Source organism: Schistocerca nitens, chromosome 4 (assembly GCF_023898315.1).
Source record: "Schistocerca nitens isolate TAMUIC-IGC-003100 chromosome 4, iqSchNite1.1, whole genome shotgun sequence".
NCBI lineage: Eukaryota > Metazoa > Arthropoda > Insecta > Orthoptera > Acrididae > Schistocerca > Schistocerca nitens.
In genome coordinates, this window is record NC_064617.1 from 957,433,015 (window position 1) to 957,577,193 (window position 144,179).

At 44.4% G+C, this 144,179-nt stretch overlaps 1 protein-coding gene across 1 annotated transcript; it reads right to left on the reverse strand.

The window, feature by feature from the left end:
• Positions 1–27,562: 27,562 nt before the first annotated feature.
• On the reverse strand, positions 27,563–110,853 carry LOC126253635 (facilitated trehalose transporter Tret1-like). The gene is made up of 6 exons (XM_049955121.1): positions 110,652–110,853; positions 85,231–85,586; positions 77,411–77,680; positions 53,146–53,454; positions 41,377–41,482; positions 27,563–28,170 (listed from the first exon to the last, which is right to left on the reverse strand). The coding sequence occupies exons 1-6, from the start codon at positions 110,695–110,697 to the stop codon at positions 27,899–27,901; spliced, it is 1,359 nt and encodes a 452-aa protein (XP_049811078.1). The 5' UTR covers positions 110,698–110,853; the 3' UTR covers positions 27,563–27,898.
• Between the last annotated feature and the right edge of the window lie 33,326 nt (positions 110,854–144,179).

Consider the following 144,179-nt stretch of genomic DNA (forward strand, 5'->3'; position numbering starts at 1 on the left):
TGTACTAGTGCCGACATTGTGCATGCTCTGTTGCCTGTGTCTATGTGCCTGTGGTTCTGTCAGTGTGATCATGTGATGTATCTGACCCCAGGAATGTGTCAATAAAGTTTCCCCTTCCTGGGACAATGAATTCACGGTGTTCTTATTTCAATTTCCAGGAGTGTATTTATACACGGCTGTGCCCCTCTGTTTTGCTAAAGCGCGGCTTTGAGTCACATACTCGTAACACCTAGGTTGTGCCATTGGGCCCCTTCTGCCTGTAACTTGCGCCATGCAAACCGCTGCATTTACTCTTTTCAGCAGTTTGACAGCCCTGTGGCCCCCATTCTACTTCGCAACCACTGGTCAGCTTAACTTACTGTCAGCAGGCCCGCACCTGGCTGTACTTGTGTGCTCAGAAATATTGCACCGTATCTACCTTTCCTATCTTAGATGGTGGTGCCGCTACATAGTCACTGTCGCTCATCTGAACACTCTAAGGCCTTCCTATAGAACTCTCGGGCTTCTTTTGATGATATATAAAAATGTCTTATGTTTCTTAAATCGTCAGCTTCTTTGACACTCATGTTGTTTCTGAGTTTTATTACAAATGGTCGATCAATGTCCTTGAAACTATCTATGTTTTTTAAGTCGACATAAAAGTTTTCTGGTTATGGTACCGCGTCATATTCTATAAAAATACTGCTGGAGAAAACTAATGTTTCGGCAACGGTTGCAGCGGCCTTCTTCTGGCTCTGATGGTGCGTTCTAGCTATGCAGTGTCTCTTATATTTTATTATTACTGTTCACTGCGCATGCCATTACGTCATAATTTTAAAAAGATAGTTCATTTCATTGGTCACTTAAGGGAGAATGAGAGGGAACTTTATTTTAATGGGTTACTGCGGTGGAGGGAGTCTGTTAGCTCTTGTATTATGTGCCATGATTGGTGGTCACCGGCGAATGAGAAGTTGGCTCCTGTTTACCAAGTACTGGACGTCGGCCGCGCGGCCGCAGTTGCTCGCCGGTAGTGTTCGCGCCTCGTGTTGACAGTGCGGTCTGTTGTGCTCTGATTGTTACTCTGATTGTTGGCAGCCAAGATGAGGTAAGCCTGACTGCAACCTCCATGTTCAAAGGGTGTCTGAGTATTTCGATGGCCTCTCTAATTTTGCCTTTCGTCGTAACCGGCTGCTTGGCCAACCCAAAGGTTTCGCTGAACTTGACTTCTTTTCCGCAATCTCGCTGATGTTCTGCCACTGCAGATTTGTTGTGTTGCCCTAGACGAATATAACGCTCGTGTTGCCGAATGCACGTTGCTATTGGCCTGCCAGTCTCGCCTATGTATGCCTCTCCACATTCTTATTCCACCTTGTACACGCCTGCAGTGTGTAATGCATCCAGCTTGTCCTAAGTGGAGCCCAGCACGTCCTGGATCCTGCGACCACTATAGAAGACAGTCTGCACCCCAACCCGGCGAAGGTGTTTGCCTATTCGCTCAGTAACATTTTTCACATAAGGTAAGCGCACTGGATAACTAGAACGCACCAGCAGATCCAGAAGAAGGCAGCTGCAACCGTGGCCGAAACGTTGATTTTCTCCAGCAGTAGTTTTATAAAATATGATGCGGTTCCATACCCAGAAAGCTTGTATGTCGACCGACTCTGGCCGCGGAAGCCTGCATAATTATATCTATGTTATATTCACCTCTTCAACAGGGACCAGAGAGGAAAAGTATGTAGTTTCGACTATGTAGGTGGCCTTTTTTTTTTTTTTTTTTTTTTTTTTTTTGCAAGTAAGAACCCTGGCTTCAGGAACTTGAATGGTAGCTTCTTTTTCAGTAATCTATTGGCAATGAGCTCGAAATCGGACACGTGGCAATTCTTGCCCAGAACAATACAGGAACCATTGTGGCTCAGAACCTCATGACGGTGTGATAGTAAGGCTACAGTTTAACCCTTTCTGCGTCTGCGATTCCAAATGGCTTCATTACGTATTCCTGACTTTTTTGAGCTTCCAGATGCTTCAGTGATACCGTTTGGCATCGCTTCACGTAGTTCAAAATTTGGTCAACAGAGCACAGTGGCGTTTGCTTTCATGACTCGCCGTTTGTTTGAAGTGCAGAACAGAGAAGTGTCGTGAGTTGTGCTACTGCATTTGTGAGTGAACAATAACTGTTGTGTTTAGTTTTATTCTGTGGATACTGAAATCCTTGGTTATGGAACCAACTTTACGTAGTTCCTCAATGGCAAGGGAAAGAAATACGGCAAGTTTACAATACAGTTACGTATGCATTTTTGGGTAATTATGTAATTTCTAATGATACCATTTGGAATCATTATTTTATTTATTAACCAATAGCTTCAAAAGAACTTTTGCAATGGATATGGCATATGTGCAACATATACAGTAAATATTCATCACAAAAAAATTTTCCCCAATTTTTTTCTAAATGTGACGCACAAACGGTTAAAGTGCTATCAATTTCTTTTCAATCTTACCATATACCCTACTAGGAGGCGTGCCTAACTGTGACCCCTGATTGGAAATTAATCAGCTACTTTGCCGAAAAATTACAATAAATGTCTACCACAAATACTGGATGTTCACATTTGACAAAACTTGTTTTTGTAGGCGTCGAGTTTAGAAAAATTTCACAGCTCTGTGTGCAAGATTAAACAGGCAAATGGGAAGATTTGATATAATCCGTGTACTGCAATGGATTCGTCTCATTTAGAAGAACATGAATAGATGTATAACTCAATTTTCCAAATTTTGTAGTTGTTGAGTTTTGTGAAAACGGTCCTCAATTGTCCTAGTGGGCGATATATACAGATCAACATGCCTGATTTTTGGTAGTTGTACGGGTCCTACAATGAGTGGTTTCAGCTGAATGTGCCATACCAGAAGAAACTTGCGGAGTCTGTTTCTCTCCGAATTGTCAGGTATCAAGGCGAGAGGCGTTCTTGCACGTTTTTAACGTGCTGTCTTCTGAGGGGGAGGGGGGGGGGGGAGACGTGTGGGGGGAGGGGGACTACGTTTTTGTCTTGTTTTCTTATCAAGGCGGCGGGCTGCAACGATTCTGTGATCACATCCTGTGTCAACTTACCTTCCGTGTCGTGCCTAAGATGACTTCAAACAGGTGAGTAATGTGCGTTTAGGGCCGAAAGAACACTCTTTCGTACTGCATTATAGGTGAGTAATGTGCGTTTAAGCACGAAAGAACAGTCTATCTTACTGCATTGTTTATGCAGCGCGTGAAGGAAGGACACTAGATGCTTATTTCCGTCGCATATGGCGTTTTTTCGTTCAAAATGGTTCAAATGGCTCTGAGCTCTGACCACATCTGTGGTCATCAGTCCCCTAGAACTTAGAACTACTTAAACCTATCTAACCTAAGGACATGGCGCACATCCATGCCCGAGGCAGGATTCGAACCTGCGACCGTAGCGGTCACGTGGTTCCAGACTGAAGCGCCTAGAACCGCACCACATCGGCCGGCGCGTTTTTTCGTGCTCGTATCACATGGCAGTGTGTAGTGTTCTGCGCACTATGTAACCGCCGCGGCCAATACTGTTATTACGAATTAAGCGTGAAGGCTGGCTGTGAAAATCCAGGTCTGTCTGGTTTAATCTGGCTGTAACAGCACGGGGACATCAGGATGGACACGGACGACGGACGAGGTCATCGCAGCGCGATACGCTGGTCGTTGGGCAATAACAGAACTGCAGTTTCTTTGCACTTTGATCATGCATTGCTGTTATGACTTTGCGCTGTTTGCTGTACGTGATTCCATGATTCCTTTAGCTGGTGAACGAAGATGTGACGCGCTGTATTGCATGTACAATGCTCGGAAAAAAAAAAGTGTGGAACACCTAGAAGATGTGGCAGAATGTCAGTCTAACTTGATGAACGTGCGTAAATGATTAAAGTTTGCAATAATCTGTGACAGGTAGAGCGCCTACCAGAGAGCGTTGATGTTGTTCGTGTTTACTGTTATTACCAAGCCTGGCACGGTGCATACGAGGTGTGGCTAGAAAAAAACCGGACTAGTACTGGTGAAACAATGAAACGAATGCAATAAGGCTGAAAGTCGCGTGGCCTGTCACGTGACTCTCGCTCCGCCTACTGCTCGAGTTTCATCTGCCTCCTGCACTCAGTCTGCCCGTGGCGTCTGTTTTAAGTAGTTGACGTTTTGTCTGTGCGTCGGAAAATGTTGAGTGTACAGAAAGAACAGCGTGTTAACATCAAATTTTGTTTCAAACTAGGAAAATCTGCAAGTGAAACGTTTGTAATGTTACAACAAGTGTACGGCGATTATCGTTTATCGCGAACACAAGTGTTTGAGTGGTTTAAACGATTTAAAGATGGCCGCGAAGACACCAGTGATGACACTCGCACTGGCAGACCATTGTCAGCAAAAACACTTTGTTCATGTTGAAACTTTCATGAAGAACCTGCCTAACACTTTCCTTGTCAACTCCTGTTAACTCAGACACTGCTCTGATAGTTAAACGGCGATCTTGTAGAACAAGTTTACCGATTTTTTCAATGTTTGCATCAGTTTTTGCTGACAATGGTCTGCCAGTGCGAGTGTCATCACTGGTGTCTTCGCGGCCATCTTTAAATCGTTTAAACCACTCAAACAATTGTGTTCGCGATAAACAATCATCGCCGTACACTTGTTGTAACATTACAAACGTTTCACTTGCAGATTTTCCTAGTTTGAAACAAAATTTGATGTTAACACGCTGTCCTTTCTGTACACTCAACATTTTCCGACGCACAGACAAAACGTCAACTACTTAAAACAGACGCCACGGGCAGACTGAGTGCAGGAGGCAGATGAAACTCGAGCAGTAGGCGGAGCGAGAGTCACGTGACAGGCCACGCGACTTTCAGCCTTATTGCATTCGTTTTATTGTTTCACCAGTACTAGTCCGGTTTTTTTCTAGCCACACCTCGTAAAGTGCGTGAAGAGCGTAATATGTTGACTGATCGCTGTCAACGTCACGGTGATGCGGATGAGTAGGAAGAACAAACTTGTAATGCTCGCACACAGTGTTACTGATGCCCTGCCTGACGCCGTCGAGTCGCTTAAATATCTGGGCTTAGCAGAGCGATATGAAATGGGACGATCGTGTGAGGACAGTGGAAGAAAAGGCGAATGTTCGACTTCGGTTTATTGGGAGAATTTTAGGAAAGAGTGATTCACCTGTAAAGGACGCCGCATGTAGGACGCTGGTGCCACCTATTCTTGAGTACTGCTCGAGTGTTTGGGATCCGTAGCAGGTCGGACTGAAAAAAGACATGGAAGCACTTCAGAGGCGGCCTGCTAGATTTGTTGCCGCTGGCTTCGAACAACACGTAAGTGTTATGGAGATGCTTCGGGGATTCGGACGGGGAATTCCTGGAGGGAAGGCCAGGTTCTTTTCGAGAAACGCTATTGAGAAAATTTAGAGGGGCGGCATATGAAGCCGACTGCCACACGATTGTACTGCCGCCAACATACACTATGTGATCAAAAGTATCCGGACACCCACAAAAAAACCTATGTTTTTCATTTAGGTGCATTGTGCTGCCACCTGCTGCCACGTACTCCATATCACCAGCCTCAGCAGTCATTAGACATCGTGAGAGAGTAGAATGGGGCGCTCCGCGGAACTCACGGACTTCGAACGTGGTCAGATGATTGGATGTCGCTTGTGTCATACCTCTGTAGCGAGATTTCCATACTCCTAAACATCCCTAGGTCTCATATTTCCGATGTGATAGTGAAGTGGACACTTGAAGGGACACATACATCACAAAAGCGTACAGGCCGACCTCGTCTGTTGACTGACAAAGACTGCCCACAGTTGATGAGGGTCGTGATGTGTAATAGACAGACATCTATCCAGACCACCACACAGGAATTCCAAACTGCATCAGGATCCACTGCAAATGCTATGACAGGCGCGAGGTGAGAAAACTTGGATTTCATGGTCGAGCGGCTGCTCATAAGCCACAAATCACACCGGTAAATGCCAAACGACGTCTCGCTTGGTGTAAGGAGCGTAAACATAGGACGATTGAACAGTGGAAAAACGTAGTGTGGGGTGATGAATCACGGTACACAATGTGGCAGGATGTGGGTGTGGCGAATGTCTGGTGAACATCATCTGCCACGAGTATAGTGCGAACAGTAAAATTCGGAGGCGGTGGTGTTGTGGTGTGGTCGTGTTTTTCATGGAGGGGACTTGAAGCCATTGTTGTTTTGCGTGGCACTATCACAGCACAGGCCTACATTGATGTTTTAAGCACCTTCTTGCTTCCCACTGTTGAAGAGCAATTCGGGGACGGTGATTGCATCTTTCAACACTATCGGAGGGCCTGTTCATAATGCACGGCCTGTGGCGGAGTGGTTACACGACAGTAACATCCCTGTAATGGACTGACCTGCACAGAGCCCTGACCTGAATCATATAGAACCCCTTTGGGATGTTTTGGAACGGCGACTTCGTGCCAGGCCTCATCGACCGACATCGATACCTCTCCTCAGTGAAGAATGCGCTGCCATCACCCAAGAAATCTTCCAGCACCTGATTGAACGTATGCCTGCGAGAGCGGAAGCTGTCATCAAGGCTAAGGGTGGGCCAACACCATACTGAATTCCAGCGTTACCGACGGAGGGCGTCACAAACTTGTAAATCATTTGGAGCCAAGTGTCCGGATACTTTTGATCACATATTGTATATTGCACGTAAGGACCACAAAGATGAGATGCGAGAAACTAGCACTCGTACGGAGACGAATAGATAATCGTTTTTCCATCGCTGTGGCTGTGTGTGGACAGGACAGTAGGACTGCTGATATTTTCAAAAATATCCGATACATCGATATTTAGAAAATATCATTACCAGCTCTTGATGTATCGAAAAAATTATCGGTATATTGACGGAAGAAAATATCGACGTACCATCCTATAAAAATATCGGCTACACATTGTAAATATACTGCCCGTTTCAGAGCTGTATACACTCCTGGAAATTGAAATAAGAACACCGTGAATTCATTGTCCCAGGAAGGGGAAACTTTATTGACGCATTCCTGGGGTCAGATACATCACATGATCACACTGACAGAACCACAGGCACACAGACACAGGCAACAGAGCATGCACAATGTCGGCACTAGTACAGTGTATATCCACCTTTCGCAGCAATGCAGGCTGCTATTCTCCAATGGAGACGATCGTAGAGATGCTGGATGTAGTCCTGTGGAACGGCTTGCCATGCCATTTCCACCTGGCGCCTCAGTTGGACCAGCGTTCGTGCTGGACGTGCAGACCGCGTGCGACGACGCTTCATCCAGTCCCAAACATGCTCAATGGGGGACAGATCCGGAGATCTTGCTGGCCAGGGTAGTTGACTTACACCTTCTAGAGCACGTTGGGTGGCACGGGATACATGCGGACGTGCATTGTCCTGTTGGAACAGTACGTTCCCTTGCCGGTCTAGGAATGGTAGAACGATGGGTTCGATGACGGTTTGGATGTACCGTGCACTATTCAGTGTCCCCTCGACGATCACCAGTGGTGTACGGCCAGTGTAGGAGATCGCTCCCCACACCATGATGCCGGGTGTTGGCCCTGTGTGCCTCGGTCGTATGCAGTCCTGATTGTGGCGCTCACCTGCACGGCGCCAAACACGCATACGACCATCATTGGCACCAAGGCAGAAGCGACTCTCATCGCTGAAGACGACACGTCTCCATTCGTCCCTCCATTCACGCCTGTCGCGACACCACTGGAGGCGGGCTGCACGATGTTGGGGCGTGAGCGGAAGACGGCCTAACGGTGTGCGGGACCGTAGCCCAGCTTCATGGAGACGGTTGCGAATGGTCCTCGCCGATACCCCAGGAGCAACAGTGTCCCTAATTTGCTGGGAAGTGGCGGTGCGGTCCCCTACGGCACTGCGTAGGATCCTACGGTCTTGGCGTGCATCCGTGCGTCGCTGCGGTCCGGTCCCAGGTCGACGGGCACGTGCACCTTCCGCCGACCACTGGCGACAACATCGATGTACTGTGGAGACCTCACGCCCCACGTGTTGAGCAATTCGGCGGTACGTCCACTCGGCCTCCCGCATGCCCACTATACGCCCTCGCTCAAAGTCCGTCAACTGCACATACGGTTCACGTCCACGCTGTCGCGGCATGCTACCAGTGTTAAAGACTGCGATGGAGCTCCGTATGCCACGGCAAAGTGGCTGACACTGACGGCGGCGGTGCACAAATGCTGCGCAGCTAGCGCCATTCGACGGCCAACACCGCGGTTCATGGTGTGTCCGCTGTGCCGTGCGTGTGATCATTGCTTGTACAGCCCTCTCGCAGTGTCCGGAGCAAGTATGGTGGGTCTGACACACCGGTGTCAATGTGTTCTTTTTTCCATTTCCAGGAGTGTATTTAAGTACCAGTATATTATAAGAATTCTGTACATCAACCAGTCAGCAGTCTGCTTATGCCCCTTGGAGCAAGAATTGAAAGGAAAACGATGCTTGTTCACAGTTGGCGATAACCACTTTGCCAACAACGGTAACTGCTTGTCAGTGGCAGAATGAAAGGTATACGATAGGTCCGTAGTTCGGTTTCTTCACATATCCCATCTGTCCGGAACACTTCACGTCCACTTCCCTGTTTTCTCCATTTCTGCCAACGCCAGCAACCTACCAGCAATACTGTCAAAATCGCGTGGTGAAGCTAAACGTTGCAGTTTCTGTTGGTATCGCCGAGCGCCGATTACATCAGCATTCCCCTTCAAACATCTCCGCCCATCGTAAAGGCCTGTCTTGTCATTCAGATTTTTGTTCTTCATTTACAGAAACTGTTGAGAAACTGTGAAGAAATAGCACACTAGCTGCGTTAAAAATTGGCTATGTAACGCATCTGGTGTGCTAGTTCTTCACATAGGAAATCTTGTTATTCCATTCATACCGGCACCCACCAGTACAATCGGACTTCTTCTTCCGAGCCACCTACACTTGGTTCTCACATTCGAAGAGAAAGATTGGACGAGATGAAAGATCAACAAATAGTAAGACTTCTTCACCCAGTAAAACTAAAAGTATGTCTTACTACAATTTCAATACAACTACTTCAAATATTTACCGAAAACTGTGAAAAAATATAATATCATATAAAAAAATCCTTACTCGAGATTGCATTGCCATTTGCTCTCGATACACCACCACTCATTAATTTCAATACACCATGGTATTTCAGATTTACAATACAAATCAAACGTTATTTCTCACAAAACATAATTACATTAACTTCCACCTATATAATACACTACTGGCCATTAACATTGCCACACCACGAAGAAATGCAGATGATAAACGGGTATTCATTGGACAAATATATTATACTAGAACTAACATGTGATTACATTTTCACGCAATTTGGGTGCATAGATCCTGAGAAATCAGTACCCAGATCAACCAACTCTGGCCGTAATTACGGCCTTGATATTCCTGGGCATTGAGTCAAACAGAGCTTGGACGGCGTGTACAGGTACAGCTGCCCATGCAGCTTCAACACGATACCACAGTTGATCAAGAGTAGTGACTGGCGTATTGCGACGAGCCAGTTGCTCGGCCACCATTGACCAGACGCTTTCAGTTGGGGAGAGGTCTGTAGAAGGTGCTGGCCAGGGCAGCAGTCGAACATTTTCTGTATCCAGAAAGGCCCGTACAGGACCTGCAACATGCGGTCGCGCATTACCCTGGTAAAATGTAGTGTTTCGCAGGGATCGAATGAAGGGTAGAGCCACGGGTCGTAACACATCTGAAATGTAACGTCCACTGTTGAAAGTGCTCTCAGTGCGAAGAAGAGGTGACCGAGACGTGTAACCAATGGCACCCCATATCATCACTCTGGGTGATTCGCCAGTATGGCCAGTACGCTTCCAATGTGCGTTCACCACGGTGTCGCCAAACACGGATGCGACCATGATGATGCTGTAAACAGAACCTGGATTCATCGGAAAAATTGACGTTTTGCCATTCGTGCACCCAGGTTCGTCGTTGAGTACACCATCGCAGGCGCTCCTGTCTGTGATGCAGCGTAAAGGGTAACCGCAGCCATGGTCTCCGAGCTGATAGTCCATGCTGCTGCAAACGTCGTCGAACTGTTCGTGCAGAAGGTTGTTGTCTTGCAGACGTCCCCATCTGTTGGCTCAGGGATCGAGACGTGGCTGCACGATCCGTTACAGCCATGCGCATAAGATGCCTGTCATCTCGACTGCTAGTGATACGAGGTCGTTGGGATCCAGCACGGCGTTCCGTATTACCCCCTTGAACCCACCGACTCCATATTCTGCTAACAGTCATTGTATGTCGACCAACGCGAGCAGCAATGTCACGATACGATAAACAGCCATAGCGATAGGCTACAATCCGACCTCTATCAAAGTCGGAAACGTGATGGTACGGATTTCTCCTCCTTACACGAGGCATCACAACAACGTTCCACCAGGCAACGCCGGTCAACTGCTGTTTGTGTATGAGAAATCGGTTGGAAACTTTCCTCATGTCAGCACGTTGTAGGTGTTGCCACCGGCACCAAACTTGTGTGAATGATTTGAAAAGCTAATAATTTGCGTATCACAGCATCTTCTTCCTGTCGGTTAAAGTTCATGTCTGTAGCACGTCGTCTTCGTGGTGTAGCAATTTTAATGGCCGGTAGTGTACAAACACAATCATTAAATTTTACTCTCATCAGAATATCCTCCTTTGGATTTAATGACTGTCTCAAAAACTCAAGGCCAATCAGTTTTTGTAGGTATCGTGAATCTGTATGATTCCACACATCTTTAACAATATTCCAGAGATGCTCCTTGCTGGATATATTAACCTCCCTGATACGTCTGTCCATTTCATCCCAGGCCAAAGGAACTACAATTGGGGCTTCGGGACGGCCATACCATATCATACAGTGCTTTCTGTTTTTCCTCTGACGCAATGTATTTCGTACAGTGTGTCGACCGATGTTTTGGGTCATAATCCTGTGGAAGACGAACCCTTTCCCTATTAAGTGCAATCCACTTCGTATTGCATAATACTGTAGTACGCGGTGGTACTGCTTCTGATCTCTACATCCTTCTATTTCCACATGTCGTCAACTCTATCTCCGGCAAAACACCCCCAAACCATAATAGAACCTCCGCCATGTTTAACTGTAGCTAGAACACACTGCTGGGCTATCCGTTCCCCTACAAATCGGCGAACAAATACATTACATTACACTAATCCTTGTTCCATAGACCATGAATGCGATATTTCGTAATGATGTGGAACGTGTCACTTTAACATAATTTTCTTTACACAAAATAATTAATTTTTTTTACAGTTACTACTTCATGTCTAAGAATTCATCTATTGAGTTGAAGGGGTTATCATTCAGAAATTCTTTTAACTTGCTTTTAAATATTAGTTGGCTTTCTGTCAGACTTTTAATACTACACTCCTGGAAATGGAAAAAAGAACACATTGACACCGGTGTGTCAGACCCACCATACTTGCTCCGGACACTGCGAGAGGGCTGTACAAGCAATGATCACACGCACGGCACAGCGGACACACCAGGAACCGCGGTGTTGGCCGTCGAATGGCGTTAGCTGCGCAGCATTTGTGCACCGCCGCCGTCAGTGTCAGCCAGTTTGCCGTGGCATACGGAGCTCCATCGCAGTCTTTAACACTGGTAGCATGCCACGACAGCGTGGACGTGAACCGTATGTGCAGTTGACGGACTTTGAGCGAGGGCGTATAGTGGACATGCGGGAGGCCGGGTGGACGTACCGCCGAATTGCTCAACACGTGGGGCGTGAGGTCTCCACAGTACATCGATGTTGTCGCCAGTGGTCGGCGGAAGGTTCACGTGCCCGTCGACCTGGGACCGGACCGCAGCGACGCACGGATGCACGCCAAGACCGTAGGATCCTACGCAGTGCCGTAGGGGACCGCACCGCCACTTCCCAGCAAATTAGGCACACTGTTGCTCCTGGGGTATCGGCGAGGACCATTCGCAACCGTCTCCATGAAGCTGGGCTACGGTCCCGCACACCGTTAGGCCGTCTTCCGCTCACGCCCCAACATCGTGCAGCCCGCCTCCAGTGGTGTCGCGACAGGCGTGAATGGAGGGACGAATGGAGACGTGTCGTCTTCAGCGATGAGAGTCGCTTCTGTCTTGGTGCCAATGATGGTCGTATGCGTGTTTGGCGCCGTGCAGGTGAGCGCCACAATCAGGACTGCATACGACCGAGGCACACAGGGCCAACACCCGGCATCATGGTGTGGGGAGCGATCTCCTACACTGGCCGTACACCACTGGTGATCGTCGAGGGGACACTGAATAGTGCACGGTACATCCAAACCGTCATCGAACCCATCGTTCTACCATTCCTAGACCGGCAAGGGAACTTGCTGTTCCAACAGGACAATGCACGTCCGCATGTATCCCGTGCCACCCAACGTGCTCTAGAAGGTGTAAGTCAACTACCCTGGCCAGCAAGATCTCCGGATCTGTCTCCCATTGAGCATGTTTGGAACTGGATGAAGCGTCGTCTCACGCGGTCTGCACGTCCAGCACGAACGCTGGTCAAACTGAGGCGCCAGGTGGAAATGGCATGGCAAGCCGTTCCACAGGACTACATCCAGCATCTCTACGATCGTCTCCATGGGAGAATAGCAGCCTGTATTGCTGCGAAAGGTGGATATACACTGTACTAGTGCCGACATTGTGCATGCTCTGTTGCCTGTGTCTATGTGCCTGTGGTTCTGTCAGTGTGATCATGTGATGTATCTGACCCCAGGAATGTGTCAATAAAGTTTCCCCTTCCTGGGACAATGAATTCACGGTGTTCTTATTTCAATTTCCAGGAGTGTATTAAGAACAAAAAGGGACCCAAGACTGAACCCTGTGGGACACCATTCTTGATACCTCCCCAGTTAGAGGACTCTGCTGGTTTTTGCAGACTATCTGTACTGTTAATTTCAACCTTCTGCAGTCTTCCAGTTAAGTATAATTAAACCATTTGTGCACTGTCCCACTCATACCACAATACGTAAGCTTATCTAGAAGAATTTTATGATTCACACAGTCAAAAACCTTTGAGAGATCACGGAATATCCCAATGGGTGATGTTCGGTTATGCAATGCATTTAATATTTGATCATTTTCTGTTGAAAAGCCTTTCTGATAACCAATCTGACATTTTGTTAGTACTTCAATTTTACAAATATGTGATGCTACTCTTGAGTACATTACTTTTTCAAGAATTTTGGATAATGTTGTCAGAAGTGAGATTGGGCGGTAGTTGTTAGCATCAGATCTATCCACATTTTTAAGCAATGGTTTAACAATAGCGTATTTCAGTCTATCTGGAAAAATGCCCTGTTTCAGTGATCTACTACACATGTGGCTGAGAATCCTACTTATTTGTTGGGAACAAGCTTTTAGTACTCTGTTGGAAATGCCATCAATTCCATACGAGCTTTCACTTTCGAGTGAATTTATTATTTTCCTAATTTCAGTAGGAGAGGTGGGTTGAATTTCAGTTTTATAAAATTGCATATATACTGCCTCTTCCATATACTGCCTTGCATTTTCTACTGAATAGTTGGATCCTACTTTCTCTACAAATTATTAAAAATGTTTTCTACTTCTGACTTCTTGTTTACAAACTTTTCATAGTGTTTAATAGAAATACAGTCTTCCTGGGCTCCAGTTGCCCTGTTTCCCTTTTCGCAATATTCCAAATTAGCTTTTCTTAATACAGTGCAGTAGTTTTTATAATGGTTCACTGTTTTGGGATCATTACTCCTCCTAGCTATAAGATACAATTTCCTTTTCTGCTTACAAGACGTTTTTATCCCTTTAGTAAGCAAAGGCCTTTTACATGGTTTCTCACAATTATATTTCACAGTTTTCTTATGGGAACTGTTTTCAAATATACTCACAAAGGTATCATGAAATCGGATAAATTTTAAATTAGTTTCATTTCCCCTGTACACCTCATCCCATTCTAACTGTTGCAAGCATTTCCTAAAATTTTGAATTGTTAAATCGTTAATGGAATGCACTATTTTGGAGGACTGTTTTGCGTTACTGTATGGAGCTTTATCATACACTGTAACTAGCTGTGTTTCACGATCACACATACAATTCGAAACACGAAAAGTTTTTATTTGATTAAATTTATCTTGGTTTGTGAAAATGTTATCTATCAGTGTGCTGCTTTCCTGTACCACTCGAGTAGGAAAATCAATGACTGATGTCAAATTGAAAGAACCAATTAATAATTCAAGGGAAAGCCTTATATCGGACTCTTTCAGAAAATCTATGTTGAAATCCCCACAAAGAATAATTTGCTTTCCTTTGTCTGACAAGTAGCACAACAAAGAATCCAAGTTTTTCAAAAATACCTGAAAATTTTCCAATGGGGACCTAAACATGGCTACAATTATAAAAGTGCCATTATTTAGTTTAAGCTCACATGCACATGCGATAGAAAGACACCGTTTGTTGCAATATGCTTGGGACAACAGTACATTTTCAGGCAGACAAACTTTCGAAATTACAGTAGTTACAATTTTCAACAACAGATGGCGCTGCGGTCTGGGAAACTCTATAGTACGATATTTTCCACATATCCACCATGCGTAGCAATAATATGGCGTAGTCTCTGAATGAAATTACCCGAAACCTTTGACAACGTGTCTGGCGGAATGGCTTCACATGCAGATGAGATGTACTGCTTCAGCTGTTCAATTGTTTCTGGATTCTGGCGGTACACCTCGTCTTTCAAGTGTCCCCACAGATAGAAGTCACAGGGGTTCATGTCTGGCGAATAGGGAGGCCAATCCACGCCGCCTCCTGTATGTTTCGGATAGCCCAAAGCAATCACACGATCATCGAAATATTCATTCAGGAAATTAAAGACGTCGGCCGTGCGATGTGGCCGGGCACCATCTTGCATAAACCACGAGGTGTTCGCCGTGTCGTCTAAGGCAGTTTGTACCGCCACAAATTCACGAAGAATGTCCAGATAGCGTGATGCAGTAATCGTTTCGGATCTGAAAAATGGGCCAATGATTCATTTGGAAGAAATGGCGGCCCAGACCAGTACTTTTTGAGGATGCAGGGACGATGGGACTGCAACATGGGGCTTTTCGGTTTCCCATATGCGCCAGTTCTGTTTATTGACGAAGCCGTCCAGGTAAAAATAAGCTTCGTCAGTAAACCAAATGCTGCCCACATGCATATCGCCGCCATCAATCCTGTGCACTATATCGTTAGCGAATGTCTCTCGTGCAGCAATGGTAGCGGCGTTGAGGGGTTGCCGCGTTTGAATTTTGTATGGATAGAGTTGTAAACTCTGGCGCATGAGACGATACGTGGACGTTGGCGTCATTTGGACCGCAGCTGCAACACGGCGAACGGAAACCCGAGGCCACTGTTGGATCACCTGCTGCACTAGCTGCGCGTTGCCCTCTGTGGTTGCCGTACGCGGTCGCCCTACCTTTCCAGCACGTTCATCCGTCACGTTCCCAGTCCGTTGAAATTTGTCAAACAGATTCTTTATTGTATCGCTTTTCGGTCCTTTGGTTACATTAAACCTCCGTTGAAAACTTCGTCTTGTTGCAACAACACTGTGTTCTAGGCGGTGGAATTCCAACACCAGAAAAATCCTCTGTTCTAAGGAATAAACCATGTTGTCTACAGCACACTTGCACGTTGTGAACAGCACACGCTTACAGCAGAAAGACGACGTACAGAATGGCGCACCTACAGACTGCGTTGTCTTCTATATCTTTCACATCACTTGCAGCGCCATCTGTTGTTGAAAATTGTAACTACTGTAATTTCGAAAGTTTGTCCGCCTGAAAATGTACTGTTGTCCCAAGCATATTGCAACAAACGGTGTATTTCTATCGCTGCTCGTTTAGTTTTTATTGCCGTTTCAAATATACCGGTCATTTTTGAAACACCCTGTAAAATACTATAGTTTCCAAATTTTTCACACTATGACTGATTTTAACATGTATGACAACTCCTCCTCTCTCCATAGTATCTCTACTTACATGAGCTGAAAGCTTATATCCATCTACATTAACAACTCCATATCTGTGCTCATATGATGTTCAGACATTCATAGTACATCTATTCCACCCTCAATTTCTAAATCTTCTAACAAACAAATAGCTCATCTACTTTGATTTTTAATCCCCTGGTATTATGATGCAATATATTAGCATTATTTTTCACTGTGCTTTTATATGATTCTTATGGCATACGAACATTATTTTTCACTGTACTGTTATGAGAATCTTGCGATATTTTCACATCTCTGGTACCTGTCTCTCAGAACTCATTAAGCTTGATTTCAATCAGTGTAGGATGATTGGACACTGATCTTAGCCTAAAAAAGTACTCCCACGAGTTTCAGTGCCCCCCCCCCCCCCTTAAAGACTTTGCTATCATACCAGCCAGTTTACCCTTCCCTTTCCTATTGAGATGCAGGCCATGTCTTGTGAAGTAACACCTACCAATACCATCAACAGGAACCAAACCTATGCCTGACAAAGTAGCAGCTCGAAGCAGCTGATCTAGCCTCATATTAACCCTCCTGACAGAGCTGTTCAATTAGGATCGGTCATAACGCATGAAAGCAGGAACCAACATTCTCCTTCTGGTTCCAAAACTCTCGAACTTCGATTCATTGGTGAATAACACCTTCACCCACTCTTCTGATGCCCAATTACTATGTTTTCTAGCCCATTCTGTTTATTTATGGGCCTTAGAAGGGGTTCTCTTGCTGTGAATCATCCTTTCAAGCCGGCTTCAATCAGTCTCCTTTTTACTGTTGCAACAAATATTGATGTCTTGTTCATTTCTACCAATTCTGCACGAATTTGGGGTTGTTATTGTTGTTGTTGTGGTCTTCAGTCCTGAGACTGGTTTGATGTGGCTCTCCACGCTACTCTATACTGTGCAAGCTTCTTCATCTCCCAGTACCTACTGCAGCCTACATCCTTCTGAATCTGCTTAGTGTATTCATCTCTTGGTCTCCCTCTACAATTTTTATCCTCCACGCTGCCCTCCAATACTAAATTGGTGATCCCTCGATGTCTCAGAACAAGTCCTACCAACCGATCCCTTCTTATAGTCAAGTTGTGCCACAAGCTCCTCTTCTCCCCAATTCTATTCAATACCTCCTCATTAGTTATGTGATCAACCCATCTAATCTTTAGCATTCTTCTGTAGCACCACATTTCGAAAGCTTCTATTCTCTTCTTCTATAAACTATTTATCGCCTACGTTTCACTTCCATACACGGCACGCTCCATACAAATACTTTCACAAACGACTTCCTGACATTTAAATCTATATTCGATGTTAACAAATTTTTCTTCTTCAGAAACGCTTTCCTTGCCATTGCCAGTCTACATTTTATATCCTCTCTACTTCGACCATCGTCAGTTATTTTGCTCCCCAAATAGCAAAACTCGTTCAACTGCTGTTCCAAGTCTTTTGCTGTCTCTGACAGAATTACAATGTCATCGGCGAAGCTCAAAGCTTTTATTTCTTCTCCATGGATTTTAATACCTACTCCGAACTTTTCTTTTGTTTCCTTTGTTGCTTGCTCAATATACAGATTGAATAACATCGGGGATAGGATACAACCCTGTCTCACTCCCTTCCCAACCACTGCTTCCCTTTCATACCCCTCGACTCTTATAACTGCCATCTGCTTTCTGTAAAAATTGTAAATAGCCTTTCGCTCTCTGTATTTTACCCCTTCCACCTTCAGAATTTGAAAGAGAGTATTCCAATCAACATTGTCAAAAGCTTTCTCTAAGTCTACAAATGCTAGAAACGTAGGTTTGCCTTTCCTTAATCTAGCTCCTAAGATAAGTCGTGGGGTCAGTATTGCCTCACGTGTTCCAACATTTCTACGGAATCCAAACTGATCTTCCCCGAGGTCGGCTTCTATCAGTTTTTCCATTCGTCTGTAAAGCATTCGCGTTAGTATTTTGCAGCTGTGACTTATTAAACTGATAGTTCGGTAATTTCCACATCTGTCAAGACCTGCTTTCTTTGCGATTGGAATTATTATATTCTTCTTGAAGTCTGAGGGTATTTCGCCTGTCTCATACATCTTGCTCACCAGATGGTAGGGTTTTGTCAGGACTGGCTCTCCCAAGGCTGTCAGTAGTTCTAATGGAATGTTGTCTACTCCAGGGACCTTGTTTCGACTCAGGTCTTTCAGTGCTGTGTCAAACTCTTTACGCAGTATCATATCTCCCATTTCATCTTCATCTACATCCTCTTCCATTTCCATAATATTGTCCTCAACTACGTCGCCCTTGTATAGACCCTCTATATATTCCTTCCACCTTTCTGCTTTCCCTTCTTAGAACTGGGTTCCCGTCTAAGCTCTTGATATTAATGCAAGTGGTTCTCTTTTCTCCAAAGGTCTCTTTAATTTTCCTGTAAGCGGTATCTATTTTACCCCTAGTGTTATAAGCCTCTACATCATTACATTTGTCCTCTAGCCATCCCTGCTTAGCCATTTTGCACTTCCTGTCGATCTCATTTTTGAGACGTTTGTATTCCTTTTTGCCTGCTTCATTTACAGTGTTTTTATATTTTCTCCTTTCATCAGTTAAATTCAATATTTCTTCTGTTACCCAATGGTTTCTACTAGCCCTCGTCTTTTTACCTATTTGATCCTCTGCTGCCTTCGCTACTTCATCCCTCAAAGCTACCCATTCTTCTTCTACTGTATTTCTTTCCCCCATTCTTGTCAATTGTTCCCTTATGCTCTCCCTGAAACTCTGTACAACCTCTGCTTCTTTCAGTTTATCCAGGTCCCATCTCCTTAAATTCCCACCTTTTTGCAGTTTCTTCAATCTACAGTTCATAACCAATAGATTGTGGTCAGAGTCCACATCTGCCCCTGGAAATGTATTACAATTTAAAACCTGGTTCCTAAATCTCTGTCTTACCATTATATAATCTATCTGATACCTTGTAGTATCTCCAGGGTTCTTCCATGTATACAACCTTCTTTCATGATTCTTGAACCAAGTGTTAGCTATGATTAAGTTATGCTCTGCGCAAAATTCTACCAGACGGCTTCCTCTTTCATTTCTTAGCCGCAATCCATATTCACCTACTTTGTTTCCTTCTCTCCCTTTTCCTACTGACGAATTCCAGTCCCCCATGACTATTAAATTTTCGTCTCCCTTCACTACCTGAATAATTTCTTTTATCTCATCATACATTTCATCAATTTCTTCGTCATCTGCAGAGCTAGTTGGCATATAAACTTGTACTACTGTAGTAGGCGTGGGCTTTGTGTCTATCTTGGCCACAATAATGCGTTCACTATGCTGTTTGTAGTAGCTTACCCGCACTCCTATTTTTTTATTCATTATTAAACCTACTCCTGCATTACCCCTATTTGCTTTTGTATTTATAACCCTGTATTCACCTGACCAAAAGTCTTGTTCCTCCTGCCACCGAACTTCACTAATTCCCACTATATCTAACTTTAACCTATCCATTTCCCTTTTTAAATTTTCTAACCTACCTGCCCGATTAAGGGATCTGACATTCCACGCTCCGATCCGTAGAACGCCAGTTTTCTTTCTCCTGATAACGACGTCCTCTTGTGTAGTCCCCCGCCCGGAGATCCGAATGGGGGACTATTTTACCTCCGGAATATTTTATCCAAGAGGACGCCATCATCATTTAAACATACAGTAAAGCTGCATGCCCTCGGGAAAAATTACGGCTGTAGTTTCCCCTTGCTTTCAGCCATTCGCAGTACCACAACAGCAAGGCCATTTTGGTTAGTGTTACAAGGCCAGATCAGTCAATCATCCAGACTGTTGCCCCTGCAACTACTGGAAAGGCTGCTGCCCCTCTTCAGGAACCACACGTTTGTCTGGCCTCTCAACAGATACCCCTCCGTTGTGGTTGCACCTACAGTACGGCTATCTGTATCGTTGAGGCACACAAGCCTCCCCACCAACGGCAAGGTCCATGGTTCATGGGTGGGAATTTGGGGTACTGGTTTGAATCTATTTCTCTTACTGGTAATTCTGATATATTTGTCATCACTTTTAGTTGTTTTACGAGGTCGTCCTAGTCGTGGTATGTCCTTATTGCTACCTGTTGTCTTCTGGCAGTGAAGGGTGTATTGCACTCCCCATATAGATACATAACACTTTTCGCATTTTGGCGAGTAGATAAACCTTTCTGGCTGAGTGTTACAATTACAGCACGTTTTTCTATGGATGTCTCCACTCGTGGAACCATACTAGCGATGTACACACTGCAATGTCACGAAGGAACTGACGTGCAGGAACAGCATGTTGTGTATCGTGGCAGTGCTTGCCGTTCGTTGCGGATATCACATCACTACAGGGAACAACACAGGTGCACCAAATGCGGCGTCTGTCGGCAAATAGGTAAACAAGTATATCAGATAGATACATAAGGTTTATGTACAAAACATGGTTTTTTGGACACTATTGTATCTCGATGACCACAAACAAAAATCATGACATGTGTACAACTGTTGTACTATTCCTTTGCTTCCCCAACCTTACCCACGATATTAGAATTTATGTACTGAGAACTAGATGTCATTTATTGGGTGTATTGAAATTAATGAGCGGTAGTGTACACGGTGGTCCATTGATAGTGACCGGGCCAAATATATCACGAAATAAACGTCAAACGAAAAAACTATAAAGAACGAAACTTGTCTAGCTTGAACGGGGAAACCAGATGGTGCTATGGTTGGCCCGCTAGATGGTGCTGCCATACGTCAAACGGATATCAACGGCGTTTTTTTTAAAAAGTGAAACGTCCCCTTAGAAAAATTGTACAAGACTGTGCCTAAACTGACACACAATATTTTTTTAGCGCAACGCAATCTGACTTTCAATAATCCCTACAAAAGAATGGCCCTTACTATATTAACCTAGACGTTTCACAAATCACTTTCCTCACAAAAATCTTCGTTACTCGAACTACTGCAATACAGCGAGCGCCACTACTGCCAGCTAAATAAAAGATTCAAACTACGGAAGGCACTAACTACTGACAGGCATAGTTAGCAAATGAAAGATTTTAATAGTGAACAAACAATGTATTTACCTTAGTAGTGTTCAAAAGTGATAATATATATAGCAGTTCATGACATCCAGTCTTACAAATTTCAAAACTCTGCCATTTCTCTCCCCATATCCACCACTGCTGGCGGCTCACCTCCAACTGCGCAACTCTACGCGCTGTTAACAGCCAACTGCCCAACGCTACAATGGCAGACAACAATGCAAACTAGCCACAGACTGCACACAGCACAGCCAGTGATTTTCATACAGAGCGCTACGTGGTGTTACCATTAAAAAAACCTAAACAACCTACTTACAAAAGGAACCCCCATTTTTATTACATATTCGTGTAGTACGTAAAGAAATATGAATGTTTTAGTTGGATCACTTTTTTCGGTTTGTGATAGATGGCGCTGTAATAGTCACAAACGTATAAGTACGTGGTATCAAGTAACATTCCGCCAGTGCGGTCGTTATGTACTTCGTGATACATTACCCGTGTTAAAAGGGACTGTTTACCAATTGCGGAAAAGGTCGATATCGTGTTGATGTACGGCTATTGTGATCAAAATGCCCAACGGGCATGTGCTATGTATGCTGCTCGGTATCCTGGACGACATCAACCAAGTATCCGAACCGTTCGCCGGATAGTTACGTTATTTAAGGAAACAGGAAGTGTTGAGCCGCATGTGAAACGTCAACCACGACCTGCAACAAATGATGATGCCCAAACGTCGTGTACAGTTCTGACACTGGGCACAAGAGAAATTACGGGACGATGACAGATTTTTTGCATGCGTCCTAGTTAGCGACGAAGCGTCATTCACCAACAGAGGTAACGTAAACCGCCATAATATTCAGTATTGGGCAACGGAAAATCCACGATGGCAGTGACAAGAAATGTGAATTAATCGCTGTTGAGAGGAATGTCGTTACACATATTGCCATATGCATTGAGGTTGACGGACGTCATTTGGAGCATTTATTGCATTAATGTGGTGTTTAAAGTTAATCACGCTGTGACAGCGTGCGTTCTCAGAAATGATAAGTTCAGAAAGGTACATGTATGACATTGGAACAACCAAAATAAAATGTTCAAACATGCCTACGTTCTGTATTTTAATTTAAAAAAACCTACCTGTTACCAACTGTTCGTCTAAAATTGTAAGCCATATGTTTGTAACTATTACAGCACCATCTGTCACAAAGCGAAAGAACTGGTCCAACTAAAAAATTCATATTTCTTTACGTACTACACGAATATGTAATAAAAATGAGGGTTCCCTTTTAAAAAAACGCAGTTGATATCCGTTTGACGTATGGGAGCGCCATCTAGCGGGCCAACCATAGCGCCATCTGGTTTGCCCCTTCAAGCTAGACAAGTTTCGTTCTTTATAGTTTTTTCGTTTGAGGTTTATTTCGTGATATATTTGGCCCGGTCACGATCAATGGACCACCCTGTGTATCAGGAGAAAAAGTATAGCATATACACTCCTGGAAATGGAAAAAAGAACACATTGACACCGGTGTGTCAGACCCACCATACTTGCTCCGGACACTGCGAGAGGGCTGTACAAGCAATGATCACACGCACGGCACAGCGGACACACCAGGAACCGCGGTGTTGGCTGTCGAATGGCGCTAGCTGCGCAGCATTTGTGCACCGCCGCCGTCAGTGTCAGCCAGTTTGCCGTGGCATACGGAGCTCCATCGCAGTCTTTAACACTGGTAGCATGCCGCGACAGCGTGGACGTGAACCGTATGTGCAGTTGACGGACTTTGAGCGAGGGCGTATAGTGGGCATGCGGGAGACCGGGGGGACGTACCGCCGAATTGCTCAACACGTGGGGCGTGAGGTCTCCACAGTACATCGATGTTGTCGCCAGTGGTCGGCGGAAGGTGCACGTGCCCGTCGACCTGGGACCGGACCGCAGCGACGCACGGATGCACGCCAAGACCGTAGGATCCTACGCAGTGCCGTAGGGGACCGCACCGCCACTTCCCAGCAAATTAGGGACACTGTTGCTCCTGGGGTATCGGCGAGGACCATTCGCAACCGTCTCCATGAAGCTGGGCTACGGTCCCGCACACCGTTAGGCCGTCTTCCGCTCACGCCCCAACATCGTGCAGCCCGCCTCCAGTGGTGTCGCGACAGGCGTGAATGGAGGGACGAATTGAGACGTGTCGTCTTCAGCGATGAGAGTCGCTTCTGCCTTGGTGCCAATGATGGTCGTATGCGTGTTTGGCGCCGTGCAGGTGAGCGCCACAATCAGGACTGCATACGACCGAGGCACACAGGGCCAACACCCGACATCACGGTGTGGGGAGCGATCTCCTACACTGGCCGTACACCACTGGTGATCGTCGAGGGGACACTGAATAGTGCACGGTACATCCAAACCGTCATCGAACCCATCGTTCTACCATTCCCAGACCGGCAAGGGAACTTGCTGTTCCAACAGGACAATGCACGTCCGCATGTATCCCGTGCCACCCAACGTGCTCTAGAAGGTGTAAGTCAACTACCCTGGCCAGCAAGATCTCCGGATCTGTCCCCCATTGAGCATGTTTGGGACTGGATGAAGCGTCGTCTCACGCGGTCTGCACGTCCAGCACGAACGCTGGTCAAACTGAGGCGCCAGGTGGAAATGGCATGGCAAGCCGTTCCACAGGACTACATCCAGCATCTCTACGATCGTCTCCATGGGAGAATAGCAGCCTGTATTGCTGCGAAAGGTGGATATACACTGTACTAGTGCCGACATTGTGCATGCTCTGTTGCCTGTGTCTATGTGCCTGTGGTTCTGTCAGTGTGATCATGTGATGTATCTGACCCCAGGAATGTGTCAATAAAGTTTCCCCTTCCTGGGACAATGAATTCACGGTGTTCTTATTTCAATTTCCAGGAGTGTATATACGGATAGTCTTTCGAAAAAAATGTCGATATATCGATATTATATCAACAGCCCTACAGGGTACATTCCGCCACGGTCCGTACGGTAGCTTGCGTTGTATCTATGTAGATGTATATGCAGACATCGTTATGGGCAAGTGACAGAGTTTGGAAAGGGCCAGCTGATGGTACTGTGCTGTATCCAGATTTCTCGGGCATTCGGATGTGACAGTGACGCGAGGTTGGACTGCACGGCAGTGTGAGGGCACACGTTCTCGTCGTCAAGGTTCTGGTGAACCACGCCTGACGACCACAAGGGAAGATCCCCGTACTGTGCAACAAGCGTATCGTAACCTGCCAGCCGAGGACACGTAATGTACTCCCTGCAGTATTCTGTGTCGTCTCGCAGCAGTGGTCGAAGATCACCAGCAGCCAGACTAGGAAATTACCGTCCCATGCGTCCGCAGCTCGCGGTCTAGTGGTTAACGTTGCTGCCCTTGGGTCACGGGGTCCCGGGTTCGATTCCCGGCCTTGTTGGCGATTCGTCTGGGTGTTTGTGTTGTCCTCATCACTTCACCATCATCATCAACATTCATGACAGTGGCTACATTGGATTGTGAAAAAATTGGACTGTGCAAAAATTGGGACTTTGTACGGGCGCTGATGAGTGCGCAGTTGAGTTCCCATCAAACCAAACACAATCATCCTCACCACCCCATGGGTAGGGCGCCGTTGACGTCACAACGCAAACGGCTGACGAATGGTGGCGTCACACTGTGTTCAGCGATGAATCGCGATTCTGCACTATCCAGGATGACATCTCTCCAGGCGACCTGGAGATATGTCCCAACCTTCCAATATTTCGGAAAGACACAGGTTTTTTTTGTGGTGTAGAGAGGCATCGTGTATGACTTCTGCTCAGGGCTGGTAGTGATGGAGGGAGCTCTGACGGCAGAAGGGCATCTCACGTAGGTCCTCCGTCGTCACGCGTTACTGTATCGTGCAACAGCATTGTGGTGGCATCTTTCAACCGGACAGTGCTTATCCACACATGGCACGGACCTCTATGAACTCTCTGCACGGTTTTGAGGTAGCCCAGAGGTCAGCACCCCAGATCTTCCCTCAGCAGAGCATGTGTTGGACAAGCTAAGCTTGGCGGACGTCATCTCTGTCTGAGTATTTAGGGTATCTAGGACCAGTTACAACAGTTGTGGACCAGACTGCCTCAGAAGAGAATGCAGTGGCTGTATGTCAGCCTGTCCAACCGAATGAGTTCATGCATCCAGGTCAGAGGGAATGCAGCATCGTACTGATTAGAGGGCTGATACTGCCAGGTTCCATGTAGGTTTGACTCGATTTTGTAATAACTGAAATAACGTCACATATTCTGTCACCGAGCGAGGTGGCGCAGTGGTTAGCACACTGGACTCGCATTCGGAAGGACGACGGTTCAATCCCGCGTCCGACCATCCTGATTTAGGTTTTCCGTGATTTCCCTAAATCGCTCCAGGCAAATGCCGGGATGGTTCCTTTGAAAGGGCACGGCCGACTTCCTTCCCCATCCTTCCCTAACCCTATGAGACCGATAACCTCGCTGTTAGGTCTCTTCCCCCAAACAACCAACCAACCAACATATTCTGTCAAACTGTAAAGTTTCATTTCCTCCTCCTTTTCTACGCGCTTCACTTTTCTTGGCAGACAGCGTATTTGGTACAGATGTTTGGACAACATGGTTGTGGAGTAACAGCGATTGATATGAAATTGACTTAGTATTAAGAAAACAGTCTTAATCTTGTTTTTTAAATTTATTTGATGCGACTGGTTTAAGCCCATCGCAGGAGCCATCTTCAGGGTGAACATACTGTGAAATTACAATATCTATCATAGACAAAAGTAATGATAACCATTACGTAAATATAATGTTTTACCCACTGGTCAACTGCCGATGGCTTCACATCTACCAAGGTGTGGCAGGAGACTGTAAAGAATTTATCTTATGCCTGGGATTATATAGCCTGGGTTTATATTGCAAACTTAACAAAAATTGTATTTATACTTCAATTTTTAAGCCTAGACGTCTACCATTGGTCACCGCTGGAGGTGTTGCTTACGCTGACGTGCTCATAGGTTGCTATGTAAACCCAGGGATAAGGTAAATTCTTTACAGTCTGGAAGTGTTGTTAATAAAAATTCTCTTTTTAAACTAGACTGAACTGCATGTGACTGCTTTAGTCTTTAATAAAACTTGCATCTGACTGCGTATTTAACTGAACTGAACTTTATCTGACTGCATGAAAATATTGTTGGAAAAGTAATACTCAAAATACACATCTGACTGAATGGAAGTTTAGTGGTAGAAATAAATGAAAGTCACCAACCTGCATCTCACTCCGTCTGTGGACTTAGCTCGTGCACTCCTTCCCGTTTAGCCGATAATAAAACATATATTCAACTCAGCCGCAGTGCAATGGCATAAAATTGTCATTCTAGATAACTTTACTCATTTTGGCCCTGTTTGTTACTTAATAAAAATTCTGTCCTGATCTGAATAATTTGCCAACTGTGCAGTGGCATATAGATTATTTTACTCTGATAAATGAAATTATTAGCTTTACTCATGGGAACTTTACTTTAATGTACCTTTTGGATCAATGCAAGTACAGGATGCGGAGAACGACATAAGGTATGAGATGAAACTCTAATTTTATCTAAAAAATATTTATTGTTCAAACTTTTAAGGCACATGTGAAAAACTGAAAAAAAACTTCTATAGCATGGATTTACGAGAAAGTTTCACAAAACGCTTATTGCAACAATGGGATTTCTATATAGCTTTTAGACATTGTGTAACCAAAGAAAACCTATTTTATTAATTATTCTTTCTAGTTTCCCCAGGTATGTGCCGAGTTTCGCTCAATATATAGCTTATTATGTGCGTAGCGCCAATTCTTACTTTGATGCTGTCACGACCCGGCTGCCTCCTGCAGGCATCTGGCTCCTGCTGTCTCTGCGCATCTCCTCACCACTCCTCAAACTCTTACCGCGTGCACCTAGCTCTGTTAGCTGTCAAAGATCTTACTACTCGAAGATGTACTACTCGTCCAACCTTGCGGTTGGGAACTATCGACATTTTTCACTGGCTCTATCCTGATCGAATCTCAGCACATACCTTTCAAGTCTCCTGCCACACCTTGGTAGACGTGACGCCACACGCAGTCGACCTGTGGGTTAAACATTATATTTACGTAATGGTTGTCATTAGTAATGGTTGTCATTAGTTTTGTCTAAGATATATATTGTAATTTCACAGTATGTTCGCCCTGAAGATGACCCCTGCGATGGGCTGAAACCGGTCGGCATTAAATAAATAAAAAAACGCGATTAAGACTGTTTTCTTAATACTAAGTATTTGGTACAGTTGCTTCACTGGAATGACTTACATACTAGTACTGCATGGAAATTTTTCTGTATTTTATAGAGCAGATGAGCAGGTACTGTTATGGAAAAAAATATGGTACAGAAGAAATCAGTGTTTAAAATATATTTTCAGATGTAGTCCTGGAAACATTCCAGCACGTTGTATTAACAATAATTTCACACGTAATGAACTTAATAGCTACAAGAAAATCACAGCACTTTTTTCCAATGTACCTTAGCTTAACTGGCAAGCACTTTGCCTCATCACTGTTGTTTATTCGGCTGTCACGCGGGCGAGTAGCACCGTGACGTAAGAAGCTTTGTGGTGGCTTTCTAGTGATGTCGAATGGGTTCGTCGAGTACCCTTGCCACGCAGAAAATAGTACGACAGGCGTCCGGCGAGACACGAAAGTGTCGGCAGGTGGGCTGTGCGCCGGCGAGGCGGTCACCGCTTGTTGAGGATGGCCTGGATCTCCTCGAGCCGGCGGCCCTTCGTCTCCGGCAGCAGGAAGACGACGAAAAGCGCGGCGGCGATGCAGCAGACGGAGAAGAACCAGAAGGGCGTGTAGGCGCCCAGCGAGCTCGAGATCTGGCTGAAGAACTTGGTGATGAGGAAGGCCACCAGCCAGCAGAAGGACGCCGTCAGCGACGACGCCAGCGCCTTCACGTTCGTCGGGAAGATCTCGCCCATAACGGCCCAAGGCAGCGCTCCAAATCCTGGGAAAGAAGAGATGGCATGTCAACGCGAGCTCCTGACCTGACCGGAGGTCAGCAACGACATTTATCATAAAAATGGGTCCAAGCACTATGGGACTTAACATTTGAGGTATTCAGTCTCCCCCCCCCCTTTTTTTTTTTTTTTTTGGTCATCAGTCAGGTTTGTTGCGGCCCGCCACGAATTCCTTTCCTGTGCTAACCTCTTCATCTCAGAGTAGCACTTGCAACCTACGTCCTCAATTATTTGCTTGACGTATTCCAATCTCTGTCTTCCTCTACAGTTTTTGCCCTCTACAGCTCCCTCTAGTACCACGGAAGTCATTCCCTCATGTCTTAGCAGATGTCCTATCATCCTGTCCCTTCTCCTTCTCAGTGTTTTCCACATATTCCTTTCCTCTCCGATTCTGCATAGAACCTCCTCATTCCTTACCTTATCAGTCCACCTAATTTTCAACATTCGTCTATAGCACCACATCTCTTCTGTTCCGGTTTTCCCACAGTCCATGTTTCACTACCATACAATGCTGTACTCCAGACGTACAGTCCCCTAGAACTTAGAACTACACTAGTGGCCATTAAAATTGCTACACCTATAAGAAATGCAGACGATAAACGGGTATTCATTGGACAAATATATTATACTAGAACTGCCATGTGATTACATTTTCACGCAATTTGGGTGCATAGATCCTCAGTACCCAGAACAACCACCTCTGGCCGTAATAACGGTCTTGATACGCCTGGGCATTGCGTCAAACAGAGCTTGGATGGCGTGTACAGGTACAACTGCCCATGCAGCTTCAACACGATACCATAGTTCATCAAGAGTGACTGGCGTATTGTGACGAGCCAGTTGCTCGGCCACCATTGACCAGACGTTGTCAACTGGTGAGAGATCTGGAGAATGTGCTGGCCAGGGCAGCAGTCGAACATATTCTGTATCCAGAAAGGCCCGTACAGGACTTGCAACATGCGGTCGTGCGTTATCCTGCAGAAATGTAGGGTTTCGCAGGGATCGAATGAAGGGTAGAGCCACTGGTCGTAACAAATCTGAAATGTAACGCCCACTGTGCAAAGTGCCGTCAATGCGAACAAGAGGTGACCGACACGTGTAACCAATGGCACCCCATACCATCGCGCCGGGTGATACGCCAGTATGGCGATGACGAATACACGCTTCCAATGTGCGTTCACCGCGATGTCGCCAAACACGGATGCGACCATCATGATGCTGTAAACAGAACCTGGATTCATCTGTAAAATGACGTTTTGCCATTCGTGCAGCCAGGTTCGACGTTGAGTACACCATCGCAGGCGCACCTGTCTGTGATGCAGCGTCTACATCTACATCTACATCTACATTCATACTCCGCAAGCCACCCAACGGTGTGTGGCGGAGGGCACTTTACGTGCCACTGTCATTACCTCCCTTTCCTGTTCCAGTCGCGTATGGTTCGCGGGAAGAACGACTGTCTGAAAGCCTCCGTGCGCGCTCTAATCTCTCTAATTTTACATTCGTGATCTCCTCGGGAGGTATAAGTAGGGGGAAGCAATATACTCGATACCTCATCCAGAAACGCACCCTCTCGAAACCTGGCGAGCAAGCTACACCGCGATGCAGAGCGCCTCTCTTCCAGAGTCTGCCACTTGAGTTTGCTAAACATCTCCGTAACGCTATCACGGTTACCAAATAACCCTGTGACGAAACGCGCCGCTCTTCTTTGGATCTTCTCTATCTCCTCCGTCAACCCGATCTGGTACGGATCCCACACTGATGAGCAATACTCAAGTATAGGTCGAACGAGTGTTTTGTAAGCCACCTCCTTTGTTGATGGACTACATTTTCTAAGCACTCTCCCAATGAATCTCAACCTGGCACCCGCCTTACCAACAATTAATATTATATGATCATTCCACTTCAAATCGTTCCGCACGCATACTCCCAGATATTTTACAGAAGTAACTGCTACCAGTGTTTGTTCCGCTATCATATAATCATACAATAAAGGATCCTTCTTTCTATGTCAAGGGTAACTGCAGCCATGGTCTCCGAGCTGATAGCCCATGCTGCTGCAAACATCGTCGAACTGTTCGTGCAGATCGTTGTTGTCTTGCAAATTTCCCCATCTCTTGACTCAGGGATCGAGACGTGGCTGCACGATCCGTTACAGCCACGCGGATAAGATGCCTGTCATCTCGACTGCTAGTGATACAAGGCCGTTGGGATCCAGCACGGCATTCCGTATCGGAAACGTGATGGTACGCATTTCTCCTCCTTACAAGAGGCATCATAACAACGTTTCACCAGGCAACACCGGGCAACTACTATTTGTGTATGAGAAATCGGTTGGAAACTTTCCTCATGTCAGCACGTTGTAAGTGTCGCCATCGGAGCCAACCATGTGTGAATGCTCTGCAAAACTAATCATTTGCATGTCACAGTGTCTTCTCCGTGTCGGTTAAATTTCGCGTCTGTAGCACGTCGTGGTGTAGCAATTTTAATGGCCAGTAGTGTACCTAACTAACCTAAGGACATCACACACATCCATGCGCGAGACAGGATTCGAAACTGCGACCGTAGTAGCAGCGCGGTTCCGGGCTGAAGCGCCTAGAACGCTCGGCCATAGCAACTGACGACATTTATCATGTTTTCGTTTTTAATCTCTTCCTTCCGGAAAACAGAACGTATTTTATTTTTCCTGTTTACCAAAGCGTGTTTCGACACCTATGTCTTAACGTCTGGGTGGTCCTGATTTGTTTCTTTACAAATATTACACAGAATTCGTAGTTATTTTAGACCAAAACTATGAAATGTTAGTTTTTTTATTGTTTATTTATTTACTAGCTGAGACCCTGTTATCACCCTGGTATATATTTATTCCAATCTTCTATTAGCCCATCTCTTTTCCCCTTTCTTTGTCCATCTCGTCCTTCACCCCCTTTCTGTCCATCTCTTCCACCTCTCTCTAACTCCTCCACCTCTCTCTCTCGTCCATTTCCTCCCACCCCTCTCTCTTTTCTTATCCTCCCCCCCCCCTCTGTCCATCTGCTCCTTCCCCCTCTGCCCAGCTCCTCCTCTCTCCATTAATTCCATTTCCTCTTCCCCTATCTCTTTGTTCACCTCCTCTACCAACCTCTCTTTCCTCATCTACACATCCCCCATCTCTCTCCATTTTCTCCTCCTCCTCTCTGTCCATCTTCACCTCCCCCTCTCTCTGTTCATCTCTTCCTCCTTCCTCTCTCTGTCCATCTCAGACTACCTAACAGGTCAAAACGAAAATTTCTGTTCCGACACTGACAATGTTGAGTGCTCATGGAAAAAGTTCAAGGCAATCATAAAATGCGTTTTAGATAGGTACATGCCGAGTAAAACTGTGAGGGACGGGAAAAACCCACCGTGGTTCAACAACAAAGTTAGGAAACTACTGCGAAAGCAAAGAGAGCTTCACTGCAAATTTAAACGCAGCCAAAACCTCTCAGACAAACAGAAGCTAAACGATGTCAAGGTTAGCGTAAGGATGAATATGCGTGAAGCGTTCAGTGAATTCGAAAGTAAAATTCTGTGTACCGAGTTGACAGAAAATCCTAAGAAGTCATGGTCTTACGTTAAATCAGTAAGTGGATCGAAACAGCATATCAAGACACTCTGGGATGATAATGGCATTGAAACAGAGGATGACACGCGTAAAGCTGAAATACTAAACACCTTTTTCCAAAGCTGTTTCACAGAGGAAGACCGCACTGCAGTTCCTTCTCTAAATCCTCGCACAAACGAAAAAATGGCTGACATGGAAGTAAGTGTCCAAGGAATAGAAAAACAACTGGAATCACTCAACAGAAGAAAGTCCACTGGACCTGACGGGATACCAATTCGATTCTACACAGAGTACGCGAAAGAACTTGCCCCCCTTCTAACAGCCGTGCACCGCAAGTCTCTAGAGGAACGGAAGGTTCCAAATGATCGGAAAAGAGCACAGGTAGTTACAGTTTTCAAGAAGGGTCGTCGAGCAGATGCGCAAAACTATAGGCCTATATTTCTGACATTGATCGTTGTAGAATTTTAGAACATGTTTTTTGCTCGAGTATCATGTCATTTCTGGAAACCCAGAATCTACTCTGTAGGAATCAACATGGATTCCGGAAACAGCGACCGTGTGAGACCCAACTCGCTTTATTTGTTCATAAGACTCAGAAAATATTAGATACAGGCTCCCAGCGATATGCCATTTTCCTTGGCTTCCGGAAGGCGTTCGATACAGTTCCGCACTGTCGCCTGATAAAGTAAAAGCCTACGGAATGTCATACCAGGTGCGTGGCTGGATTGAAGAGTTTTTAGCAAACAGAACACAGCATGTTGTTCTCAATGGAGAGACGTCTACAGACGTTAAAGTAACCTCTGGCGTGCCACAGGGGAGTGTTATGTGACCATTGCTTTTCACAATATACATAAATGACCTAGTAGATAGTGTCGGAAGTTCCATGCGGCTTTTCGCGGATGATGCTGTAGTATACAGAGAAGTTGCAGCATTAGAAAATTGCAGCGAAATGCAGGAAGATCTGCAGAAGACAGGCACTTGGTGCAGGGAGTGGCAACTGACCCTTAACATAGACAAATGTAATGTATTGCGAATACATAGAAAGAAGGATCCTTTATTGTATGATTATATGATAGCGGAACAAACGCTGGTAGCAGCTACTTCTGTAAAATATCTGGGAGTATGCGTACGGAACGAGTTGAAGATGAAGGATCATATAAAATTAATTCCTGGTAAGGGGTGTGCCAGGTTGAGATTCATTGGGAGAGTCCTTAGAAAATGTAGTCCATCAACAAAGGAGGTGGCTTACAAAACACTCGTTCGACCTATACTTGAGTATTGCTCATCAATGTGGGATCCGAACCAGGTCAGGTTGACAGAGAGGTTAGAGAAGATCCAAAGAAGAGCGGCGCGTTTTGTCACAGGGTTATTTGGTAAGCGTGACAGCGTTACGGAGATGTTTAGCAAACTGAAGTGGCAGACAGTGCAAGAGAGGCGCTCTGCATCGCGGTGTAGCTTGCTGTCCAGGTTTCGAGAGGGTGCGTTTCTGGATGAGGTATCGAATATATTGCTTCCCCCTACTTATACCTCCCGAGGAGATCACGAATGTAAAATTAGAGAGATTAGAGCGCGCACGGAGGCTTTCCGGCAGTCGTTCTTCCCGTGAACCATACGCGACTGGAACAGGAAAGGGAGGTAATGACAGTGGCACGTAAAGTGCTCTCCACCACACACCGTTGGGTGGCTTGCGGAGTAAAAATGTAGATGTAGATGTAGATGCCCATATCCTCCTCCCACTTTGTCTATTCATCCCCTCTTAGCCCTCTCTCTGCCTACATCTTCCTCTCCCCGTTTCTGTCTTCTTTGTAGACTAACAAATATGTGTACCAAGTTTGGTTAAAAACGTTCCAGGGGTTTGGAATGAACTTTTATACCCATTGCCTTGACCGCCTACGAACATGTAAAATATATTGCACACATATTTAACTTATTTCACCCGTATTTGTACACTCATTTCACCCCTACTTCTGGCGAATTTTGCCGTGCAGTTTCACTTCTACGCAGCTGAATTTTTATGGTGTCTAATCTCCTGAATTATATGTCATACAATGATATATTTGTTCTGTTAGATTCAGCGATGTATGTGAATACTGTCTGCAAAATGTGTTGCGAGAAAAGTTGGTAGTAAAGAAGTAATAAATTAAAACATCATACTTGATGCGGCAGTCTTACGACGTGAACAGCGGGAAGGAAGTAAACGATAAACTTTTTTCCTTTCATTATTTTGTGGGGATCGTCACAGAGGAAAAGTTTCTTAAATGTTTGAAATTATGTTTAAAGTTTGTTGTAAGTCTTCAAGTGCCCTAATTCTCAAATACTGGATCACCAAAGCATGGGCATTCGCTCATCATAAGATACACTGCTTCCTCGCCCCCACCTGCAGCCCTTTGACTTTTAGTTCGTTCTTACTCCCACAGCGATGGCTTCCAGACAGTATGTGATACGTGTATCAAGTTTGGTAGAGATTGGTCCTGTAGTTTAGGAGGAGATGTGTAACATACATACATTCATATTTACGTATCCATTTTTATAACTTGTATGGCTTCATTTATTTATTTATGTAGTGATCAAGCACCTGCATTACATTAATGGAGAAAGTAGATTTGTACAGGTCGGCTTGATCGATGCCTTTTTACGGCCTGTCAGCACGTCATCTGGAAAGTAGTCGCAAGAGATTGCTTAAGGAGTTTTTGATTATGAAATATTTTTCCAAGAGTATTAGTGGTATAACCCCTACGTATTCCGTTCTTTTTCCCATTTTGGGCTTGTTTTCTTTGTGGCTGTAGTTTGTTATTCTCACATATGGCACTTGGCCCTCACATTGTCTCACGCTTTTTCGCACACAAAACGAGATTTGAGAGTAAGGCTATTCACATTCGCCGAGAGACGCCATGTTGTTTTCGTTTCTCAATTGTTCATTGTTTTCTTTTTGTCCATTGTGGCGCTAATTCTGAATGTTTGGTGCGAGTTTGTGTGATGCGTCCGGTTAGGGAGAAACGTATTTGATGTGTGTGTGTGTGTGTGTGTGTGTGAGAGAGAGAGAGAGAGAGAGAGAGAGAAGAGAGAGGGAGATAGTGGGGAAAAGATTAAAAATGTGGAGATTTTGCTGGATAATCGAGGATGTTTGTTATGCTGTGTTTCCTTGGTGGGTGTGTTTTTCTATAGTTCATGAAGTGTTAAGCGTTGCAAACGGGTGTTTTATTTCATAGTGTTACGTATTCGTTCCATACTTTCTTTTCTTATGTTATCGTTTTTTGTATGAGATAGTTCTCCACTATTGTAAGTTTTCGGTAAAGGCTATTTTATTGTCTGAAGATCTTGAGATAGTATTTGGGTTGTGCCTATGAGATGATCTGTTAAAGTGGTGCGTGTATTGTCACTTTTTAATGCTCTGAGAAACTCAGAATAACTAGTTTAAAGTTCCTGCATATCGACCTATGTATACAGATTGGCATGAACTGCAAGTTAACTGAGAGATTCCAGCTTTCTTAAATTTGCCTGTTGGGGTGTTGTCGACGTTGAGATTATTCTGTACTGTGTTGTCTGTGCCTTATGATACCTCTAGTCCTTGTGTCTTCAGTATGAAGATAACACACAGATGTCGAAACATGTTTGGAAAATGGAAACAAGAAATACACTGCGTTTTGCCGAAGGCGGAGCTTGAAAACCCAATGTAATTCGCAAACACAGAAAAAACGTCATCAGTAGTTTTCAAACCCAGCAAGATGATATTTATTAATCTCCATGATTTGATGAATAACATGGCTGTTTCCGTGAAAATAGTGTGCAGCAAGAAGTATTTCCTTGCATAATAGGCTAACGTTTGTCAAAATTGAAACATCCCGAAAGAATCGTCCGAATTAAAGACGGAGGCCGTTTAAGAGGCTGTACCAGATGTTGAACGATCATGATTGAGAAAAAAAACACGCCTAAACCCAGCAGTACCATACGAAGCCGGTCATTAAGGCGAAAATGAAATGTGAAACAATTTGTGACGATCCTTTATGGCCTGTTATGTTTTTTACCATCACAGATACATTTGAAGACTTTCCAAAACGAAAATCTCCTGTTCAAGGGACTGGAAATTAGATGTTGGAATGTTTGTTTATATGTGTACTTAAAAAAGTATTCATATGTTCCCAAAAAAAAAAAAAAACCGACATACTGATTACAGCGTACGTGGCATTTGCGGTTGATGGACAGAGCCATCTGTGAGCTATGCAGCTGACCACCGTGGAGTACGGAACGCTCACGTAAGATATACACTCCTGGAAATGGAAAAAAGAACACATTGACACCGGTGTGTCAGACCCACCATACTTGCTCCGGACACTGCGAGAGGGCTGTACAAGCAATGATCACACGCACGGCACAGCGGACACACCAGGAACCGCGGTGTTGGCCATCGAATGGCGCTAACTGCGCAGCATTTGTGCACCGCCGCCGTCAGTGTCAGCCAGTTTGCCGTGGCATACGGAGCTCCATCGCAGTCTTTAACACTGGTAGCATGCCGCGACAGCGTGGACGTGAACCGTATGTGCAGTTGACGGACTTTGAGCGAAGGCGTATAGTGGGCATGCGGGAGGCCGGGTGGACGTACCGCCGAATTGCTCAACACGTGGGGCGTGAGGTCTCCACAGTACATCGATGTTGTCGCCAGTGGTCGGCGGAAGGTGCACGTGCCCGTCGACCTGGGACCGGACCGCAGCGACGCACGGATGCACGCCAAGACCGTAGGATCCTACGCAGTGCCGTAGGGGACCGCACCGCCACTTCCCAGCAAATTATGGACACTGTTGCTCCTGGGGTATCGGCGATGACCATTCGCAACCGTCTCCATGAAGCTGGGCTACGGTCCCGCACACCGTTAGGCCGTCTTCCGCTCACGCCCCAACAACGTGCAGCCCGCCTCTAGTGGTGTCGCGACAGGCGTGAATGGAGGGACAAATGGAGACGTGTCGTCTTCAGCGATGAGAGTCGCTTCTGCCTTGGTGCCAATGATGGTCGTATGCGTGTTTGGCGCAGTGCAGGTGAGCGCCACAATCAGGACTGCATACGACCGAGGCACACAGGGCCAACACCCAGCATCATGGTGTGGGGAGCGATCTCCTACACTGGCCGTACACCACTGGTGATCGTCGAGGGGACACTGAATAGTGCACGGTACATCCAAACCGTCATCGAACCCATCGTTCTACCATTCCTAGACCGGCAAGGGAACATGTTGTTCCAACAGGACAATGCACGTCCGCATGTATCCCGTGCCATCCAACGTGCTCTAGAAGGTGTAAGTCAACTACCCTGGCCAGCAAGATCTCCGGATCTGTCCCCCATTGAGCATGTTTGGGACTGGATGAAGCGTCGTCTCACGCGGTCTGCACGTCCAGCACGAACGCTGGTCCAACTGAGGCGCCAGGTGGAAATGGCATGGCAAGCCGTTCCACAGGACTACATCCAGCATCTCTACGATCGTCTCCATGGGAGAATAGCAGCCTGCATTGCTGCGAAAGGTGGATATACACTGTACTAGTGCCGACATTGTGCATGCTCTGTTGCCTGTGTCTATGTGCCTGTGGTTCTGTCAGTGTGATCATGTGATGTATCTGACCCCAGGAATGTGTCAATAAAGTTTCCCCTTCCTGGGACAATGAATTCACGGTGTTCTTATTTCACTTTCCAGGAGTGTACATTCATATTTACGTAAATCCATTTTTATAACATGTATGGCTTCATTTATTTATTTATGTAGTGATCAAGCACCTGCATCACATTAATGGAGAAAGTAGATTTGTACAGGTCGGCTTGATCGATGCCTTTTTACGGCCTGTCAGCACGTCATCTGGAAAGTAGTCGCAAGAAATTGCTTAAGGAGTTTTTGATTATGAAATATTTTTCCAAGAGTATTAGTGGTATATCCCCCTACGTATTCCGTTCTTTTTCCCATCTTGGGCTTGTTTTCTTTTTGGCTGTAGTTTGTTATTCTCACATATGGCACTTGGCCCTCACATTGTCTCACGCTTTTTCACACACAAAACGAGATTTGAGAGTAAGGCTATTCACATTCGCCGAGAGACGCCATGTTGTTTTCGTTTCTCAATTGTTCATTGTTTTCTTTTTGTCCATTGTGGCGCTAATTCTGAATGTTTGGTGCGAGTTTGTGTGATGCGTCCACTTAGGGAGAAACGTATTTGATGTGTGTGTGTGTGTGTGTGTGTGTGTGTGTGTAAGAGAGAGAGAGAGAGAGAGAGAGAGAGAGAGAGAGAAGAGAGAGGGAGATAGTGGGGAAAAGATTAAAAATGTGGAGATTTTTTTGGATAATCGAGGATGTTTGTTATGCTGTGTTTCCTTGGTGGGTGTGTTTTTCTATAGTTCATGAAGTGTTAAGCGTTGCAAACGGGTGTTTTATTTCATAGTGTTACGTATTCGTTCCATACTTTCTTTTCTTATGTTATCGTTTTTTGTATGAGATAGTTCTCCACTATTGTAAGTTTTCGGTAAAGGCTATTTTGTTGTCTGAAGATCTTGAGATAGTATTTAGGTTGTGCCTATGAGATGATCTGTTAAAGTGGTGCGTGTATTGTCACTTTTTAAGGCTCTGAGAAACTCAGAATAACTAGTTTAAAGTTCCTGCACATCGACATATGTATACATATTGGCATGAACTGCAAGTTAACTGAGAGATTCCAGCTTTCTTAAATTTGCCTGTTGGGGTGTTGTCGACGTTGAGATTATTCTGTACTGTGTTGTCTGTGCCTTATGATACCTCTAGTCCTTGTGTCTTCAGTATGAAGATAACACACAGATGTCGAAACATGTTTGGAAAATGGAAACAACAAATACACTGCGTTTTGCCGAAGGCGGAGCTTGAAAACCCAATTTAATTCGCAAACACAGAAAAAACGTCATCAGTAGTTTTCAAACCCAGCAAGATGATATTTATTAATCTCCATGATTTGATGAATAACATGGCTGTTTCCGTGAAAATAGTGTGCAGCAAGAAGTATTTCCTTGCATAATAGGCTAACGTTTGTCAAAATTGAAACATCCCGAAAGAATCGTCCGAATTAAAGACGGAGGCCGTTTAGGAGGCTGTACCAGATGTTGAACGATCATGATTGAGAAAAAAAACACGCCTAGACCCAGCAGTACCATACCAAGTCGGTCATTAAGGCGAAAATGAAATGTGAAACAATTTGTGACGATCCTTTATGGCCTGTTATGTTTTTTACCATCACAGATACATTTGAAGACTTTCCAAAACGAAAATCTCCTGTTCAAGGGACTGGAAATTAGATGTTGGAATGTTTGTTTATATGTGTACTTAAAAAAGTATTCATATGTTCCCCAAAAAAAAAAAAAACGACATACTGATTACAGCGTACGTGGCATTTGCGGTTGATGGACAGAGCCATCTGTGAGCTATGCAGCTGACCACCGTGGAGTACGGAACGCTCACGTAAGATATATTTGGCCACCTCTAGACAAGAAAGACGAGCGAGATTGTTTTTAGACTGTCTAGAGTTTCACTTTTATTTAGCTTTCTGGATACAACGTAAAGCGATTATTTCTGTGTATATGGCATTTAGTTACTCTAGCAACCCGAAGCAGTTTCTTACGGATAGCACCAACAGTAATTATCAGTGCCCTGACAACTTTTTTACAGTATGTAATGATATACATAGACTTTCCTCGTGAATCAGTTTATTTATTAGTGAAAACCATATTAAAATCCTTACAGTAGTAACTGAGATTAGCCATAACATGCAGTCAAAAGGACACTGGAGGGGAAAATACAGCAAGAATTCGGAACTCTTTTTTTTCCTTTTAGCATTAATTTTAAAATGTAGTGGCAATTAGTTATTCTTTTATTTTGCTTTCATCGGAGCTGGCTAGGGTTTAGAATGGCTAAACTGCTTACGACCTAAACTGCTGGTAACAGTAGCCAATTCCATTCGTGTGCAATAAAAGGAAATAATAAAGTAGGATTCAGATTAAATATAACTGCAGTCTATTGATCTGTAGCGCGAGATCTTGCGTTTCTTATCTTCTTGAACTGCGAAAAATCATACAGCCTAATCCAGTTGGAAAAAAAGTTCAGCTTATCTAGTTCTTTGGTCAGATATTAGTAACCGTTGCCCTAAAGAATATAGTTAAAGTAGAATTTATATCATACTAACAAGATGTCAAATAACCTTTGCTTGTGGTTTCGATCATTGTGCTAGGATGGGACAAAGAAAAATTAATACTAAAGGAGTATCAGTTTATTGTAATATATTCCGATCACTGGACAAGAATGGCATACGACAGAACCTTTTTTGTTCGGTTCGGCACACAGCACAGTGCATGTCGATATGAAATTTGGGAGAGGAAAGGTCCAGACTAACTGGACTAGGCTTAATATTCTTTACGATAACTGTTTCACTTTATTGCCATTCTCAAGTAACGTCTAGTTTGATCTGACGTCCAATTTGCATCTTTAGGAAACTGTCACTAAGTCGTAGTGATTCCGTGACATATATTAATTAAAAACGTATTTAATACGTTTTGACATTTATTTGATACTTCGTTTACTATAAAGTGCGATTTGACATCTATTTATTGACTTATTATTTATTTATTCATTTATTAAAGGCCTTACGTTTATAATTATATGTCACGGTATCATTACAAGTTAGACAACGATTGTTTGCTACAGAAGGACGACAAATGAAACTACATGTAACTTGAGAATAAAGGGAAAATAGCAGTCCTAAAGAATTTTGAACTTGTAATAAAAAAAAACAGTAATTACTTAGCTGTGCGAGAGCAGCAGTTACATTATAGCTCTGATAGTAACTGTTATATGAAGCTCTGATTTTTAAAAAGGCAACAGGTTTTTTTTTTAGCAGATTCGGATCAGGTATCTAGTTACAGCTGTTTTTCTTGATCTCAAAGCTTCCTAGTTATTTATCTGAGGATCAAAAACGGCTGGCACTACCGCTAAATTATACATTCATACAATTACAGCCAGATTCTCAAAGGGCTTAGCGCAACTGTACGCGTATACATTGTTGTTGTTGTTGTTGTTGTGGTCTTCAGTCCTGAGACTGGTTTGACGCAGCTCTCCATGCTACTCTGTCCTGTGCAAGCCTCTTCATCTCCGAGTAACTACTACAACCTACATCCCTATGAATCTGCTTACTGTATTCATCTCTTGGTCTCTCTACTCTCTGGACGAAGAGGTGCACGCCTGCATGGTTAAATAGGCAACCGCAAGCATTTTTCCATGAAGATACTAACCGTCTTGTCTCACAGTGGAATAAATGTTGTAACAGTTATGGCGATTACTTTTGAAATAATAAACAGTTTATTATTGTTTTCCCATATGTCCCCTTTTCATTTGACTACCTCTTACACTCATTCATTCACACACACACACACACACACACACACACACACACACACACACACAAACAAACTCACTCACACACACACACACACACACACACACACACACATGCACATGCACGCATACAAAAACAGCGAGAGTTAGAGGTTGCGGGAGGACATAGCGACTAATGTTTTCGGATAAACATGACTCCCTAGAAATTGTTACTGGCCAGTCACTCACCTGGAGAGTAGACGAAGATGTAGACGACGAGCGACGTAACTGGCAGCCAACCAAGCGACGATGCATCCTGGTATTCCAGCACATAAAAGTATGTACCCAGAGCAACCTGAAAAAACGACACGTATGTTATGATTAGTTTCCTACTAATTTGACATTATTATTTACAGTGAACAATGAAATGCATCTCGTAATTGTGCCAATAACTTCTGCAACAGTTAGTGGTTTCTTTTCCTAGAACGAATATCACATAATGCTATTAGTAGCCCAAATGAGTAGAAAGAAGCGTTCACAGATTTCAAATCCTATCTATCATTTATATGTCGTTATTACCATAAAAATTAAAACCAAACACTTTCTTTCATAAATTACCTGAACTTTCTTCTCCAAATTCTAGTTCAGTAAAGAGACGAGCTTCCAAGTGTCTCTGTTACGTGACAACTAAGAGGACAGGAACCTAGTGGTACACACATGACCCAGACATTTAGGGTCAAAGTGCTGGTCCCAAGCAACATACTGTTAAGCCTCAAAATAATTTCGTAACACGTGCTTAAATATTTCTAGTTCTACCTGGTGAGATCAGAGCCAAGCAAGCTACCTCGAGGCCGGTGGGCCAGTCGGAATGTCAACAAGACGTACCACCCATGAAGTGGATGGCAGGGCATCAAGTGAGCATTGCCACACAACTTCAGAGAGAGAGAGAGAGAAGCAAAGGCGCAAACGGCACAGCGCTACGTAACAAAGTAGTACGAGGCAGTACTCCGTAACTCCAGCGCCAGAGCGGCGCTGCAATAGTCACACGTTGCAGAAAGACCAAAAGCTTGGCGACGCAGAACAATTACCGAATAACCACAGCGAGGCAAGGGGCACTGGCAAGACTGTGGTAGTCCCGATGTTACAGCATGTTATCAACTGAGGAGGAACACATACAGTGTGCATTCAACTGTTAGACTCAGGTATGTTGCTTTCCAGACAAACGAATCTGCTGTTAAACACTCATCAATGGGCATTGAGGTTCGCTGTTAATGAGAGGGAGGTAAAGAACGAAGTGGCAAATGGGAATAAGTGCGAAACTAAGTGGAAGAAGTGTTACCACAGCGTAATTATAATAATGATGCTTCATCTTTATGTAAGTGCAGATATATTTTCGACAAATGCTACGTTTCCATTTACAATTGTCCCACTTGTATCTGTTTAGTCACCATCAAATATTTTTTTTTGTATTTATACAGTGATCTCCAACAATACAAACATGCATATGAATGCGTAAACACCTGAGGATGAGTGCAAGCCAGAAACCGGTCGTGTGACAAATAAGTAACCTTTTATTGTGACTGGTAGCGAAGATTTTTCTACACCCTACAAAGGAACAATCACGGAGTTCAACAGCATCCACTATGGATAAAATTCAAAGAACGAAGTTCGCATATTGAAGCACGAATTCATAGACTTGCATAGCGAAGCGCTAGGGAACAAAATTCTCGCTAAGGTGCAGGGTGAATATAGCCGGTCAGTTCAGTGCTCGCGCTTGGCACCTACTGATCGATCTATGCTGTACTAGAACTGCTGGATAACTACCTTGCGTGTCAGCCGGTTACTGTATCTGATTGTGTCTCGGATTTGTCTGCCCGCTGATCTCGTTGTCATCGTTGTGGCGACAGCTCTGCGTGGCTCCTCTTCGTCGTGAGTTTCTCGCCCTTGCCCTAGTCTGTCGTCTTGTCTTTAGTCTGTCCGTCGCATTCGTTACCCGTACAGTCGGTTTAGTTACTCTTGTGCTGGTGGCTGTCACACCTGTCGGCTGCTTCCGTTTCTGCATTGGACAACGTGCGCACCGACATCCGGCTACTGCGGGTATAGCATTGCTGATGAGTAAAAAGGAAGTTCTTTAGTACCATGGACGCTTAATTGGCTCGCTTTCTGGAGCAACAGCAGCATTAACTCCAGTTAGACTTGCTCGAACAGTCCACGGGTATACTGCCGTTCATAGCGTCCAACGGGCACAATATTTCGGCGATCAGACGTGTCGCCATCGTCAGGTGCGCTGACGAACTGTTCGTCAGCGCACCTGACGATGGCGCCATGTCTGATCGCCGAAATATTGTGCCCATTGGACACTAAGAACCGGCAGTATACCCGTGGACTGTTCGAGCAACAAATACGCCGGGAGAAACTGAAGAATCACATCATATACCAGTTAGACTTGTTTAAAAAATGGTTGCGGCTGCAGGTGGACCAACTCAGAATACTCGAGGCCCAGATGCCTCAATGACTCAGTGCCTCCATCTAGTGCCTCCACACCTCCACAGAGGAGGACTGGGACACGTACTTGCATCATCTGGGACGGCATTTTTCGGTCTTTCAAGTCACAGATGATCTACTGCACTAATGATTGTTTTTGTCTTAGTGTTGTGTACATAGTTCCACGTAGTCAGCGCGTACACCACTTTCCCACTAGAGCGCGCCCCGCTAAGCACAACAGCGCAGGCGCAGCGCTCGTCCGTCTCCGCACTACCAGATGGCGCTGCCTTAGAGATGGACCAAATTCTGCTTCCGCCGACCCGCGTATTAATGTGTAACGCAGCCAATGAGATTGCTGCTAACATAGAACCTTTTCTCCTCGTAGATCACACTCGTGCAGTGATACCTGAACGCGCGAGGTATTATAACGAGTGTACAGACCTCCGATTAGTCAGTCTGCGTTTGTCTGTACCAGTCTACATTTGTCTGTACCAGTCTATAGTCAAGTTTCAGTCTGCGCCTAATAAGATTACCATCTTCCTGTACATAGCCACGAAGATCAATGAACAGACACTTTGTCAAGTATCAGAGATATGTGAGAATAAGATTAACATACCAAGACCAAAGGAACTTCAGATTGTCAATTGTAAACAGCATCCAGAATCAAGTTACGTAATGTCTATGCTTTTTATTATTTTAATAAATGTGTGTGAAAATTAATCAAGTTCTGTTTAAAGTTGTTCACCGTCAATCTGCTACTCTAAGCGTGCTAGTGGCATTTCTATCGTCTGACCTAACGGCAGAAGATAAACATGCCACGATAAGACCACGAGACATATTGCTGACACTCGCCTACTTCGTTAGAGCGACAAGTCAAATAATCTGATGGTGTGTGTACCGAAGGTCTTAAAGTATGCACACCACACTTAGGTTTCGCCGGAAACATTCTTTCTGCTCCAAAGGTTAGCCACTCTGTCAGATCCTCTCACGCTGTCGTTTCAGCACATCTGCGTTCTGTTGACTGATTACTATTTCCAGCGACACAATGTGGCTGTGTCCAGGCTCGGGTTTCATCAGTACTATAACCAGCAGGGACAGACATACCGGTCTTGGGTCACCGACTTTCAAGACCAATGCATCTACATCTACATCTACATGATTACTCTGCAATTCACATTTATGTGCTTGGCAGAAGATTCATCGAACCACAATCATACTCTCTCTCTACCATTCCACTCCCGAACAGCGCGCGGGGAAAACGAACACCTAAACCTTTCTGTTCGAGCTCTGATTTCTCTTATTTTATTTTAATAATCATTTCTACCTATGTAGGTTGGGCTCTCAAAATATTTTCGCATTCGGAAGAAAAAGTTGGTGACTAAAATTTCGTAAATAGATCTCGCCGCGACGAAAAACGTCTTTGCTTTAATGACTTCCATCCCAACTCGCGTATCATATCTGCCACACTCTCTTCCCTATTACGTGATAATACAAAACGAGCTGCCATTTTTGCACCCTTTCGATGTCCTCCGTCAATCCCACCTGGTAAGGATCCCACACCGCGCAGCAATATTCTAACAGAGGGTGAACGAGTGTAGTGTAAGCTGTCTCTTTAGTGAACTTGTTGCATCTTCTAAGTGTCCTGCCAATGAAACGCAACCTTTGGCTCGCCTTCCCAAAATATTATCTGTGTGGTCTTTCCAACTGAAGTTGTTCGTAATTTTTACACCAAGGCAGTTAGTTGAATTGACAGCCTTGAGAATTGTACTGTTTATCGAGTAATCGAATTCCAACGGATTTCTTTTGGAACTCATGTGGATCACCTCATACTTTTCGTTATTTAGCGTCAACTGCCACCTGCCACACCATACAGCAATATATTCTAAATCGCTTTGCAACTGATACTGGTCTTCGGATGACCTTACTAGACGGTAAATTACAGCATCATCTGCAAACAACCTAAGAGAACTGCTCAGATTGTCACCCAGGTCATTTATATAGATCAGGAACAGCAGAGGTCCCAGGACGCTTCCCTGGGGAACACCTGATATCACTTCAGTTTTACTCGATGATTTGCCGTCTATTACTACGAACTGCGACCTTCCTGACAGGAAATCACGAATCCAGTCGCACAACTGAGACGATACCCCATAGGCCCGCAGCTTGATTAGAAGTCGCTTGTGAGGAACGGCGTCAAAAGGTTCCGGAAATCTAGAAATACAGAATCAACTTGAGATCCCCTGTCGATAGCGGCCATTACTTCATTTGCGCCAATCAAGGCTGCAGCGCTTCGTACAAAGACTCCTTGATCTGCGATGGGGTGGTCCACCTTGTACCAGATCCGGATGTCTACACTTCGGCGTTGAAACTAGATAACCCCTCATTGGAGGACATTTTACACAACACTCCCTCGTTGGTAATCGCACAGGCTGCAAATGTGAAAACTATTGGCGAGGTCACAAATAGCAGCAAACTCTCCGCATGCTCAGCTCTAGTACCGCAGGCGCACGACAGCTCTCAGGTTCAAAAATGGTTCAAATGGCTCTGAGCACTATGGGACTTAACTTCTGAGGTCATCAGTCCCCTAGAACTTGTTTCGAACCTGCGACCGTAGCGGTCGCGTGGTTCCAGACTGTAGCGCCTAGAACCGTTCGGTCACTCCGGCCGGCCAGCTCCCAGGCAGTACCGCCGTGATTCGTCTGTGTCTGACATCTCTATGACTTCTGAGCCTCCAGTCACGCCTCGTCGTAGATCACGAGGGCTGCTCTCTTCGTGCCCACGGTGTTTTTCGACACCCTCCTGGATGGGCTGTCCAGATTTTTTTTTTGGGGGGGGGGGGGGGCTGCATGCTTTGTGGCAAGGAAGGGCACCCGCTCCCATCCTGCCCCATGAAAACATCACGACACTGTACATACCCTGCAGCCTGTAGTTGTATTCGAAGACCCTTTCATTCAGAAGTTATTTCTCATACTCCACCTTTATGACTAGAACGTCCGTTTCCAGGTGGATACTGGGACCACCATTTCTGTGATGAAGCTAGCAAAGTATGCACGACTGACCTCGCTTGAGTTGTCTCCTCGCTCACTCCGTTTGGGGGCGTACGGGAATAGGTCTGTTCTTGGTCACGGCAGCCTACAAACATCTTACGCGGCTCATTACGCTATTCGTTATCGATCAATATCGGCTACTAACATTTTTCGCCTCGATGTCTTTACATTCAGCCGGCCGCGGTGGCCGAGCGGTTCTAGGCGCTTCAGTCCAGAACCGCGCGACTGCACGGTCGCAGGTTCGAATCCTGCCTCGGGCATGGATGTGTGTGATGTCCTTAGGTAAGTTAGGTTTAAGTAGTTCTAAGTTTTAGGGGACTGATGACCTCAGATCTTAAGTCCCATAGTGCTCAGAGCCATTTGAACCATTTTTTCTTTACATTGTTTGGGCTCTGTATCTTCAACGATGTCAAGGTTGTAGCAACTGCCGTCCTTTTCCAGGAACTGCACGATCTTTGCTCGTCGTCTGGCGCCTTCATAGCTATTTAAATCGGATTTCGGTTGCATATTGTTCAGGCACACATCACCCTTTAGCCAGACGCCACGCCTCGTTTTTATCATGCAAGGACCGTTCCAGTATCCTTACGTACTGAATACTGTGGTGAAGCAGGAACTTGATTGTCTCCAGGCTGCTGGAGTTATCGAACCTGTGGAAACTAGCACATGGTTAACCCCCCCCCCCTCCCTCGTCGTACTGGAGAAGCCCAATGGTTCTCTTTAATTATATGGGGATTTCTAGGCTACCATCGCTTGTTGAAACTTAGCCTGTACTCCAGGCACAATACCTCCTTACCAAACTTATAGCTGGGGAATGCTAATCAAAGATCGACCTTACTAATGCTTATCTTCAGTTGCCTTTAGACGAGGAATGTCAGAACATTGTTGTCAACGCGCTCTTCGGATTCCTTAAGTACACACAAATCCCAATTGGCATTGCCTTGGCGCCAGGAGTTTTCCAAAGGTATCTAAAACAACTAGTGCAGAGTATTCCAGCTTGTGTGAATTATCTTGATGGTTTTATTGTTACAGGGACCCTCTCATGAGGAGAATTTGAAAAATGTCCACACCCTCTGTACCACCCTGGAGGACGAAGGTCTGCGTTGTCTTTTCGAGAAGTGTCGATTTTTTCAACCAGAAATAAGAGTATTTGGAGCACTGGTCACCAAAGATGGAATCAGGTCTACTGATCGAAATGTCCGCACCATCGATTCTCATCTCCACCCAACCTAACAGAACTGCAGGTGTTTTTTGGCAAAGTCAACTATTTCTCCAAGTTCCTTTCCCAGGCAGCCCATGTTTCGCAACACCAAAATCATTTGCATAAGAAAGGAGTGCCCTGCAACTGGACTTATTAAAAGCGGTGCTGAAATCCGCCCCTGGTCTCACACCTTTTCCTTCTGGACGTCTGATGGTTGTGGCAGTCAATGCAGTCAATGCGGTTCTGGTGCACAGGAATGAGGATGGCTCTAAACAACCAATTGCTCATGAGACCAACATAGCTACTCACAGATCCAATATAAGGCATTAGAGTTTGCCTTAAAAAAAATCTCATGTCTACCTTTTTGGGGAGAAATTCTCTCTCGTTACAGATCACAAGCCCTTGGTTCCCTTCTTCATGCCTCGGTCAAATCTTCTAGAGTGAGTGGCCGAACGCTTACAGTTCTGAGTGCTTACAATTTTACATCATGTTAAGACCATGGCTAAACATTCTAATGCTGACACCTTGTCGCATGTACCCGCTGGACATGACCTCGACCTTGACTTTGACAAACAGGAGGTCATCTGTTTTGACACTGATGCTGCATGGCAGCATATGTTGGATGGTTTTCTCTCTACAGACGCACGTGTCACCGCCACCACACACTACGATCCCACCCAGTACTGTTGGGGATGTCTCACATGAGCGCTTTGGCTCGCCGACACAAGTATCAATAGTGATGTCAAGTGAATTGTCCATAGTGTCTACAGCACCAAGCAGAACCTAAACAGTCATTTGCACCCTGGCCTATACCCTGCTATCCCTAGGACAGTATCCACCTAATTTTGCGGGCGCATATTTGGGATTGATGTAGTTGCTCATTGTGGGTGCCTACTCGAAATACCACTAAGTGGTATGCATGACGTCCACCACAACCGGTATCATCTTCACCATCCCAGGTTTTGGCCATCGAAGGGTTAACCCATTCTTTAGTTTCTGATAATGGCCTCCAATTTATGGTGTCTGCTTTCAAAGAGTTCTGCGTGACCAATCGAATAGAATACATTCTCAGCGTTCCATTCCATCCTTTCTCAAATGGTGACGCAGAAGGTCTCTTTCAAACCTTCATGCCATCACGCAATAATGAAGAAGGCTGTTGAATCCTCTGCCACTGCCTTAACCTTCACCCCGTTTTTGAGCACTTGCCACTCCATGCCAATTGGTGCTCGTAGCCCTGCCAAGCTGCACAACGGACAGCAACAACAGACACTGCTTCACTTGATGACACTGACCCTCCCGCAACCCGCTCTGGGCCGTCGTGGCGTTACACACCCAGTGCAACTGTGAGGGCCCACTCCCCTGGGAATCCTGTGGCTTGGACGCCAACAACCTTAATGTGTGTTGCGTTACATCTGTCCAGACACAGAAGGAGCTTGAGTGCCACCGCCACTACAACCAGCTCCGACCTCGAGCTCAGATGGAACACCCATCACCACCCCTTCCCCTATCACTCCGTATTTCAGTGATCATGGGGCTGTTGCCATTTGCAACTGCCTGCAACTCTCTATAGGCGCTCCAGCACCGCTTTCTGCTTCTGTGGGAATCGGAGGAACCCTCCTGCGCCCTCACCACTGATCACTATCCCTTTGCCCGTCTGGCAGTCTACATCCACATCTACGTGATTAATCTGCTATTCACAATAAAGTATCTGGCACAGGGTTCAACGAACCACCTTCAAGCTGTCTCTCTACCGTTCCACTCTCGAACGGCACGCGGGAAAAACGAGCACTTGAATTTTTCTGTGTGAGCCCTGATTTCTCTCATTTTATCGTGATGATCATTTCTCCCTATGTAAGTGGGTTCCAACAGAATGTTTTCGCAATCGGAGGAGAAAACTGGTGATTGAAATTTCATCCTTCTTTGAAACTTTTCTATGTCACTCGTCAATCCCACCTGATGCGGATCCCACACTGCACAGCAATACTCCAGAATAGGACGGACAAGCGTGGTGTAAGCTGTCCCTTTAGCACCTTCTAAGTGTTCTGCCAATGAATCACAGTCTTTGTTTTGCTCTACCCACAATATTATCTATGTGATCATTTCAATTAAGGTTATTTGTAATAGTAATCCCTAAGTATTTAGTTGAATTTACAGCCTTCAGATTTGTGTGGCTTATCGCGTAATAAAAATTTATCGGATTTCTTTTAGTACTCCTATGAATAACTTCACATTTTTCTTAATTCATGGTGAATTTCCACTTTTAGCACCATACAGATATCTTATCTAAAAGATTTTGCAATTAGTTTTGGTCATCTGATGACTTTACAAGACCGTAAAAGATAGCATCATCTGAAAACAATGTAAGACGGCTACTCAGATCGTCTCCTATGTCGTAAATATAGATCAGGAACAATAGAGGGCCTATAACACTTCCTTGGGGTACGCCGGGTATTATTTCTGTTTTACTCGACAACTTTCCGTCTATTACTACGAACTGTGATCTTTCTGACCGGAAATCACGAATCCATTCGCATAACTGAAGCGATATTCCATAGGCACGCAGTTTTGTTAGAAGACGCTTGTGAGGAACGGTGTCAAAAGCCTTCTGGAAAATGTAAAAATATGGAATCGATTTGACATTCATGAGTATAATGAGATAGTTGCGTTTCACAAGAGCGATATTTTCTGAATCCGTGCTGACTAAGTGTCAATAAATCGTTTTCTTCGAGGTAACTTATAATGTTCGAACACAGTATATGTTCCAAGACTCTACTGCAAATCGACGTTAGTGATATGGGCCTGTAATTCAGCGGATTACTCCTACTTCCCTTTTAGCGTATTGGTGTGACTTCAGCAATTTTCCAGTCTTTAGGTACGGGTATTTCTGTGAGCAAGCGGTTGTATATAATTGCTAAATATGGAGCTATTATATCAGCATACTCTGGAAGGAAACTGAATGGTATACAATCTGGACCGGAGGCCTTGCGTTTACCCTGCTTTGCTACGTAGAGGGTATGTACTTCCTTGTTTCTCATCTTGGCAGTTGTTCTTGATTGGAATTAAGGAATGTTTACTTCGCCTTCTTTGGTGAAGGAGTTTCGGAAAACAGTGTTTAATAACTTTGCTTTAGTGGCACTGTCATCAGTGGTTTCACCGTTGCTATCGTGCAGTGAAGGTATTGATGTCGTCTAGTGTGCTGTATGTATGACCAGAATCTCTGTGGGTTTTCTGCGAGATTCCGAGACAGAGTTTCGTTATGAAAATGATTGAAAGCATCTCGCACTGAAGTGCATGCTATATTTCGGACGGGTCCAAGCCGTTACCACACCACACCTTCTTTTCACCCCCCCCCCTTTCGCAGCATAGTCTCGGCGCTTCCGCTCATACGCGTCTGGGTGGGGGGGGGGGGGGGGAGGGTTCAGGTATTCGGCGCAGTAGAGGTTGAATGCCCATCGAAGCAGATGGACCTCGATAGCCGATAGATAGGGTGTCACTTGTCCTCACTTCATTTCACACTGCGAAGAAGTATGGAATTTAACCCAGGACTTTGGCGCAGAGACTTGTGGTCAAGAAGTTTACGCCATCACCTCTCCTTTCCTTACTCTGGGCAAATAAGCTCGTGTCCAAAATTAAAGGAGCAAACGGAAATTTCGCAAGGTTCAGTTTATTTTGCCACAAAGCAATACAAACAGGTGATAGTTAAGTAGAAACAATGTAAAGAACTTAAACAACTGCAATATGCGTAACGGTAGTGAAAGATGTTCTTCCCTTTTTCCAACTTAACGGATTTACATACACATTCTGACAATTGGGTGATGTGCTCAGTATTGGGTGTGACCACCTCTGCCAACAATACAGGCCTGACGAAGATGGTACATACTGTTCATGATGTCATCAATCTCACGTTGAGACAATAACGCCCATTCTTCCTGCAGAGCTGCTCGCAAGTCTTGGAGAGTGGTTGTTGGATGCTGACGTGATAAAACCCGTGTCTCTAGACGTGCTCTGTGGGATTCAAATCGGGAGAGCGAGCAGGCCACGCCATGCATGCAAAATCTTCCAAGAAAACATCAACCACCTGTGCCCTATGAGGTCGAGCAGCATTATTGTCCATCAGGAAGAACTCTTAGGCGCACAGCACCTCGCAACAACCACTCATGAGGTCCCAAGATCTCGTCATGATACCTGACACCAGTTAAACCTACCGACTGAACCGTACAATTTCACGAAGAGGTGTCAGAGTGGTCAACATTGTCCTTGCTCACGCAGTTAGGGACCCTCCCCGATCTGAAATTCTTCCCACAATGTTTGGATCCCGACATTGTGTTAAATGCGAATCCGTCGAGAATCGCTCTGCAGACCAAATCGGGACTCATCTGTGGAAAGAACGTTGGCCCAGTGTTCCGCCGCCCAGGTGGCATGTTGACAGCTCCACTATAGACTTTCCCTTCTCGTGAAGACGCGTCAGAGGTACACATACAGCAGGTCTACGACAATAAAGGCCACCCTTCTCAGGCCTTCTGTACGCCGTTTGCCTCGATGCAACACGTTGAGTGCAGGATGCGAGGTCGGGTGCCAGTGTCATGCAGTGCTAAGGCAGTACCGTCGTGTCCTTACAGCCAAATAAAATTCTTCTCTTTCTGATGTCCCACATGGCAGGTCCTGATTTTCGGGATACAGTTTTGGTCTATATAAACTGTCGCCACATTCGAGAAACAACAGAACGATTCACATTAAGTCATCGGGCCGCAACAGTTTCAGACTGTCCTTGCTCCATTCTTCCTACGGCCCTGCACCGCAGAGAGTCTGGTGGGCATCTCCCATATGCCATACTGCGCCGTCTTGACTGTGTACACAGCGATGGTGCAAGTGGGACTACCCAGCAAACACTACCCCGTTTGATTGGTGCCCTGACGTCATTACTGGCGTGGTTGTCTCTTGAAGTAGAATGCCATCTTTAGAACACTATAGTACGGACATCTGTTGACAGTTTGTGTATCATGAATTAGACACATGCAGGGGAAATAGCGGTTTGTTGCTTTAATTTTGGACACAAGTGTACCAGCAGTGAAAATTTCATCCACCAGTGGGATTCGAACCGGCTTACTTCCGAGTCCGGTGCTACTGTACAGTCGAGCGTTAGCGTCCTCGACTACTGACGTGCGTATCTTTCCTATTGTTGCAGGTTTAACGCCCAACAATTTAATTTGTTAACCATTTTAAATTGGGATGTGGTTCCATGTGGTGACGAGATGGAGATACTTGAGGGATCTCGGCTGTACTGCTTACGTCAGCGATGGCCATGCCCACGGCGGAGACGAGCAGCAGCGGCTTGCGGCCCAGACGGTCTGCGGCGAGCGGCGTGATGCACGAGGCCACGATCATGACGGCCCCCACCACGATCTGCGACACCTCCGCCCCGAGGCCGGTGTTGGCCTGCTTGAAGATGTCCTGGCCGTAGAAGAGCACCGCGTTGATTCCCGACAGCTGCTGGAACAGCACCAGCCCCAGGGACAGGCACAGCGCCAGCATGTTGCCGCGCACCCTGAACAGGTCGCCCATCGACGCCTTGTTCCGCCGCAGCTCCTCCGCCGCTTCCTGCCGACAACACACACCGTCACACGTTATCGGTATCGGGATTTCACAAATCGATGTTTCAATATCGGTAATGTATTTTCTGAAACATCATAACACTGGTCTTATATATGTGAAGATAGTAACAGTTCTCAAAAGAACAAATACCATTGATGACTGCGCAGCTTCTCTAGAATAAACGATAATTAATTCAAAACCCACAGCTGCCGAGAGGTGTTGTTGATACACCTCGATGGGGACAGCTGAAAGCTGTTCTTTCGAGAACAAATGGTCCAAATGGCTCTGAGCACTATGGGACTTAACATCTGAGGTCATCAGTCCCCTAGAACTTAGAACTACACTCCTGGAAATTGAAATAAGAACACCGTGAATTCATTGTCCCAGGAAGGGGAAACTTTATTGACACATTCTTGGGGTCAGATACATCACATGATCGCACTGACAGAACCACAGGCACATAGACACAGGCAACAGAGCATGCACAATGTCGGCACTAGTACAGTGTATATCCACCTTTCGCAGCAATGCAGGCTGCTATTCTCCCATGGAGACGATCGTAGAGATGCTGGATGTAGTCCTGTGGAACGGCTTGCCATGCCATTTCCACCTGGCGCCTCAGTTGGACCAGCGTTCGTGCTGGACGTGCAGACCGCGTGAGACGACGCTTCATCCAGTCCCAAACATGCTCAATGGGGGACAGATCCGGAGATCTTGCTGGCCAGGGTAGTTGACTTACACCTTCTAGAGCACGTTGGGTGGCACGGGATACATGCGGACGTGCATTGTCCTGTTGGAACAGCAAGTTTCCTTGCCGGTCTAGGAATGGTAGAACGATGGGTTCGATGACGGTTTGGATGTACCGTGCACTATTCAGTGTCCCCTCGACGATCACCAGTGGTGTACGGCCAGTGTAGGGGATCGCTCCCCACACCATGATGCCGGGTGTTGGCCCTGTGTGCCTCGGTCGTATGCAGTCCTGATTGTGGCGCTCACCTGCACGGCGCCAAACACGCATGTGACCATCATTGGCACCAAGGCAGAAGCGACTCTCATCGCTGAAGACGACACGTCTCCATTCGTCCCTCCATTCACGCCTGTCGCGACACCACTGGAGGCGGGCTGCACGATGTTGGGGCGTGAGCGGAAGACGGCCTAACGGTGTGCGGGACCGTAGCCCAGCTTCATGGAGACGGTTGCGAATGGTCCTCGCCGATACCCCAGGAGCAACAGTGTCCCTAATTTGCTGGGAAGTGGCGGTGCGGTCCCCTACGGCACTGCGTAGGATCCTACGGTCTTGGCGTGCATCCGTGCGTCGCTGCGGTCCGGTCCCAGGTCGACGGGCACGTGCACCTTCCGCCGACCACTGGCGACAACATCGATGTACTGTGGAGACCTCACGCCCCACGTGTTGAGCAATTCGGCGGTACGTCCACCCGGCCTCCCGCATGCCCACTATACGCCCTCGCTCATAGTCCGTCAACTGTACATACGGTTCACGTCCACGCTGTCGCGGCATGCTACCAGTGTTAAAGACTGCGATGGAGCTCCGTATGCCACGGCAAACTGGCTGACACTGACGGCGGCGGTGCACAAATGCTGCGCAGGTAGCGCCATTCGACGGCCAACACCGCGGTTCCTGGTGTGTCCGCTGTGCCGTGCGTGTGATCATTGCTTGTATAGCCCTCTCGCAGTGTCCGGAGCAAGTATGGTGGGTGTGACACACCGGTGTCAATGTGTTCTTTTTTCCATTTCCAGGAGTGTATATGTGAAGATAGTAACAGTTCTCAAAAGAACAAATAACATTGATGACTGTGCAGCTTCTCTAGAATAAATGATAATTAATTCAAAACCCACAGCTGCCGACAGGTGTTGTTGATATACCTCGATGGGGACAGCTGAAAGCTGTTCTTTCGAGAACAAATGGTCCAAATGGCTCTGAGCACTATGGGACTTAACATCTGAGGTCATCAGTCCCCTAGAACTTAGAACTACTTAAACCTAACTAACCTAAGGACATCACACACATCCATGCCCGAGGCAGGATTCGAACCTGCGACCGTATCGGTCGCGCGGTTCCCGACTTAAGCGCCTAGAACCGCTTGGCCACACCGGCCGGCTTTCCAGAACAGTTACTATCTTCATATATACAGGGTGCTACAAAAAGGTACGGCCAAACTTTCAGGAAACATTCCTCACACACAAAGAAACAAAATAAGTTATGTGGACATGTGTCCGGAAACGCTTACTTTCCATGTTAGAGCTCATTTTATTACTTCTCTTCAAATCACATTAATCATGGAATGGAAACACACAGCAACAGAACGTACCAGCGTGACTTCAAACACTTTGTTACAGGAAATGTTCAAAGTGTCCTCCGTTAGTGAGGATACATGCATCCACCCTCCGTCGCATGGAATCCCTGATGCGCTGATGCAGCCCTGGAGAATTGCGTATTGTATCACAGCCGTCCACAATACGAGCACGAAGAGTCTCTACATTTGGTACCGGGGTTGCGTAGACAAGAGCTTTCAAATGCCCCGTAAATGAAAGTCAAGAGGGTTGAGGTCAGGAGAGCGTGGAGGCCATGGAATTGGTCCGCGTCTACCAATCCATCGGTCACCGAATCTGTTGATGCGAAGCGTACGAACACTTCGACTGAAATGTGCAGGAGCTCCATCATGCATGAACCATATGTTGTGTCGTACTTGTAAAGGCAAATGTTCTAGCAGCACAGGTAGAGTATCCCGTATGAAATCATGATAACGTGCTCCATTGAGCGTAGGTGGAAGAACATGGGGCCCAATCAAGACATCACCAACAATGCCTGCCCAGAGGTTCACAGAAAATCTGTGTTGATGATGTGATTGCACAATTGCGTGCGGATTCTTGTCAGCCCACACATGTTGATTGAGAAAATTTACAATTCGATCACGTTGGAATGAAGCCTCATCCGTAAAGAGAACATTTGCACTGAAATGAGGATTGACACATTGTTGGATGAACCATTGGCAGAAGTGTACCCGTGGAGGCCAATCAGCTGCTGATAGTGCCTGCACACGCTGTACATGGTACGGAAACAACTGGTTCTCCCGTAGCACTCTCCATACAGTGACGTGGTCAGCGTTACCTTGTACAGCAGCAACTTCTCTGACGCTGACATTAGGGTTATCGTCAACTGCACGAAGAATTAATTGCCTCGTCCATTGCAGGTGTCCTCGTCGTTCTAGGTCTTCCCCAGTCGCGAGTCATAGGCTGGAATGTTCCGTGCTCCCTAAGACGCCGATCAATTGCTTCGAACGTCTTCCTGTCGGGACACCTTCGTTCTGCAAATCTGTCTCGATACAAACGTACCGCGCCACGGCTATTGCCCCGTGCTAATCCGTACATCACATGGGCATCTGCCAACTCCGCATTTGTAAACATTGCACTGACTGCAAAACCACGATCGTGATGAACACTAACCTGTTGATGCTACGTACTCACGTGCTTGATGGTAGTACTGTAGAGCAATGAGTCGCATGTCAACACAAGCACCGAAGTCAACATTACCTTCCTTCAAAATGGTTCAAATGGCTCTGAGCACTATGGGACTTAACATCTGTGGTCATCAGTCCCCTAGAACTACTTAAACCTAACTAAACTACGGACATCACACACATCCATGCCCGAGGCAGGATTCGAAACTGCGACCGTAGCAGTCGCGCGGTTCCGAACTGCGCGCCTAGAACCGCTAGACCACCGCGGCCGGCTTACCTTCCTTCAATTGGGCCAACTGGCGGTGAATCGAGGAAGTACAGTACATACTGACGAAACTAAAATGAGCTCTAACATGGAAATTAAGCGTTTCCGGACACATGTCCACATAACATCTTTTCTTTATTTGTGTGTGAGGAATGTTTCCTGAAAGTTTAGCGGTACTTTTTTGTAACACTCGCTCTATATGAAGATAGTTACTGTTCTCAAAACAACAGATACCATTGATGACTGTGCAGCTTCTCTAGAATAAATGATAATTAATTGAAACCCTTAGGTGCCGACAGGTGTTGTTGATATACCTCGATGGGGACAGCTGAAAGCTGTTCTTTCGAGAATAGTTACTATATATATATATATATATATATATATATATATATATATATATATATATATATATAGTTAAAGGCTACCCAGCCATTGACCTTCGTCTGTGCGAATGCGCACCGGGTGCACAAACTCTTACGGGAATAGTCACCTTAGTCTGCGCAAGTAATGAGTGGATAGGCAAATATCTATTAGGTACATTACGTATGTAGATTGTGGACAGTTGGGAATGTGGGTCTCACGGGAAGCGTGCAAGGGATAAGTCCCTGCAGTCGCGCTATTCATCTGCGTCCTAGGTGGCTCAGATGGATAGAGCGTCTTCCATGTAAGCAGGAAATCCCGGGTTCGAGTCCCCGTCGGGGCACACATTTTCAGCTGTCCCCCATCGAGCTATATCAACAGCACCTGTCGGCAGCTAAGGGTTTGAATTAAGTATCATTTATACTGGTGTTATAGACAAAATATCGACCTCCGATGTTGGCAAGAAAATCACGCTACATGTTATCATCGTGAATAATTTTTCAGTTATTTAAGCCAATCGTTTTGTCAGCATGTCTTATAACAAGAGTGTAATGCTTTTGTGAGTTATCAAACGTAGCCATGGGGCGTGGGGAGAGCCTGGCGAATTTTTTCCGAGAACTATGGCAGGAATGTGACTATTGTTGTAGATAAGCGTGAACCAATTCCTTCCATCGTTCATTTCGTACATGCCGTATTTTTTTGAATATTTTTTAAATTGCTTATCAAGCAACGTCTGTAGCATTACGTTTGATACACGCAACGTAAGTATCTTTATAAAGGAAAGCAACGTAACCATTTGTTAATTAAATGAAACAACAAGTTTGCTGCTCGAACAGTCCGCGGGTATACTGCCTGTTCATAGTGTACAACGGGCACAATATTTCGGCGATCAGACATGTCGCCATCGTAGCTTCTATGTGCTTGCTACGACCGTCCTGTTCGCCAGTTCGTACTTCTTGCTGAGAGTTTTCTTAATACTCTCTTAAGACTCTCAGCAAGAAGTACGAACTGGCGAACAGGGCCGTCGTAGCGAGCACATAGAAGCTACGATGGCGACTCGTCTGATCGCCGAAATATTGTGCCCGTTGTACACTATGAACAGGCAGTATACCCACGGACTGTTCGAGCAACAAATACTCCGGGGGAAACTGAAGAATAAGTTTACTGTTACCAGTCACTGTTTATTTATCTCCATGACGTGTTTCAAAGGTTTAAACCTCCATCATCAGGTGGATTTACATTTGTTAGTATGACGTGTGTGTGTTGTGCTATTTTTTTTTTTTTTTTTTGAGGAGTGGTCACAGGTTGCTTTCACTGTAAACAAATTTTGTTTACAAGATGTGACAGTATACATGTGATGTGTTACGACAGTGAAAGAAACCAATGACCACTGGAAACAGTGCAACAAGTGTCTTAAAAAAATAAAAGTAAAACAAAACACTCTCACACACACACACGCACATGTCATACTAACAAATGTAAATCCACCTGATGATGGAGGTTTAAACCTTTGAAACGCGTCGTGCAGATAACTAAACAGTGACTGACAATAGTAAGCTTGTTGTTTCATTTAATGTCATTAGCAGTTACGGTAAACCCTAACCTATAATGTTTGCATTGAAAGTATCCATTTGTGGTGTTGCATCTCGTCCTCCCACCGCTTCCACTAACAAATGGCACTTCAAAAATGGTTCAAATGGCTCTCAGCACTACGGGACTTGACATCTGAGGTCATCAGTCCCCTAGAACTTAGAACTACTTAAACCTAACTAACCTAAGGTCATCACACAATCCCATGCCAGAGGCAGGATTCGAACCTGCAAACGTAGCGGTCGCGTGGCTCCAGACTGAAGCGCCTAGAACCGCTCGGCCACAACTGCCGGCTCCAATCACAAAGAAAGCAGATGTTGACAGATGTGAAAATTACCGAACTATCAGTTTAATAAGCCACGGCTGCAAATACTAACACGAATTCTTTACAGACGAATGGAAAAACTGCTAGAAGCCGACCTCGGGGACGATCAGTTTGGATTCCGTAGAAATGTTGGAATACGTGAGGCAATAATGACCCTACGACTTATCTTAGGAGCTAGTTTAAGGAAAGGCCAATCTACGTTTCTAGCATTTTAAGACTTTGAGAAAGCTTTTGACAATATTGACTGGAATACTTTCTTTCAAATTCTGAAGGTGGCAGGGGTAAAATACAGGGAGCTAAAGGCTATTTACAATTTGTACAGAAACCAGGTGGCAGTTATAACAGTCCAGGGGCATGAAAGGGAAGCAGTGGTTGGGAAAGGAGTGAGACAGGGTTGTAGTCTCTCCCCGATGTTATTCAATCTGTATATTGAGCAAGGAGTAAAGGAAACAAAAGATTAATTCGGAGTAGGAATTAAAATGCATGGAGAATATATAAAAACGTTGAGGTTCACCGATGACATCGTAATTCTGTCGGAGACACACCTGGAAGAGCAGCTGAACGGAATGGACAATGTCTCGAAAGGAGGATATAAGATGAACATCAACAAAAGCAAAACGAGGATAATGAATGTAGTCGAATTAAATCAGGTGGAATTAGATTAGGAAATGAGACACTTTATGTAGTAAATGAGTTTTGCTATTTGGGGAGCAAGATAACTGATGACGCTCGAAGTAGAGAGGATATAAAATGCAGACTGGCAATGGCAAGGAAAGCATTTCTGAAGAAGAGGAATTTGTTAACATCGAGTACAGATTTAAGTGTCAGGAAGTGGTTTCTGAAAGTATTTGTATGGAGTGTAGCCATGTATGGAAGTGAAACGTGGACGATAAATAGTTTGGACAAGAAGAGAATAGAAGCTTTCGAAATGTGGTGCCACAGAAGAATGCTGAAGATTAGATGGGTAGATCACATAACTAATGAGGATGTACTGAATAGGATTGGGGAGGAGTTTGTGGCACAACTTGACTAGAAGAAGGGATCGGATGGTAGGGCATGTTCTGAGGCATCAAGGGATCACCAATTTAGTGTTGGAGGGCAGCGTGGTGGGTAAAAATCGTAGAGGGAGACCACGAGATGAATACACTAAACGGATTCAGAAGGATGTAGGTTGCAGTAGGTACTGGGAGATGAAGAAGCTTGCACAGGATAGAGTAGCATGGAGAGATGCATCAAACCAGTCTCAGGACTGAAGACCACAACAACAACAGCAACTGCTGTGATGTAAAAATGCCGCGGATGATAACCAAAGTAGTCCTGCTATGAAACGAAGTGTCACCCCAGGCCATAACTCCTGGCTGTCGAGCGTAACGGCGGGCGACATTCACACTGATATCCCACCGCTATCCATGTTGTCTGCAGATACGTCTTCAGCGTGGAATCTCATTGTCTGGAGCAGAATTGTCTTCAGTGAAGCGTCCCGCTTCAATTGAGCCACGATCTAGCTATCTATTAGGGACACATCGACTGGTCGCAGTCGATCTCTGATTTGTGAAAAGAGCAGCGAGTTGAATAGAATTATATCACAAGCTGAACAGCCACAAGCTGAGAGACACATCGGGGTCCCAACACTTCATAAATATCTTTCAGCCACAGTACGAACTCGACTTTCTCGCGGGCTGATATTTTTGCTGTCAATGGGAAACGTGGAGTGTGCATGGCTATATACAAACGAAATGCACCAATGTTTTTAGGTAGGTGACCTTTGAGACACCCCAAGGGCCGACCCTTGTGGCCGAGCGGTTCCAGGCGCTTCAGTCTCGAACAGCGCGACCGCTACATTGGTGTCCCAACACTTCATAAATATCTTTCAGCCACAGTATGAACTCGACTTTCACGCGGACTGATATTTTCGGTCAATGGTAAACGTGGAGTGTACATGCCTATATACAAACGAAATGCACCATTGTTTTGAGCTAGGTGACCTTTGAGACACCCCAAGGGCCGGCCGTTGTGGCCGAGCGGTACCAGGCGCTTCAGTCTGCAACCGCGCGACCGCTACGGTCGCAGGTTCGAATCCTACCTCGGGCATGGATGTGTGTGATGCCCTTAGGTTAGTTAGGTTTAAGTAGTTCTAAGTCTAGGGGACTCATGACCTCAGATGTTAGGTCCCATAGTGCTCAGAACCATTTGAACACACCAAGGCAACAAACACGTTCGCTGTTTCACCAAGGGGGTGAGAGAAGCTCTTCGGAGTGTAGGAGGACAAGGCGTCGCAGTCTGCAGTAAGCTGAAGGCTCGTTTCCGTGCCCCAGGCGTGCTCGGGCAGAGCAAATGGTTTGCGAAGTGCACGCTAATCACGAGTAATGGCTTCACGGCCTCTCTCCGGCATACAGTTTTAACGTGGTGCACATTATCAAAGACCGACCATATACCAAAGATTTCATTACTACAGATAGCCAGTTACTATCTGTGTGATTAGAAGTGTTATTAAGTTCTGTGCTTCTGACATGACAATTCATATTGCACTGGTATCAGATGTCATTCTTATCTTGCAGTAGTCATACTGAAGTTTCAAGCGAGATTGTGTTAAAGTAACGTCAGTTTGTCATTAGAACAGTAAACAGATTAAAAATGACGCCAGACCGCTCGTTGAGATAGTGGTCTTCATGTAGGCTCATTAATTTTCACTACTGTTTCTTTCCATTTCCTTTTAGTTGGATATTCAGAGTTCAAGTACTTGCTTCTGTGGCCGGAAACCATTGATGTCATATCGCCTTCATTGTCAGATAGGAACGTCGTGTGAAACAACTCTCTATGCTCTTCGTACATCCATAGCTGAAATGGAGGACAGTGGGACGTCAGCAGGTATAAATTTATATTAAAAATGAAGAAATTCCTCCAGCTGTATTTCAGGAGTCAATTTTATTTTGGCAACTAGTTTCAACGTTGTAACGACGTCATCGTGAGGCCCATACACTTGTTGACGTCAACTGCGTGCGGCTGATACTAGAAGTCAGTGGTGAGATACGGACGTGCTCCGTGTGGAAGGTGGTTAGTAACTCAACAAGTGTATGGGCCTGAAGATGACGTTGTTACAACGTTGAAACTAGTTGCCAAAATAAAATCGACACCTTAAATACAGCTGGAGGGATTTCTTCATTTTAATACACTACTGGCCATTAAAATTGCTACACCACGAAGATGACGTGCTACACACGCGAAATTTAACCGACAGGAAGAAGATGCTGTGATGTGCAAATGATTAGCTTTTCAGGGCATTCACACACGGCTGGCGCCGGTGGCGACACCTACAACGTGCTGACATGAGGAAAGTTTCCATCCGGTTTTTCATACACAAACAGCAGGTGACCGGCGTTGTCCGGTGAAATGTTGTTCTGATGCGCGTGTAAGGAGGAGAAATGCGTACCATCACGTTTCCGACTTTGATGAAGGTCGTATTGGAGCCTATCGCGATTGCGGTTTATGGTATCGCGATATTGCTGCTCGCGTTGGTCGATATCCAATGACTGTTAGCAGAACATGGAATCGGTGGGTTCAGAAGGGTAATACGGAACGCCATGCTGGATCCCAACAGCCTCGTATCACTAGCAGTCGAGATGACACTCATCTTATCCACATGGCTGTAACGGACCGTGCAGCCACGTCTCGTTCCCTTAGTCAATAGATGGGGACGTTTTGCAAGACAACAACATTCTGCACGAGGAGTTCGACGACGTTTGCAGCAGCATGGACTATCAGCTCGGAGACCTTGGCTGCGGTTACCCTTGACGCTGCGTCACGGACAGGAGCGCCTGTGATTGTGTACTCAACGACGAACCTGGGTGCACGAATGGCAAAACGTCATTTTTCGGATGAATCCAGGTTCTGTTTACAGCATCATGATGGTCACATCCGTGTTTGGCGACATCGCGGTGAACGCACATTGGAAGCGTGTATTCGTCATCGTCATACTGGCGTATCACCCGGCGTGATGGTATGGGGTGCCATTGGTTACATGTCTCGGTCACATCTTGTTCGCATTGACGGCACTTTGAACAGTGGACGTTACATTTCAGATGTGTTACGACCCGTGGCTCTACCCTGCATTCGATCCCTGCGAAACCCTACATTTTAGCAAGATAGTGGACGACCGCATGTTGCAGGTCCTGTACGGGCTTTTCTGGATACAGGAAATGTTCGACTGCTGCCCTGGCCAGCACATTCTCCAGATCTCTCACCAATTGAAAACGCCCGGTCAGTGGTGGCCGAGCAAGTGGCTCGTCACAATACACCAGTCACTACTCTTGATGAACTGTGGTATCGTGTTGAAGCTGCATGGGCAGCTGTACCTGTACACGCCATCCAAGCTCTGTTTGACTCAATGCCCAGGCGTATCAAGGCCGTTATTACGGCCAGAGGTGGTTGTTCTGGGTACTGATTTCTCAGGACCTATACACCCAAATAGCGTGAAAATGTAATTACATGTCAGTTCTAGTGTGATATGTGCCCAACGAATACTCGTTTATCATCTTCATTTCTTCTTGGTGTAGCTATTTTAATGGCCAGTGGTGTAGTAATGTGCCACACACCACGGAATCTACAGCTACTGTTGCCGAGCTAAAAGTAGTCTTGAAATAGCTTCGTAAAAAACACAGTCATTGTATTCTGTAAGTTTTAGACTGACATTAATCTCTCACTGCCTCAGGCCAGGTAATTAATATTAATGTTGAACGAATTTATTGGAAGATACTTAGTTATGAGGCGCACTCAATGTATATTGGTCTGGAAGAATACGTGGGCTATTTTGGGGTCAGCGAATCATTGTTTTTCTTTTACAAGTTTGAAAGTTGTCTGTGTGATGACTGCTTTTCAGCTTAGTACGTGCAGTGAGGCTTTATCTGTTTAATCACCGAGTGAGGTGGCGCAATGGTTTGCGCACTGGACTTGCATTCGGGAGGACGACGGTTCAAACCTGCGTCCGGCCATCCTGATTTAGGTTTTCTGTAATTTCCCTAAATCGCTTGAGGCAAATGCCAGGATGGTTCCTTTGAAAGGGTATGGCCGGCTTCCTTTCCCATCGTTGTCTAACCCAAGAAGGGGCCCGATGATCTCTATTTTGGTCCCCTCCCCCGGAGCAACCAACCAACCAACCAACCTTTTTAATTAATGAATGTTACGAGAAGTAAGGAGTGATAATACATGGTGCAGTTACAGTAATCTGATCACCGCCTATCTTCGACGTCTACGTGTACTTACAGAGGACTGGCCGGGGTGGCCGAGCGGTTATAGGCGCTACAGTCTGGAGCCGCGCTGGTGGTACGGTCGCGGGTTCGAATCCTGCCTCGGGCGTGGATGTGTGTGATGTCCTTAGGTTGGTTAGGTTTACGTAGTTCTAAGTTCTAGGGGACTGATGACCTCAGATGTTAAGTCCCATAGTGCTCAGAGCCACTTGAACCAACTTACAGAGGGCAGGTGGCAGCGCTGGCAGCGGAGAGGGAGAGGGGGGGGGGGGGGGCAGGAAACAGTCACGTCGTTGTCGTCATGCGGCGGAAACTGAGCGACTCTTCAGACGTTCAAAAGGGCACAGAAATTGGATTTTGGGACAAGGATGGCATCATTTTCGAAACGGATAAGTTTATAAACTACTTGCGTGTAGCTGTGGTTAAAGTGGTTAAAGTCTACCGTGCATGACAAATGATGCTATCCAGAACTGGTGCAGAGGCAACTGTGGTGCACCACAGGCCATAGATGACAGGGGTGAACGACGGCTGTGCATATGCGTACGGGCGAAGAGACGTGTAGCTGTTGAGCAACCGTCCGTCCAGATGGACCAAGGGGCAACCAAAAGTGTCTCCTTAACGACTTTTCTGCAACGGGCGCCTGATTCATGTACCAGTACTGACTGCGCTTCATCGGCAGTGAAGGCTGGAATTTGTACGCCAGTACCCAGCTGGACAGGCCCACCCGGTTGGCCGAGCGGTCTAACGCACGGCTTTCCGGGCGGGAAGGAGCGCCCGGTCCCCGGCACGAATCCGCCCTGCGGACTTGTGTCGAGGTCCGGTGAGCCGGCCAGTCTGTGGATGGTTTTTAGGCGGTTTTCTACCTGCCTCGGCAAATGCGGGCTGGTTCCCCTTATTCCGCCTCAGCTACATTATGTCGGCGATTGCTGCGCAAACAAGTTCTCCACGTACGCGTACACCACCATTACCACGCAAACATAGGGGTTACACTCGTCTGGTGTGAGACGTTCCCACGGGGGGTCCACCGGGGGCTAACCGCACAATAACCCTGGGTTCACTGTGGGGCGGCGGAGGGGTGAAGTGGACTACGGTAGTCGTCGTGGGGTTGTGGACCACTGCGGCTGCTGCGGGGGTGGAGCCTCTCCATCATTTCTAGGTCTCCGGTTAACATACAACATTCAATCCATCTGGACGTCCACTGGGCAGCGACTTGTGGCCTCTTCAGAAGAATCTCACTTTATGATCGGAAAGATGGCTATTGGCATGACCGGCGTGAAACGTCTTAAAGTAAAGGTGTCCAGCGCAGAGGAAGAAGCGTTACGACCAGCCCTTTGCTGTTCCTTATCTACATAAACGATTTGGGAGACAATCTGAGCAGCCGTCTTAGGTTGTTTGCAGATGACGTCGTCGTTTATCGACTAATAAAGTCATCAGAAGATGAAAACAAATTACAAAACGATTTAGGGAAGATATCGAAAGGCCGCGAAAATTGGCAATTGACCCTAAATAACGAAAAGTGTGACGTCATCCACATGAGTGCTAAAAGGAATCAGTTAAACTTCGGTTACACGATAAATCAGTCAAATCTAAGGACCGTAAATTCAACTAAATATCTAGGGATTACAATTACGAACAACTTAAATTGGAAGAAACACATAGAAAATGTTGTGGGGAAGGCTAACCAGGACACTTAGAAGATGTAACAGATCTACTAAGGAGACTGCCTACACTACGCTTGTCCGTCCTCTTTTAGATTACTGCTGCGCGGTGTGGGATCCTTACCAGATAGGATTGACAGAACATATCGAAAAAGTTCAAAGAAGAGCACCACGTTTTGTATTGTCTCGAAATATGGGAGAGAGTGTCACTGAAATGATACAGGATTTGGGCTGGACATAATTAAAACAAAGGTTGCGATGGAATATTCTCATGATATTCCAATCACCAATTTTCTCCTCCGAATGCAAAAATATTTTGTTGACACCGACCTACATAGGGAGAAACGACCATCACGATAAAATAAGGGAAAGCTGAGCCCGTACAGAAAGATGTAGGTGTTCGTTCTTTTCGTGAGCTATACGAGATTGGAATAATAGAGAATAGTGAAGGTGGTTCGGTGAACCCTCTGCCAGGCAGTTAAATGTGATTTGCAGAGTATCCATGTAGATGTAGATGTAGAATGTTTCCGTGGCATTGCCTGGATGATATGGTCATTCTGGGAGGTACAACGGATAAACACAATCAGGCATCTATCCTTGGGGACCACGTCCACCTCTACATGCACTTTGTTTTCCCTCTGCACGATGGCATCCACCAGCAGGACAATGCTAAATGTCGGACAGTTCACAGTCTATGTGCGTCGTTCAAAGGGCACCAGGGCGAGTCTACCGTCCACTCCTGGTCAGCAAACGCCCAGGACCTAAGCCCATTGGAGAATTTGTGGGATCACCTCGATCAGGGTGTTCGCGCCATGGATCTGGTGGAGAAAGCAAGCGCAGCTGGACTCGACACTGGAGTCGCCAAGACTCCAACATCCCGGTCGGCACCTTCCAGAACCTCACTGAGCCTTTTCCTCGCACGTCTGTCAACGATTGTTGTTGTTGTTGTCTTCAGTCCTGAGACTGGTTTGATGCAGCTCTCCATGCTACTCTATTATGTACAAGATTCCTCATCTCCCAGTACTTACTGCAACCTACATCCTTCTGAATCTGCTTAGTGTATTCATCTCTTGGTCTCCCTCTACGGTTTTTACCCTCCACGCTGCCCTCCAATGCTAAATTTGTGATCCCTTGATGCCTCAGAACATGTCCTACCAACCGGTCCCTTCTTCTTGTCAAGTTGTGCCACAAACTCCTCTTCTCCCCAATTCTATTCAATACCTCCTCATTAGTTATGTGATCCACCCATCTAATCTTCAGCATTCTTCTGTAGCACCACATTTCGAAAGCTTCTATTCTCTTCTTGTCCAAACTATTTATCGTCCATGTTTGACTTCCATACATGGCTACACTCCATACAAATACTTTCAGAAACGACTTCCTGACATTTAAATCTATACTCGATGTTAACAAATTTCTCTTCTTCAGAAACGCTTTCCTTGCCATTGCCAGTCTACATTTTATATCCTCTCTACTTCGACCATCATCAGGTATTTTGCTCCCCAAATAGCAAAACTCATTTACTACATTAAGTGTCTCATTTCCTAATCTAATTCCCTCAGCATCACCCGACTTAATTCGACTACATTCCATTATCCTCGTTTTGCTTTTGTTGATGTTCATCTTATATCCTCCTTTCAAGACACTGTCCATTCCGTTCAACTGCTCTTCCAAGTCCGTTGCAGTCTCTGACAGAATTACAATGTCATCGGCGAACCTCAACGTTTTTATTTCTTCTCCATGAACTTTAATACCTACTCCGAGTTTTTCTTTTGTTTCCTTTACTGCTTGCTCAATATACAGATTGAATAACATCGGGGACAGGCTACAACCCTGTCTCACTCCCTTCCCAACCGCTGCTTCCCTTTCATGCCCCTCGACTCTTATAACTGCCATCTGGTTTCTGTACAAATTGTAAATAGCCTTTCGCTCCCAGTATTTTACCCCTTCCACCTTTAGAATTTGAAAGAGAGTATTCCATTCAACATTGTCAAAAGCTTTCTCTAAGTCTACAAATGCTAGAAATGTTGGTTTGCCTTTCCCTAATGTCAACGATGGCAGGTGATTATTCACGTTTCTGACAGGTGGTCACACTAGTACGACTGGACAGAGCATTATTGTTTGATTGTTGCGGATTAATCTTTTCGTTATTACAAATTTGGGGCGGAGGAACTTTTGCTATTGGATTTTTATGTTAGGCCCTATTATGGCTGGTTCACAGGAGATAAAGTAGCAGAACTGACATTATATATAAAGTTAGCGCTGGGAACTGAAGGGTGAAACTACTGAAATACCAAAATCGCCACAAACCCACCGAAACATTGGTTTTATTATCGTTTCTCTTGTTTGATAATGAGCGATCGTAATGCATAAAAGGATTATATTGGTTGGTTCTGAGGAGGGGAGCAAACAGCGAAGATATCGGTCCCATCGGGGAGGATGGGGAATTAAGTCGGCCGTGTCCTGTCAGAGGAACCATTCTGGCATTTGCCTGAAGCGATTTAGGGAAATCATGGAAAACCTAAATCAGGATGGTCGGACGCAGGTTTGAACCGCGGTCCTTCCGAGTGCGAGTCCAATGCGCTAATCACTGCCCCGTCTCACTTGATAAGGACTCTATTCAAATTGACACTGACCGTGAAAGTCTAAGCACTTCTGTCCTTATTTCGTGTGCGCGGTTGAGTTTTAGCACCTAAATACCTAAATTAAAAATGTGTTAACTTTTTTTGTATTATAACCTACAGTGTAACAATGATTTTGCTCCTCTATTTATGTTCAGTTACCAAACTATAAGTTAATTTTTCTGTGACTCACGATACCGGTTTAATGTTCCAGTCAGCTCCCACTGGTGAACAATAATTCAGTAGGCAATTTCCCGTGCTGATAATCCTTCCTGTTGTAAAACGACTATCCACGTAGGTCCAAGGCTTTACAGGGATACAAAACGTGTTTCTTGCACTTGTTGCTCACGGTGTAGATACTCGTATGCATGTGTAGTTATCCCTGTGGGTTCAATGGTAATTTCACCTCGCAGTATATTTCTGACTGCCATTGTCTTAATGCAGTTTCAGTATGAATTGTGTCACGATTAGTGAACGTTCAATATGTCATGTACATTAACTGCCAACTACCACAGTTTGTGAACGACGGTTGTAGTCGCTCTTATCTTCAAATGTGGACAATACATACATTATTGTGGCTAAATGAAACGTCCTCACTTCCATAGGGTAATAGTACCTCAAGCTATAAGTCCTTAGTGTGCTGTGTAGTCACTGTCGTGGCCTACCAGTAGTCTCCATGGGAACACTGCGCCTCATCCATCATACACTCCTGGAAATTGAAATAAGAACACCGTGAATTCATTGTCCCAGGAAGGGGAAACTTTATTGACACATTCCTGGGGTCAGATACATCACATGATCACACTGACAGAACCACAGCCACATAGACACAGGCAACAGAGCATGCACAATGTCGGCACTAGTACAGTGTATATCCACCTTTCGCAGCAATGCAGGCTGCTATTCTCCCATGGAGACGATCGTAGAGATGCTGGATGTAGTCCTGTGGAACGGCTTGCCATGCCATTTCCACCTGGCGCCTCAGTTGGACCAGCGTTCGTGCTGGACGTGCAGACCGCGTGAGACGATGCTTCATCCAGTCCCAAACATGCTCAATGGGGGACAGATCCGGAGATCTTGCTGGCCAGGGTAGTTGACTTACACCTTCTAGAGCACGTTGGGTGGCACGGGATACATGCGGACGTGCATTGTCCTGTTGGAACAGCAAGTTCCCTTGCCGGTCTAGGAATGGTAGAACGATGGGTTCGATGACGGTTTGGATGTACCGTGCACTATTCAGTGTCCCCTCGACGATCACCAATGGTGTACGGCCAGTGTAGGAGATCGCTCCCCACACCACGATGCCGGGTGTTGGCCCTGTGTGCCTCGGTCGTATGCAGCCCTGATTGTGGCGCTCACCTGCACGGCACCAAACACGCATACGACCATCATTGGCACCAAGGCAGAAGCGACTCTCATCGCTGAAGACGACACGTCTCCATTCGTCCCTCCATTCACGCCTGTCGCGACACCACTGGAGGCGGGCTTCACGATATTGGGGCGTGAGCGGAAGACGGCCTAACGGTGTGCGGGACCGTAGCCCAGCTTCATGGAGACGGTTGCGAATGGTACTCGCCGATACCCAAGGAGCAACAGTGTCCCTAATTTGCTGGGAAATGGCGGTGCGGTCCCCTACGGCACTGCGTAGGATCCTACGGTCTTGGCGTGCATCCGTGCGTCGCTGCGGTCCGGTCCCAGGTCGACGGGCACGTGCACCTTCCGCCGACCACTGGCGACAACATCGATGTACTGTGGAGACCTCACGCCCCACGTGTTGAGAAATTCGGCGGTACGTCCACCCGGCCTCCCGCATGCCCACTATACGCCCTCGCTCAAAGTCCGTCAACTGCACATACGGTTCACGTCCACGTTGTCGCGGCATGCTACCAGTGTTAAAGACTGCGATGGAGCTCCGTATGCCACGGCAAACTGGCTGACACTGACGGCGGCGGTGCACAAATGCTGCGCAGCTAGCGCCATTTGACGGCCAACACCACGGTTCCTGGTGTGTCCGCTGTGCCGTGCATGTGATCATTGCTTGTACAGCCCTCTCGCAGTGTCCGGAGCAAGTATGGTGGGTCTGACACACCGGTGTCAATGTGTTCTTTTTTCCATTTCCAGGAGTGTAGTTAATTGACTGCTCACATTTAGATGGTTAGTAAGCCCTCTCATTGGATGTTAATGTCGGGATTCTCATTATTGCTACACTCCTGTCGTGCATTCTTCACAGGTTTGTACAGTACCAAAAGTAGTCTCCGTCACACAACAATATAGCTTGCGGAGTATAGACACATCCAATTTCCCCCTTTCGCTCCTTCAAGTCTGTCCGTTTGGCTTCCACAGTTAAAATTTTACTGCTTATTCCTTCATCAGCGCTGAAGGTCATTGTAAGTAGCACAGTTAGATCGTCTTCATTGGCTGTAGTTAATGCAATAATACATTCGGTTTATAAACAAATTCTGCCTGAATATAATTTCCTTTCAATGGCTTCCGTGCCGGCCGCGGTGGTCTAGCGGTTCTAGGCGCGAAGTCCGGAACCGCGCGACTGCTACGGTCGCAGGTTCGAATCCTGCCTCGGGCATGGTTGTGTGTGATGTCCTTAGGTTAGTTCGGTTTAAGTAGTTCTAAGTTCTAGGGGACTAATGACCACAGTAGTTAAGTCCCATAGTGCTCAGAGCCATTTGAACCATTTTTTTTTTTTTTTTTTGGCTTCCGTCGTCAGAAGAAACACACAACTCGATTATAAGTAGCGGCTGTTGTCGATTGTACACGCACTTTGATTTCTGGAACGTATATCCCAAAACGCTGAGAAGTATGTGGTGAATTGATTGTATCTTTGTAATCTTCCATATTTCACAGAAGACCTCTCCTCTTGAAAGATTAACGGTTGCTGCGCAATCATCAAATACTAGTCACAGGCATTTCCACAAGGACTGATTTTATCAGCTGCTCTGTCGATTGTAAAAGAGAACGGTAAAATTCCCGAGCAGTCACTTTAAAGCGCTCGACAGCTGGAAACGTGCAGAGATAACTGTCTTCTGATAAACGTGGGAATTCAGGCCTTCGGCATTGTATTCCAGCGCAGACAGATAATTCATGCTTCAGTGAGAGGAGAAGGCAGTTATATTGTCAATTTATTATTTCAGAAACCCCCACGATCAAAATGGAGTACATTGATGGTACTAATTGCTATGTAGCTACAGTGAAAAGAATAAAAACGAAATTCTCCATTTCATAAATTAAATGTAAGAAAGGGAGGTTTCCAATGACTGTTGTTTACCTTGGAAAACCACATTCTCTGTTATGATAGAATCTTGAAATTACTCGGTCATTTTCTGGATGATTTATTCAAGATAAAGAGCTTCACTTGTTGAGCATGTAAGTAGGCTGTTTAGGTTTTTATGTTGGTAACGCCACGTAGCGCTCTGTATGAAAATCACTGACTGTGCTGTGTGAAGTCTGTGGCTGGTTTGCATTGTTGGAATATTTGCTACTGTAGTGTTGGGCAGTTGGATGTGAACAGTGCGTAGCCGCCAGCAGTGCTGGATGTGGGGAGAGAAATGGCGGAGTTTTGAGAGCGGACGATCTGGACGTGTGTCCATCAGAAAGAATAAATTTGTAATACTATATATCATGAGCTGATATATATATATATATATATATATATATATATATATATATATATATATATATATATATATATATGATGACTTTTGAATATTATTAAGGTAAATACATTGTTTGTTCTCTACCAAAATCTTTCATTTGCTAACTATGCCTATCAGTAGTTAGTGCCTTCAGTAGTTAAAATCCTATATTTAGCTGGCAGTATTGGCGCTCGCTGTATTGCAGTAGTTCGAGTAACGAAGATTTTTGTGAGGTAAGTGATTGAGGAAAGGTATAGGTTATGGTTAGTCACAGCCATTCTTTTGTAGGGATTATTGAAAGTCAGACTGCGTTGCGCTAAAAAAAATATTGTGTGTCAGTTTACTGTGGGTCAGAATAAGTAAAGAGAGAAATGTCTGAGTACATTCAGATCTGCTCAGCTGTTTGAAAATCAAATAACGTAAGGGGTTAACCAGTACAGTAATTGATAAATTTTTCTAAGGGGACGTTTCAAGCAAATCAATAACGTGTTCTTCCACGTCTGGCTCTTAAGCAAGCACTTACTCTGCTTGGAATTGATTGATAGAGTTGTTGAGTGTCCTCATGAGGGACGTGATTACAATTTCAGAAAAAAATGATGATTTATTGAAGAGCAAGAGCTTCAGAAAATAGAGCAAATGAAAAACGTTTTGGTCCACGTCAGGTCCTCATGCAAGCAGTTATTCACCTTGAAATTGGATGACAGAGTTGCTGAATGTCCTTCCGAGGGCTATCGTGCCAGATTCTGTCCCACTGGCGCGTTATATCGCCAAAAACCCGAGTTGGTTGAATGGCCCTGCCCATAATACTCCAAATGTTCTCAGCTGGGGAGGGATGTGGCTATCTTACTGACCAAGATAGGGTTTGGCAAGTACGAAGAAAAAGAGTAGAAACTCTGATTGTGTGCAGGCTGGCATTATCCTTCTCAAATGTAAGGCTAGGATGGGCTACCATGAAGGGCAACAAAACGGGCGTAGAATATCATCGATGTACCGCTGCACTGTAACGGTGCCGTGGATGACAACCAACAGGGGTCCTTTTATGAAAAGAAATAGCACCCCAGACCATTTTCGTGCCGTATGGCGGGCGACAGTCGAGTTGGTATCCAGCTGCTGCCTGGGACGTCTCCAGAGAAGTCTCCGCTGTTCACCGGATCTTAGTTCGAAGCGGGAGTCATCATTGAAGACAATTCTACTGCAGCCAGTGAGATTCCAGGCCGAAAGTGCCCCATACCACTGCAAATGGGATTGTTGCTGTACGGAGGTCAATGTTAGTTGGCGCAAGGGGCGCTGTGAGCTCAGCCCCCCTAGTGTGAGCCGCTTTTCAAGGCTCCTCGTGGTAAATGAAGCGCCAGTTGGGTGTCGGAGCACTGATATTGATGAATTTGGGGCTCTGAGAGCCTTGCTGACGATTGCTTAGTCCTCACGTTCAGTCGTCTCCCTAGGTCGACCACTTCCTTCTTGACGCCGTGTTCGGCCTCTGTAAACCCAATCCTACAGACTTCATCGAGAAGTGGCATCGCTCCTATTCAAGTGTTGATCGATTAGCCGATTACTCCAACCGGCGTCTTTGAGCCCAACTACATTTCCTCCCTCAAATGCTGACATGTGGGTATACTGTTCATTCTCCTGTCTGCGAGGCATCGTTACTGCCCAACTGAGTACAGGGAAGGAAATTGGCAAATGCTTTACACCCTTTTATCGACGTGTCCCTTGTTTGTTATCCTTGCCAGCAACACGTTGACACTACGCTACACCGTCACACATTCATCCATCGTCCGCCAAGACTACAGTTTTGCATTTTCCGTCGATCCCTGTATGAATGTCAATATGTGACCAATTTGCATAGTTCCTTCGTGGTGTTTTTTTTTTTTTTTGTCTTAGAGTGGGATTTTTTCTTGTTCCCAGGGACGGATATTTAATTTATGTTAAAAAATGACGAAATTCCTCCAGCTGTATTAAGGTGTTGGTTTTATTGTGCGACTAGTTTCGTTGTTGTTACAACATCATCTTCAGGCCCATACTTGTTGATAGCAACCGTATGTGTCTAACACTAGTAGTCAGTGGTGAGACAGGCGTGTTCCATGGGGAAGGCAGGTAGTAACTGATATCAGTGACTACCTGCCTTCCCCATGGAACACGCCTGTCTCACCACTGACTACTAGTGTTAGACACATACGGTTGCTATCTACAAGTATGGGCCTGAAGATGATGTTGTAACAACAACGAAACTAGTCGCACAATAAAACCAACACCTTAATACAGCTGGAGGAATTTCGTCATTTTTTAACATATATTATACTAGCTGGGGTCCCAAGTCGTCCGTTTCAAATATGGTTATACGATGGATATTTAATTTTTCTGGTTTCCGTGTTGTAAAATTAGTCACGTGTCAGTTTCGGAACAATATTACCTTTTTTGTGGGATCGTATCCTCTAGTTGATCAGCCAAGATTCCCTATTGTTTATGTAGGTGACTATTTATATAGGCGTTCGTGTGCACGATAAGGAATGAAAACAGTTTTTTTTCCACTGCCCTTGTTTTCTGGCGAAATGACCCAGCAGGCTGGGACTGGGGAAGGGGAATCGCGGGTGGAAAGATTTTAGAGGGGACTTTACGATTTCCAGTTCCGAAATTCGCCTGATAATCGAAGAAAACCTTAAGAAGACATCGGGACTGGGGGGTTGGAACTGTTTTAAGGACATTGTCACAGGCAAAAATTAAAACTTTATGAAGACGGTGTCCGAAAGAACAGATACCATCTTCATATAGTTAAGGCTTACCCTGCCATTGGCCTTCTTCTCATGTGCGGATGCACACGAATTGCCGAACTCTTACGGGACTCAGTAAGATTGTGTGTCGCGAATAATGAGTGTAATGGGCAGGGCCACTACCAATGTAGTGTGTGGACATTATGTTGGGAATGTGGGTCTCACGGGGATCGTGCAAGGGATTCATCCCTGCAGTCGCACTGTCCTCTGTGCCCTCGGTGGCTCAGATGGAGTCGGCACGGTAGCTCAGCGTGTTCGGTCAGAGGACTCCGTGCTTTCTGTAATAAAAAAACTGAGTCAAGGAATCAACGATCAACTTGAACGGATGTCTTGTGACGTCCGGCCAGACCAAACGCAACGAACTATATCGAAAAAAAAAAAATGGATTGAGCGCCTGCCGCCGGCCGTGGTGGTCTCGCGGTTCTAGGCGCGCAGTCCGGAACCGTGCGACTGCTACGGTCGCAGGTTCGAATCCTGCCTCGGGCATGGATGTGTGTGATGTCCTTAGGTTAGTTAGGTTTAAGTAGTTCTAAGTTCTAGGGGACTGATGACCACAGCAGTTGAGTCCCATAGTGCTCAGAGCCATTTGAACCATTTTTTTGAGCGCCTGCCATGTAAGGAGAAGATCCCGAGTTCGATTCCCCGTCGATGCACAAATTTTTTAATGTCCCCGTTGATGTATATCAACGCCTGTCGACACCTTAGGGTATTGATTTAACTATCATTTCAATTAAAGCTTTGCCTATACATATGTTATTTATGGAATTTTTGTGTGTGCTTTTTTTTGCTGTATGAAGTGATGTTTGAGATCACTCGAGCATCGAGATTTATTTCTTTCCTATTTCATTTTTTTTGGTCCCGGTGGAGGTTCGAGTCCTCCCCCGGGCATGGGTGTTTGTGTGTGTGTGTGTGTGTGTGTGTGTGTGTGTGTGTGTGTGTGTGTGTGTGTTTGTGTGTTTGTCAAAATGGTTCAAATGGCTCTGAGCACTATGGGACTTAACATCTATGGACATCAGTCCCCTAGAACTTAGAACTACTTAAACCTAACTAACCTAAGGACAGCACACAACACCCAGCCATCACGAGGTAGAGAAAATCCCTGACCCCGCCGGGAATCGAACCCGGGAACCCGGGCGTGGGAAGCGAGAACGCTACCGCACGACCACGAGATGCGGGCGTGTGTTTGTCCTTAGGATAGTTTAGGTTAAGTAGTGTGTAAGCTTAGGGAGTGATGACCTTAGCAGTTAAGTCCCATAAGATTTCACACACATTTCAACATTTTTCATATTTTTTTTTAACTGTTACGATCCGTAACTTTAGTTCAATAGAAAAAACCTTATGTTTAGTATCGCTTTTTTTACGGCCGTTTGGGGTATGGAGCTGCCTGAACCTTACATTTTCACGGCTATCTCGTACAGCGCTAGATTACTGAACTATCATCGAGCGAAGTGGCGCAGTGGTTAGCACACTGGACTCACATTTGGGAGGACGATGGTTCAAACCCGCATCCGGCCATCCTGATTTGGGTTTTCCGTGATTTCCCTAAAATCTCTCCAGGAAAATGCCGGTATGGTTACCCTGAAAGGGCGCGGCCGATTTCTTTCCCCACCCTTGACACAATCCGAGCTTCAGCTCAGTCTCTAATGACCTCGTTGTCGACGGGACGTTAAAAACTTATTTCCTCCTCCTCCTCCTCTTCCTGAAATACCGTGCTATCGAAGAGTACACACCGAGCGAGGTGGACCAGTGTTTAGCACACTGGACCCGGATTCGGGAGGACGACGGTTCAAACTCGCGTCTGGCCATCAAGATCTAAGTTTGCCGTGCTTTCTCCAAAATCGCTCCAGGCCCTGAAAGGGCACGACCGATTTCCTTCCCCACCCTTGACCCAATCCGAGCTTCAGCTCAGTCCGTAATGACCTCGATGTCGACGGGCGGTTAAACCCAGTCTTCCTTCGTTCGGAGTGCACACTCTCGGAGCAGAGGGTAGTAGGGCGGTTCGGTACCTGCATGACTTTGAGCTCGCCGGAAGTGTCTGCGCCCTCGTCGCGGAACCACTGGAGCGCCTTCTCGGCGCCGGCGACGTCGTCCTTCTGGAGGAACTGGTAGGGCGTCTCGGGCATCCAGAAGAAGACCGCGGCGAACAGCAGCGGCACCACCAGGCTGATGCCGCCCAGAGCCAGCGTCGAGATGTACGGCCCGGCGCCGTACATCACCATCATCCCCAGCGAGATGATCAGCTGCATCAGCGTCCCCAGGGCGCCGCGGATGCTCGGCTGCGGAAGGAACGGATGCACCGTCAGCTGGGAACTTAGTCACTCGTCTTCTACGACTAACGTTAGAAACTAAAGCAGCAAAAGAGAAAGCATGTTACTAACAGGGTGGGGAAAAAAATCAACAATGTTAATAATCACAACTGATGAGAACGTAGGCAAGTGTTCCTTGTTTGAGAAACGCATCTTGCAACAGTTTTGGAAGAAGGAGGAGGAGGAGGAGGTGGAGGAGGTGGAGATTAGTGATTTACGTAAGGAAAGTGACATTAAAGCCTTTCGGATTCTGCACTCATCAGCATTTTGATGAGTGTGCTGTAGAGGTATAAATTCATGGGACGTTCACAGTAGTCACGATATACTGGATTTCAGATAATAGTTTTGAGTCGTTTATGAAACAGTCTGAAGCATTATTAAACTTTCCAACCTCTGTTTGAAATGAGATAATATAAAGTCGATATTTTAATTCAGAGTGTTAAAAGCACACCTAGTCCATAGCTATACCATAGTCTCTTGTCATTCCATGCAATGTAACTCTCCCTCTTACAACTGGCAACAAGAGTTACGGAATGTGGCAGTGCTGCTACTGAACACATTTCTATAGACACATCGTGCTTCTAAAAACATTGTGCAAATACTTCAAGTTACACTACAACCCTAATAAACAAAAAACGAACTGCGACCTTTATGATGCATTTGAGAATTACTGATTGAAAAGCTGTACACGACTCACGTGGCGTTAGTGAAAAGGGTAATCTTTTCTGTGGCATAGCGATACAACGAAAGTTTCACAAATTTTATGTAGCAATGTTTTATAATTCGTGTTTTGCTAATATTAACGTGTTCAACAACTGAACACACGTCGATACTATGAAGGTACTAGCAAAGCGTCAGTGGAAAGCAACTGTAATGATTAATTCGAACTCGACGGACAAAATTTCAAAGGTTGTTGAAGGATGATTCAGCATGATGGACCCAAGCTCTCCGATGGGTCGTTACAGAGTGACAATGTAATTAAGTTTGATTTGGTTTGCTACTCCTGCTGTCTTTGCTTCTGTGGTAATATCTCCACAACAGTGAAAAAGTCTGCAGTATGAATCAAAAACTGTGCAACATAAATCACAGAGTACTGCGAAAGCCTCAGATAACGTATCGCCTCATGTGACAGTTGCTTTCAACCAATAGTTGTATTGGGAGCATTAGAAACACAAGGTAGTCAAACAAACATGAGAGGCACCCAGTGAGATCTGTGACGGAAAATGGAGAGATTAGACTATAACGGGAAAAGGGCTAAGCAAGGAAGACGTCAGAAATAGATTGGTGGAGAGGAAGAAGGCTCTCATCAAGCAGAGAGACAAACAGGTATTAACTAATGACAGGAAATTGAGGAAACGTTCTTGAAACAGTACGTATGAAACTTGGCCGAGCACATACCTCGAGAAGAAGAAACTGGAATTACTTGATGTCTGGCAGTTTTGACGGATGTTAAAAATTAACTGCCACTCCTGCTATATACAGGGTGATTTACGAAGATATGGAAATATTTTAATATGTTATACTACAAGTGAAACTAAAAAAAAGTTCATATAAACATATGTCCGCAAATGTTTAATTATAGAATTACGGCTAATAAAAGATTTTGCCTGAAATTTAGCAACTTCGCTAATATGAACCCGTCGCAAAACTGTACGAGGTTGAAGTAAAGCACGATTTCCAATTATTTGGTTGTTATCGGTTTGGTGAATCTGATAAAACTTGTCCCAGACGTGTATCTCCAGTAGTTTTCTAGAACATCCAGAAAAGCAAAAATATTATACAAGTAAATTTGTCTACTTTCCATTAAGAATGTAGAAACGTTTACGTCATTGTTGGCAACCGTTAGTCAATTGTTTCAGACGTTTCCTTTATTGTGAATGTACTGTGAAATTTTATGTACAATGTACAACTTCCTCAACACTGACCTTCGTTTTTTCCGGTGTAACATGAATTCATGTGTGCTATGGTATTAATAAAAGCAGATTATCTGACACATTCATACAGTATCTGTTAACGTTATTACCATCATTTTTCCAAAATTAATTCTTTACAAACTTCTGTAAAAAACTTTGTGCAATTATGTATAATTCATAAAACAAAATGAACTACGTTGTTAGTAAATTAATTTTACGAAATTACTTCCTTGCTTCTCTGGATGCTCTGGAAAACTACTCCAGATACATGTCTGGGACATGTTTAATTAGATCCACCAGACCAATATCAACAAAATAAACGGAAATCTGCTTTACTTTAACCTCGTACAGTTTTGCGATGGCTTCATATTAGCGTAGTTGCTAAATTTCAGGCAAAATCTTTTATTAGCCGTATCTCCGTAACTAAACATGTTGTTATGAACTTTTTCCTTTAGCTTTACTTGTAGAATAATATATTAAAATATTTTCATATCTTCGTGAATCACCTTATATACACAACTGGACATTAAAATTGCTACACCAAGAAGAAATGCATATGATAAATGGGTATTCATTGGACAAATATATTATACTACAACTGACATGTCACTACATTTTCACGCAATTTGGGTGCATAGATCCTGAGGAATCAGTACCCAGAACAACCACCTCTGGCCGTAATAACGGCCTTGATACGCCTGGGTATTGAGTCAAACAGAGCTTGGATGGCGTGTACAGGTACAGCTGCCCATGCAGCTTCAACACGATATCACAGTTCATCAAGAGTAGCGTCTGGCGGATTGTGACGAGCCAGTTGCTCGGTCACCGTTGACCAGACGTTTCCAATTGGTGAGAGATCTGGAGAATGTGCTGGCCAGGGCAGCAGTCGAACATTTTCTGTATCCAGAAAGGCCCGTAAAAGACCTGCAATATGCGGTAGTGCATTATCCTGCTGAAATGTAGGGTTTCGCAGGGATCGAAGGGTAGAGCAACGGGTCGTAACACATCTGAAATGTAACGTCCACTGTTCAAAGTACCCTCAATGCGAACAAGAGGTGACCGAGACGTGTAAGCAATGGCACCCCATACCATCACGACGGATGATAAGCCAGTATGGGGATGACGAATACACGCTTCCAATGTGCGTTCACCGCGATGTCGCCAAACACGGATGTGACCATCATGATGCTGTAAACAGAACCTGGATTCATCCGAAAAATATGGCGTTTTGCCATTCGTGCACCCAGGTTCGTCGTTGAGTACACCATCGCAAGCGCTGCTGTTTGTGATGCAGGGTCAAGGGTAACCGCAGCCACGGTCTCCGAGCTGATAGTCCACGCTGCTGAAAACGTCGTCGAACTGTTCGTGCAGATGGTCGTTGTCTCGCAAACGTCCCCATCTGTTGACTCAGGGATCGAGACGTGGCTGCACGATCCGTTACAGCCATGCGGATAAGATGCCTGTCATCTCGACTGCTAGTTATACGAGGCCGTTGGGATCCAGCACGGCGTTCCGTATTACCCTCCTGAACCCACCGATTCCATATTCTGCTAACAGTCATTGGATCTCGACCAACGCGCGCTCGCGATACGATAAACCGCAATCGCGATAGGCTACAATCCGACCTTTATCAAAGTAGGAAACGTGATGGTACGCATTTCTCCTCCTTACACAAGGCATCACAATAACGTTTCACCATGCAACGCCGGTCAACTGCTGTTTGTGTATGAGAAATCGGTTGGAAACTTTCCTCATGTCAGCACGTTGTAGGTGTCGCCACCTGCGCCAACCTTGTGTGAATGCTGTGAAAAGCTAATCATTTGCATATCACAGCATCTTATTCCCGACGGTTAAATTTCGCGTCTGTTGGACGTCATCTTCGCGGTGGAGCAATTTTAATAGCCAGTAGTGTAGTAGGTCGTATTCTGTAACGGGACTTCTGGAGGTAGTTGCGTTCGTAATAGTGACTAAAGTTGGTAAGGAAACCGCTCTTGTGTCGCGACGTCTACGCCAGGGACAGCTTCCCTTTCGCTGTTGTAATTATTTCCTTTACAAAGAGAGTATAGAACTCAAGTAGGTAAGACCTAAAAAATGATAGAGACACGAAAGCTGTTGGCAGAAATCACATCCACTGCTGGTGAACGGCTCCAATAAAGCAGTAGTCGGGGATGCTCTAGCCACGGTTCGAAATATGTTGGTCGGAAGTCCCACGATACCTGCAGCACCTACAAAAGGGTCGTAAACATCACGGTCTCAAAGCCAACGTGGCCTGAGGCGTAGTTCTGCGGACTGGTCCACCTTTGTATTGGGGTTGGGTTGGGTTGGGTTGGGTTGGTTGGGGTTGGGTTGTTTGGGGAAGGAGACCAGACAGCAAAGTCATCGGTCTCATCGGATTAGGGAAGGACGGGGAAGGAAGTCGGCCGTGCCCTTTCAAAGGAACCATCCCGGCATTTGTCTGGAGCGATTTAGGGAAATGAGGGAAAACCTAAATCAGGATGGCCGGACGCGGAATTGAACCGACGTCCTCCCGAATGCGAGTCCAGTGTCTAATCACTGCGCCACCTCGCCCTGTTTTTTTTTTTTTTTGTTTGGTCATCAGTCTACTGACTGATTTGATGCGGCCCGCCACGAATTCCTTTCCTGTGCTAACCTCTTCATCTCAGAGTAGCACTTGCAACCTACGTCCTCAATTATTTGCTTGACGTATTCCAATCTCTGTCTTCCTCTACAGTTTTTGCCCTCTACAGCTCCCTCTAGTACCATGGAAGTCATTCCCTCATGTCTTAGCAGATGTCCTATCATCCTGTCCCTTCTCTTATCAGTGTTTTCCACATATTCCTTTCCTCTCCGATTCTGCGTAGAACCTCCTCATTCCTTACCTTATCAGTCCACCTAATTTTCCACATTCGTCTATAGCACCACATCTCAAATGCTTCGATTCTCTTCTGTTCCGGTTTTCCCACAGTCCATGTTTCACTACCATACAATGCTGTACTCCAGACGTACATCCTCAGAAATTTTTTCCTCAAATTAAGGCCGGTATTTGATATTAGTAGACTTCTCTTGGCCAGAAATGCCTTTTTTGCCATAGCGAGTCTGCTTTTGATGTCCTCTTTGCTCCGTCCGTCATTGGTTATTTTACTGCCGCTGTTCTCATTTCTACTACTTCTCATTACCTTCGTCTTTCTCCGATTTACTCTCAAACCATACTGTGTACTCATTAGACTGTTCATTCCGTTCAGCAGATCATTTAATTCTTTTTTACTTTCACTCAGGATAGTAATGTCATCAGCGAATCGTATCATTGATATCCTTTCACCTTTTATTTTAATTCCATTCCTGAACCTTTCTTTTATTTCCATCACTGCTTCCTCGATGTACAGATTGAAGAGTAGGGGCGAAAGGCTACAGCCTTGTCTTACACCCTTCTTAATACGAGCACTTCGTTCTTGATCGTCCACTCTTATTATTCCCTCTTGGTTGTTGTACATATTGTATATGACCCGTCTCTCCCTATAGCTTACCCCTACTTTTTTCAGAATCTCGAACAGCTTGCACCATTTTATATTGTCGAACGCTTTTTCCAGGTCGACAAATCCTATGAAACTGTCTTGATTTTTCTTTAGCGTTGCTTCCATTATTAGCCGTAACGTCAGAATTGCCTCTCTCGTCACTTTACTTTTCCTAAAGCCAAACTGATCGTCACCTAGCGCATTCTCAATTTTCTTTTCCATTCTTCTGTATATTATTCTTGTAAGCAGCTTCGATGCATGAACTGTTAAGCTGATTGTGCGATAATTCTCGCACTTGTCAGCTCTTCCGTCTTCGGAATTGTGTGGATGATGCTTTTCCGAAAGTCAGATGGTATGTCGCCAGACTCATACATTCGACACACCAACGTGAATAGTCATTTTGTTGCCACTTCCCCCAATGATTTTAGAAATTCTGATGGAATGTTATCTATCCCTTCTGCCTTATTTGACCGTAAGTCCTCCAAAGCTCTTTTAAATTCCGATTCTAATACTGGATCCCCTATCTCTTCTAAATCGACTCCTGTTTCTTCTTCTATCACATCAGAAAAATCTTCACCCTCATAGAGGCTTTCAATATATTCTTTCCACCTATCTGCTCTCTCCTCTGCATTTAACAGTGGAATTCCCGTTGCACTCTTAATGTTACCACCGTTGCTTTTAATGTCACCAAAGGTTGTTTTGACTTTCCTGTATGCTGAGTCTGTCCTTCCGACAATCACATCTTTTTCGATGTCTTCACATTTTTCCTTCAGCCATTTCGTCTTAGCTTCCCTGCACTTCCTATTTATTTCATTCCTCAGCGACTTGTATTTCTGTATTCCTGATTTTCCCGGAACATGTTTGTACTTCCTCCTTTCATCAATCAACTGAAGTATTTCTTCTGTTACCCATGGTTTCTTCGCAGCTACCTTCTTTGTACCTATGTCTTCCTTCCCAACTTTTGTGATGGCCCTTTTTAGAGATGTCCATTCCTCTTCAACTGTACTGCCTACTGCGCTATTCCTTATTGCTGTATCTATAGCGTTAGAGAACTTCAAACGTATCTCGTCATTCCTTAGTACTTCCGTATCCCACTTCTTTGCGTATTGATTCTTCCTGACTAATGTCTTGAACTTCAGCCTACTCTTCATCACAACTATATTGTGATCTGAGTCTATATCTGCTCCTGGGTACGCCTTACAATCCAGTATCTGATTTCGGAATCTCTGTCTGACCATGATGTAATCTAATTGAAATCTTCCCGTATCTCCCGGCCTTTTCCAAGTATACCTCCTCCTCTTGTGACTCTTGAACAGGGTATTCGCTATTACTAGCTGAAACTTGTTACAGAACTCAATTAGTCTTTCTCCTCTCTCATTCCTAGTCCCAAGCCCATATTCTCCTGTAACCTTTTCTTCTACTCCTTCCCCTACAACTGCATTCCAGTCGCCCATGACTATTAGATTTTCGTCCCCCTTTACATACTGCATTACCCTTTCAATATCCTCATACACTTTCTCTATCTGTTCATCTTCAGCTTGCGACGTCGGCATGTATACCTGAACTACCGTTGTCGGTGTTGGTCTGCTGTCGATTCTGATTAGAACAACCCGGTCACTGAACTGTTCACAGTTACATACCCTCTGCCCTACCTTCCTATTCATAACGAATCCTACACCTGTTATACCATTTTCTGCTGCTGTTGATATTACCCGATACTCATCTGACCAGAAATCCTTGTCTTCCTTCCAGTTCACTTCACTGACCCCTACGATATCTTGATTGAGCCTTTGCATTTCCCTTTTCAGATTTTCTAGTTTCCCTACCACGTTCAAGCTTCTGACATTCCACGCCCCGACTCGTAGAACGTTATCCTTTCGTTGATTATTCAATCTTTTTCTCATGGTAACCTCCCCCTTGGCAGTCCCCTCCCGGAGATCCGGGAGGGGCCTTAACAGACAAGACGCGGACGGCAGACCAGACTGTGGAGTCGTCGACCAAGCACGTGACGTCAGGTCGGGTTGCACAGGTCTGCCAACCCTGACGGGCTGCAAATGGTCAGCTCTAGAGGTTGCACCAGCCGGCCTCGGTTTACCTGCGACATCTCGCCGATGTACATGGGCAGCGCGACGTAGACGACGCCGACGGCGGCTCCGCTGATGAGGCGGGCGGCGTAGAGCAGGCCGATCTTGCCGTCGTGCGGCAGGTCGGGGTGCTCGGCTGCCATGAGCATGGCCCAGCCCAGCGTGGCGGGCACAGCGCTCCACAGAAGCACGCCGCGCCGCCCCAGCCGGTCGGCGCCCCAGCCGCCCACCCAGGGGCCGAACGCCGCCCCCAGCGCCGCCAGAGACCCCGCCCACGACTCCTCCTCCGAGGTCCACAGGCCCAGCTTCCCCAGCGCCGGCGACGACCAGCTCATCACCATGCCGCTCATCATTGCCGCCAGGTTGCCTGCACAGTGGCAGCACACGCCGTCAACACTCGAAGGGCTGAGACAGGTTTCCACAGCCCACCATTATGATTGCACCACCATGAAGGCAGCACGCAACAAACATTTAATTTATGCAATCTAACATTCTGCGTGGTTTCTGTTTGTTCTAAGTCGTGTCTCCCTACCACTTTCGCACAACGACGCTCTGAGCGTTTTTTTTTTTTTTTTTTTTTTTTAGGGAATTGACTAGTTCGAACCTGGGACCTGTTGCTGGTAAGGAGACGCGAGACCACACATGACATGTAGAGTTCGGAAGAGTTCAGCGAGACTAGTGATGATGAATTCTGTCAGAGACAGCAAAGGAATTGGAAGAGCAGTTGAACGGAATGGACAGTGCCTTGAAAGGAGGCTATAAGATGAACATCGACAAAAGCAAAATTAGGATAATGGAATGTAGTCGAACTAAGTCGGGTGATGCTGAGGTAATCAGAGTAGGAAATGAGACACTTAAAGTAGTAAAGGAGTTTTGCTATTTGGGGAGCAAAATAACTGATGACGGTCGAAGTAGAGAGGATATAAAATGTAGACTGGCAATGGCAAGGAAAGCATTTCTGAAGAAGAGGAATTTGTTAACATCGTGTATAGATTTAAATGTCAGGAGGTCGTTTCTGAAAGTATTTGTATGGAGTGTAGCCATGTATGGAAGTGGAACATGGACGATAAATAGTTTAGACAAGAAGAGAATAAAAGCTTTCGAAATGTGGTGGTACAGAAGAATGCTGAAGATTAGATGGGTAGATCACATGACTAATGAGGAAGTATTGAATAGGATTGGGGAGAAGAGAAGGTTGTGGCGCAACTTGATCAGAAGAAGGGATCGGTTGGTAGGACATATTCTGAGGCATCAAGGGATCACCAATTTAGTGTTGGAGGGCAGCGTGGAGGGTAAAAATCGTAGAGGGAGACCAAGAGATGAATACACTAAACAGATTCAGAAGGATGTTGGCTGCAGTAGGTACTGGGAGATGAAGAAGCTTGCACAGGATAGAGTAGCATATAGAGCTGCATCAAACCAGTCTCAGGACTGAAGACCACAACAACAACAGCGATGATATAATCAAATACTTAATGATTTCAGCGTCAGCTCCACTGCACTCCCTGTAAAAGAATCTTATTACTAACTAAATTTAGTGGAAGGGGTTCAAGCCTTTCCTATTTTTAGTTAGCTGGTAAAATAACGTCCAAAAAACAGTTAAGTTTACCACTATGATAAAAGCCAACTGCGTTCAAGAAAAATGTGAACGAGTATTCCCTGAATGGGTTTCCAAGTTCTATAATGGATCGAAGGATGACCTATGCCATATCACATCCATAATCTAGGTTTAAGTTAAGTTTCATAAAAGAGAAAACTATCAAAAATGGTCCACAGTGACCCTCAATTATCTTTAATTACTTATTTAGCTTGTCGTAAATTGCTGTGGGTGATGTGGCTTCTCAATAATTATATAACAGAAAAACCATCGTGTTTCAGATTTTAACTTCAAGTAGCAAATGTGAATACCATGAGCTTTAATTGACAATCTCCACTAGTATTACGCAAAAAGGGGATGTAATAGATGAGACTTCTGGAGTTATGAGTGAAGCCTTATGCGCTCTTATGCGGCATCGCGTGCGTTCATTACCGTGTCGGTGGTTAGTCAGCGCCAGGGGGCGGCGGGCGGCGCAGCTCCACACACCTCGCCGTCTCGGAAGCAACTCTCTCGAATTTCTCTTTACTACAATTTATCGAAGTTGGCATCTGGCTGTGTTTTCAACTGACCAGTCAGGGTCTCAATGTTAACCTTAAGCTCCGCCTACAAAAATTCTGTCTATCCAATGAAAAACGTTATACTTTTCGTGGTGGGGCAATGTTTATAATGTTTGCTACGTAATAGAGACGCGTATAGTCTCACGCTAAAACTTGCAGCTGGTGTGGCCCTTTTAGTGTTATCGTAAGATCTATACTGTTCTTCTGGAGGACTCTATCTTTTAACATGGGCTGGGGGGTGGTCTTGGCCGTCGGCGGGCGACGTGGGTGTCCGTCCCTTATCGTAGGGCCTTCTAGCTTACACAACTCTGCTCTCGGCTTCTGTTCTCGTTTCTCCCCTCGGAACTGCGTCTGTTGCATCGGTGGGAAGGTATGACATGCATTTAGGCGTTGTTGTGTTAGTCTGTGGTATTCCATCTGCTCACTCGTTGATCGTCTTACTTTGGTTAATTTAATGTCAGGATTTATTCGGAGCTATGTGACATACTGCCGGATTCGCTGTCATGTCAGGGTTTTCATGGAAGGTGTTGGATTTGCCTGACATCTTACAACAATGGCGAATTCTACGAACAGGCTGACGGCCTTGCCATTGGCTCACCCGTTTCGCCAGTTGCAGCTGACGTTTTTATGGAACATTTTGAGCAACAAGCGTTAAGCAGTGCTCTTTTGAAGCCTTCTTGCTGGCTCCGCTATGTGGACGATACCTTTGTTATATGGCCACACGGCGGAGAAGAACTTCATGCGTTCCACAATTTCTTAAATGGAATTCACCCCAAAATCATATTCACCTTGGAGGCTGAGAGTGAGGTCGGTCTCCCGTTCCTAGATGTGTTGGTATACAGAAGATATGATAACACTCTAGGTCATAGAGTGTACAGAAAGCCGACTAACACAAACAGGTATTTAGATGCCACTTCGCACTACCACCCAGCCCAGAAGCAAGCAGTACTCAACACTATCTTCACGTGCCTTCCGTATCAGCGATGACGACAACTTAGAATCGGAGTTGAGTTTTTTAAAGAGTACATTGAAGGCAAATGGGTATGATAGTTATTCAATCGACAAGGCTTTTAGGCGGAATATTTATGCCGCTAATAAGAATTACGAGGAATCGCCTTCTCACTCCGTCAGGTTACCGTTTGTATATGGGGTCACTGACCGCATAAGCAGAATTTTAAAGAAAAATGGTATTCAGACATCCTTCTTTAGTCAAAACAAAATAAAAGACTTTTTCCGACGGAACACGGATGCAGCTCTTTACCTCCACAATGCAGGCGTCTATCAAGTGTCATGTGGCTGCGGCAAGGTGTATATAGGCGAAACGGGAAGAACTGTTAAAGAACGCATTTAGGAACAAGAACGGAACATGCGGTTAAAACAAAGTGCAAAATCAGCAGTAGCGGAACATCACGACAATTGTGGTTATGACATCGACTTTAATAACGTGCGTGCACTGGCTAAAGAAACAAACATTTATAGAAGAAAGGTCCGAGAAGCGGTTGATTTCTAAGAATGCATCTAATTTCAATAGAGAGGACGGCTATAGGCTTCCGGCATCGTGACTCCCCGCCTTCAAGGAAGTAAATACGCGGCCGCGGTGTGTCAGCGGCATAAACAACGCGCTGCAAGTCACCTCGGCGGACAATAATATTTTGGGTAAACAATCCCCCTCTCTTGCTCTGTCCGTTTCGAAACTAGCCACTGATGACGACCAACCAATAGCGGTAGCGGGCATTTCAATCAATAACCCTTCTCCAGCATAAGTGTGGAATAGTGCCTTTCTATCCCATGACGATGACCGCCAATGGTATCCACAGGAGATGAGCTACCATCTGTATTAGCCTATGAGCATGGCCCACCAGTGGTAGCCGTATGAATTTTAACCAATACTATCACTTCTCCAGCACGAACGCCAGAAAATTCCCCCTCTGTAAGTGGAGGTGACACTCGTCTCTGACAGTGTTCCAGAAGTAGTGGACACCAAAAGATCCTGGGGAAGATCCCAACAGAGAGGTCGAAACGTCGAACATTTTAGAAGAAACATGACGCGGCCTAATAACCCAGAAGATTTTAACTTCAGTAATTTATACAAGTTGTCGCATGAAGAGAAGTCACTGTTCTGGGATATGACAGGAACGATCATTAGAAGCAAAGACTTCTATTGAAAATGGGCTCTAAAATGCATACCTTAAGAGGTACGAGCACTTCTTCATCTTCGACACTGTGAAACAAATACACTGATGAACCAAAACATTATGACCATCTGCTTAATAAGATGTTGGTGTCGCGGGAAGCTGTGCAACAGGCTGGTTTTGCTCCACGACCAGTCCGCACCTCATTCTGCCCAGGACACAGTCACACACAGTGTTTCCTTGAGCTGTCAAATTTTGCCTCACCTACTTTATTCACTAGATGAGACAAAACGTGCTCTCTTTGGCGGTCTGCCAGTCGCGGTTAGAGTGTTCGAAATTTTTCTAGCGACAACTCCAGGAACTTGTAGAATTTCTGCAAGAGTTTAGGAACTTAACGATCTAACTCTGAAAAGTAGAACGGTGAACTCTGAACAGTTATGTGGCGAGCTCGTGAATCAATCAGTCATTGCAATCATAATTTTAAGCAACAATTTTATAAACAGACTATTACTGAATAGTATCCAGCTTTCTTTAGGATTTTGTTTTCGTCGCCCAACCATGGTCCTGTTGGAAGTTTAGGCCAGTTGTAAGACCTTAATAGAATAGTAACAGGATCCTTCGAAAGTTATGTCGTCTTCCGTTAGACACCTATGAAACCAACGAGCTTTCAAAACACTGACATGCACTTAGTTAACACTTTTACACGAAGAGAGTACGTGAGGAATTAGTATGTCGCAAGGCCCACGTCAGTTTCCTCCATAGCAAAATAGTACCCCCATGACGTGTGTTTGTAGCATGGTGCATGTTTCGAATAGCCGTTCTCCTGGATGGTGGTGTGTCCAGACACGGCCATCGACCCAGCATAACGGGGAATGTGATTCACCCGACTATGTGACACGTTTCCATTGATCCACCGTCTAATCTCGACAATGTCATGCACACTGCAATTGTAACTGGTGAAGAAATTGTTTCAACATGCTAACACGTAGGGGTCATCTGCTGCGGGGCCATGTTCAAAAAATGTGCTCCGAAACACTTATGCCTAAGTCAGTCTGTGGTTATAGGTCCCACAAATCGCCGCCTATCCTACTTTACTGACCTTTCTGTGATGAGGTGTGGACGTCCAACACCTTGTCGCGTTCTATGGTTTCACCGTCATTGAACCAGTTTATGTAGATGCTGACGACAGTAACACACAAACAGCCGTTCAGAATTCTCCATTTCCAAAGACTGATTCCCAGACGATGGGCCGTGCAATTTGCTCTTTGTCAAAATCGCTTATGTCAGCGGATTCCCCTATTTGTGACCCACATCATCGCTACAGTGCCTGCAACGCAACCAGTCTGGTAATCTGCGGTGGTCATAACGTTTTGGCTCGCAGTCTATGTGATAGCTACACGTCCAGTCTCTATGCACAGAAAGACATAGATACTTTGAGGTTGTGACCCAGGTATCCGAGAGACTGCACACATTATATCACACGTTTGTTTTTGCTGACACGAAAGTTTTATCTCTTACATGGTTTGTCCGCAGCTCGTGGTCTTGCGGTAGCGTTCTCGCTTCCCACGCCCGGGTTCCTGGGTTCGATTCCCGGCGGGGTCAGGGATTTTCTCTGCCTCGTGATGACTGGGTGTTGTGTGCTGTCCTTAGGTTAGGTTTAAGTAGTTCTAAGTTCTAGGGGACTGATGACCTAAGATGTTAAGTCCCATAGTGCTCAGAGCCATTTGAACCATTTTTTTCTTACATGGTTTACCAATGTGGTAACTCGCGTGATATCGAGTTCCATGGTGGGCCCAAGATGTGTTAATTCGCTTAACACCGAGCCCCTCGTTGGTGCCAAAAATGTGATAAACAGCCTTGTATCAATGTGCCTTCGTAGGCCTTCCCGGCGTAATACGTCTTGAAAGCTTCTATGGGTTTGCTGCTGGATCATAAAGTCAACTCAATTCCGTATCTCGGCGATCCAGCTGTTCGCCATCTTCAGGAGAACGCTGCTGAGTCCCGCTGAGAAGGGACTCAGCAACAGCAGCGTTCTCCTGAAGATGGCGAACAGTTGGATCTGCGAAACATCGAATCGAGTTGATTTTAGGATCTGGCCACAAACCCGAAGAGACTTTCAAGCCTTATAACAAACTCATGATGGATATTAAAAGTGCTTAATTTACAAAATTTTAGGTGCCGAAACGCACTTTTGACCCATAAACTCCTCTTACCACCCCTGTTCCCCTCCCAGCTACAAAAATCAAAAGATTCGAATTTTGAAAACTTGTGATAAAACTCACAATGAGAAATTATTTTCTGCAGTATACTGTTCTGAACTTCTAGTTTCTAAAACTTGATTTCTTACAATCAAAGCAATAGAACTACAAGATTTAATATAAACGATAAATGCACTTCTTCTCGTAGCAGTTTCACTTTGATCTCTAGTTCTGCTCGATACATATCAGCAGAAGTCGGTAGTCTCTACAATATGGCGTCATTTTTCAACTGCTGCCAGCCGAAACTCTCAAACAGTTGCGCTGTAGCTACTCGTTAAACTCGTGTCCACTGTTAATTAATGAAGAATGTAGTGATGAGTGACGATGAGGGTAGTTCTGGCCCATCAGAGTCACATACAGATCCGACTTCAAAATGGTTCAAATGGCTCTGAGCACTATGGGACTTAACATCTGTGGTCATCAGTCCCCTAGAACTTAGAACTACTTAAACCTAACTAAACTAAGGACATTACACACATCCATGCCCGAGGCAGGATTCGAACCTGCGACCGTAGCAGTCGCGCGGTTCCGGACTGCGCGCCTAGAACCGTTAGACCACCGCAGCCGGCGATCCGACTTCCCGAAGAGTTAGGGAAAACAGAATACGATGTGTCACGAGACTCAGAGTTCAGTAAATGCATTAAATGTCACTATGTTGCAGGACAATTGAGTTGATTTATGTTCATATTCACTTCTACAATTAAGCAACTTGGGAACAAAGCTGAGGTTGAAACTCTCTCAGGAGAGCTTCTGTAAAGTTTGGAAGGTAGGAGACGAGATACTGGCAGAAGTAAAGCTGTGAGTACCGGGCGTGAGTCGTGCTTCGGTGGCTCAGATGGTAGAGCACTTGCCCGCGAAAGGCAAAGGTCCCGAGTTCGATATCGGTCGGGCACACAGTTTTAATCTGCCAGGAAGTTTCATATCAGCGCACACTCCGCTGCAGAGTGAAAATCTCATTCTGGAAAGCTGAGGTTAATTGGTTATACTGTAAATCTCTGAGGTTGGTGGCTGTCATAAACAAGGATAATCGACACGAACGTTATCGACATGTACTGGTCGCAGCTTCGGAGGAAAGCTCAACTTATCTTGGATATGATTCAGACACACACACACACACACACACACACGCGCGCGCGCGCACGCAATATCCTGCCCCACCCCCTTGCCTATCGCATCACGTTGCTCACCCACTGTCACGTTTACTCGTGCCGGCGCAGCGGCAAATTGCAATTACGTTCCGATTTAATATACGCGTACTGTTTTAAGTCTCCGATGTGAACTTTCTCCAGAAAGTTCAAAAAAATGCTGGAACGCCGTTCTGGTGCGTTACGGCCGAAATTAAGTCTTGGGTGAACGGGAAATTTTAGTGGGGCTACAGGAAAAAAAGGTTGATTTCTTGTTTTCTGGGCGCCTGACTTAAACAACATTAGTGAAACCAAAAGTCAAATGGTTCAAATGGCTCTGAGCACTATGGGACTTAACTGCTGAGGTCATGAGTCCCCTAGAACATAGAACTACTTAAACCTAACTAACCTAAAGACACCACACACATCCATGCCCGAGGCAGGATTCGAACCTGCGACCGTAGCGGTCGCGCCGTTCCAGACTGTAGCGCCTAGATCTGCTCGGCCACCCCGGCCGGCAAACCAAAAGTCATCTCTTCACTGGATGTCTGCGGAACATCGGCTTGACTGAGAGGTCAAAACATATAGTAATACTGAAACAATACGTTAAAACAACAAAAAACAAAAAAATCATTAAATACAGGGTCTTAGGGTGCTTGGACTGGGCAGAAACTGCACAATTGGACTTTTTGGGGAGATAGCTTGTCAGTTAGATCCCATCATTTAAGTCTTGAATCCGGCGTCGACAGTGTAGTGTTGGCTGTCAGCGGGCGTCGATCTGTGGCGGCGTGTGTCTTGGGCTGTAGTCTTGCCTTTCAACTTCGCTAGTGGACAGTGCGCGGTAGATAACTGACAAGTGCTGGCTGTTGACTGGGCTGTTCCCTTTGTGCAGACTGAGAGGATCAGCACCACCGTCCACTGGCGAGGGTTACACTGCCGAGAGCTCGCTTGGCTGCGTTGAGGGGGGTCTGCTCTCTGACCGACCACGGTGAAGTTTTACCTGCGGTTGAATTACGAAGGTGGCATCCGAGGAATCAGATTTGAACTGGAAGACGGTGGTCATGAGAACGGCTCGTTGGCAGCGGTGTCAACACTCGGATCAGCACCGCAATGGGATTGCAACAAAAGCAGCGTCAGGTGACGGTCGGAAGACTGCCTTCAAAGAAGGAAACATAGTCGAATCCTCGTGTGAGTAAGCATGAGCTTGGAATGAAATCCAGCAAAAACTGGAGTGGGAATCAAAACAATAAGCAAATTGCTGAAGCCATCATGGGATCGGATCAGCACCAAGGACAAAGTCTTGAGATGAAGTCTCAACACGAAGTTTTCGAAAGAATCATTACGAGGTCTCTCATTACTAAGCGTCTCCACTGAAAAAGTTCACCGAATATGAACACCGAATCTCATCACTCTACTAAAGAAAAGGTCCCCAGCTCCCCAGCTCTCTGGTTGTCGACACATATTATCATTGATCAAACAGTCCTCAGGCGTACCATCTATCCAAGTGGACAACGGGCATAATATTTTGGGTATCAGACATGTCGCCATCATCAGGTACTGTTGTTGATAATTCTTCCGGGTTATATGGCCGTGGGCCGGCCGGGGTGGCCATGCGGTTCTAGACACTTCAGTCCGGAACCGCGCGACTGCTACGGTCGCAGGTTCGAATCCTGCCTCGGGCATGGATGTGTGTGATGTCTTTAGGTTAGTTAGGTTTAACTAGTTCTAAGTTCTAGGGGACTGATGACCTCTGATGTTAAGTCCCATAGTGCTCAGAGCCATTTGAACCATTTTGAACCATATGGCCTTGGTCCATGGAATACTTCTATTCCTAACGTTTCGTCCAATATGTAACAACTAAACGGCTTCTGATACGAAATGTAACAGTTGTGTTACTAAATGTGACACTTCTGTCACTAAATGTAACTGGGTTTTCTCTTTTGATGCTGTCAATTGTCAGGATGAGCATTCTAAAGCATTCTGTCAGGGTGAAAATATTAAATAAATTAACTTTTCTCTCTTAACAACATGTGGGCAGAGTGGGTTCTTCCTTGGCTCGGGTATGAGGTCGAATGAAACATCATTTTTACATAAGATAACTTTTATTGAAGATTCATACAACTGTATCTTACGGGATGTTCTGGTTCGGAGAGCGGCAGCTGTGTCGTTTGTGAAGTCTTCTGCTGCGGCAGCGGCGGCGGCGGCGGCGGCGGCGTCTGATTACGCGTAGCGGTGTGTATCTCGTGTCGCTGTCTCGCTCAGTTGACTGGAGAAGCGCAGCGCGAGGTGGCCCGTTTAATTATTGCGAGCGAAGTCGTGCATCGGATGATACCTTGGGTGTGGCGTCCCAGTGTTTCTCTTCTCTATGCGGCCGCGTGTGTTGTGCGTCGACCAGCGGAGCGGCGCGGCGGGGGAAGGCCAGTGTCCCGGACTCGAACCACGGACTCCCGCTTGCCAGTCTTCGGCTGTCAGGTCTTCATCCCAGCTCACAGGTGACTACTGATGTGAGGCCGTCTCCTTCCCGTCCTCACGAGTCACCCGGGTATGTAAAAACCAGACTTCAAATACCTTTTAACTTCTGTCTTCTGGCGCTACGGCGGCTGCTTGCTATTCCGTTACAGCGGCGGACTTGGTTCGTCTGTGCATGACGCAGACTCTTCTTGCATGACGGTCTTCAGCACCGAAACTGACTGAAAACTACTGCTACTCTTCTTTTCTTCCTTCGTCTCTCGTCTTCGTCTTCGTCTCCGCCTCCGTCTCCGTCTTCATCTGACTTCATCTGTCTGGCCCACTGCGTCTCGCGTATTTATTCACTTCAGTTTACTGGAGGTGAACGACTTCACGGTCATTGCCTCGTCTGTCACGTTGAAAAGCTTCTCGAAGAATCTTCTTAACGTCGGTCGTTGGCTCTTGGAATGTAGGTGAGGGCCTTTGATCACATGTGACGACTGAGAAACACGTGAGCCGGTCATTGCCTCTTCTGTCACGTTGAAAAGCTTCTCGAAGTATCTTCTTAACGTCGGTCATTGGCTCTTGGGATGTAGGCGAGGGCCTTTGCTCACATACGACAACTGAGAAACACGTGAGCCGTTCGGGCGATGCCCTGACGGCTGAATCGACAGCGCCCGCTTATGTGGAATTTGCTGACTTCAGGGTCATTGTCTCTTCTGTTCTGCTGTTCGGCCCGCTGTTTGCGAGTATGTAACTCTCTAAACTAAACCAAGTTTTTCATTTATATTCTAATTTCTAGTTCACTTTGATTTCACTAATTTATTTACTTAAGTACCACTCAACAAATACTACGTTGGACATCCTCAGAGGTATAGCTGGTCCTGTTGAGTCCTGCTGACTGAGGACCAGCCATACCTCTAAGTATGTCCAACGTAGTATTGGACGAAACGTTAGGAATAGAAGAATTCCATGGACCACGGCCATATAAACCGGAAGAATCATCAACAACAGTACCATCCGGTCGTGAAAGCCTTCAATGTATGATCATCAGGTACGTTGCGAACTGAGCTCCTGAGGGCACGTGGCCGACTTATATCCTCTCTCACCACAAGCCGTTCCCTCCGTGGCCCGCGCCCGAAAGCTGGCCTTGGCAGTCGCCTGGCGACCAGGGCGTACTGAGGGACTACATCGACGCTACCACAGGCTCCGACGGAAGCGTCTTTGTTATTGCCGACACTCGCCCTCGGGCGGTAACAGCAGAGGAAACTGCCTGGGGTGGATGGGGATATAAGTCGACCGCGTGCCCTCGGGAGCTCATTTCTCAACACACGGAGATGGTGACATGCCTGATCGCCGGAATATTGTGTCAATTGCCACTAGTGACAGGCAGTACACGCATGGACCGTTTGATCAACAAATACGCCAGCAGAAGCCGAAGAATCACACATATTATCATTGGCTGACTGTATAGCAGTGCTAGCCGATAGACGATGGACCCTGAGGAATTCTCTTTCTCTTGATTCCTGTTCCAGGCTGGCAACTTTTCTGCTAAAAGCTGACCACACTTTCAGGTACCCGAGTCCAGAAAGCGTTTTCAGGGTTTTGTCCGGCGTGCGGCGTGTCGGAAACGAGCTTATCCCCTTGAGAAGCCTTCAGGTGGCTTCATGTCTTCAGAGTGGCCACGCACATGGAAGAAGATTTTCCTCGTTATGTTCCTCACGGAGGTGTGAGTTTAGCGAAAGAATTTGTTTTCCTAGCGCAGTCATATGCCTTACACAGTACGGTCTCTCCAATGGTAAACAATGCTCGTGTCGGCACGCCCACATTGTCCATGTCTTGCATTTCTAAGAAGGATTTCTGCAGACCACCAACAAGCAATTATTGGCTCCTTTCGTGTGTGAAGTCGCTATGCATCCCAGTTACACGCCTTCTGCTATACTTTGCCATTCACTACCCTATTCAAATATGTACCGGCTGACAGGTATATGTTCCAAGAGTTTGATAAACTCTGGGAAGTTAACCCTCCGTCGGTCGCACCCTTGAAAAAATGCACAGTTACAGCTTTTCGGCTGGCTCCCCTACTTAAAAGCGACAGGTGGCGCTCCATTTCCCTGTGACTCCCGGACCACTCAACGCTGTCGTCGCTACGTCGTCACAGGGAAAGGAGCAAGTGCCAAAGAAGCACATTTCGACCGAAGGAGTAACACTTACCCAGGTTCGTATTTTGAATTTTTTATTGAATTCATCCTTATTGGTTATATTTCACCAGTTTATAAGGTTGTTTTATTGAGTTTATAGAACACAAGGTGGGTAGCTTTGAGAGATGAAGTGGTGAAGGCAGCAGAGGAGCAAGTAGTGAAAAGACGAGGGCTAATAGAAATCCTTGCGTAACAGAAGAGATACTGAATTTAATTGATGAAAGGAGAAAATACAAAAATGCAGTAAGTGAAGCAGGCAAAAAGGAATACAAACGTCTCAAAAATGAGATCGACAGCAAGTGCAAAATGGCTAAGCAGGGATGGCTAGAGGACACATGTAAGGATGTAGAGGCTTATCTCATTAGGGGTAAGGTAGATACTGCCTACAGGAAAATTAAAGAGACCTTTGGAGAAAAGAGAGCCACTTGTATGAATATCAAGAGCTCAGATGGAAACCCAGTTCTAAGCAAAGAAGGGAAAGCAGAAAGGTGGAAGGAGTATATAGAGGGTCTACACAAGGACGATGTTCTTGAGGACAATATTATGGAAATGGAAGAGGATGTAGATGAAGATGAAATGGTAGATATGATACTGCGTGAAGAGTTTGACAGAGCACTGAAAGACCTCAGTCGCAAAAAAGCTCTGGGAGTAGACAACATTCCATTAGAACTACTGACAGCCTTGGGAGAGCCAGTCCTGACAAAACACTACCATCTGGTGAGCAAGATGTATGAGACAGGCGAAATAACCTCAGACTTCAAGAAGAATATAATAATTCCAATCCCAAAGAAATCAGGTGTTGACAGATGTGAAAATTACCGAACTATCAGTTTAATAAGTCACAGCTGCAAAATACTAACACGAATTCCTTACAGACGAATGGAAAAACTGGTAGAAGCCGTCCTCGGGGAAGATCAGTTTGGATTCCGTAGAAATATTGGAACACGTGAGGCAACACTGACCCTACGACTTACCTTAGAAGCTAGATTAAGGAAAGGCAAACCTACGTTCCTAGCATTTGTAGACTTAGAGAAAGCTTTTGACAATGTTGACTGGAATACTCTCTTTCAAATTCTGAAGGTGGCAGGGATAAAATACAGGGAACGAAAAGCTATTTACAATTTGTACAGAAACCAGATGGCAGTTATAAGAGTCGAGGGACATCAAAGGGAAGCAGTGGTTGGGAAGGGATTGAGACAGGGTTGTAGCCTCTCCCCGATGTTGTTCAATCTGTATATTGAGCAAGCAGTAAAGGAAACAAAAGAAAAATTCGGAATAGGTATTAAAATCCATGGAGAAGAAATAAAAACTTTAAGGTCGCTGATGACATAGTAATTCTGTCAGAGACAGCGAAGGACTTGGAAGAGCAGTTGAATGGAATGGATAGTGTCTTGAAAGGAGGATATACGATGAACATTAACAAAAGCAAAACAAGGAAAATGGAATGTAGTCGAATTAAGTCGGGTGATGCTGAGGGTATTTGATTAGGAAATGAGACGGTTAAAGTAGTCAAGGAGTTTTGCTACTTGGGGAGCAAAATAACTGATGATGGTCGAAGTAGAGAGGATATACAATGTAGACTGGCAATGGTAAGGAAAGCGTTTCTGAAGAAGAGAAATTTGTTAACATCGAGTATTGATTTAAGTGTCAGAAAGTCGTTTCTGAGAGTATTTGTATGGAGTGTAGCCATGTATGGAAGTGAAACATGGACGATAAATAGTTTGGACAAGAAGAGAATAGAAGCTTTCGAAGTGTGGTGCTATAGATGAATGCGGAAGATTAGATGGGTAGATCACATAACTAATGAGGAAGTATTGAATAGGATTGGGGAGAAGAGAAGGTGGTGGCACAACTTGACCAGAAGAAGGGATCGGTCGGTAGGTCATGTTCTGAGGTATCAAGGGATCACCAGTTTAGTATTGGAGGGCAGCGTGGAGGGTAAAAATCGCAGAGGGAGACCAAGAGATGAATACACTAAACAGATACAGAAGGATGTAGGTTGCAGTAGGTACTGGGAGATGAAGAAGCTTGCACAGGATAGAGTAGCATGGAGAGCTGCATCAAACCAGTCTCAGGACTGAAGACCACTACAACAACAGAACGCAAGGGTGCTTTCATGAGGTGTACATAATTTGCACATTGCGACTGAACCCGATATGGTGAAACTAATTTACTTTGTTTGTCTTTTGTTCCAGATGTTTGGATAATATAGCGAAGATTTGAGTAACAAGGAGGGTGTCAAGGAGGTAACAGGACTTTTGACAGCTGATGATATTGAAAATGCAGTGCTAAAACAAGATTTAGGTGAATAAAGTGATATTTAGTCAAAAGAAGGGCTTGAAGGAAAAAGATGATACCTCTATTGAACAACAGTATACTGACGATTTTGACGATGAAGAGGCTTGTGATACTGAAGAAGAATCGCATTAGGGAAGGACAGGAAGACCAAACGAACCAGAAGCCACCGAACAGGGGTAAGCACAGAGGACCTGAAAATATTATCACTCACCTTCCAGGAATTCTAGGAGCAGCTAGAGTGGTCAAAACCCCAGTTGAGTGTTGGAATCACTTTTTCACTGATACTATGCTAGAAATGATGGTGAAAAATATCAATCAATATATGAAGAGCATCAAGGGGAATTTCACTCGAGTGAGGGACGTCAGGCCAACAAATATGACTGGAGTTCTGTACCTTGCAAGAGCCTATAAAGGAAATCGTCAACGTTTGGAAAAGCTCTGGGGTCGTGAGAACGGTGCAATTGAAAAATTTGGCCTGGTAATGAGCCTAAGACGCTTTAAAACCTTGATCAGTTCCCTTCGCTTCGACGATAGCAATTCCAGAGAGCGAAGGAAAAAGTATGACTGGCTGTGTTCTATTGGCGATACCTTTGAAATGTTTGTGGAGAACTGTCAAAATAACAATTCTGTTAGAGAGAAGTCACCATCGACGAAATATTCACAGGTTTCAGAAGAGATGCTCTTTTCGTCAATATATTCCCTCGAAGCCAAACAAGTATGGGATCACACTGTACGCTCTCGTGGATACAAAAATGACCGACACGTACAGCTTGGAAATGTATACTGGCACACAGCCTGAGGATCCTTTCAGAGTGAGCAACAAACCACTTGATGTTGTCAAACGAATGGTTGATCCCTTACTGGGAAATTGTCCAAATTTCACGTTAGACAACTGGTTTATCGACTTTACTCTTGTTGATGAGCTCAAAAAGCATAATATCACCTACGTTGTTATGGTAAAAGAGAATAAGAGACAGTAGCCTCCAGCCTATGTGAACGTGACAGTATGTTCTGATTCAACAATGGAAAAGCTGTGGCCTCATACTTTCCATGAGAGCAAAAAATGTGATCCTCGTTTCTTCTCTTCTTAATGACTATGCTACTGAGCCTTCGTCGGGAAAATCAGAGCGGTCCACAAAGGTTACTGCAAGGTTACTGCAGCATTTAAATTCACATAATTTGCTGTCAAATGTACAGTTTGGTTTTAGAAATGGCTTAACAACTGAAAATGCTATAGTCTCTTTTCTCTGTGAGGTTTTGGACGGATTAAATAAAAGGTTGCGAACGTTAGGTGTTTTCTTTGATTTAACGAAGGCTTTTGACTGTGTTGACCACAAAATATTACTGCAGAAGTTGGAACATTATGGAGTAAGGGGAGTAGCTAACAATTGGTTCGCCTCTTACTTTAAGAACAGAAAGCAGAAGGTAATTCTCCGCAATATTGAGAGTGGCAATGATGTTCAGTCCCAATGGGGCACTGTTAAATGGGGCGTTCCCCAAGGATCGGTGCTGGGGCCACTGTTGTTTCTTATTTATATAAATGATATGCCTTCTAGTATTACAGGTGATTCAAAAATATTTCTGTTTGCTGATGACACCAGCTTGGTAGTGAAGGATCTTGTGTGTAATATTGAAACATTATCAAATAATGTAGTTCATGAAATAAGTTCGTGGCTTGTGGAAAATAATTTGATGCTAAATCACAGTAAGACTCAGTTTTTACAGTTTCTAACTCACAATTCAACAAGAACTGATTTTTTAATCAGACAGAATGGGCATGTTATAAGCGAGACGGAACAGATCAAGTTCCTAGGCGTACGTATAGATAGTAAGCTGTTGTGGAAAGTCCATGTCCAGGATCTTGTTCAGAAACTAAATGCTGCTTTATTTACCATTAGAACAGTATCTGAAATAAGTGACACTTCAACACGAAAAGTAGTCTACTTCGCATATTTTCATACGCTTATGTCATATGGTATTATTTTTTGGGGTAATTCTTCTGATTCAAAAAGGGTATTTTTGGCTCAAAAACGGGCTGTTCGAGCTATGTGTGGTGTAAGTTCGAAAACCTCTTGTCGACCCCTATTGAATAGTCTGGGAATTTTGACATTGCCCTCACAGTATATATTTTCTTTAATGTCGTTTGTTGTTAGCAATATTAGCTTATTCCCAAGAGTTAGCAGCTTTCACTCAGTTAATACTAGGCAGAAATCAAATCTGTATGTGGAATGCACTTCCTTGACTCTTGTGCAGAAAGGAGTGCAGTATTCTGCTGCATCCATTTTCAGTAAGCTACCACAAGAACTCAAAAATCTTAGCAGTAGCCCAAACGCTTTTAAGTCTAAACTAAAGAGTTTCCTCATGGCTCACTCCTTCTACTCTGTCGAGGAGCTCCTGGAAGAGCTAAAAAATTAAGCAAATTCCAGTGTTACATTCTTGATTTTCTTTATTTAAACTTACGACTTGTCGCCTGAATATGTTTCTTATATTTCATTTTATCTGTTTCTACAATCTACAACTGAATATGTTTCCTATATTTCATTTTATCTGTTTCTACAATCGTGTTGTAATTTCCTGTATTGACTCGTTCCATTACCATGGAGACTTCTCCTTCATGTGGTCCCACGGAACAATAAATAAATAAATAAATAAATAAAAGGTGCCGGCCGGAGTGGCCGAGCGGTTTTAGGGGCCACAGTCTGGAACCGCGCGAGCGCTACGGTCGTAGGTTCGAATCCTGCCTCGGGCATGGATGTGTGTGATGTCCTTAGGTTAGTTAGGTTTAGGTAGTTCTAAATTCTAGGGGACTGATGACCTCAGAAGTTAAGTCCCATAGTGCTCAGAGCCATTTGAACTATTTGAACCACAAAAGGTGGAGTGAATACTGCAGACCAAATGTCTTCAGCAGAAATATGCAGAAAGAACAAGCGTTGGGCAGTGGTAGTCTTTTTTCGATGATGCATGTAGCTGCGATCAAGCCCCTCCTCGTCTGTCTTGGCAATGATCTTGAGTCATTGCGCAGAAGGGCGCTCCTCAAGAAGTTGGCCCATGAGCTCAATTTCCCAGAGAAGGAGCTGCAAGAGGCATGGAATATCCTCCAGTCTCTAAACCGCCTGAAGAATTTCGGACCGACGAGGAATTTTGGTAACTACGATCACAAGGACGAACCACCCTTCAAGTGGCGAAGATGCATGCCCAGCCCAACTTACCCTGGTTTGAGAAGGCTTACCGTGTCGAGATGTCTGTGTCGTGCCAAGCCGAACTGCAATAAACACGTAAACGACATCTGCGATAAATGCAAAGTTGCTATCACTTCAACTTTTCGTGAGGAGCCTAAATCCAGCGAATCTGAGGAGGACTCAGTTCGCTATAATCAGACTGAAGTGCATACGTGATTTTTTGTTTTTTATTTTGAGATTTAGGTCAGCATTCAGTCCACGTTTTAAACCAAGTACAGTGGAGAGCTAAAAAATGATTATTTTCAGAATCGTGTGTTTTGGGTAATAAAACCATTTCTCCTTCAATTCTTTTTTTAATTCCTTAATCTCCTTAAATTTTTTTTTAATTCCTTAATCTCGATCCTAAAGAAAGTAAGTAAGAAGGAACCTTCCCTAGAGCCAAGACGGGGATGGGTGTTTTGACAGTTTGAAATTGTGTGCTTTTCGGCACATTAAGACCGAACGAATTTATGAAAAGGTTGCGACCGATGGAGTGTTTAGTAGGATTTCTTTCAATGAACCTTGAGTTATCGTTTCACGATATTATATGAGTAGTCCGACGCAAGGATCTGATGTCTTACCATCTAATAATTTGCTACTGATGTCCACAGAGTTCACTAAGGCCATTTATCGATAACATGGTGTCAGTACGCCCATCGCAGACGCCGGAGAATTATAAGAATTTCCCTTGGAGACCCGTGTTTGTACGACAGTTCCCTATGAGCAGAGGACAATTTATATACACATATCAAAAAAACTTATGCATCACCTCGGAACCGAGAGTTTCGGAACCTATACAGATAACTGGAATAGATATCAACATAAACATCATTTCCGACCTTTTTATTGCTCATGGAAACCACACAGCGCATGTTGTGCCACCATACAGCGAGACCTTCAGATGTGGTTGTCCAGATTGCTGTACACACCGGTACCTCTAATACCCAATAGCACGTCCTCTTGCATTCATGCGTGCCTGTATTCGTCGTGGCCTACTATCCACAAGTTCATCAAGGCACTGTTGGTCCAGATTGTCCCACTCCTCAATGGCGATTCGGCGTAGATCGGCTCTGAGCACTATGCGACTTAACTTCTGAGGTCATCAGTCGCCTAGAACTTAGAACTAATTAAACCTAACTAACCTAAGGACATCACACACATCCATGCCCGAGGCAGGATTCGAACCTGCGACCGTAGCGGTCACGCGGTTCCAGACTGAAGCGCCTTTAACCGCACGGCCACACCGGCCGGCGGCGTAGATCCCTCAGAGTGTTTCGTGGAGTCATGTCGTCCGTAAACAGCCCTTTTCAATCTACCCCAAACATGTTCGATAGGATTCTTGTCTGGAGAACATGCTGGCCACTTTAGTCTAGCGATATCGTTATCCTGAAGGAAGTAATTCACAAGATGTGCACGATGGGGGCGCGTATTGTCGTCCATGAAGACGAATGCCTCGCCAATGTGCTGCCGATATGGTTGCACTATCGGTCGGAGGATGGCATTCAAGTATCGCACAGCTGTTACGGCGCCTTCCATGACCACCAGCGGTGTATGTCGGCCCCACATAATGCCACCCCAAAACAGCAGGGAACCTCCACCTTGCTGCACTCGCTGGACAGTGTGCCTAAGGCGTTCAGCCTGACCGGATTGCCTCCAAACACGTCTTCGACGATTGTCTGGTTGAAGGCATATGCGACACTCATCGATGAAGAGAATGTGATGCCAGTCCTGAGCGGTCCATTCGCCAAGTTGTTGGGCCTATCTGTACCGTGCTGCAGTGTGTCGTGGTTGCAAAGATGAATCCCGTCATGGACGGCAGGAGTGAAGCTGCTTATGATGCAGCCTATTGCGCACGGTTTGAGTCGTAACACGACGTCCTGTGGCTGCACGAAAAGCATTGCTCAACTTGGTGGCATTGCTGTCAGGGTTCCTCCAAGCCATAATCTTTAGGTAGCGGTCATCCACTGCAGTAGTAGCCCGTGGGTGGCCTGAGAGAGCCATGTCATCGACAGTTCCTGCCTCTCTGTATCTCATCCATGTCCGAACAACATCGCTTTGGTTCACTCTGAGGCGCCTGGACACTTCCCTAGTTGAGAGCCCTTCCTAGCACACAGTAAAAATGCGGACGCGATAGAATTGCGGTATTGACCGTCTAGGCATGGTTGAACTACAGACGAAACGAGCCGTGTACCTCCTTCCTGGTGTAATGACTGCAACTGATCGGCTGTCGGACCACCTCCGTCTAATACGCGTTGCTCATGCATCGTTGTTTACATCTTTGGGTAAGTTTAGTGACATCTCTGAACAGTTAAAGGGACTGTGTCTGTGATACAATATCCACAGTGAACGTCAATTTTCAGGAGTTTTGGGAACCGGGGTGATGAAATTTTTTTTTTTTCTTGGATATGTGTATATCACAGCGGATGACATTTTGATTCTCTGCTATAAAAAAAAAATACGAACTAAACTGGATGCCTCGGTGTTTCTTCGAAATTATACTTGGATCCGAGCACTAAACGATCTCACTCACTTGAGCCGTGTTAAAAAGAAAGTTGAATAAGAATCATGTATTTCACTACACATTTCAAAAATTCTCGCAATAAACTGAAGTAATTTATTTTTCCTTATCAGCAATTACTTGATATGCACGTTTCATTTCATATCGCTTCGTAAAGATATCGAGCCAGCTACACACTTGTCGAGGCATTGCGTATGATTGTATCTTTATTATCAGTCAACGGTTTCGAAAGCCTTGCGGAGATCGCAGCACGTGAAATCAGCTTGTTCGCTGCGTCCATGACGTGCGAGATATAACGTGTGACCACCTGTGTTTCATACGAGCTGTGCGTCCTGACTTCGCATTGTCCTCCGGGCGGAAAACTTTATCGTTCTTGGCACGTCATTAAATCGTAATATTTGTGTCCTTTTTCGAGACCGGAGTGATCGACGGTGATTTTTTACCATGAGAAATAAGACTTAAAGCGGCATTTAAGGAATTTTGGGTGCTGCGTATGGTAGTGTGAGGGTATCTCTATCTTATGAAGCTTGACATAGTCTGGTTTGCGCACGCGATCTCAATATTTATTAAAAATCTGATTTGTCTTGACTGTAATTTACAATTCAGATAACTAAGCATCTTCAGAACTTGGACAAATGGAAAAATCTACAAAAAGACAAACAACAGAGAAGAGCAGTTATAGTTACGTGGGGTTACACTGCCTGGGACGTGTAATGTGTTGCAACATTTGTACGGTATATTAATTTTTAATTCTTTTACAAAAAAAAATGGTTCAAATGGCTCTGAGCACTATGGGACTTAACATCTAAGGTCATCAGTCCCCCAGAACTTAGAACTACTTAAACCTAACTAACCTAAGGACATCACACAACACCCAGCCATCACGAGGCTGACCCCGCCGGGAATCGAACCCGGGAACCCGGGCGTGGGAAGCGAGAGCGCTACCGCACGACCACGAGATGCGGGCAATTCTTTTACATTCTATATCTCTTTTTGTATTTATGACATTAGGAATTTTCTCTTCTGCCTTTTCTTCTGTGAAGATGATTCGCTTAAAAATTGATATTGGTAGAAAAAAATTGTATCATTACTATACAGGTCGCAATAGCCACGTTCTTGACAATGCTGGGTGACATCTTAGATTTTACGCAGATGACGCATTACGCTTGATGATTACAGTAATAAATAATTTGACCTAGACAAACTATAAACATAGTGCAAAGATTGGCACATAGCTCTTAGTTGAGAAAGGTTTTAAGGTGTGCGTATTACAAAAACTAACAATTTTTCGTTAAAATACTAATTTATGTAATCGCTTCGCTGACATCTGTAACATGGGTTTTCGTTCTTTTGCTGTGGCCTTAGACGTACCGAACAAAAATCTAATAAAATATCTGCAGTTTTTTTTACAAGTTAGTAATACTTTACAGTAAAAGGTTCTAAGTTACTGCAATGAATTGCAATGTAGAATAAAATCAGTACGCCATACGGGAATATTTTAACTTATATTTGAAAATGTTAGGTCTGGGAGTCTACCGAAAATAAAACTAGTTTAATTGCGTAAACACAGTAGCAGACTCTTGAAGAAATACATCTAAAAAGACGCTGAAAGCTATTTAAAAAAGTTTTGAAGATGGATTTGTGTACAGGCCTATGCAAATTGGTCCCTATTCTAGTACCAACTGTAGCATAGGCATATGAACTTCGTCCGCAGAGGGAATGTATCGGAGGAGCCATATAAGCATTTGTCTTAAGTAATTTAGGGAAATCAAGCCAAACCAGAATCTAAATGAGTGCAAGCGGTTTTGGAGCTTGGTTTTGAGAAATGTAAGTCCAGCTGATACTGATCCAGCTTGTCCAGTTTGTGCCTTGGATATTACACAGCTACGAACAGCAGAGATGTTGATTTACTTATATGAATAACAAACACATTTCTTATTTCTGTCTGGGAATATTTACCACCTTGTATCAGATCTTACTTCCCGAATGACCTTGTGCATTTAAGACGCAGAATTATTTAGCTAATGACAATCTTCAAGCGAAACAGCAGGACAATACCCCCGTTGTCCTCTTTCGTTTCCAGAAGCTGCGCATACTGCTTATGCACTACGCAATTGAATTCTGATTTTATTCGGACTAACGTCATGCTGTTGTACAATTAGCGATGCACTCTATCTGGTCAGGAATTTTTGTAGTGCCCCCTCATCTTTCGTTGCAGTTACCTTAGATCTTTCTTCCGGTGAGTTTTACACTGAATGTTTTTACGAGTGTGTAAAATCATATGAAAAAACAGCAATGAAAAATATGAAATCTTATAAATCTATCCAGCTGCTGCGAAAAAAGGAAAAGTGCCACTCCTGTTACGTTGTGGAAAAGTAGAGCTGTTTTTTTTGTAAAAAAAGAAGCTTTTTGTAATGATTTTACTAGCTGTATATATCGGAATCTCATATAATAACCTTTTTTCTGGCTGGTACATCCAGTTTCGTACCTGCAATGCTATAAGTTAGAAGTGTACCGCGTTAGTGGCTGTTTAAACAGCCTAACGAATCTTGTAACGTTCAAATGGACTTAATGACGAGCTTCACAATTAACCCATAAGAGGAAGGAAAGAAGTATAGGGTTTAAACTCTCCTCGATTACAAGGTCATTGGAGAGGGAACGTAAGTTCGGATTGAGGGCGGACGGGAAACGAAACAGACCTTTCCTTTTCAACAAAATCATCCTCTCATTCGTCCGAAACTGTTTGTGAAAACTGATGGAAACTCAAATCTGGATTGTCGGATAGGTATCTGAACAGACGTCCTCGCGAATACGATTCCATTGCGCCACACCTGTGGTGTGTAACAAATCTGAAGATGGCAATACCTAGACGAAACCGCTATTATTGTGTTGTGTTACAGCTATTCTAGGCAATTAAAAAAATCTAGAGTGCTACAGAACTATCAGTATATAACAGTCCACGATGATTTCAGGGTGAGAGCGACAGATAGATAGATAGATAGAGAGAGAGAGAGAGAGAGAGAGAGAGACCTACCAACTGAAGCGCTTTTGTCATTAGTTACGGAGACATGGGTTTTTTCTTACCAAAAACCTCACTCCAGATTCTGTAAAGAATCGGGCTCCCATGTATCAAACAGTATCCAACGTCTGTAGTCGAGAACCTTTTAGAAAACGTTTGAAATTATTTTTAAAGATGGAAGTTGCGAAGTGCTCTCATTATCAAACGCTGGATGGGTATTATCGGGATAATTTGCGCCTCGTTTTAAGAAAAGCTAGTTTTTCAAGCATCTCAATGTTTCTGACGGTATATCTCCTGAACTGTGTGTCGTACACTGATAAAATTTTGAAGGTACGTTCAGTGGTATAAGTGGATACCGTCTGGAAAACGTGCTGAGAACAGAGTTAGTAGTAAAGAAGTTCATTTACATCTAGAACTACATGACTACTTTGCAACTAATACTTAAATGGCTGGCTGTGGGTTCTTCCAACCAGTTTCAGACTATTTTTCTACTGTCCCAGCGCTACTGTCTACAGCGCGTGGGAAAAACGAACAGTAATGGACGATGATAATTTCTGCCTAAGTAGGCTGGCAAAAATAAAATATTTTCAGTTCGGAGGGAGGAGAAATTTGGTGATCATAATTTCGTGAAAAGATCTCGCCACAACGAAAAACACTATTGTTAAAAAATGATAACCAATCCTTGACGCTCTATCTGCTAATTCACGATAATACAAAACGAGCTGCCCTTCTTTGGACTTTTTCGATACCCTCCGTCAATTCTGTGTGGTAAGGATCCCACTCTGCACAGCAATACTCTTGCAGAGAACGGATAATCGTAGTGTAGGCAGTCTCTTAAGTAGAAGAATAGATGCAATTTAAGTTGTTCGTAATTGTGGTTCCTAGGTATTTAGTTGAATTGATAGATTTTAGATCTGTATGATTTATCGCGTAACCAAAATTTGCTTTTCATACCCATATGAATGTCATCACAACTTTTCTTATTCAAAGACAATTGCAACTTTTCGCACCATAAAAATATCGTGTCTGAATCATTCTGCAATTGGTTTTGACCTTCTCATAACTTTAGCAGACGGCAAATGACTACACATAATTGTTTCCTAGATCGTTCATATAGATTAGGAACAGCAGAGGTTCTATAACACTTCCTTGGGGAACGCCAGATATCACTTCTGTTTTATTCGAAGATTTCCTTGCTACATACTGCGGCGTTCCTGTCGGGAAATCACGAATGCAGTGGCGATACTGCATTGGCACGCAATTTTATTAGAAGTTTCTTGTGAGAAACCTAAAAATATGGAATCAGTTTCAGATCCCCTGTCTATGTCATTCATTACGTCGTGTAAATAAAGAGCCAGTTGTGTTTCACAAGAAATATGTTTCCTGAATCCGTTTGGACTATGCGTCAACAGACCGTTTTATTCGAAGTAATACATAATGTTCGAACACAATACATGTGCCAAAATCCTACAGCAAATTGACGTCAATAATGTGAGAATTAAACTACAACGTCGTTTCTGATTCTGAAGTTCAACTTGTATAAACAGCGACAATGTAAATGCAAAACTTTTTACTTTTTCTTAGTTTGTGGGGGGCGATAGTTTGAAAAATTTCGTAAAAGTTTAAAATCATTTGTATAATTTGTTGGGTCTCTTATATATAGTCTCTTAAATGTGCACGCCGTGAATTGCGCTGCCTAAAGACATGTATACTGTTACTAAGTTTTATACTTGGCTTAGTGTGTTGAACCTTTAACGTTAGATCATACCTCTTAATGAGAAGCTTGGACGGCATTTTTAAAATTTTTAAGTTCGGTGAACAGTTATATGAAATACTGAAAATCAAAGTTTTGTTGCCCCTGGAGTTCCTTAAGCAGGCAGCCTGACATTGGCATCAGCTGGTCTTAGCCGTTTAGTAACACAGATTACGCTCTTCCGCAATGGTGCAAAGTGCACACTGGTTGAGCCTCGGGCCAATTACACAGAGAGAGTAGTAACTGGTTAGTTACATAGCACAGTACACGTTGGCCTATCCGTGGAATAATAAATGAGAGGAGCGTTACCGGCCAGTGCGGCAGCATACTGTTTGGTGACGCCGCTGGCGACCATGGTGGTTGGTGGTTGGTGGTTGGCGGTTGGTGGTTGGTGGTTGGCGGCTGCGCTCGCTTCCGCGCGGTGTCCCGGCGCCACGGAGACTCGAGACTGACCCCTCCACGCCGGCCGTCGGCCGCGACTGTCCAACGGGCCGCCCGTGACGTATGTGCGCGGCGGTCAGCGTTTTATGTAAGGCTGCCTCTTTCCCGAAATCAGTTCGCCTGCCGATGATAAAGCGCGAGATATTCTGCAATCGAGAAAACTTGCTGAGATTTATCGTCAACAAAAACAAGCTAATTACGCTAGCACCGAGGCACGTTGCCAGAAATTGTGTTCCCTGAAGCCTACGTATGGGGATATCACTTGGATGCGTGCCAAACCGTGGTGGCTGAAACATTTCGACTTCCACGGATAGATTGCTAACGCCGTCTGGGATATGCCTTTGTCACTCCCTCTCGGGCGTTTCTTCTCGTGTCCTAGAGTCTTATCGGCGCAAACGAGCTGCAAACGTTATGACATTTGTATCTAATACATCGCGCTTGTTTCGCGGTGTTAGCAGCTGTAGCTGTTTCTCTATAGCAACTGCAGGTCAAACAGACCGTTACAAATAAAGAAACTTACACAGTGAACGTCAATTTATCCATGTTGTATGGAAGTGGTCGAAATCAGCGACTGTATATTAAAGTTATGAATTAATTTTTGTTACGACGCTTTGGCAACAGGGACCTGATGATGACGATGATGTTTCGTCCCAATTTTTACACAGTCCAATTTTTACACAATCCAGTCTAGCCTCTGTCACGAATGGCGCTGCTGCTACTGATGAAATGGCGAGTACAACACAAACACCCAGTCCCCGGGCAGAGAAAATCTCCAACCCGGCCGAGAATCGAACCTGGGACCCCGTGATTCAGAGGCACCAACGCAAGCCACTAGACCGCGAGCTGCGGACGCAGGGACCTGATGATGGTAGCACGTTGCCGAAACTCATCGTGCTAAAACATACGAGTAAAAAGTGACTGAAGTTGTAAACATTATGTGCGGCTGGTCCCGGCGGAGGTTCGATTCCTCCCTTGGGAATGGTTGTGTGTGTGTTTGTCCTTAGGATAATTTAAGTTAAGTAGTGGGTAAGCTTAGGGACTGATGACCTTAGCAGTTAAGTCCCATAAGATTTCACATACATTTGAACATTTTTGTAAAAATTAATAGTGAAAATTTCTGTTTGAGGGCGCTGCTGCAGAGTACACACAACGTAGTGTGATTCCGATAAGGGTATATAATCAAAAAGTAGGCAAGAGATTAATGTGGGATTCGTGCCTTTCCGAAGAACTTGTGGTAAATGCCGAAACGTGAACTATGGCGACGTTATTACCAAACGCGTCCATACAGGACCAACACCGGTAGACATCCATCGTAGAATGAAGAATGCGTACGAGGCAGCATGTCTGTCGAGAACAAGCGTTGTGGAATGGTGCTGCTGTTTCGTTGTCACGCACGTGTCCGTATCGCAAATGTCGTCACGCAGAAGTTACGCCGACTCAAGTGGAGACACTCGAACAGCCGCCCTATTGTCCTGACCTTTCCCCATGCTATTCTCACGCCTTCGTCCCTTTAAAAAAGGCCTTCGAGGATCGCCGATTGCTTTCGGGCGCGGATATACAGCAGGTAGTTGCGGACTTCCTCACGCAGCACGACAAGGTGTTTTACGAAACGGGTATATCCAACCTGATGCTTCTGTGGGGTGATTGTCTCAAAGCTAACGGCGATTTTGCCTGATTAGCATGCCGATTCTGGACTGTACTGCCTTCGAAAGGAAATTTTTTAATAGCTCCTTATATTTCATAAATTTACACGGCGGATGTCCCACTGTATATAATTTCGCAACTGACAGTCGAAGTCGTCGGAGTACTTTTGTAGCTTATCGCGTAGCACGGTAGCTTGCGAGATCGGGAGGTGAGTCAGATCTCTGGTCGATTCCCAGCGGCCAGTTAATGGCCTTTGGTCTGGTGCGCCTACCTCCCTGAGTGTGGTATTTAGGGGATTTCGCACGCTCGTTTGGGGAAAAGGTCCCAAATCACCCTCTCAGAAAAAAGCAATGCATAAATAGTTAATATTTGACAACACAGGGCACAAAGCTTACAGAATTCAGATGGTTCGCATGACTTCGCTGCCTTAGGTTAACTGGCGATTGTGGTGACACCAAGGGCACCCAATCGCAAAGTTAAAAACAAATTTCCAAATCACGAAAACTGTTGACCGCGCACGACGGGATAAACACTGGCCCATAGAGTTTATTAAAGTCATTATTGGAAAATAAGTGACTACGGTCATCAGAAATGTTAGAATGTTGGTGAAAAACTTTGGAAAGAAATATCATAACCAAAACGAAAGCTTAAAAAAATTGTAGTTGCAAAGTTACTTCATTAACATATCCAGTATAATAGTAGATAACTTAGCCCAGATTTTTTTCTTTTTTTAATGCATTTCATCCCTTAGGAACTTTATAGCTAGCATAATTCCGCAGGAAGACAATGATTATTGAAGATATTTAATAATACAGGCGGTTTCACGTACGATTCAACCACTGCGCGTGAACTATTACCCTAGTACGAAGTACCGTATTATCAAAAACACCTTTTAATGCTGTCAAACAAGCTTTGACAGTACTATCAAATACAGGGTGATTCAAAAAGAATACCACAACTTTAAAAATGTGTATTTAATGAAAGAAACATAATATAACCTTCTGTTATACATCATTACAAAGAGTATTTAAAAAGGTTTTTTTTTTCACTCTAAAACAAGTTCAGAGATGTTCAATATGGCCCCCTCCAGACACACGAGCAATATCAACCTGATACTCCAACTCGTTCCACACTCTCTGTAGCATATCAGGCGTAACAGTTTGGATAGCTGCTGTTATTTCTCGTTTCAAATCATCAATGGTGGCTGGGAGAGGTGGCCGAAACACCATATCCTTAACATACCCCCATAAGAAAAAATCGCAGGGGGTAAGATCAGGGCTTCTTGGAGGCCAGTGATGAAGTGCTCTGTCACGGGCTGCCTGGCGGCCGATCCATCGCCTCGGGTAGTTGACGTTCAGGTTTCATAACTAACCTTTTTCGTAGGACTCTCCATACAGTTGATTGTGGAATTTGCAGCTCTCTGCTAGCTCTGCGAGTCGATTTTCCTGGGCTGCGAACAAATGCTTGCTGGATGCGTGCTACATTTTCATCACTTGTTCTCGACCGTCCAGAACTTTTCCCTTTGCACAAACACCCATCCTCTGTAAACTGTTTATACCAACGTTTAATACACCACCTATCAGGAGGTTTAACACCATACTTCGTTCGAAATGCACGCTGAACAACTGTCGTCGATTCACTTCTGCCGTACTCAATAACACAAAAAGTTTCTGTTGAGCGGTCGCCATCTTAGCATCAACTGACGCTGACGCCTAGTCAACAGCGCCTCAAGCGAACAAATGTACAACTAAATGAACCTTTATAGCTCCCTTAATTCGCCGACAGATAGTGCTTAGCTCTGCCTTTTGTCGTTGCAGAGTTTTAAATTCCTAAAGTTGTGGTATTCTTTTTGAATCACCCTGTACTGTTGTGAGAATGAGGTACAAGGCGAGACGTGTTAAGAGTGAACTAGAAATGAGTTTGTAATTGCTGCTAAAAGTCTAGTGTTCAATAAATATAACAAAAAATTTGTATTACAGGCTGCAGGCACACCATTTATCCAGACAGCATAAATCACATCCAGGCCTAGCAATAAATGAACGAAACATGGTACACAAAAAGTTGTGGGTCACAAAACCACCTTACCTCCAATTGCTGAGTGTCTTTTCATAGCTAGGGTCCACAATCAGATGAAAAATTTAGGCCGCGAAATAAGGCTGTTAGTACCCCTTGGGGAGACCAGTGCCCTTTCCATCGGATTAGATTATAAAAGTTAGTGTCCCTGCCACATAATATTTTATTAAAATTGATTAGCGAAGTCGCCAAGATATTGAATTTTATAATCTAAATATTTAGAAGACATTATTGTCGCGTTTGGATGTTGAAATTACTTTATTTAAAAGCCTGGAGAAGGAAGACGACCGTAAACTGACGTCTACTGTTGTTGTTTTGATGTCTGGCTGCATCTCGCTGTTCGCGGAATTGCACAGAGCAGCCTGTGTTGGATACATTAAAACATTTTGCCATTATTTTGTATTCTGCACTAACAGTTAAACATCGTCTCTGTATGGTAGGAGTTTTATTTACGATTTCTGATTTCCAAAAGCTGTCTGTCATGTATTTCGTGACTGAATCTCTATATTACACTGCAGAATTTCGTCACACCACTATAAGTACTGAGCATTATGCAGCTTGCATTATTTAGCTGACCACTATAAGTGGATGCGTAACAGACCAAAGACGCTCTTTAACAGGGAATACTGAACTGTTAAGGGTAGTTGAAACTTTAAAACACACACAACACTAGCTCGACCAAACCCGTACCACAGCGTGTCTGATTGGCTATGCAATCAATGCAGCCAAACCAACAGTTGTAACAGGGAAGCTAACAACAATGGAATCTTAAACAAATCTCAGATGACACACTACAATGAACGGTTTATTTCATAATCAAATTAATCACCACAATGACTCTGGTGTTTTACAGGATCGAGACCGCTGAAATTGGCCCAAGAGACAACGGTGATGCATAGCAACAACCGTAACTTCCCTGCTACTAATAACGCTATTAGCAGCCTGCACGAACTGTCGCTGTCCAAGTCCGGCTACAGCCCCAGCACGCGCCGAGACAGTTGCAGACGTTTTTTTTTTTCCCCAAGGCTCGCCGTGGCACTACTCCCCCCCCCCCCCCAGTCCTAAAATGTTGCCTTTCAAATTTTTCTGTGTTCTCTCTCCAAGATGGTACCGTATTAATGGTTGATGCCAACCCGACGTACGGACAAAATCATAGACCCGTTGTAGGGAAGCAGCCTACTCACGCTGTAGTAAATTCATATCAGTCTTTCCATTGTGTGCCAGCCAGTCCGCTGTAACTAGCTCTGACGTCATAAATGTTGCGCAATACATTAAAAATCAAGCAAATAACCTAAAACATTTCTAGCATGTCAGGAGTAATACTAAATTAATGTGTGTTGAATATCAGTTCGATATCTTTAGCCATTTTCGAAATTTGGACGTTTTTCTGTAAAAATCATTGGCGCAACAGAAAAGAGATAGAGAGTTAAAAATTTATAATTAGATTCATTTTTCATAATTATTTAATAAAAACAGTCTTCTGGATCTCACAAATTAAGATTTTAGTGGAAATTCATGATTTTCTGGTTTTCGTCTCAAAACTTAAGGAAGCAAGATAGATTAAGTAGGCTAATAAATAAGGCTAGGATGTTTATATTTAAGTAGAATGGAGATCCGCTATCACCAAAGGATGTGAGAAGTTTCATTTGAATACCTGTAAAACTATAGTGATACCGTATCTCCAAAGGGCCAGTTCAGAGCTCGTCTACTGTGTGCAGTGTATTAAATTAATTCTCTCACCCAAAATATTTAACTTAGCCACACCAAAATTTTATTGTGATTACTTACCTGTGTGCTGAATGCACATTTAAATTGAGAGCTTCATCGGCCATCAGCAAAAGAAGCTATGATTTATTCGGTAACTTAAAGTGCTGCATTACTAGCCCAGCGGCTATTCGGGAGAGCCGATTTGATCAGGCGTTCCCTTAGCCGTCCGCACCGCGGCTTTATATATAAGAATGCTGCGCGAGGAAGCAAGGCCCCAGTTCTCTCAAGACGCTGAATAGCACGTCATCTGTGTCGGGAGTCGCGTCGCGTCGGTATCATTGCTACAGACAGCCTCGGATGCCGTATTAAGTTACTCGGAATACGTGTAACCATGAAATCATTTTCGAGTGAAGTGTTAATTCTGGGTTGACTTTAATTATCGATCTTCAGTTTGCGTATTGTCGTATTTTCACGTGCCGCCGCGGGACAAACATTCTACCATTATTTAGCGTGGCGTTTGATGAACCTAATCATCAAATTATGGCGAGCATTCATTTAAATATTTAACTTGGACAGTTATAGTGGCATCAGCGCATTAGACTCTGAACTGCTCTGTTAGTTAGATTGTGTGGATTATTTTGTTTTCATCTGTGACTTTCAGAATACAGAACGTTTTTTTTTTCACGACCGTTTTTGATTATAAATCCCAGACAATCTCCTAATTCCTCAGAGCTATAAGCTGTAACTATAAGTGTATTCTCAGATGAAGTGGGCACTAGGAATTCTAATTACAGGCTTCACGTTTTGCTAATCACTTTCTGGTTGCCGATATTGTAGTTAGAGAGCCAGTGTTGAGAACGGCGAAAGACAGCATAAATAACATTCTAAATAATAGGAACATTTTTAACAACAATAATTCCACCCGCCGCCGCACATATGGTTAAAACTGCAAGGAATGCAGTGTTTCAACATTCAAACAAATTTTATATAACAGCAACAATATTTTTCAACCCGGCGCCCCACACCGTATCCTACGATCCTTCTATAGAAATACTAATACTAACCCTTTTCGCAGAGTGCGGCGAGCAGAGACTCCACTTCTTTTTGTACCTTTCATTTTTTTCTATTGCATTTTTGTATACGTGGAAGTAAATTCGAGAACTGACAAACCTATTACCTTTTTCTATTACGTCATTATGTTTTTGACAGGTGGAGATCTCCTCCATTTCCTCCTGTCCTGTGCTAAGATTTTCGGGTGTACGTCTCAACTTTTTATAGTATTTTTGAAATTCTTTTTAATGTCTCCAAATTTCTGTCTCGCCCTACACTATTTCCTCCGTGGCTCCTTCTAGTGTCAAGTTAACTATTTCTGATTCTTTTAGCACGTATCTCACAAATTTTTTCCTATAGCGATTTCGTCACAATCCTAATCTAACAGCTCTTGATTGTGATCATAATAAATGCCAAAAGTGTTTTAACGAACTGCAGACCTACTGATGTTTAACGCAAGCGCGACTGATTGCGGTAACGTCCAGCATTAATGGGTTTCGTCTGTGTTTCGTGTAATACGAGAAACGCGGTCAGCTGCTCTTGCGATACGCGGCTCCCGTTACTCGGCGGAGATAGCGGTAGGGTGCATGTGTTGACAATAAACGCGAGCGCGAAATACTTGCACAGCCTTCTGCGTTAGAAAATCGTGGGTTTGAACTGTTGGCAGTGTATTACTTGATTTGAGGGTTTCATCGTCCAAAGGCGGCGATTTATTTAATGAAACGCACAGCGATTTCATCAACAAATCGTGACTGAAGCGATTACTTTGATACTTTGCAAATATACCAATACACCAACAGCTTGCTCCCCTGTCAGCTTGGGATTATATGCATAGCAATTAATAGAATAAATAGTATAGCTACTGCACATTTTTAAAGCATATAATCTTATTAGGCTCTTGCTCCGGAAAATGTATCTCTCCTTCAATCATTCATTTCACCCTCTCTCTCATTGCCTCCATTCTCCCTCTCACTTTTGCATTGAATTTAGCTATTTATTTTCTCTCCGCCTCCATCACTCCATCCTTCCATGCATATTTTTCATGAATTATTGTATCCTTCCCATGTTTCCTTTGATATTTTCCAAATGGACAATATTTTCCCTCAGAAAATTCAGTAGGCTAATCCAAATGAAACCTACATTTTGTATCCATGCCAGCCTGATATTAGATATATCTGTTTACATCATCGAGTGTATATCTATCTGCGTATCTTTAATTCGGTATCAGTGTATTACTTTAGCATTTACTTAGTTATAACATGTAGTAGATGTACATTTAACAAACCTACAGCTCTAGCATGTCCAAATCTTAGCTCTTTCTCGCAGTCCTTTCATCCTCTGTCTCTGAATCGCAGCCAAAATTGTTATTTGTGCATAATTTTAGCACTGTTGGTAACATAATTATTGCGCTTAGGGTTCGCAACACGTCACCTGATTACATAAACGCTTGCGAAATCTGAGGCATATAGTCTTCATAGAAAAGGATTTGTATCTCACTTGAAGTATTTCCTCTAACATATGTGTTCATCAAATCTTAAAACTTACTCTGATATAGTAGTGCTGTTTTGCTATATGTTCTTTGCACTTTGAAATAATGTTGCTGTTTTTGTTATATGATCTTTGCACCTGGTAGTTTCCAGATACCATCTTCATTTACATAGAGTGTGACCTTATATGTGAAATATTACAACAGAGAAAGGAGTCCGAAACCACTGGAGATATTCTATTTTGGTTGTTTTATTTTCACATTTACATTTGCGCCTAATTTTTAATCAAAACCTTCTCGAAAACCGTGTTCTGAGACAGCGTTTTGTTCCTCCACTAGATAATGCCACAGTTTACACTAAAGTCGTAACACAGCACACACATGTCGTATTAACACACATAAATCTACCTGACGATGCAGGTTCAAACCTTTGAAACGCGTTGTGCACATAAATAAACAGTGACTGATAACAGTGACCTTGTTGTTTCTCTCGGTATGACTTCTTGTTTAGATAGTAAGTGGCATGGAATATATGCATCTAACGTAAGTCGTTGTTTAATGGCATCTTTGACTCTAGCAACAAATTTCCTGATACATTACACAGTTTTTCTGTTATGTTATTCTGTATTCACCTACTTTCAGCCTGTTTCGACTTGTCTGAGAGATGTTAATAGTAAGATTGTAAGATTTTTCTGGAATATTCTCGTGAATGAACTCCCCATCGGACAATATACACTGGTGTCCAAAATTAAACCAACAAAGCGGTATTTTCCTGTCCCAAGTGGCATGGAATATATACATCTAACGTAAGTCGTTGTTTAATGGCATCTTTGACTCTAGCAACAAATTTCCTGATACATTACACAGTTTTTGTGTTATGTTATTCTGTATTCACCTACTTTCAGCCTGTTTCGACTTCTCTGAGAGATGTTAATAGTAAGATTGTGAGATTTTTCTGGAATATTCTCGTGAATGAACTTCCCATCGGACAATATACACTGGTGTCCAAAATTAAACCAACAAAGCGCTATTTTCCTGTCCTGTGTCTAATTCACGATATAATCATACAAACATATGTCCGTACAATTGTATTCCTCCCAGAAGATGGCATTCCAGTCAACGGACAACTACGCCACCGATGACGCCAGGACATTTATCAGAGGGGGTATTGTTTGGCGGGTAGTTCCACATCCACAGTCGCTGGTTACACAGTCACAGTCAGTGAAGTATAGCACAGAAACATTCCTACCAGATTCTGCGATGGAGCGCCATAGGAAGAATGGAAGCAGGACCGTAGCAAACTGATGCGGCCTTATGGCTTCATGTGAATCGTTCTATTGCTTCTCGGATGTGGCGACAGTTTATAGAGACCGAAACTGTATCCCGAAGACCAGGGCAGAGCCGACCACGTGTGACATGAGAAAGAGAGGGCCGTTATTTGGCTGTAACACCATAACAGTACCGCCTTAGTACTGCACGGACCTTTGCTGGTAGAAAGTTAAAGCATAACCCAAACTCAAAATATCTTGGTATTAAATTGAATAGATCGCTTACATTCAAACCACACCTAATAGATACTGCTGCTAAGATACGTACAAGAAATAATATTATTCAAAAGCTCGCCAATACTAGCTGGGGAGCTGAAGTACATACTCTGAAGATTTCTTATGTAGCGCTGGTATACTCTGTTGCGGAATATTGCAGCTCTGTTTGGCTTAACAGCAGCCACACCTTTGAAGTGGATACTCAACTAAACAGTACCTATTCTCTGCAGTACAGCTCCACCACATCTTAGGTGGCAAACCGCCTTAGTTAATGAATGGCGTAAAATCTCCTCCAATACCAACCTTCCAATCCATCAGGACATTGCCCTAAATCTTTCCCGACTAAGATCTAGAAGACCACCATGGAGAACAGCTCAAACCTTATGGCTACGTCTTACGATGCTATGGATTCATGGAAAAATGAATCGTCTCCGAATGGACTATCCAAGAACTGCAATGAAATATCACCTGGTGGAAACCTACCTGGCACAGACCTGCCAAGAAGAACTTGGGTTATACTCAATAGACTCAGAACTGGTCATGGCAGAAGTGGCGAGATGCTCTGTAGATGGGGCATACGAGATTCACCACAGTGCGATTGTGGACATCCAGAGCAAACGATCCAGCACATAATTCAGGAATGCCCTAAACGTGCGTTTAAAGGATCCATTCGAGAACTTTATGCAGCCTCCCCTGCAGCCGTCGAGTGGATGGAAAACCTAGATATAGAACTTTAAAGAGACTCTATAGATTCCATATATGTGAGTGCTGAATGGCCTTATAGCAACAATTTCTATATGATAATTTTATCTTATCTATGACAAGATACCTTATTGTAACAACCTATGTATGCCTACTTTATCCTTAATTGAATGTGCATAAGACGAAACATTATTTATGTGTTATAATGTATGTTGATTTTGTCTTTATCTGTCTGTACGTATTTAAACATGAAACCATTTGTACTTGAAAACCACATACGCTAAATAAATAAATAACTGCACGGACATGTTGTATCGACGCAAACGGTGTACAAAAGGCTTCGAGAGAGTGGCCTTTACTGTCGGAGACCTGCTGTGTGTGTACATCTGACACGTCTTCGGAGAATAGTGGTGCTGGTAGTAAGTTCCTATCGTATCAAGCTGCTGAGGTCCTCGGTTCCTAGGCTTACACACTATTTAATCTAACTTAAACTAACTTACGCTAAGGACAACACACACACCCATGCCCGAGGGAGAACTCGAACCTCCGACGGAGGGAGCCGTGCGAACCGTGACAAGGCGCCTGAGACCATGCGGCGTCTTCACAGAAGGGAACGTCTAGAGTGGAATCGTCAACATGCTCTTAATGATGTAAACAGATATATGTAATATTACTCTGACATGGATACCAAATGTTGGTTTTATTTGGATTAATCTATTGAATTTTTTGAGCTAGGCAAAGTATTGTCCATTTGGAAAATATCAAAGGAAACATGCAAATGAAACATTAATTCATGGGAAAGATGTATGGGAGGATGGGGGATGGAGGCAGAGAGAAAATAAATAAATTAATCCAATGAAAAAGTGAGAGGGACAATGGAAGCGGTGAGATAGAGATTCAGATACAGAGGGTAAAGTGAATTACTGAAGGAGAGAAAAGTCCTTCGGAGCAAGAGCTTATTATATCTGTTACTTGTTATAACTAAGTAAAGATTGGACTAATACATTGATTATGCTGGACGGCCGAAAGTGGGAAAACGTTCTTTTCACGGATGGGTCTCGTTTTGGTCTGGAGAGTGACTCTCGACTAATTCGCATCTGGAGGGAAGGTAGAACACGATTCCGGGACCCGAAGATTGTGGAAAGAGGCCGATGTAGAGGAGGATCCCTAATGGTGTGGGCAGGGGTTATGTTGACCACTCGAACATCTCTTCATGAAATTTTACAGGTGAATCGGCAAGGTATAACTGCTGCCAGGTGTCGTCACGAGATATTGGGACCTAATGTGCAGTTGGTTCAAATGCCTCTGAGCACTATGGGACTTAACATCTGAGGTCATCAGTCCCCTAGACTTAGAACTACTTAAACCTAACTAACCTAAGGACATCACACACATCCATGCCCGAGGCAGGATTCGAACCTGCGACCGTAGCAGCAGCGCGGTTCCGGACTGAAGCGCCTAGAACCGCTCGGTCACAGCGGCCAGCAATGTGCAGTTGTTGCATGGTGCTGTGGGCCCAGATTTCGTATTAATGGACGATAATGCTTGCCCTCATAGAGTACGGGTGGTTGACGTTTCTTGGGAAAGGAAGATACTGCACGCATGGTGTGGCTTTCTCGCTCTCCCGATTTGAATCCCGTAGAGCATGTCTGGGATGCACTAGAGAGATGGGTTGCATCACGTCAGAATCCACTAAACACTCTCCAAGACTTGCGAGCAGTTCTGCAGAAAGAATGGACGTTATTGACTCATCATTAGACTGATGACACCATTCACAGAACGCCCCGTCGTTGTCAGGCCTGTATTGCTGCCATAAGTGTTCACTCCACATATTGAGCACATTAACCAGTTGTCGGAATGAAGGCAAATCTATTAAGCTGGAAAAAAACGAAGAAAATTTGTGTCTACCGTTGTGTATCTTGCAGTTATTTATGTCCTGTATTCCTTACAGTGTTTCTACTTTCCTATCAACTGTTAATACTGTTTTGCTGGAAAATAAACGCAACCGTGCAAAATTTGTTGCTTTAATTTTAGACACCAGCGTGCTTAACCTGCTTACGTTACCCGTAGTGCCTTGTAAATAAACCAAAAGGATGTCCAAAGGCATATGTTAGTTACTTAGTTAGCTCGTCCGATATTTTGTGGAAATACTATGGAATGAATCATTTAATAGGAGACGTGTACACGATTAGTTTCAACGTTAATGAACGTAAGCTCACTGGATAAAAAAATTAGTCAGCCCAGCGCCCACTCATAGATGAACACTGTGCTGTCCCCAGTGAAAATATTGAAAAAAATATTTAATAAATTCAATACGGACGAGAGCTTTTATCTCGATGCGAAATATTATATTGAGCCCGATACTGGCAGCATAGGCGGCATAAATTTTTCTCATGTGTATTATTATTACACTACTGGCCCTTACAAATGATTACACCACGAAGATGACGTACTACATACGCGAAATTTAACCGACAGGAAGAAGATGCTGTGATATGCAAATGATTAGCTTTTCAGAGCATTCATACAAGGTTGGCGCCGGTGGCGACACCTACAACGTGCTCACATGAGGGAAGTTTCCAACCGATTTCTCATACACAAACAGCAGTTGACCGGCGTTACCTGGTGAAACGTTGTTGTGATGCCTCGTGTAAGGGGGAGAAGTGCGTACCATCACGTTTCCGACATTGATAAAGATCGGATTGTAGCCTATCGCGATTGCGGTTTATCGTATGGCGACATTGCTGCCCGCGTTGGTCTAGATCCTACGACTGTTAGCAGAATATGGAATCGGTGGGTTCAGGAGGGTAATACGGAACGCCGTGCTGGATCCCAATGGCCTCGTTATCACTAGCAGTCGAGATGACATGCATCTTATCCGCATGGCTGTAACAGATCGTGCAGCCAAGTGTCGATCCCTGAGTCAACAGATGGGGACGTTTGCAAGACAACAACCGTCTGCACGAACAGTTCGATGACGGAGCAGCCGACTGAGAACTACGACGACTCGCCACAGATCTTCAGCGCGACATCACGCGGCTCCGGCGGCAGTACAGCGCCACGCCCACTTCAAACGTCAAAACATCGCGACTCGTGGTAACGTCAGTTGGTGAGTGAAGACAACTGGTTAGCATAACATTAAATTGCAGTATACTGTCTTCACGATAAATAAACAGTTTTAAACTGCGTTTTACCTTAGGACAAGTGCCCATTTGCAGTAATTTCCGAAAAGTTTGCGAAACATACTCTGAAATATAGCATACTTATTTATGCATACTGCGCTGTCTAAATGGTGAGCATATCTGTATAGATATGCTCATTGTTTTTGGAGATTTTACATTTATAGATTTAATGAATGGTGTGATTTGTCTTATTTAAAACATTTTACATAAACTGTGTATGTGAAAATTGATATTTGAAATTATTAGGTTTTGGGAGTCGTTATGTTCAGTACTCATACGTATTGTATCAATTTTGGGATTGATTAGTTCAGCGGTAATTAGCAGTGTTTTGGGTTACTAGAGGTTATTTTATATTACTTGCCTGTGCATTAAAAATAAACCAAACATGTCTACTGAAGATAAGCAGGTTTGTGAGGCTGTAGTTTAAAGGAAAGGGATAATCAGGAAGACAGAGATGATTCAGGAATCAGTGATTATGGATTGTCATTAGAAAGCCCATTAGCACATTCAACTAGTTGCCCCGAGACACCGGAGCAAACGACGAGAGATAAGCCAGTTTCAGAGGGTGAGGATATACGGTCGATGTTAGCAGACTTGTTAAAGGAAACCAAGGCAACAAAAGTGAGGGAAGAAATATTCCGCAAATCATTAAAGGAAGATTTACAAGAAACCAAAGAAAGCTTAGAAAAGTCATTTAAGGAAACTATAGCACAAGAGATCAAAACATCGCAAATGACGATAGAATATAATCTGAAGAAGGAAATGCAGGAGTTACAAGAACGACTGAAGATGGACATCAACGAGAGAGAGAGTAAGCTACAGAAGAGCATAGACCAAGTCCAGGGAGACGTGGAGAAGATGGAAGGAAAGTTAACGAAAAAGATAGAAGGCGATATTGAAGAAACTAAAGCCGAATTGGGAGAAAGGATCACCGAAGTAGAAACAAATTGCAATCATCGAATCGCCGAGGTGACGCAGATGCAGAAACAATGCAATGATGCGGTTAAGGGGATAGGAGATAGGCAAAACCAACTGGCCATCAATCTGAGAAATGCTATAGCCATGCAACGAGAAGAGGATAACAAGAGGGTTGCAATGGAGGTCAGGCAATTACAACAGGAAGTGCAACAATTGGAGAGCAAGACAGAAGAAATTGATAGACGAATTAGCAATGCCACTTTAACCGTTGGGGAAGGTAGAGTCGTTACCTTGATGAGCAGTGATAATCGGTACATCCAAAATAATACAGGGCAGAAGTTTAAACCGAAAGGAGGGTTGCACCCAATGATATTTATGAAATGGTTAAAAGGAGTTTTCCCAGCAGATTTCAAGGACGCAGACAAGATTCAGTTTGGAATAGGTAGGATGGAAGGTGAGGCCTTCACTTAGGGGGTCAGGAAGAAGGAAGGGACTACTAGTTATGATCAGTTTGACGGGGAATTCTTGAAGAAATACTGGTCCAAAAGTCATCAGTGTGCAGCACTTGAGGACCTACTACACCACAAGTTACTTAATACATGGAGAGGAACGTTGAGAGAGTTTGCCGAACATTTGTGGGAATTGAACGAGACCTTGGAACAACCCCTGAGTGATGACGTAATGATATCAGCGATAAAAAGAAGATTGAGCTGGAGAATGCAAGAAACTGTATCCGGGAGCCTAATTAAAGATAGGGAGGCCTTGATGGAGATACTGGAACAGCTGGAATCTGTTCGATCACAGGAACACAATCAAGCTAATGATCAAAACCGAGAGGGAAGTAGTGACCAAAGGAATCATTTTAATAATTCGTCTAATTATAGAGGAAGAGGTGGTGGCCATAGGTATAGGAACCATGGTGGTGAACGGCAATGGAGAAATGATTGGAGAAGGAGTGAGGAACCAAGAGATCATGAGAGAGGAAGGGATAGGCGAATGAATGACACAGTGCATATAGAAGAGGCGGAGAGACCGGAAAACTGAATGACACTCCAGATGAGGTCCGGTCAGGAGTGAGAGCTACAAGGACCAGAATAAACCTACTAAGACACGACAATGATGGAGATATAAGAGGAGATCTACTGGAGGAAAGAAGTAGGATTCCCAAAGAACCCATACTACCCATGATAGGGATCAAGCAATGTGGACTGAATATCGAGGCATTAGTCGATACAGGAAGTGAAGCATGTGCAATATCCAAGAGGTTATATGAACAGGTACTGAAAGCAAACATTAGCTTGCCTAGTTTCCCGGTGAGTGGAGTGAGAATTGTGAATGCGTTGGGTGCAAGGAGTAAATCTATTAAAGAACAAGTGTTGATTACCTTCGAGATAGAAGGAGAAGAATACGAAGCAACATTTTTGGTGGTGGCTGGACTGAACACATCAATTATTTTAGGAATAGATTGCTTGAATGAAGTTGATGCATTAGTGAGTTTTGATGAAGGTACTATCAAGGTCAAAGGAAGAAAGGGAGAAGAGAAGAGGTTAAGGTTAGCTGAGGGTAGTGCAATCAAAGAAGAGGAGGGATTCAAAAGGATAAGTTTTGTTATGAAGAGGAACCCACAATAGGATACGGGGAAGAGGAACCAGAAGAAGAAGTGTTGATACACTTTGAGGGATTAGCACGAGAGGATAGACGTAAAGAGGATAAGATCAGTAAAAAGTTGGAGGGAGATTAAGAGGAAATTAGCCACAGTGCTATACAGGCGTCATAAGGTATTTTCTCAACGGCCAGGTATCATGAAAGAGGTGGAGTGTAAGCTAAAGATAAAGAACCATAAACCGTTCAATATAAAACAGTATTCCATTCCCCAGGCGAAAAAAAGAGCAGTAGATGAAGAGATACAGAGAATGATGGACCTTGGTGTTATAGAAAGGGCCAACAGTCAATATAACAACCCCCTATTTGTTGTTGATAAGAAGGATGGAAAGGTGAGGATAGTTTTGGATGCACGAACAGTGAACAAGATCATCGAGCCAGAGCGGGACAAGCCTGAGACTATAGAAGAACTGATTCAAAAATTCCGAGGAGCGAAGGTACTTAGTAGTATCGACTTAACTGCCGGTTACTGGCAAATACCATTGGCCGCAGAATCCCGCCAGTATACAGCATTTGCTTATGGAGGGAGGAGCTATCAATTTAGAGTGTTGCCATTTGGGCTTAATGTGTCAGTGTCTGAATTCATAAGAGTGATGGATAAGATACTGGGCGAGGAGTTACTTAAAAAAAAAATGGTTCAAATGGCTCTGAGTACTATGGGACTCAACATCTTGGGTCATAAGTCCCCTAGAACTTAGAACTACTTAAACCTAACTAACCTAAGGACACCACTCACACCCATGCCCGAGGCAGGATTCGAACCTGCGACCGTAGCAGTCCCGTGGTTCCGGACTGCAGCGCCAGAACCGCTAGACCACCGCGGCCGGCAGTTACTTAAAAAGGTCACCGTCTATGTGGATGACCTTTTGATAGCAAGTGAATCATGGGAAGAACATTTGAATAGATTGGATGCAGTCTTGGCAGCTTTTGAAACCGCAGGGGTAACTGTAAACCAGGACAAGTCGGAATTTGGCAAATCAAAGATAAAATTCCTGGGCCATATAATATCAGAGGAGGGTATCTATCCTGATCCTAGTAAAATGGAGGCTATTAGAAATTTTCCGACCCCCCATAGTAAGAAGCAGTTGCGAGCATTCTTTGGGGTTTGTGAGTTTTATAGAAAATTTGTCAAAGAATCCGTACTTAATGCCCCGAGTATGAGGGAATTGACCAAGCCGAGGATGACGTGGCATTGGAGTGCAGAATGCCAAACCGAGTTTGAGAATATCAAGGAAGCACTATATAGTGCAGACATATTGTACCACCTGGATTTTTCCAAGGATTTTTATTTGGGAGCAGACAGCTCTGACTATGACTGGGAATACATTTGTACCAAATGGAGAGGAGCGGAAATGGTGAGAGTGTACGAACAATAGCGTTTGGTAGCAGGAGTTTAAGTGCTTGGGAGAGGAAATATTCGATTACTGAAAGGGAGGCATTGGCAATTGTGTGGGGGTTTAAGCGTTTCCGTTATTATTTGGCGGGGAGGCATGTGAAAGTAGTGACTGACCATAAGGCCCTTACATTTCTGACCACAAGCAAGTTGAGGCATAGCAGACTAACGCGATGGGCCCTGGCATTACAGGACTATGACTTCGAGATAATTTATGAGCCAGGAGCAACCCATATAATACCTGATGCCTTGTCAAGATTACCAGCTGACTCGAGAGGAATGTTGGTGGACAGGCCAGAAGTTAGAATTAACCTGATGAAAGGAGTACAGTATGAAGAATTCATCAGGAAGTTCCTAAAGAATGTGCACAGGGAACAGAACGAGGACGAGAACTTAAAGACAGTTAAAAACAAATACAGGTGTGCAGGAGAGGAAAGAATTCGCACATTTTATTATATTCATAATGGGATACTTTATAAAAGAAACAAGGAGGGTGAGGAGAACTGGAGATGCGCAGGGAACAGAACGAGGACGAGAAATTAAAGACAATTAAAAACAAATACAGGTGTGCAGGAGAGGAAAGAATTTGCACATTTTATTATATACATAATGGGATACTTTATAAAAGAAACAAGGAGAGTGAGGAGAACTGGAAACTTGTGTGCCTGAGCATGTGGTAGAAAAATTAATTTGGTATACGCACTATAGTAATGCGCATTATGGACCGAAGAAGTGTCTGGAAAAGTTGAAGTTAGATTGTGCATTCAACAACATGGGAAGGCGTATACGTAAGATACTGAGTACATGTGACACTTGTCAAAAATCTAAAACGACTACAGTACAGCACAAAGGATATATGCATCCAATTGTACCAATAGCAATTAAGGACATAGTTGCAGTGGATCTCTTTGGGCCACTTCCTGCCTCATGAGGGAATTACACACAAATCTTAGTAGTGGAAGAACTGGTTTCCAAGTACATAAAATTTTACCCGTTAAAGAAAGCCACTAGTAGAACCATCATTAACCAGTTTGAGAAAGACTATTTTCAAAAGGTGTGTATTCCTAAGCGAATTTTGAGTGATAATGGGTCACAATTTAGGTCAAAGGAGTGGACAGAGATGCTAAATGAACACAAAATAGAGCAAATTGCCATTTTTAGATATAGGCCAGCTTCTAACCCTGCAGAACGAACAATGAAGGAATTGAACCGTTTAAGCCGAACATACTGTCATAGGAAGCATGGTTCATGGAAAGAATATCTGGAAGAATTTGAGCGGGTCAGGAATCACCTCCCGCATGATTCTACAGGGTTTGCACCATGTGAAGTATTGCTCAATCAAGAACCCGACAGTATTTTTCGTGAGTTGCTAGTCTACCCACCAGGAAGTTCATTGACCTGGGAAAGGAAATTGGAGCTAGTGGAATTAAGTACGAAGGAGAAGGCTACGAAAAGACAGGAAAGACACGACAAGCTAGTGAGACCGATAACTTACCGAGTGGGAGACTTAGTACTAGTAAAGGTTCATGCAAAATCAAGGAAAATAAACTCTGAAATACACAAATTCAACCACGTTTATAAGGGACCATACAGGATTATAAAAATTGGTCATCCTAACACAGTGGAGTTGGAGTATGCACGGACAAAGAGAGTGCATGGTAAGGAGCATGTGGAAAACATAAAAAGGTCTACTCACACGAGAACAGGGATAACCCAGATGAGGAAGGGGAACTCGATTAGGGCGAATGTCTGAAATGAGAGTGTTCAAGCTCCTTGATGTAGTTGGGTAAGACATGTTTAGAACATTTAGTTATTAAACGGACATTTGAAAAAGGGGAATGTTTATTTGCATTGTATTTTCTGATGTATTATAACTAGAACTTCATATTTCATATCGACGATTACCTGAGAATGGGTGTAAAACCTGTAACAACTAATTTGTAATATAATAACTCATATGTCATGTGTTCACGTAATAATTTTTGATTCTAAGTTGTGTGTTACATTCAATATGGACTATAGAGGATTATTGCTGCTTGATAAAAACTTGTGATTTGGACAATGCCATGTTTGTGGGATGTAATAACCTTTTGTAGAAATTATTGTGGAGGCAGCCCACTACCGGAGTCGAGGGATTATTTGGTGAATTGTAATTTCATTAATTATTTACACTATGTGTTTTGTTCAGATGTAATGATATCTAATTCCTTGCCGATTCTTTTACGCCAGAGGCTCCAAAGAAGTTTTCGAGGGCGGGGATGTAAGGGGTCCGTAGGCCCTTACTATAAATTTGCACTCGGCACAGGTCGATAGGGCGAACAATCGATAGTGTCGTGTTGCGAGAGCGAGTGTGGAGTTGAGCGTGTGCCATGTTGCGGGTAGAGGTGTGTGGAGGCCAGTTGTTGTAATGAAAGGCTTTAACGACAAAGGGAGTTGCCATCGCCGTGGTTAAACCCCTTTGTACTAGAAATAATACCGGGAAAGTGAAGAAGTATAATTACGGAAGTGGTCAGTGACATTTCTAGTGCCGATATTTTGGTTTCGCGTCTACCGCGCTGGCATCACCTTGGATTGCAGTGTTGGATTGCAGTGTTGGATGCAGTGATGGATTAGCGTGTGACGATAATAGAAAATGAAGAAGCCTGTGCTGAGATTAGCCGTAATTAGATATGTATGACGAAGGCAGTGGCTGTCTCCTCCTTTTTTGTGTTTTTGAGACGAATATAGGTTCGTAATTAGTGAAACTGTGTTGGTGTTTTTCTTGTTACCAGACATTTCATTATTACAGTATTGAGAAGGGCGAACTGGAAAGTAACAACTTCGGTAGCAATCAATTCCGATTGCCAGCCCCATTAGGTACACGGTCACATCAATAATAATTATTGGGCTGCTATTCGATCAGATCAGGTCGGGATAAATAAACGGAGGTGTTACAACGGGACGCAGGGGTTTGCGGCGAAGTCGACGATCTAACTCATCCTGAAGGTGTTCCACGACTCTGGGTATGCCAGTCCATCTCACAAATGTTATTGCTAACAAATCATTCCCTCAATGTTGCTGATTCATCACAGGATGGATTGTCATGTTGATACAAACAGTCGCCTCCTTTGAACAGTTCTTGTATTCTACACATTATACGACGCTGTAAAAGGTTTTCATATCCTTCCGCATTTAGCGATTTCTTTAGCACAGTAAGGGTACCATACTACGAGAACGCACAAGCACGTGCTCTGTTGAAACCAGAGCGGACGAGAAATTTTCTTCCTTAGACGTTTGCCCTGTAGAAGTTTTGCATCATCCCGGTTCCCAGAACTCCTGAAGATAGAGGTTGACTGTGGATATTGTATCACAGACGCAGCCGCTTTGACTGACCAGAGACGTCACTAAACCCGCCCAAATATGTAAACAACCAGGCATGAGCAGCGCCTATTATATGGATGGGGTCCGACAGCCTATCAGTTCCAGACATTCCACCAGGGAGGAGGTACACGCCTCGTGTTGCCTGTAGTTCAACCACGCCTAGACGGTCAATACCGCGGTTCGATCACGTCCGCTTTGTTACTGTGTGTTAGGAAGGGCTCTCAACTAGGGAAGTGTCCAGGCGTCTCGGACTGAACCAAAGCAATGTTGTTCGAACATGGAGGACATACAGAGAGACAGGAACTCTCGATGACATGCATCGCTCAGGCCGCCCAAGGGATGACCGCTACCTACGGGTTATGGCTCGGAGGAACCCTGACAACAACGCCACCAAGTTGAGCAATGCTTTTGTGCAGCCACAGGACGTCGTGTTACGACTCAAACTGTGCGCAATAGGCTGCACGATGCGCAACTTCGCTTCCGACATCCATGGCGAGGTCCATCTTTGCAGCCATGACACGATGCTGCACGGTACAGATAGGCCCGACAACATGGGGAATGGACCGCTCAGGATTGGCATCACGTTCTCTTCACCGATCAGTGTCGCATATGCCTTCAACCAGACAATTGTCGGAGACGTGTTTGGAGGCAACTCGATCAGGCTGAACGCCTTAGACACTCTGTCCAGCAAGTGCAGAAAGGTGGAGGTTAACTGCTATTTTGGGGTGGCATTATGTGGGGCCGACGTACGCCGCTGGTGGTCATGGAAGGCGCCGTACCGGCTGTACGATACTTGAATGCCATCCTCCGATCGATAATGCAACCATATCGGCAGTATATTGGCGAGGGATTCTTCTTCGTGGACGAAAATTCGCGCCCCCATCGTGCACATCTTGTGAATGACTTCCTTCAGGATAACGATATCGCTAGACTAGAGTGGCCAGCATGTTCTCCAGACATGAACCCCATCGAACATGTCTGGGGTACATTGAAAAAGGCTGTTTATGGACGACTTGACCCACCAAACACTGTGAGGGATCTACGCCGAATCGCCATTGAGGAGTGGGACAATCTGGACCAACAGTGCCTTGATGAACTTGTGGATAGTATGCCACGACGAATAGAGGCATGCATCAATGCAAGAGGACGTGCTATTTGGTATAAGGGGTACCGGTGTGTACAGCAATCTGGACCACCACCTCTGAAGGTCTCGCTGTATGATGGTACAACATGCAATGTGTGGGTTTCATGAGCAATAAAAAGGTCGGAAATGATGTTTTTGTTGATCTCTATTCCAATTTTCTGTACAGGTTCCAGAACTCTCGAAACCAAGCCCAAGGTGATGCAAAACTTTTTTTAATGTGTTTATAAGAACGAAAAACAACTTCATACCGCAACTCCTTCATACTTCACTTTTGGCACCAGACACGTTTGCAGGTAACGTTCTCCGGGCATTCACCATACCCAAACACTTCCATCGGATTGCTACAGGGTATAGCGTGAGTCATCACACCAAAACCACTCGTTTCCAGTCATCCACTGTCCAGACGTCCTCAAGCGTGACTCAGCATTGACTACATAAATGTGTGGCTTTTGAGAATCTGCTTGACCTTTGTGTTCCAGGCGAATGGAGAATGGAGAATAGAAGTCGTGGGCTTTAAAAACTGCAAGGAAATTATATGGATGTTGGAGGTAGACTAATACTAGACAGTAAGTTTATGGAGCTCTGTTATTAGATATGAAATTGAAAAACCGAAGCAGAAATGAGACGGGAAGAGAAAAACAATAGCTGGAGAACAATATCTGGAGAAACTTTATAGTTTGTCAAATCTACTCAAAATGAGGGGTCAGTTCTAAAATATCTCAAGGAGTATTCAGTCCTTATCTCTGACTTTCAAAATCCTTTGTATGACCTCAAAAGATGAAATGCTTTGGTATACCTGAAATACCGGCGGCAGTTACAGGGGCCGGTATAAAGAACATAGCAAGAAATATACGAACTATTGATTCAGATTTGTAGCATTGAAGGAGATCCATTAGATTTCGAAAATATAATTATTTTGCTTCTGAATAAAGAAGAAATTATAGCACAATCAGCCTAATATGGCATATATCAAAACTATTCACAGGTTTAGGCCATGGCTGGCAAAGTGGCCACTGGGATCCTGGGGGCTATAAGGTGATGGTGCGGTGCTTTAACTTGTTCTCTCTGGAGGGCTCAGTCACTCCACGAAGTCTAAACTGTATGTTGTGCCACTCCTCGAAAGTGTAATAACTTTTGTGAAGTTTACTTGTACTGATGGAAGGTAAGTGGTTAGTTTGTGTATTTATTATGAAGAGGAAATATGATTTACGTCTTTTTAATGCAGTTGTGTTGAAAGTGTCATATCTCGACTCCGTAATCCTACTTTAGTTACGGAAAATTCGATCTGCTATTAGAACAGGGCCACCCCGATAGCTGAGTGGTCAGCGCGGCGGTCTGTCACGCCAGGGGGTCCGCGTTCGACTCCCGGCTGGGTCGGAGATTTTCTCCACTCAGGGACTGGGTGTTGTGTTGTCCTCATTATCATATCATCATCATTGGATGGCAACGGGAAACCACCACTGGAATCACTTCCCTCGACGCTCATGCGGAGGACCTCTCTGGCGAGGCTTCCCCCTTCACAAGACCTGACGAAGGCAGAACACAAAGTTTTAAGTAAGTTAGAGCGGATGCAGCTTTTTGTAAAGGCGCCTTGGGGGTGGTTTCTGGCAACTTTACGTTGAGGGAAAGGGTGAAAGCAGAGGCGGCAATAAGGGTTACGTGGCGATACTTACAGCAAGTCCTTGTACCATTGAACCAGAAGCGGTAAATAAAGGAGAAGAAAAAGAAAGTAAAAAGGAGGAGAAACAGAAAACAGCAGAACGGAAGAAATGTAATAAAAAGATGCGTGCGTAGAACGGGAAACCCAACCCTAGCACAGCCCTTTTCGACGATAGCAAGGATGCATACAGAGAGCGCATGTACCACGACGAAAAATTTTCACATTGAAGGCCAGAAGAGTAATGGATTTTGTGTCAGTTTTGCTCTCTCTGGGCCCACGAACTTTGCACAGGAGCTGAGGAGCACAGTTTTACTTTCAGTTGTGAGAAGAGTAATTCTCATCATGTTTCACTGTAAAATATATTTAGTTCCTTGTTAAAAGAGCTTTTTATCCCTTGTTTTTCAGTTTAAACTTAATTGGCCACATTGCCCGCTCATGTCGGGCACAGTGCCCATTTTGCCACCTTGTGAAAACTGAAATATTTAAAGTAATTAGTTTGTTCCTAAGATAATCAAACTATTCGATATTACACTTCAATAGCTGCAGACTATAATCACTCGTTTCTATGCGTGTCTGTCTATTGCTAATCAGCTTAAAAATAGGAGTACCTTAGCCTGGTCACTTTGCCCGACTCTCCCCTATATTGTCGAAGAATTTAAGCAAAAATTGAATTTAGATTACAAGAGAATGAGTTTAATTTTATTAGAAGTAAATGTACTCAAAAGCGGTTCAAATGGCTCTGAGCACTATGGGACTTAACTTCTAAGGTCGTCTGTCCCCTAGAACTTAGAACTACTTAAACCTAACTAACCTAAGGAGATCATACACATCCATGCTGGAGACAGGATTCGAACCTGCGACCGTAGCAGCAGCGCGGTTCCGTACTGAAGAGCCTAGAACTGCTCGGCCACAACGGCCGGCTAAATGTACTTGAGAAGCAATTTTACGACTGGGACTATCAACAGGGAGCAGATTTGAAAAGCGAGGCCAAATTCCATTTATAGGTTTGGAGAAGGTGTGAGAAAGAAAACGTTTCCCATTCGTAAGTAAGACAGGATCTATAGAGACGTGATGCACGTCTCGTTTACTGAACGCGTTGCAAGACAGTATTTTACACAAAGAACAAGTCCAATGCACAGAACAAAGTCCATGTGAAGAGGTCAGCGAATAGAACGCGAGAGTCCGGCCAGCGCAACGAACCTTAACATGTCCTTGGACTTACCAGTAGTCGTCGGAAGAGGAGCGGCCGGATCGCAGTTGATGATCATTAAGAGCACAAACACACTAATCTGCTAGAGCTCGCCTCGCTGGCCTCCATACGCGGTCGAAGGAGACCACGGGTGTGCTCCACGTGAACACACGTGATGCTGCGGCGTGTGTGCTTGCTGCATACAGCGCCGCCCTCTATGCAAGCATCCGAACAGTGCGACGCTGGAGGTGTCATCTTGTATACCTCGGCGTTGGAATCGCTGTCGGAGTCGCCGGCGCTTACAGACAGCATGATCAAGTACGAGGATACAACACGATAATGTGTGCCAAGCTGGGAGTCGTTCTTGGGAATTTTCTGCTTCCTGCGAGTACCCGCCTCATCCGTAAGGCCACCTCAATCTGCCTTTACCCCGGTCACAAACTGTCTTTGTCACTGGCCATCGCATTCCGAATATAGCTCTTAGAAATATTCGCATGGACACTAAGAGTAGCACGACGGGGGAAACGTCGTCGGTCGATGGAATATACAGTGAGGTGACATATGTCATGGGCTAGCGAAATGCACATTTACACTACTTGCCATTAAAATTGCTACACCACGGAGATGACGTGCTGCAGACGCAAAATTTAACCGACAGGAACAAGATGCTGTGATATGCAAATGATTAGCTTTACAGAGCATTCACACAAGGTTAGCGCCGATGGCGACACCTACAACGTGCTGACATGAGGAAAGTTTCCAACCGATTTCTCATACACAAACAGCAGTTGACAGGCGTTGCCTGGTGAAACGTTGTTGTGATGCCTCGTGTAAGGAGGAGAAATAAGTACCATCACGGTTCCGACTTTGATAAAGGTCGGATTGTAGCCTATCGCGATTGCGGTTTATCGTATCGCGACATTCCTGCTCGCGTTGGTCGAGACCCAATGACTGTTAGCAGAATATGGAATCGTTGGGTTCAGGAGGGTAATACGGAACGCCGTGCTGGATCCCAACGGCCCCGTATCACTAGCAGTCGAGAGGCAACTTATCCGCATGGCTGTAACGGATCGTGCAGCCACGTCTAGATCCCTGAGTCACCAGATGGGGACGTTTGCAAGACAACAAACATCTGCACGAACAGTTCGACGACGTTTGCAGCAGCATGGACTATCAGCTCGGAGACCGTGGCTGCGGTTACCCTTGACGCTGCATCACAGACACGAGGGCCTGCGATGGTGTACCCAACGACGAACCTGGGTGCACGAATGCAAAACGTCATATTTCGGATGAATCCAGGTTCCGTTTACAGCATCATGATGGTCGCATCCGTGTTTGGCGACATCGCGGTGAACGCACATTGGAACCGTGTATTCGTCAACGCCATAGTGGCGTATCACCCGGCGTGATGGTATAGGGTGCCATTGGTTACACGTCTCGGTCACCTCTTGTTCGCATTGACAGCACTTTGAACAGTGGACGCTACAATTCAGATGAGTTACGACCCGTGGCTCTACCCCTCATTCGATCCCTGCGAAACCCTACATTTCAACAGGATAATGCACGACCGCATGTTGCAGGTCCTGTATGGCGCTTTGTGGATACAGAAAATGTTCGACTGCTGCCATGGCCAGCACATTCTCCAGTTCTCTCACCAATGGAGAACGTCTGGTCGATGGTGGGCGAGCAACTGGCTCGTCACAATACGCCAGTCACTACTCTTGATGAAATGTGGTATCGTGTTGAAGTTGAATGGGCAGCTGTACCTGTACACGCCATCCAAGCTCTGTTTGACTCAATGCCCAGGCGTATCAAGGCCGTCATTACGGCCAGAGGTGGTTGTTATGGGTACTGATTTCTCAGGATCTATGCACCCAAATTGCGTGAAAATGTAATCACATGCCAGTTGTAGAATAATATATTTATCGAATGAATACCCGTTTTTCATCTGCATTTCTTCTTGGTGTAGCAGTTTTAATGGCCAGTAGTGTACATATGGCGGTATATCGCGTGCACTATGTGTAAGAAGGTAGTGCATTGGTGGAGCTGTAATTTGTATTCTAGTGATTCATGTTTAAAGGTTTCTGACCTGGTTATCGCCGCACGACGGGACTTAACACACTTTGAATGCCTTTCGGTAGTTGGAGCTAGACGCATGGGAAATTCTGTTTTGGAAATCGTAAGGGAATTCTATATTCCGAGATCCACAGTGTCAAGAGTGTTCCGGAAATCCCAAATTTCAGGCATTACCTCTCATCACGGATGACGCAGTGGCTGAGGCCTTCACTTAACGACCGAGATCAGGGACGTTGACATTGAGTTGTAAGTGCTAACAGACAAGCAACACTGCGTGAAATAACCGCATAAAACAATGTGCGATGTATGGCGACCGCATCCGTTACGACGGAGTGGCGATATCTGGCGCTAATGGGCTACGGCAGCAGACGACCGTGGCGACTGCTTTTGCTAATAACACGACATCGCCTGCAGTGCCCCTCCTGGGCTCATAACAATATCGGTTGGACTCAAGACGAATGGAAAACCGTGGCCTGGTCAGATGAGCCCCCAATTTTAGTCGATAAGAGCTGATGGTAGGGTTCAAGTGCGGCGCATACCCCACGAAGCCACGGACACATGTTGTCAACAATGCACTGTGTAAGCTAATTGTGACTCCATAACGGTGTGGGATGGGATGGACTGGGTTCTATGGTCCAAAATAGCCGGCCGAAGTGGCCGTGCGGTTAAAGGCGCTGCAGTCTGGAACCGCGCAACTGCTACGGTCGCAGGTTCGAATCCTGCCTCGGGCATGGATGTTTGTGATGTCCTTAGGTTAGTTAGGTTTAACTAGTTCTAAGTTCTAGGGGACTAATGACCTCAGCAGTTGAGTCCCATAGTGCTCAGAGCCATTTGAACCATTTTATGGTCCAAAATAATGGTTATGTTTGGCTAGTTGCAGACTATCTGCACCCTTTCATGGACTTCATGTTTCATTTTCAACAATGACAGTCTGTCATGGCACCGGGCCAAGGTTGTTTCCGAACATTTGCAGAAAATTCTGGACAATTTGAGCGAATGATTTGGCCAGCCAGATCGCCCGATGTGAATCCCATCGAACATTTATGGGACATAATCGAGTGGACAGTTCATGCACAGAATCGTGCACCGTCAACACCCCCGCAATTATGGACAGCTGTAGAAGCAGTACGGCTCAGTAATTCTGCAGGGGTTTTCCAACAACTTGTTGACTCCATGCCATATCGAGTTGCTGTACTACATCTAGCAAAAGGAGGTCCGACGCAATGTTGCGAGGTACCCCATGACTTTTGTCGCTTCAGTGTACAGTACACTGATCAGCTGAAACATACCCACGGTCGACCATAAGAGTGAATGTTATCTGGTGATGTTGCGAGCACGGGAAGCGGTACGCAGTACATAAGCGGGGAAGAGATGAATGGGGAGCCAATCTAGAGAAGATATGAGTCACAAAAGCGGAAATCCAATGACATCAGCGATTTGACAGAGCGCAGATTTTCGCGACCCTGGCCCTGGGAATGAGCACCGCGGAAACGGCAAAGCTGGTTGGCTGTTCGAGTGTCATTGTCGTCAGCAGCTACGGAAAGTGTTTTAAGGAAGGCGGTGAAACTAAGATTAAGAGACAAGGTGCTGGACGTCTACGCCTCATCACAGAATGTGGAGGTCGGAGGCTCGATCACTCTATAAACCGGGATAATTGGCGATGTGTCACCCTCCGACGGCAGAGTACGATGTTGGTGTAGGCACAAGTGTTTCGGCGCATGCCACCTGTTTTCTTTCATGCTTGAAGTCTTCCTTAACGGCGATGGTCTCCTGCTGTAGGATAACTGCCCATGTCACAAGGCTACAATCCTGCCACAGTGGTTTGTGGAGCATGGTACTGAACTTTCGTTGATGTATTAGTCACCAAATTCGCCTGATCGGCAGCCGATGGAACACGTCTGCGCCGCTATCTGTGCCAGCTCCGAGCTCACAAGCCGTCGGCCCGTAATTTAGGGAAATTGCTTGAACTATGTATAGACATTTGGTTCCACGTAGCTCTGGAAACTGAGGTCTTGCCAGAGCCGTGTCACGCAGAGTCTTTCTGTACTGCGTTCGAAAGGTGGACCAAAACGCTGTTAAGAAGGTAGTATTAGTACTCTGGTTCATTGGTGTAATCATTAGTGTATATCCTACAAAATGCGGAAATGAAATTTCACCTTTGCTTAGCGTTATTTTGAAACGAATCATAAACACTCCTTACATGTTGTAGTACTTCTCTCTGTATACAGCAGATAATATAATGTCTCGAAAAGTTAAAAATAAAAAAAAATTTAGAAGAGGCACTCAGAACCGCTTCTGAATCACCAAAACGTTTTTGTATTTCATCATATCTGTGTACTACCACAACATGCAAAGGAAAATGTATAAATGACGATAATGCTTAAATGTCGGATCAATCACCTCAACAATCAGTAGATGATTGAGCCGACATTTTAACACTGATTTTTACGACTACGATATTATATCCCTTGTGGATAAAATCTCTTGCAAAATCTGACTGATTTTCTCCCTCTTTCAAGTACTTTGTAGTATTAACTTTCATATTTGGGACCAAGAACTCCATCCTTAAAAACTGGAAATTAAAGTGAGAACGTTGAATAACTATTACTATTTACCAATAGTAACTTGTTATCAAAATTGTGTTATGAGAAACCGTGTACGTAACTTGTGATATAATCTATTGTCAGTGTTGGTTAGTGAGAACATAATTAACCGGTAATCTATTACGCACTACACCAACAATGTTAAATATCATATTTTAATTTCTCTGTTGCACATTGTAATATACTTACGTACTCCCAACAGCCACTTGAAGTCTTTTGTGGTTGAATATTCTTTGACTGAATGAAATCTTCTCGGTTTTCAAGACACGCCACCTCGAATAAAATTCTCGAGGTTTCGGTGGCTATATCTCCGCCATGGTTGTCAGGATAAAACAATTGACTGCTGGGGCTTTTAACAGACCTCTTCCTAAGATTTCCACAGTTCTTTGAGTTGTCCTACTCCTTTGTCCACATGGTGACTTCAGGCACTACAGGAGATTCAAATTCATAGTCCGAGGTCGTTAACAAGTACGAACAGTTTGGTACTTAACTCATATCGATGGCTGCGTTGTTGTCTTCGTGAAGTCTAGAGGTGATTCCACTGCGATGTTTCCGCGGTTTTTCTTTGTGTTTGGATGAGACTAACTGGTTTGTAGGGCGACGTGGTATTTTGATTTTTAGAGAGCAAACGTTACATTAGTTTTGCACATCACTATTTAATTCATTTATTCACATTTAACACTTCTACAAAAATATCAAATAAGACATTGTTTTACACCACATCTGTCTCACCACCTCCTCCAGCCCACGCTTCCTGACCAAAAGCCCTTTAACCACCTCTCCCAAAGATCGACCTCCTTTCCGCATGACCAAAGATAACTGTCTCTTAGTTGTTAAACTCGCAGTCAAGGGCTATATTTACATAAAACGTTACACGTAAAGAAATTACTGACATACAGGATCTTACGTTCTGTTATAATACCCCCCCCCCCTCACACACACACAAGTCCGTGCATGGCATGCATGGGATTGTGTGTCACTATGGAATAAAATATATCTAATAGACACATCATAATAAAATTTCCAGTTTCGAAAGTTAGTAATAAAATTGGTTTCCCAAGTGATCTTAGTTATATATATACACTCTCCATGATATACAATTTGAAAGTTACATTGGCTGTATTGAGCAATAAGTGTAATGAGCTTATAACTAACAATAAAATATGGCACCTTATATTTAATTGATCATGGTAGCTGCAGAGCCATGTTAAGATGGGTACATAATTATATAGTATATGCATAAACTCAAGTTTACTTCAATACTGACTTAATGCATCTTAGTTAACCTCATTCTTCTGATTGTCAGTGGTTTCTTTAGAATATATTAAGTGAACTGTGGAATGCAGGCATCTCTCACAATCTTTTAATATAAGTGCTTCAATAAAATACCTTATGGCATGGCTTGTGTCCAAAACAAACATTAAATCTAAAGAAATCATTATTCTAAAATAAACAGGTTCTTTTAACCACATACATAAAATAGACATAGTTCAAAATATTGTAATACTTTTACACAATGTTAAAATGGTTGTCTCTTAGGGAAAATTCATGTATACGTGATGAATGGAATCAGATGGTGAATCCAGTGCAAATTCAATTATGTGTGATCAGCACTGTATTTTCAGAGTCAGATTGGGTTACATATTTATGATTTAATGTTTCCTTTATAATGAGATAGCTGAGACGTTCCATATGATTGCGACTATAATTGCAGTATCCTCACATTGTACATCTATTTCTGCTTTATAGGTCAAATTATGACAAACTCTACACTTAAATTGTGTACGATTGTTAGTATTTATACCTTAACTTTACATCATTATTAAGCAGTGTTTCATTTTTATTTACTCTCCTGTGCTCAAATAGCATATTGCCATGAATAGAAATTATTCCAAATTGTGTAACAGGGTATGGGATAAATTCCTAACAGCTCCCCATTCACTTTAACACTAAATTATCTAAACTATTACAAAATATTCTCCCACAATATAAACTTCAAAATTAGTATCACATAACCTTCAATCCATCACAAGTGTTTCAAAAGTAATACACCAACATCTGTTTCCATAATGCTCTAAACCTCAATACATTCTTAATTTGCATGATTAAATTTCATAACTACCCACTACATTTTTAACACACCCTCATAATCTGACAAGCACCTCCAGTTTGCTTTATCCATTAAATAATGTTCCATCTGACATAGCTTAGAAATGACAAGGTTTTGTCTTCTTACACACAATCACTATTCATATCTTATTACTTTAAAAGTGTCCACATCATTAACTTTGGTTTATGTTAAGAGACATTACAATGACACTGTAGAATGGTTTGTAGTCCGACACACTGATCTCATACCAAATTTAATGAATGGGTATACTAGAGAACAAAGAAAAATTAGTACAGACATAATTCACATTAACACAAAATCTACTTCATACTTTTAGCTGACATAGTCCCACACTTTGACATGAAGTTTTCCTTGAATGATAAAACAATAAAGTGATGTAGTTGGGCCAGTCAACTAGTTCTTTCTTTACTTATTAATGACTATTTTATGGGTCATGTTTGTAGAGTTTTAACTCTGTAACATTGCGCAGTCCAAATAACTTCTTGGATTTTGGGTAGGTTAGCCTATAGGCATTAGGGTGTGGGTTTTCCTTGATTTCAAAGGGGCCTATATAGATGTCAAAAATTTTCTTTATTTCAGAACTCATCAATTTAGATTTTTCCTGTGTTTTTACTAAAACCAGATCTCCTGTCCTGAACTGTACTCCTTTACTTCTTGCATCATGTCTCCGTTTTCTTATCTCTCCTTGTCTTTTCATAGTGTTCCTAACAGCTGTCTCTCTTTCCTGGGGTGTCATAGTTTGACAAGGTGGGAAATCAACATTCTCAGAAATCAAATTTGCAGGTCGTCTATTAAACATTACTTCGTAAGGTGAAAAACCAGTGGATGAATGCTGTAGGCTGTTCATTATATCCTCGAAGTCAGTAACATTTTCAATCCAATTAACATGATTTTTACTACAGTATGTTCTGCAGAGCCTTCCAATTTCCCTCATGTACCTTTCTGCTGGGTTACTTGATGGGTGACAAACCAAAATCAAAATATGTTTTATTCCTGTATCTTCAATAAAATTTTTCCATAATTTAGATGTAAACTGTGACCCATTATCAGACATGATGGCCTGGGGTATACCAACATTTGTGAAATAATGATTCGTCAGCTTGATGATAATTTGTTTACTGGTTGCTCCCTTTAATGTATACAATTTTATAAATTTAGAGAAAACGTCAACTATACCGAAGATGTAACTATACCCTCCCCTTGACCTTGGTAGTGGTCCATATAGATCAATAGCTGTCAATTCAAGGTTTTTATTTGGTAAAATGTTTTGCATCAATCCTTTAGATGTTTGGTTGCTCACTTTTACTCTCTGACAACGATCACAGGTTTCAAGTTTTTTCTTCACTCTCCTACTGATATTATAGAAGTATACATTTTCCTGTATCTTCTGTATACATTTTGTTGCCCCGCAGTGTCCGAAGCTTTCATGTATGTAACTGATTAACGTGTCAATACATTGCTCAGGCCAACATAGTTTCCAATTGTCTAAGTCAGGTCTAGGTCTCCTAAACAAAATCCCATTTTGTACTTTATAATACTGATCTACCTTTTCTCCTCCCTTCTTCCCTATATAACTTTTAACCAACTTCCAATTTTCATCATGGTTTTGGTTTCTACGAATATCATTACAGATTTTCAGTATTTCAGCTTCATCTTTCACACCCTTTAAGTACATAAGTTTGAACTCTTTCTCCTCTTTTCCATAAGTATTTTCAACATCTGCACCTACTGGTAGTCTGGAAAGGGCATCTGCAATGACATTATGTTTACCCTGAATAAATTTGATCTCATAGTCAAACTGTTGCAGGAATAAAACCCACCTTGTTATACGGTCATGATAGAGTCTGCACTCCTGAATGTACGATAGAGCTT

Coding starts and splice junctions, on each gene's coding strand:
- LOC126253635 (XM_049955121.1), bottom strand. CDS start 110,697: ATGGTCGCCAGCGGCGTCACCAAACAGTATGCTGCCGCACTGGCCG. Junction 77,681..85,230: donor ACATCGGCGAGATGTCGCAG/GTAAACCGAGGC, acceptor TTCCTTCCGCAG/CCGAGCATCCGCGGCGCCCT. Junction 53,455..77,410: donor GCGAGCTCAAAGTCATGCAG/GTACCGAACCGC, acceptor TGTTGTCGGCAG/GAAGCGGCGGAGGAGCTGCG.